We start from the raw sequence: 121,896 nt of genomic DNA, 5'->3' as shown, positions 1-121,896 counted from the left end.
CACAGGACTGGATCTTGGGTGCAGGGTTTCCTGATCTGACAGGACTGGATCTTGGGTGCAGGGTTTCCTGATCTCACAGGACTGGATCTTGGGTGCAGGGTTTCCTGATCTGACAGGACTGGATCTTGGGTGCAGGGTTTCCTGATCTCACAGGACTGGATCTTGGGTGCAGGGTTTCCTGATCTCACAGGACTGGATCTTGGGTGCAGGGTTTCCTGATCTGACAGGACTGGATCTTGGGTGCAGGGTTTCCTGATCTGACAGGACTGGATCTTGGGTGCAGGGTTTCCTGATCTGACAGGACTGGATCTTGGGTGCAGGGTTTCCTGATCTCACAGGACTGGATCTTGGGTGCAGGGTTTCCTGATCTGACAGGACTGGATCTTGGGTGCAGGGTTTCCTGATCTGACAGGACTGGATCTTGGGTGCAGGGTTTCCTGATCTCACAGGACTGGATCTTGGGTGCAGGGTTTCCTGATCTGACAGGACTGGATCTTGGGTGCAGTCTTCTCTGGTCTCAGGTTCTCCTGGTGTCGCCATATGTGATCTTGGCTACGTTCACACTAGCGTTATGCATGTTTGCGTCGGGTTTGCGTCGGGCACTGCAGCGGCGCCGCATGCGTCATGCGCCCCTATATTTAACATGGGGGACGCATGCATCTTTTTGTGCTGCATTGTGCGACGCATGCGGGTTTTTTGCCGCAAGCGTCGGGCCAAGAAAACGCAACAAGTTTCATTTTTCTTGCGTCCAAATTTCGGCAAAAAACAACGCATACGTCGCAAAACACAGTGTTTTTGCGTGCGTTTTGTTGCGTTTTTGTTTGCGTTGTGCGTTGCGTCGCCGACGCAGCGGCGCACAATGCAAATGTGAACGTAGCCTTAGTGACAGACTCTCCTTATGTCTCAGGACTGGATCCTGTGCTAATCTTACATGAGATCATTATCTGCAGACCAGTGGGATCCATTATGTGGAGGTAGCACATGTGAATTATTCTGCAGATAAGTATAATTTATGGCCCGGCTCTTTAATGTCATAGTTTCTTATTAATCTCTCGTCTTCTTTTTTTTACTAAATCTCAAACTCCTATAAACGTCTGATTGTCCTCTGAGCAGCGGTTTGTTGTTAGCGCCTCCGCCCTCCAGTGCTGAGCAGCATAATAATGTAACTATAGGGTCACCACTCTGGACTTCTGACCCCAAATCCTCACACCCCGCCATGGATCCTCCACTAGGGGGCACTCACTATGTGCAGAATGTTATCAATAGATTTACCCCGATGTGCGGTGACACTGTGTCCGGATAGAGACCCCCTCGTGGACTTTATGACCCCCCACGGACACTGTATGGAGGCCCCCCAGGCACTGTATGGGGGCACCGTATGAAGTCCCCCTCGGGCACCATCTGGAAGCATCCTGGGTACTTTATGGGGCATTGTGTGGAGGCTCCCTGGGTACTGTATCGGGACACCATGTGGAGGCCCTCCGGGTACTGTATGGGGGCACCGTCTGGAGGCCCCCTGGGTACTGTATGGGGACACCATGTGGAGGCCCTCCGGGTACTGTATGGGGACACCATGTGGAGGCCCTCCGGGTACTGTATGGGGACACCATGTGGAGGCCCTCCGGGTACTGTATGGGGGCATTGTGTGGAGGCCCCCTGGGTACTGTATCGGGACACCATGTGGAGGCCCTCCGGGTACTGTATGGGGACACCATGTGGAGGCCCTCCGGGTACTGTATGGGGGCATTGTGTGGAGGCCCCCTGGGTACTGTATCGGGACACCATGTGGAGGCCCTCCGGGTACTGTATGGGGACACCATGTGGAGGCCCTCCGGGTACTGTATGGGGGCATTGTGTGGAGGCCCCCTGGGTACTGTATGGGGACACCATGTGGAGGCCCTCCGGGTACTGTATGGGGACACCATGTGGAGGCCCTCCGGGTACTGTATGGGGGCATTGTGTGGAGGCCCCCTGGGTACTGTATCGGGACACCATGTGGAGGCCCTCCGGGTACTGTATGGGGACACCATGTGGAGGCCCCCTGGGTACTGTATGGGGACACCATGTGGAGGCCCTCCGGGTACTGTATGGGGACACCATGTGGAGGCCCCCTGGGTACTGTATGGGGACACCATGTGGAGGCCCTCCGGGTACTGTATGGGGACACCATGTGGAGGCCCTCCGGGTACTGTATGGGGGCATTGTGTGGAGGCCCCCTGGGTACTGTATCGGGACACCATGTGGAGGCCCCCTGGGTACTGTATGGGGACACCATGTGGAGGCCCTCCGGGTACTGTATGGGGACACCATGTGGAGGCCCCCTGGGTACTGTATGGGGACACCATGTGGAGGCCCTCCGGGTACTGTATCGGGACACCATGTGGAGGCCCTCCGGGTACTGTATGGGGACACCATGTGGAGGCCCTCCGGGTACTGTATGGGGGCATTGTGTGGAGGCCCCCTGGGTACTGTATCGGGACACCATGTGGAGGCCCTCCGGGTACTGTATGGGGACACCATGTGGAGGCCCCCTGGGTACTGTATGGGGACACCATGTGGAGGCCCTCCGGGTACTGTATGGGGACACCATGTGGAGGCCCCCTGGGTACTGTATGGGGACACCATGTGGAGGCCCTCCGGGTACTGTATGGGGACACCATGTGGAGGCCCTCCGGGTACTGTATGGGGGCATTGTGTGGAGGCCCCCTGGGTACTGTATCGGGACACCATGTGGAGGTCCTCCGGGTACTGTATGGGGACACCATGTGGAGGTCCTCCGGGTACTGTATGGGGACACCATGTGGAGGTCCTCCGGGTACTGTATGGGGACACCATGTGGAGGCCCCCTGGGTACTGTATGGGGACACCATGTGGAGGCCCTCCGGGTACTGTATGGGGACACCATGTGGAGGTCCTCCGGGTACTGTATGGGGGCACCGTCTGGAGGCCCCCTGGGTACTGTATGGGGACACCATGTGGAGGCCCTCCGGGTACTGTATGGGGACACCATGTGGAGGCCCTCCGGGTACTGTATGGGGACACCATGTGGAGGTCCTCCGGGTACTGTATGGGGACACCATGTGGAGGTCCTCCGGGTACTGTATGGGGGCACCGTCTGGAGGCCCCCTGGGTACTGTATGGGGACACCATGTGGAGGCCCTCCGGGTACTGTATGGGGACACCATGTGGAGGCCCTCCGGGTACTGTATGGGGACACCATGTGGAGGTCCTCCGGGTACTGTATGGGGACACCATGTGGAGGTCCTCCGGGTAGTGTATGGGGACACCATGTGGAGGTCCTCCGGGTAGTGTATGGGGACACCATGTGGAGGCCCTCCGGGTACTGTATGGGGGCACCATGTGGAGGCCCTCCGGGTACTGTATGGAGTTTAGCATCCAATCAAAGACACAGATAGAAGCAGTAATATTTATTATCAGCTCATACTGATATCACTTGACTAGCAAGTGCATAGACATAGATCAATGCCAGCATCCATGTAATTCCTGTTCATGACTTGTTCTGCGCAGACCCAGCCCGCCAGAACATCAGTCAGTATATGCCCGTCTTCCAGAGTCATGGCGCACACTCACTTAAAGCCTTTCTTCACTACATATTTGTTTCTGGTGGTAATTTTAGATCTTGTTGCCTTTTTTTGTGTGGGGGACACGACCAGATCAGCTGTACCAGATACCTGTAACTGCAGGTATGGGAAAAGGTCATTTGACGTCCTGTCTGCTGTACAACAGACTGCCACTCCAGACCGCACAGACTTGTGCGAGAAATCCTGCAGTCAGTGTAAGCTCTAAACAAGACAATGGGAAAGAAAAGATGCAATCTGTGTGCTGATCATTAGGTTGGGGACATTGTGGAGACAATGGAGATAGGTTTTAAGGAAGTGCCTTCAAAATGTTTTGGTGAGTGCAGTAATGTCTCGTTTATGAAGACTGGCAGTTCTCCCCACGACATGAATAGTGAGCTAGGGCTAATGGACATGCCCTCGTAGCATTTCCACAGATAGGTCGATAGATGGAACCTGATCATTGTATATATTTACATTTCTAGAGATTGGATTCTAGCCGTCAACTTCTACGGGACGTAGAGTCCTTACAATCTGCCATGTTGCCCTCCTCCTGACATCTCTACAAAGAAATTCTTACTTGTTATACCGGATAGGATTAGCTGCAGGCTTCTCGTCCAGAAATGACAACCTGATGTAGCCACTTCAGCCTTATCTTACAATATGACCCTCAGGACTCCATCTTCCCCACTTGCACTAAGCATTTAGCAACTTCTCTACCATAAATGTCTGAAACGGTTTTCCAGCTTTCCCAGTTCTACAGTGGGAAACAGAAGACATAAAGATTATATCAGTCTGAGGGACTTGGATGTGTTGGGTGGTTGGACTTTGCCTTTTCTCTTCTGCTGGTTTCTTTGGTCGTTGCTTCCAGCCCTTCACTTGGGGCTCTTGGCTTTCAGCTTGCGGTTCCTCAGCTGACGGAGGCGCAGTAGAAGCTCTTTGGGCAGTTTCTTTCCGTTGGCCAGCAGCTCCTTCAGGCGTTGCTTTGGAGTCTTGGATATGTAGAAATCACAGATGGTTGGGCGGTCTTCATAAGAGACACGACAGGACTTAGTAGATTGGTGATATCCCTCTGCTTTCGCAGTGACCTCATATTCTCCTGGGTTCAGAAGACGCCAGTAATCTCCATCAACGGCTATAACAGAACACATAAAATTATGTGCTAAAACATACAACACAATATGGAGTCATCACAAGGTGCTTCATGATGTACACGGGATACTCCTTCTCTGCGGTTTCTTTTGCTTTGTACCTTTACATGTAACATGGAAGGGCCAACGCTGATAGACACTAGACAGACTGAGAAGCCGGCCAGTGATACCAGTGTGTGACCGCCTGAGAAGTAAAAAGCCCAGAGAACTTGCTGATCTAAATATATAGGCTGAGAAGTTGACTTGAAAACTATTCTGCCGCCCAATGTGGGGGTAAAAGCCCAAAGAACGTTATCATGTCCGTATGTACACAAGCGTGTAGGGAGAAGCTGACGGAGACAAGCCTGTTGTCCTATGTGGACGAAGACACCTAAGAACTTTCTAAAGATATAGCTGGATGCAGAAGCCATCTCTGAGAAGTTGGCTTGTCTTTTGCCCCACGTGGAAACTTTCTAATGTACATACAGACGCTTATAGTCTATAGAGAAGTAGACCAGGAGACCAGTCTGTTGCCCCATGACATATTAAGAAACTTCTCAAGGTCCAGTTTATGTGAATGAGCTGTATATGTTATGAGGGACAGAAGTATGGACCAGCCAGCCATCCAAATTATAGGAATATATATAATACCAGCAGAAGTTGAGTTTGGAAGCTTTAAGGTGATATCTGGGTGACCTGAATCCCATTAATAAGCACGGAGAGCTGGACGTTCTGGGTTACATCTGGAAGAACATGGGGTCATCACACCCAGTCACCACAGGGGCCGATCCTTACTGTTCTTTTTGTTTATTCTTATGAAATTGTTTTATTTCTACGTTTTATGGATTTCTGTTGATCATCACTGATATTTCTTGGTCTTCCTAGTCCATCTGTACATTTTCCACAGATGCGACCGGCACCTTTTCTCCTGGTCTCTTGGCCAATGTTTAGGACCTGAAGTAATCAAATGTTATATCTCATTTTCATGCTAATTTTTTTGTTATCTTGATCCAAGGTTTTGGTTGGGGGGAATAAGTTGATTTCATCTTGGGCGATGTGTGTACTTTTTATGCTGTTTTTGCTATCCTACACAATGCATGGGCTTGTACCTGTGCGGATATCATGGTTGATCCCATCCACCATTATGACGGCCTCAGGGATTCCTTGGTTTGTATCTTTATCGCGCACAACACCTTTAATCCCACGATGCACCTGAAAAAGGAGACAAGCTGTAGTTTTCTACATCAGATGACGTAATTGATATGACACCCGTCCTCTAAGGCTGGTTTTACACTTGCGTTTTAAAACGCATGCGTTTAAAAAAAGAACACATGGTGAAAAAACGCATGTAAACACGTGCAAACGCTGCGTTTTTTAGACGCATGCGTTTTTGCATGTGGTTTGACGCGTTTACATGCGTTTTTTCATGCGTTTGTGTTTTTTAAACGCATGATGAGAAGTGTGTGACAGCTGCCAATCATCAAAATCAAGTAAAAAACCCACTATAAACAGAAATAGCTAGGGTTAAAGTTAGGGTTAGGGGTAGGGATCCTAACCCTAACCCTAAAGGGATCCTAACCCTAACCCTACCCCTAACCCTAAAGGGATCCTAACCCTAACCCTTAGGGTTAGGGTTAGGATCCCTTTAGGGTTAGGATCCCTTTATCACCTTTATGGTGGGGGGTGGCATATCAGTGTGTTTTCTGTTTTTTTTTTCTATAAAAACGCATGCGTTTTTAACGCAACCAAACGCATGTGGTTAAAAACGCATGCGTTTACATAGACAGCAATAGGTTTTTTCGCGGCAAAAAAACGCCGCTAAAAATTACTACATGTTGCATTTCTGCAACACAACGCATGCATACAAAAGACGCATGCGGCGGCAAAATGCGGCAAAAGGCATGCAAAAAAACGCATGCGTTTTTAATGTTAAGTATAGGAAAAAAAACACATGCGTTTTTTTGCGCTAAAACGCAGCGGCAAAAAACGCAAATGTGAAACCAGCCTAAGGCTTCTTTTACACTTACCGTTGTTTTGCGGCCTATTTTCGTTGCCCCAATAGATTTCCTTGGGGCCACAAAAACGGGCCGCAATAACTTCACAGTGTGCCGTATGGCTGTGAGGGCCGTATTTACGGTCGTGAAAAAAGATCGAGCCTGCTCGATCTTTTTCCCGGTTTACGGACACGGCCCCCATTGAAAATCAATGGGGCCGGAAAAACAAGGGAAGTGCACTGTGACTTCCGGTTTTGCAGAACGCCGTTTTTGTTTTTCCAATACTACTTCCATAGTATTGCAAACCCGAAAAACAGGGATCTGCAAGTTTTTTGCGGTCTGTTTTTGCGGCAGACCGTGAAAATTGCGGCGATGCGGCCCGCAAAAAAGGCTGCAAAAACGGGCTGCAAAAAAACCTGGTATGTGTAAAAGAAGCCTAGCAAGAACTAACGTGAATGGTCCCGGGTAACAATCTGTATTAGGGTGAAGGCACACAGTCTTTTTGCAGAGTTTTTGAGGCAGAAACTGAGCAGCACCTCTCCAGGATTTGGAGAGTTTCACAAAAGCTCCTCGAAAAACTACAGTCTGAGTGCACATATACCCTTAATCTCCAGAGCTGTGTTCACAATTCTGCTGCTTGTCACTGGAGACAGTCAGCAAGCTTGTGAACATACACGTCCTCCTATGGCTACGTTCACACTAGCGTTGTGCGCCGCTGCGTCGGCGACGCGACGCACAACGCACCGAAAAACGCGTGCAAACGCACGCAAAAACGCTGCGTTTTTCGACGCGTGCGTCGTTTTTTGACGAAAATCGGACGCAAGAAAAATGCAACTTGTTGCGTTTTCTTGGTCCGACGCTAGCGTCAAAAAAGACGCACGTGTCGGAAAACGCAACAAGCAAAAACGCATGCGTCCCCCATGTTAAACATAGGGGCGCATGACGTGTGCGTCGCCGCTGCGTCGCCCGACGCTAGCGCGACGCACACTAGCCGAACACTAGTGTGAACGTAGCCTATAATACCTGCAGCTGTTAGGCTATGTCCAAAGTTCAAACCACAAGTTTTTCAAGCAGAACTTCCTTCAGGTAGATCCCCTTTTTGCAAAATGAGTAAACAGCGTCTTTTTCAAGCAGAAATCAAGTGAAAAAGTGCCAAAAAATGAACGTAGTGCACAGCAGTGTCAAAACTTCATTGATGTGCACCTGCTCTGTGTTATGTCACTTCTTGTAACTGCTTCTGGGCTCGGAAACCTTCAAGGGGTTAGAAGAAGTGACATGTTCCTTTTTCAGGCAGATTTCTCTGGAAGCCGCCCGCTCATTGTACATCATGGCAAAGATGTCTTGGATTCTCAGCAAAAACGACAAAATCGCCAGTGAAGACGCTTCAGGATAAAGAAAGGCAGCTTTCTCTGAAACCTCATCGCCTTGGAAAGCTCAGGGTAGTCTTGGGAGGTTTTGGAGAAGTTTTTGGTTTGCAGAAGGGTTTTGGAACGGCTTAATTGTTTTTTTGCAGCCTCTTGATTGGACAGTGTCTAGTAAAGAGGTCTTCTTCAGGATCCTCTTGAAGTAATGCGACATGCCTTTCTTTTTCCACCACGTGTTTTTCGAAACCTTTTCTTTAGGCAAAAAGCTCAAAATTCTTTATATAAACAGCAAAGTGAATCCTCATAGGAATAAATTAAAAGAGTTTTCTGAACATTTTTAAAGATAAGTTTGAGGACTCGGATATTTAAGAGAATCCGTTCCCAAAAGCTCCGTGTAAACAGCAGATGGATGCACAACCCACTACAGACTTTCTCAGAAAACACAAGAATATGTTCTGTCCAGATGTTAAACAATCAGGGAAGATTTCAGCTGTGAAGCCTGCAGATTAGTGAACGCAGATTTTTACTCAGACTGTATAAATATAGGAGGCACGTCAATGTTCACCCCCCACTAATGGACGCTCTATATTCCGCTGAGCACAGGGGCAGTTACTGACCTGCTCAATGTACAGAAGCAGAGACTCCTTGTTATTCTCCCACTCGGTCGGAAGTTCCACCTCGTGTGGGAATTTGTCGCAGGAAAGTTCTATCGTTACCTCAAAGCAGTTGGTGTGCAGGTAGCTGAAGTCATTCATGCCTGAGCAGAAGAGAAGACATGGTTATTGGGAGACGAGCCCGACAGTGGTGGCAGCTTCACTGGAGAGGACATCTCACTCACTGCCGGCCACTGTGTGCCAGTTTGCTCCATTGATGATGTTTCCAACCCTAATGAAGTTATCGTAGTGGCAAATCCTGCGGTTGTCGTCGGCCATGATGCGGTGGCTGGAGGCATAGACCGTAGCTAACCAGCGAAACATCGAGTCATCTGCTGTGGGGGTCAGCTCCTTGGCCATCCAGTAGGAACGAGCCATGTCAAAGGGATAGGACACAACGAGCTCTCCACCATGCAAGTTGGCACTGAGGACAAAGGGGATTTTCTGCATCCAGTCAATGATGGCGCGGGTCTCTGGAGCCACCTGAAACACAATAAGGTTGTCTTTATGGCATCAGGCCAGGCTCAGATTATGTCTCTGACTCGGTCTTGGCCTTTTATCTGAATCTATCAAACACAATGCTATTGCGTCCAGCTGAAGAAACAGACTCGACCAGAAAAATGACCACATGGAGTCCAAGGCTTCATGTAGAAGTCACTTGCTACAAGGCCACATCTGCATCAAGCTTTATATGGATTCAGATGGGCGCCCCTAACAAAGTCATGAATTGGGGCACAGACCTGGTCTGAACTGGGCCTAAGGGAGAAGATGTCCTACATCTGTGATAGCAATGCGAAAACAAAATTACAGAATGTCTATAGACTTTAGCGTCACATCCGTCTCCTTACTTATGGAGTTGACTGATTCTGCACAGTTCTCCACAGCTGCATTTATAATGCTGATGGATATTGGATACCATCAATAAGCCTATGGGCTGACAAAGCTTACTAGTGCACGTATTATCCTGCAAACCCAGAACATGCAGGGAATGCTGTGAGATTTCAGTAATTGAGGCTTGACGAGCTGTGAGTTCAGCTCTGGAGTTCTAAATTCAATACCTGTACACAATGTGACAGTTTATGTAGCCGCTTTCGATACTCCATGGTTGTGCATGTTTTTGAGGGACCAGCATGTCCCTGTAATGGTTGACTTTATGGGACAGCCCTTCCATGATGGTTGGAGGTGACACCACGCAAGGTGTTTGCAGCTGTTGGTGGTGGAATTCTCTAGCCTCTGGTTACTCACCGTTGCGTTTTCATAGGTGTAGTACTCTGGGATCGGGATATAATGGTTGGGGAAATGCTCGGGAACCTGCTCATTGTCTTCTGCGTCCCACAGAGGGGTGTTCAGGTCTGCAAAGTTGTGGTTTAAATCAAGTCCCTGGTAATTCCAGCGGCCAAAGGCCCATCCAGACAGCTCGGAGCCCTAGGAGGAGACAGCTCGGTCAGAGTCAGTGGGGTCTGGCCGGGTAAGGTTGGCCAGCCGAGGTACATACCAGTTTGTAGGCCATTTCATATCCATCTGGGTTCATGGAGGGGAGGAGATGTATACGAGTCTCGGTGATGAGCCTTAGGATTCTTGGGTTTTCTTTCTTGTATTCCTGACACAGATATTCCATGAGATTCAGCATCAACTCTCGACCTACGACCTCGTTCCCGTGCATCCCGGCCACGTAGCGAAACTCCGGCTCCCCTGTAATGTAAGACATCATCACTGTTCCGGTTATATCTGGCCACTAAAGCCACCAGCGAGCTCCAACCTGAGCGGGAGATCTGCACCCACCATAGTGGAAGGCAAGAAGGCATCAATGCTCTCTCCCAACCCTCCCATCTGATATATAAAATACTGTACAGTGTGAAGTATAGCGACCATCACGGATCCAAGGTCACTCGTCAGTGTGTGACCTGTTCGGGAGTGAAAAGCGGGCACCACATGAGGCCACGTGACGTTGTATGAGGCCACTGTGGATGTTACTTATTATGCGGCACTGTGGATGTCACTTATGGGGGCACTGTGGATGTCACTTATGGGGGCACTGTGGATGTCACTTAGGGGTGAACTGTTGATGTCACTGTTATTATGAGGGCACTGTGGATATCACTGTTATTACGGGGGCACTGTCAGTCGGTACTAGTCACGACCTGTGTGTTTCTTTCTACCCCTCCGTGTAGACTTCTGCATGCTCCCTGAGCAGTCGGTGGGTCGGACCTTATCATGTGCGCTGCCCTGTGGCCTCTTCCTACCCAGTTCATGCTCTCCTGGGTGGTCCGATATCTCCATCACATACATCTTGAGCCCCAGGTAGCTTTTGCCGATGCTGTAGACTCGTGTGATATTGGGACAGTCCTCGTTAACCTTCTTCATCAGCTGAAAAGACAGAGGTTCTACGTCAGATGTTGGACAGTTACCGTTTTTAAAGCTTTGTGGTCACCGTTCTCCCTGCTGTTCTGGACACATTTCTTTGGTTGTTACTTGATATTAACCTGAAGTTTATGGTAAGGTCAGACGATGGAGCCGCCATCATTAGTATACCACCAGCTGTAGAGTTATATAGGATTACTTTCCACCTCAGCCCATGGGGCTCCTGGTTTTGCAGATCAGAAAGAGGTGGAGCCAAGTCAGAAACTCAACTTGCCGACACATGTTACGGGGTAATGCTCCTCCTCAGTGCAAAGTGTGAGATCTAATTTGGGTCTACGAGAGGCTTCTAACTGGGGCCTAAGGGTTAACGTCTCTCCTTGTGGAGAGTGACATGCCAGAGTAAGGAGGCCATATAATACTTCTCTGGGAAATTAAAACGTGCACATTGCCTGACTTTGGTTGCTCTTGTGATGATGATATTCACCTTCCGCATCTCTTTGTAGTTGTGGTGTTTAAACTCCAGCTTGTCGGTCGGCTGCAGTTCTTGTTCCCACATGAAAACCGTGTTCGGATCTGTGAGAAAATACCACAAACTCAATTAACCCCGAGTCCTCTCCCCACTCACATTTTGTATGCTAATGGCACACTGAGGCCATAGTTGTCTCTCGTTTCGTGAGAAATTTATATTGTTCTGAAAGCTTTTAGTCCATATAAATGTCTGCCTTTTTCTCTGTAATTTTGGAAGAAAGTTATATATTTTTCTATACAGTTGGAATAAGGCCTTTTATATGGAAATTCTGGTGTTCTGAGCAAGCGCCCACAGAGTCAGTCAAAGCCAGAAATCACCAGTTCACATAAAATCCACTGGTGTTCTTAAAAAATACTGCTCAGATCTTTCAAATTAGTAAATCTACTGACTGGTATCTTTTGGAGCCACGGAGAGGACTACCTCTGGTGCCCACATAGTGGTCACCTCACTGTAACCCTTTAGAAGAACCATGGAGCACACCAAAACGTAATTATGTCTTTGTCACTAGATATCCTCACCAGTAATGTAATCATCAAGGTCTTGCTTGTTATCTGAGATATTAAGAAGGAGGTTCTTAAAGATGTGACAGAGATATCTGATGTGATTACTCACCTGGAAGAGGGCACCCCAAAATCTCAGCTCTCAAGCAAATGGTACCATTCTCAAACCACGTCTGAGGGTTGATCCTGATGTACCGTCCGACCATGGGGGTGGGAAGTTTGTTGAGCACCGGAGTCTCAGGGTCTTTATTGGCTTTAAAAATCTAAGACAATAAAGATTAGACATTACCAAGAAGAGGAGACATTACCAGGAAAGAGATATGACATTACCAAGAAGATGACAAGACATTGCCAAGGAGGAGACCAGACATTACCAAGAAGCTACCATGAAGAAGATGAGGCAAAACATTACCAAGATGAGATATTGCCAAGAGAAGATGACATATTACCAGCAAGAAGACAAGACAAGAAGATGAGACATTACCAACAAGAAGAGGATGAGATATTACCAAGAAGAAGTCAAGATATTACCGAGAAGATGAGATTATCAAGAAGAGAATGAGATATTACCAAGAAGAAGTCAAGATATTACCGAGAAGAAGATGAGACGTTGACAAGAAAAAGGCAAAACATTACCAAGATGAGATATTACCAAGAGAAGATGACATATTACCAGCAAGAAGACAAGACAAGAAGATGAGACATTATCAACAAGAAGAGGATGAGATATTACCAAGAAGAAGTCAAGATATTACCGAGAAGATGAGATTATTATTATTATTATTATTATTATTATTATACATTTTTATAGCGCCATTTATTCCATGGCGCTTTACATGTGAATACGGGGCAAATATAGACAAATACATTAAACATGAGCAGATAACAAGGCACACGAGTACATAAGGAGGGAGATTATCAAGAAGAGAATGAGATATTACCAAGAAGAATATGAGACATTGAAAAGAAGGAGAAACATTACTAAGAAGAGAAATAGATATTACCAAGAAGACAAAAGATTACCAACAAGATGAGCGATTACGAAGATTAGACATTATCAAAAAGAAGATTATGAGCTATAACCAAGAGGAAGACCAGATATTTCCAAGAAAAGTGAAATTTCCAAGAAGAAGACAAGACATTAACAAGAACATGAGAACTTATCAGGAAGAGGATGAGACGCTTACACAAAGATGAAACATTGACATCTTTGTGCTATGGTCGGCCATTTGTTGTCACTATGTCAAGTTGATTTCAGCAAAAGTGGAAAAGCACGGGCGTCGTGGTGACAGAAGGTTTTGTAGGACTTTTAGGGTATGTGCATACAATGCATTTGCCAACAGGTACGCTACAAAAACAAAAACCTGCCTGAAAAACCCAAACTGAAATGTTCCAAGGAATGAACATTTCTATATTAACGCGACTCACTTTTCATATATTCAGTCTTTGAGTATTTTAAACCACTTCACGTTTCCGAAGACGCCACATGGTTTATAGATGTGACCTGACCCTTGTTCAGGATTTTTCTTCTCTGAAGATGCTCTATACTTTACAATACAAGGCAGTGAGATGATTCATAAAACTTCCCAACAGCCAAAAACAACAGAAAAAAGTGCTCAGGATACGGCCAAAAACTAAGACACCATGAAAAAAAAAAAGCTGGCGTTTCCTGACGCCTCTTTAGGCAGGTTCTGCCACCTGAAAACAATGTGTGCAGCACACAACCGTAGGGACGGGTACAGAGACGTTCACTGTGGAGTCATTTTCTGAGTGCTGTTATGATCCCTGGTTTCAAGGACAATTGCATAAAACAACCCGGCCTCAAACAATGATCCCAGCATGAATAATATGGATGGGTTATAGCAGAACTGAGTGGGTCACAACTTTTTATATGTAGAATTTGCCATGAAACTATTGACATGGTCTACGGCACTGGCCTCTTCCCCATTGTAACCCTCTGACCATTCTCCCCTCACTGATGTTTGAAATAATGGGTAAAGGGGCTACAGACGAGGGGCAATGAGGGGCCATACTGCTCCAGAGCAGATACAGGACTCTGCTTAATAAAGCTCCTTCAAGCTAATCCTCTCTGAGGCCCAATCCTGTGGTCAGTGCCGAAGGCGACCACACACCTCACCAAGTCCACTTTCCAGACCATTTTTCTCAGATAATCAAAAACAAAAATGTAATAAAAAAGTCAAGAAGGAAGATAAGGATGCGGCTCCCCCCCACACTATACGTCCACAATCGGAGTGACAGTCAAGGACCCCAGTTCTGCCGATCCGCAGTGTTGGCCAGTGATGTTCACTTTTGGTTGCCATTCTCTATGTGAAGCCATTGCCCAACGTTCCTGGACAACCTAATTATATCCGAATTCTGGTTGAGCAGAGTTAAGTTAGGGACGTTTTCTGTGCACGACCCTGGGAACGATGGGTGACGTCTAATATTTTACTTTGAAATCCAGACAGGCCGGACGCACAGGGTTAATGGTTTCCAGCTCCCTCCCGTCCAAAATCAGCACGACACCAAATACTCTTTGGCCGCTACACAATTTTCATTCCAGGAACGGGAAATATTCCAAAGAAAGTACCACAGAGAGGAGCCGCCAAAACCAGAGCAAACATGGTGTGGAGAGGGATTAATAAACCAGGACCTGAGCGGGATCATCTGTGAGGGGCTCCGGACCACATACGCAACCCGACTCCTCTCATCTGCTGACATCAAGAGACATGAACCCGTCTACATGTAGAAAAAGTCTCCTTACTGTTACGTGTTGTCCTGTCCGGCAGTGTAAAGAATGGAGACTTTTATGCCAGAGTTTTCTAGTGAAAGGTTTACGAGGAGACGTGACATCACAAGAACCGTCTCTCTACACCCTCAGGTCTATAAATATTGTTTCTTGTAATGGAGTCCTGGAAAGGACCTTGGCCCGAGTGGGACCTGGCGCGGACCCAGCAGCTGACTCGCTGAATATTACATTCTGTGTGCCGGTGTCTTGGCGTTATACTTTCTACGTGTTATACGTTATAGTCTCTCCTTTATGTAATCGCAGGATGTGGAGCGATGGGGAAAGGCAAAGCGTGCGCACAGGAGCTACGGACACAGGGCTGAATAAACCGGCCCTCCACCATCCTGCATGTCCAGGGCCTTACAGGAGTTGGGGCCGGGTCATATTGGGGTCATGCTGGAACCATCCTGTAGAGGTCACCAACCATCTACTATAGGCCCATGGCCTCCGCTTCTGTGTGGGCCATGTGCTCCTCTGTAACCCACAGGGTCATCCATGATGAATCATTCAAGGGTCGAAGAGAAGATAAGGACCTCCTTCATAGTGGCATGATGGGCTGTGAAGTACGAACCACAAATCCCAGCAGGAACCTGACTGTTCTACCTTTTATTGGTCCACATCGAGTGAGACGGCTGCAGATCCCAGTACAGCAGGTGGTGGAGGCTTCAGTGTGTAGCAATGAATGGGACACTGGACGGAGTCAGTGCAGCGATCACTTCTTTCTCAGGATGTGTGGGGTCGGACCGGCACTGATAATAAATTGATGACATAATTGGGGCCCCCTCCTCTATAATAGTGAAGGCCAGCACATCAATATGTTCCATACAGTTCAATGGGTGCAGGGAAATAATCATTGCCCAACAGGACTCCTCCGTTATCTGCCGGTCAGGGGGAAACACAAGACCCCCTCAACCAGCTAATTATTGGTGGACCTCCACACTGGCGATATGGAGTCCTAACATTGTAACCTGCTTTTGTCTTTGTGCTAATCAGTTGTGGGCTCCGTGCAGAAATAATCATCCCCCTACTCTGGTGCACATACTTTCTGTACCATGAGAGGTGCCATCGCCCCTTTATGGAGGACATTGTGCACCGTATTCGGGGACTCCAGTCGCCAGACACGAGGATGATTATGTAGGAGTCGCCCCATGTCCTATGTGCGGTCTATATAACCGCAGACATGATGCATACGGGACCGTCCGCCCACGCCGGCTATCCTATCTATGTATACGTAACCGTCCGCCCACGCCAGGTATCCTGTCTGTGTGTATGGGACTGTCCGCCCACGCCAGGGGTCCTGTCAATGTATACGGGACCGTCCGTCCACCCCTGGTATCCTGTCTGTGTATATGGGACTTTCCGCCCACACCGGGTATCCTGTCTGTGTGTATGGGACCGTCCGCCCACGCTGGGGATCCTGTCAATGTATACGGGACCATCCGCCCACCCCGAGTATCTTGTCTGTGTGTATGGGACGGTCCGCTCACGCCGGGTATCCTGTCTATGTATACGGGACCGTCCGTCCACCCCTGGTATCCTGTCTGTGTATACTGGACTTTCCGCCCACACCGGGTATCCTGTCTGTGTGTATGGGACCATCCGCCCACGCCAGGGGTCCTGTCAATGTATACGGGACCGTCCGCCCACCCCGGGTATCTTGTCTGTGTATATGGGACAGTCCGCCCACCCCGGGTATCCTGTCTGTGTTTACAGGAACGTCCACTTGTAAGGCGGCCAGGGCGGTAGTCGTAGCAATAGGCTGTAGTGTTCCCACACCCTGGCGCCTCACAGATAGAATACAGTGTCCCTTCTGCTGCATGCGAAGCATGCACAACAGTACACTTACGTTCACTGTCAGAGTCCTCTCAGCTTCTGTCACTCCGGCTCTGCATTCCTGAGCACCACAAAACATCTCAGAGGCAAAGTTCTTTTCCAACGGTTTAACTTTACTGAACAGCAATGCATCCATCACACAGGCAGCACAGTATACACAAAGGAACATCTGCCAATCTTTCCCTGCCTTCCGGGCAGCCTCTATCCTTCCTGTCAGCTCTGTCTCTCTTCTTCCGGCAATCCCTGCCTTATCTCTACACAATCTCTATCATCTGTGCAGTCTGTCCCACCTGCTCCCTGCCATCCCCTCACCCGGTTCTAATAGGGAAAGGTGCCAGGAACGCCATCTCAGCTACTCCTGCCCCGGTCGTAGACCCCATATCCTTCTTAGGATGGTCCTCCTCGAGCTGTGCCTGCCTGCACGATCCTCAGCCTGGGGCCCCTTCCTGTCGTGGCAGCTCTATCCCAATGGCTGGCAGACTGTCTCCTTCACTGCTCCTTACATCTTGCCCTGGGCAAGGCTGCCCGAGCTTCTGGTCTCTAACCAGGAAGTGTCTCTCCTATATCCTCTTGCTCTGCACTGCACTACTCCCCACTGGAAATCCCCTATGCTGCCTGTATCTAACCTTACATCCTATCCTAGCCCTAATCCTATACATAACACATAGTACATTTACATTACAGCACATGACACACATCAATTACATTAATGAACATTAGGGAACCACACACAATTGGTAGACCAAAGAGGGGAAAGCCTCCCCCCCTTCTTATACGCTCATGCCGGGTATCCTGTCTGTGTATATAGGACCGTCCGCTCACACCAGGTGTCCTGTCTATGTATACGGGACCATCCACCCACGCCGTGTATCCTGTCTGTGTATACAGGACCGTCCGCTCACACCAGGTGTCCTGTCTATGTTTACGGGACCATCCACCCACGCCGTGTATCCTGTCTGTGTATACAGGACCGTCCTCTCACGCCAGGTATCCTGTCTGTGTATACGGGACCGTCCGCCCATGCCGTGTATCCTGTCTGTGTATACAGGACCGTCCGCTCACACCAGGTGTCCTGTCTATGTTTACAGTACCGTCCGCTCATGCTAGGTATCCTGTCTGTATATACGGGACCATCCACTCACGCCGGGTATCCTGTCTGTATACAGGACCGTCCTCTCACGCCAGGTATCCTGTCTGTGTATACGGGACCGTCCTCTCACGCCAGGTATCCTGTCTGTGTATACGGGACCATCCACCCATGCCGGGTGTCCTGTCTGTATACAGGACCGTCCTCTCACGCCGGGTATCCTGTCTGTATACAGGACCGTCCTCTCACGCCGGGTATCCTGTCTGTATACAGGACCGTCCTCTCACGCCGAGTATCCTGTCTGTGTACACGGGACCGTCCACCCATGCCGGGTATCCTGTCTGTATACAGGACCGTCCTCTCACGCCGAGTATCCTGTCTGTGTATACGGGACCGTCCTCTCACGCCGAGTATCCTGTCTGTGTACACGGGACCGTCCACCCATGCCGGGTATCCTGTCTGTATACAGGACCGTCCTCTCACGCCGAGTATCCTGTCTGTGTATACGGGACCGTCCACCCATGCCGGGTATCCTGTCTGTATACGGGACCGTCATCTCACACCAGGTATCCTGTCTGTGTATACGGGACCATCCACCCATGCCGGGTATCCTGTCTGTATACAGGACCGTCCTCTCACGCCGGGTATCCTGTCTGTATACAGGACCGTCCTCTCACGCCGGGTATCCTGTCTGTATACAGGACCGTCCTCTCACGCCGAGTATCCTGTCTGTGTATACGGGACCGTCCACCCATGCCGGGTATCCTGTCTGTATACAGGACCGTCCTCTCACGCCGAGTATCCTGTCTGTGTATACGGGACCGTCCACCCATGCCGGGTATCCTGTCTGTATACGGGACCGTCATCTCACACCAGGTATCCTGTCTGTGTATACGGGACCGGCCTCTCACGCCAGGTATCCTGTCTGTGTATACGGGACCATCCACCCACGCCAGCTATCCTGTCTGTGTATACGGGACCGACCTCTCACGCCAGGTATCCTGTCTGTGTATACGGGACCATCCACTCACGCCGGGTATCCTGTCTGTGTATACAGGACCATCCACTCACGCCGGGTATCCTGTCTGTATACAGGACCATCCTCTCACGCCAGGTATCCTGTCTGTGTATACGGGACCGTCCTCTCACGCCAGGTATCCTGTCTGTGTATACGGGACCATCCACCCATGCCGGGTATCCTGTCTGTATACAGGACCGTCCTCTCACGCCGAGTATCCTGTCTGTGTATACGGGACCGTCCACCCATGCCGGGTATCCTGTCTGTGTATACGGGACCGTCCTCTCACGCCAGGTATCCTGTCTGTGTATACGGGACCATCCACCCATGCCGGGTATCCTGTCTGTATACAGGACCGTCCTCTCACGCCGAGTATCCTGTCTGTGTATACGGGACCGTCCACCCATGCCGGATATCCTGTCTGTATACAGGACCGTCCTCTCACACCAGGTATCCTGTCTGTGTATACGGGACCATCCACCCACGCCAGCTATCCTGTCTGTGTATACGGGACCGGCCTCTCACGCCAGGTATCCTGTCTGTGTATACAGGACCATCCACTCACGCCGGGTATCCTGTCTGTGTATACAGGACCGTCCTCTCACGCCGAGTATCCTGTCTGTGTATACAGGACCGTCCTCTCACGCCGAGTATCCTGTCTGTGTATACGGGACCGTCCACCCATGCCGGGTATCCTGTCTGTATACAGGACCGTCCTCTCACACCAGGCATCCTGTCTGTGTATACGGGACCGTCCTCTCACGCCGAGTATCCTGTCTGTGTATACGGGACCGTCCACCCATGCCGGGTATCCTGTCTGTATACAGGACCGTCCTCTCACACCAGGTATCCTGTCTGTGTATAGAGGACCATCCACCCACGCCAGCTATCCTGTCTGTGTATACGGGACCGTCCTCTCACGCCGAGTATCCTGTCTGTGTATACGGGACCATCCACTCACGCCGGGTATCCTGTCTGTATACAGGACCATCCTCTCACGCCAGGTATTCTGTCTGTGTATACGGGACCGTCCTCTCACGCCAGGTATCCTGTCTGTGTATACGGGACCATCCACCCATGCCGGGTATCCTGTCTGTATACAGGACCGTCCTCTCACGCCGAGTATCCTGTCTGTGTATACGGGACCGTCCACCCATGCCGGGTATCCTGTCTGTATACAGGACCGTCCTCTCACACCAGGTATCCTGTCTGTGTATACGGGACCGGCCTCTCACGCCAGGTATCCTGTCTGTGTATACGGGACCATCCACCCATGCCGGGTATCCTGTCTGTGTATACGGGACCGGCCTCTCACGCCAGGTATCCTGTCTGTGTATACGGGACCATCCACTCACGCCGAGTATCCTGTCTGTGTATACAGGACCATCCACCCATGCCGGGTATCCTGTCTGTATACAGGACCGTCCTCTCACACCAGGTATCCTGTCTGTGTATACGGGACCATCCACCCATGCCGGGTATCCTGTCTGTATACAGGACCGTCATCTCACACCAGGTATCCTGTCTGTGTATACGGGACCGGCCTCTCACGCCAGGTATCCTGTCTGTGTATACGGGACCATCCACCCACGCCAGCTATCCTGTCTGTGTATACGGGACCGGCCTCTCACGCCAGGTATCCTGTCTATGTATACGGGACCGGCCTCTCACGCCGGGTATCCTGTCTGTGTATACGGGACCGTCCTTTCACGCTGGGTATCCTGTCTGTGTATACGGGACCGTCCTCTCACGCCGGGTATCCTGTCTGTGTATACGGGACCGTACGCCCACTCCGGGTATCCTGTCATTGTACAGTACCGTGATCTCACGCCGGGTATCCTGTCTGTGTACAGGACCGTCCTCTCACGCCGGGTATCCTGTCTGTATACGGGACCGTCCACCCATGCCGGGTATCCTGTCTGTATACGGGACCGTCCTCTCACGCCGGGTATCCTGTCTGTGTATACGGCACCGTCCCCAGCCCCAGCTATCCTGTCTGTATACAGGACCGTCCTCTCACGCCGAGTATCCTGTCTGTGTATACGGGACCGTACGCCCACGCCGGGTATCCTGTCATTGTACAGGACCATCCTCTCACGCCAGGTATCATGTTTATGTATACGGCACCGTCCCCAGCCCCGGCTATCCCATCCATATGTCACCCCGTCCTCATCTCTGATGTCTACATTACGTTGACTTCATATTGCGGAGCTGCCGGAGGACTGGCGATTATCCCAGAGAGAAGAAGGGATGGCAGCCGCGGGATAAGAGCTGCCAACGAAAGCTGCTGCCCAGGCCGTGCCCCAGAATGACCCCAGCACCAGCGCTGAAGAGAGCCATGGACTCCAGTATGACAAGAGACCCTGGGTATGTAACGCAGGGAGCAGCAGATACAGCACCCCGAATGTAGATGTAAAGGGGCGCAGATGTCACCCATGGCCCCCACGTCATCACCGTATACAGAGCACTGGTTATATCCACGGTCTACTGACCTCACACCTGCGACACTACCACCACCATCATCCTCACTGCAAGGACTCCAGGAGGCAGAGTAGACATGTAAGACATAAGGGTCCGAGACACATCGCGTGTAAGGAAGTCTTCATTCTCCTCCCACCAAAACGTCACAAAATAGCACAACAAAGTCCAGAATTCCGTACATACTGGCACTTCAGATCTACAGTAGAAACACCATTCTGATGATTAAATTAGAAGAGATCCGGAATAATTAAAAAATCAAATATTTATTAATAATCATTTAAAAATGTGAAGGGGTCTGAATACTTTCCGCACCCACTGTATATACAGGGGCTTCTCACAATATTAGAATATCATGAAAAAGTGAATTTATTTCAGTTCTTCAATACAAAAAGTGAATCTCCTATATTCTATAGAGTCATTACAGAGTGATCTATTTCATGTGTTTATTTCTGTTAATGTTGATGATTATGGCTTACAGCCAATGAAAACCCAAAAGTCATTATCTCAGTAAATTAGAATACTTTATATCACCAGCTTGAAAAATGATTGTAAAATCTGAAATGTTCCCTCCTGAAATGTCTGTTCAGTAAATGCCCTCAACACTTGGTCGCGGCTCCTTGTGCATCAGTTGCTGCATCAATGCGGTGTGGCATGGAGGCGATCAGCCTGTGGCGCTGCTGAGGGGTTATGGAAGCCCAGGTTCCAGTGATGTCACTTACTGGCTGCTTGATGCAGCTTTATCAGTAGGATATTTTCTATAGAGGACTAGTGAACCTGCTGCCATGTAGTCCTGCATATTCATGAGCCCTATATACCCCCTGTCACGCATCACAGGGAGGATATCTTTATCATCCCCACCACTCACACCAATTTTTCACTTACCGGGGTTGTTTGGTTGCCCCTGATTCTTTTCTGCAGGGGATTTATCTATATCCCACTTCCCAGTCCCGGTTTGGAACTTGCAGCTCTTTGGCGCCCCTCTTACCTTCTGGTCGTGGCATCACTGAGTGGGCTGAGTTATGAAATGCTCTCCTCTTTTCTCAGAGGGACTGAAGTGTATTGAAAGCTCCTAGTCGTCGTAGCTCGGGGATGGCACCCCGTATAGCGACCACGGAACAACCATTCTTCCGGGCATGAGCTGGGCGTTAATTTGAGCCCAAACATGAAGTGGATATGAGCCCCGGTTAAGCAGCAACCCGTTTCTCCTTTTCTGCGATGTGCTGCACTTAGAAAACGCACCAGCGTGTAGCCCTATAGTCGCACATACCAAATATATATCTTTCATATCTCTGTCACTAATTGGGGTCCAGTTATGCCTTACTATTAAGTTTCTACAGGAACAGAAGAGCACATGGTACTATGGCCGCCTTTCCCAGCTTAAAGCCATAAACTACTCAGTGAGGGGCTGCTGCACGCTGGTGTCAAGTTGCACAGAGTGTGTAGTGAGAAGAAAAGTTTCCTATGAAGCTGAAAGGGGGGGGGGGTTCGAAAAAGCCCACAGCATGTGTCCGTCCTCAGCTCTTGGATGTAGCAGAGCTCAGTGTGCGTGATCACAGACAATCAAATACATCATATTACTGACAACCCTATTCCCAATTGGCAGCTTTCAGCTTATGCACAGTGTACACAGAAAGCTGCCTGTTAATGGTGTGGGCGGGGTTATATTGAGGAACCAGCCAATCACTGGTGTGGGTGGGGTTATACACAGGAAGTTGCCAATCACTGGTGTGGGCGGGGTTATACACAGGAAGCTGCCAATCACTGGTGAGGGCGGGGTTATATTCAGGAACCAGCCAATCACTGGTGTGGGCGGGGTTATATTCAGGAACCAGCCAATCACTGGTGTGGGTGGGGTTATACACAGGAAGTTGCCAATCACTGGTGTGGGCGGGGTTATACACAGGAAGCTGCCAATCACTGGTGTGGGTGGGGTTATACACAGGAAGTTGCCAATCACTGGTGTGGGCGGGGTTATACACAGGAAGCTGCCAATCACTGGTGTGGGTGGGGTTATACACAGACAGCTGCCAATAATTTTGTGTGGGTGGGAATATATACAGGAAGCTGCCAATCACTGGTGAGGGCGGGGTTATATTCAGGAACCAGCCAATCGCTGGTGTGGGTGGGGTTATGCACAGGAAGTTGCCAATCACTGGTGTGGGCGGGGTTATACAAAGGAAGCTTCCTATCACTGGTGAGGGCGGGGTTATATATAGGAAGCTGCCAATCACTGGTGTAGGCGGGGCTATACACAGGAAGCAGCCAATCACTGGTGTAGGCGGGGTTATACACAGGAAGCAGCCAATCACTGGTGTGGGTGGGGTTATACACAGGAAGCTGCCTATCACTGGGGAGGGCGGGGTCATATATAGGAAGCTGCCAATCACTGGTGTAGGCGGGGTTATACACAGGAAGCAGCCAATCACTGGTGTGGGCGGGGTTATACACAGGAAGCAGCGAATCATTGGTGTGGGGTGGTAACAGCTTCCCTTTAAGGGGGTACAATATGTTTGCAGTGTATGGTGGCACATTTGCGCACTGTATAGCACTGAATGGCAGCACTATGACTATACCACAGTGCTCGCTCTGTGCGGGCCTTGCACGCTGAGCAGACAGTCGAGCTTACCGCCACTTCGGTGCCGTTCTTGCAGGTCTTCCATATGTGGGTGTCATTGCTGACCTGCACCTTGTAGGATGTCACCCAGTCATCCCTGCAGAGAAGACACATAACGTGAGGAGGACGATAACGAGCATCGATAATATCTGCCTCCTGTGATCGGAGCCTCAGTAACATCCAGACGATGCAAACTGCAGCGAGTGCAGCCGACAGGGGGAAGAGCCATGTAACTTACTACAAAGTAACAAATCCTCAGCTGTGAGATCCCATAAATGGCCGTACTCACGTCCATATCGAGTTCTTCCCCTGAGTGATGACTCCTGAGAAGCGAGTGAGACGCCGAGCGTCCACCTCCAGCCACTGATTCTGGTTCTCCTCACCGGCACACCACGCACCGTCAAAGAAGTCATCATCATAGATGCCGGACTAGAGGAAGAGACCGAGAGGGAAAAATATATGACACCAGTATATAACCAGCTGCTCCACCAGCAGAATAGTGAGCGCAGCTCTGGTGTATAATACAGGATGTAACTCAGGATCAGTAATGTAATGTATGTACACAGTGACTGCACCAGCAGAATAGTGAGTGCAGCTCTGGGTTATAATACAGGATGTAACTCAGGATCAGTAATGTAATGTATGTACACAGTGACTGCACCAGCAGAATAGTGAGTGCAGCTCTGGAGTATAATACAGGATATAACTCAGGATCAGTAATGTAATGTATGTACACAGTGACTGCACCAGCAGAATAGTGAGTGCAGCTCTGGAGTATAATATAGGATGTAACTCAGGATCAGTAATGTAATGTATGTACACAGTGACTGCACCAGCAGAATAGTGAGTGCAGCTCTGGAGTATAATACAGGATGTAACTCAGGATCAGTAATGTAATGTATGTACACAGTGACTGCACCAGCAGAATAGTGAGTGCAGCTCTGGGTTATAATACAGGATGTAACTCAGGATCAGTAATGTAATGTATGTACACAGTGACTGCACCAGCAGAATAGTGAGTGCAGCTCTGGAGTATAATATAGGATGTAACTCAGGATCAGTAATGTAATGTATGTACACAGTGACTGCACCAGCAGAATAGTGAGTGCAGCTCTGGGGTATAATACAGGCTGTAACTCAGCATCAGTAATATAATGTATGTACACAGTGACTGCACCAGCAGAATAGTGAGTGCAGCTCTGGGGTATAATACAGGATGTAACTCAGGATCAGTAATGTATGTACACAGTGACTGCACCAGCAGAATAGTGAGTGCAGCTCTGGGGTATAATACAGGATGTAACTCAGGATCAGTAATGTAATGTATGTACACAGTGACTGCACCAGCAGAATAGTGAGTGCAGCTCTGGGGTATAATACAGGAGGTAACTCAGGATCAGTAATGTAATGTACTGTACACAGTGACTGCACCAGCAGAATAGTGAGTGCAGCTCTGGAGTATAATACAGGATGTAACTCAGGATCAGTAATGTAATGTATGTACACAGTGACTGCACCAGCAGAATAGTGAGAGCAGCTCTGGGGTATAATACAAGATTACTCAGGATCAGTAATGTAATGTATGTACACAGTGACTGCACCAGCAGAATAGTGAGTGCAGCTCTGGAGTATAATACAGGATGTAACTCAGGATCAGTAATGTATGTACACAGTGACTGCACCAGCAGAATAGTGAGTGCAGCTCTGGAGTATAATACAGGAGGTAACTCAGGATCAGTAATGTAATGTATGTACACAGTGACTGCACCAGCAGAATAGTGAGAGCAGCTCTGGGGTATAATACAAGATTACTCAGGATCAGTAATGTAATGTATGTACACAGTGACTGCACCAGCAGAATAGTGAGTGCAGCTCTGGGGTATAATACAGGATGTAACTCAGGATCAGTAATGTAATGTATGTACACAGTGACTGCACCAGCAGAATAGTGAGTGCAGCTCTGGGGTATAATACAGGAGGTAACTCAGGATCAGTAATGTAATGTATGTACACAGTGACTGCACCAGCAGAATAGTGAGTGCAGCTCTGGGGTATAATACAGGAGGTAACTCAGGATCAGTAATGTAATGTATGTACACAGTGACTGCACCAGCAGAATAGTGAGTGCAGCTCTGGGTTATAATACAGGATGTAACTCAGGATCAGTAATGTAATGTATGTACACAGTGACTGCACCAGCAGAATAGTGAGTGCAGCTCTGGAGTATAATATAGGATGTAACTCAGGATCAGTAATGTAATGTATGTACACAGTGACTGCACCAGCAGAATAGTGAGTGCAGCTCTGGAGTATAATACAGGATGTAACTCAGGATCAGTAATGTAATGTATGTACACAGTGACTGCACCAGCAGAATAGTGAGAGCAGCTCTGGGGTATAATACAAGATTACTCAGGATCAGTAATGTAATGTATGTACACAGTGACTGCACCAGCAGAATAGTGAGTGCAGCTCTGGGGTATAATACAGGATGTAACTCAGGATCAGTAATGTAATGTATGTACACAGTGACTGCACCAGCAGAATAGTGAGTGCAGCTCTGGGGTATAATACAGGAGGTAACTCAGGATCAGTAATGTAATGTATGTACACAATGACTGCACCAGCAGAATAGTGAGTGCAGCTCTGGGGTATAATACAGGATGTAACTCAGGATCAGTAATGTAATGTATGTACACAGTGACTGCACCAGCAGAATAGTGAGTGCAGCTCTGGGGTATAATACAGGAGGTAACTCAGGATCAGTAATGTAATGTATGTACACAATGACTGCACCAGCAGAATAGTGAGTGCAGCTCTGGGGTATAATACAGGATGTAACTCAGGATCAGTAATGTAATGTATGTACACAGTGACTGCACCAGCAGAATAGTGAGTGCAGCTCACTATAATATAGGATGTATATAGCTCACTATAATATAGGATGTAACTCAGGATCAGTAATGTAATGTATGTACACAGTGACTGCACCAGCAGAATAGTGAGTGCAGCTCTGGGGTATAATACAGGATGTAACTCAGGATCAGTAATGTAATGTATGTACACAGTGACTGCACCAGCAGAATAGTGAGTGCAGCTCTGGAGTATAATACAGGAGGTAACTCAGGATCAGTAATGTAATGTTTTTATATGGAGACCACACAGCTTTCGTGGCTCGGATATACCCTGTGTAGCGATGACCAGACTTGAGGACCCCTTCTGTGTTGTCAGTCAGAAATTCTCAGAAAAGTTTCACCAGTGTGTTGCTCCCAGCAGCCGAATGTTAGTCGGCGTAGCCGGAGGAGAATCTGTGAACATTCGGAGGGCCCGACCACCTTTAGACTGGGGTCACAGTGGTGGAATGGTGGATGTAGGACTGGTGCGGCACCTACCAGTAGATGTGTTGCTGGGAAACAACCTAGGAGCAGGGTTGGTGGCCACTGGGCCAATGTCGTAACCCAAAGCCAAGGATCGGAGAGGAAACAGAGCAATCTCAACATGCCGACTAGTCCCCGCCAGTGGTGAGCAATGCACAAAATGTAATGACTGTTACCATGAGGGAATGTGACCCGGGGGGAGTAAATTACATTACCGAAACGCCGGGACACTGGTCTACCATCACCCTGGTCAGTCCAAATGCTGTCCCCCCAGAACACTATTTACCAGGCCACCAAGTGACCATCTCCATAGCTGGGGGTCAGCGCTCTGGGGTTGGACGCAAAGGATACAAGTTGGGTTCTCATCGGGTCTGTGTGGAGTTTCCCAGGTCCATCTGCGGATCAGGGGGAGGATATGGAGGACCCCGCGGAGAAACAGACCCCTGTCCCAGCTAACTGAAGGTGAAACCTCTTACGTTCGTGTATGTGCTAAAACAGTGGAGGAGGACTGTGAGGATATGGCCGCTTACTAAAGACTATTGGACAAATGGACTGTGGAGCGGACTCCACAGTTCTAAAGGTAGAAAGGTCTTTGTAGGTCAGTGTTAGTAATTTAAACTGGATATGCTGGGAAATTGGGAGCCAGTGAAGGGATTTGCAAAGAGGGGAAGCAGGAGTGTTGCGAGGAGAGAGATTAATTAGGCAGGCAGCAGAGTTAAAGATGGACTGGAGAAGTGGGAGGGTGTTAGCAGGGAGGCCACAGAGGAGGATGTTGCAGTAGTCGAGGCGGGAGATGATGAGGGCATGCACAAGCATTTTGGTAGAGTGTGGGTTGAGGAAAGGACGGATTTTGGAAATATTTTTGAGCTGGAGGCGACAGGAGGTGGCGAGAGCTTGAATGTGCAGTTTAAAGGACAGGGCAGAGTCAAGGATTACTCAGAGGCAGCGGATTACCGGGACAGGTGTAAGTGTGAATAAATTTATTGTGATAGATAGATCAGGTAGGGAAGATATGTGAGATGGAGGAAAGATAATGAGTTCAGATTTGTCCACATTGAGCTTGAGGAAGCGAGAGGAGAAGAAGGAGGATATGGCCGATAGGCACTCTGGGATTCTGGAGAGCAGAGAGGTGACGTCTGGGCCAGAGAGGTAGATCTGAGTGTCATCAGCATAAAGATGGTACTGGAAGCCATAGGACCTTATGAGTTGTCCCAGGCCAAGTGTATAGATTGAGAAGAGTAGGGGTCCTTGAACAGAGCCTTGGGGGACTCCAACAGAGAGGGGGCGAGATGAAGAGGTTGCATGGGAGTAGGAAACGCTAAATGTGCGGTTGGTGAGGTATGAGGAGATCCAGGATAGAGCGAGGTCTTTGACACCAAAGGAAGAGAGGATCTGTAGTAGGAGGCAGTGGTCAACTGTGTTAAAGGAAGAGGACAGGTCTAGAAGGAGGAGTACAGAGAAAATGTTTAAGGGGAAGGGAGAAAAAGACATAGGGGTTGAATCAGGCAGTAGTTGGAGGGACTTCGATGGGAGAGGATCCAACCTGGGATGGATGATCTATGGAGTTTTGGAAATCGATTGCCATCTGGAGGGGTATCCATGAGCTACAGTTATGATATCCATCGTCTGGAGGAACATACGCTGTGACTGCACACTATACCAGCTGGAGATACCAAAAGCTGTGGGACAACCAAAGCTTGGGAGACAGTGAGTATCGCCTGGTACTGGGCCAGTGGAACTACCGATTTCAGATTTGGAACTTGTGGACTGAGAACATTGTATTTTTGCCCTCTACCTGGATTTGTTGTACTACCATGGATGTATGGAATAAAAAGAGTTGCATCGTTAACCTGCCTAGGTGATTATTACAACCCACAACCTCAGATCCTCACAGTCGCCCACTCACTTCAATTGTTGCTGTGTTTTACCACTGAAGTCTACAACTCCCCCTAGTGGTCACAGCAGGTAAGGTGTAAGCATGAGACTCACCTGGATGTTCAGGCGTCCTCGGTGTGAACCCAGGCCATAGCGTTTTATGCTGGACGCTCTCAGCTGGTGGTCTGACACCCTCAGGGACTCTAGTCCCAGTGGGGGGCAATCTGGTGATAAAGAGAAGCACAAAACATGAACAGAAATCAGGGCCAAGAATATCAGACTAATCATAAAGTGCCTTAAGATGCCCGAACACACTAGATGTAGTTCACGTCTGGCAAGTCTGGAGGTTTCCCAGCCCTCTGCATGTTGGGGAATGAAGGATTAGGCATATTGGATATCAACATGTCCAGTCCTAGCCTGTGGCCTCTATCTCTCTAATGACCACTCATGGTTCATTCAGCCGAGCCTGTCGTGGATGTGTAGGGGGAAGTCAGAAGGAAGAGATGTTGGTTATATGAACATTTAGCATCGTCCATCTAGGGTTTGGCCCCTTAATTCATGTAATGGAGACATACAGTGGTGTGAAAAACTATTTGCCCCTTCCCGATTTCCTATTCTTTTGCATGTCTGCCACATTTAAATGTTTCAGATCACCAAACAAATGTAAATATTAGACATAGATAACACAAGTAACACAAAATGCAGTTTATAAATGAAGGTCTTTATTATTAAGGGAAAAAGAAAACCAAACCTACAGAGCCATGTGGAAAAAGTGATTGCCCTCCCCCCTTTTAAAAGATAAATTAACTGTGGTTTATCACATCTATGGGAATCTGAGGTCACATTCCCTAGCCACATCCAGGCCTGATTACTGTCACACCTGTTTTCAAGCAAGAAATCACTTAAATAGGACCTGCCTGACAAAGTGAAGTAAGCCAAAAGGTCCTCAAAAGCTACACATCATGCCATGATCGAAAAAAAATTTCTGGGAATAAATAAGAAAAAAGTACTTGAGATCTATTAGCCTGTAAAAGGTTATAAAGCCATTTTTCAAGCTTTGGGACTCCAGCGAACCACAGTGAGAGCCATTATCCATAAATAGCAAAAACATGGCACAGTAGTAAACCTTCCCAGGAGTGACCGGCCGACCAAAATTACCCCAAGAGCGCAGCGACAACTCATCCAAGAGGTCACAAAAGGCCCCACAACCACATCCAAAGAACTGAAGATCTCACTTCCCTCAGTTAAGTTCAGTGTTTATGACTCCACTATAAGAAAAACACTGGGCAAAAATGGCCTGCATGGGAGAGTTCAAAGATGAAAACCACTGATGAGTAATAAGAACATAAAGGCTCATCTTAGTTTTGCCAGATTTTGATGATCGCCAAGACTTTTGGGAGAATACTCTGTCTACTAAAGGAGACAAAAGTTGACATTTTTGGAAGATGTATGTCCTATTACATTTGGCTTAGCCGTAACACAGCATTTCAGAAAAGGAACATCATACCAACAGTAGAATATGGTGGTGGTAGAGTGATGGTCTGGGGCTGTTTTGCTGCTTTAGGATTTGGAAGACTTGCTGTGGTAAATGGAGCCATGAATTCTCCTGTCTACCAAAAATCCTGAAGGAGAATGTCCGGCCATCTGTTCATGACCTCAAGCTGAAGATCACTTGAGTTATGCAGCAGGACAATGATCCAAAACACACCAGCAAGTCCACCGCTGAATGGCTTAAGGAAAACAAATTAAGACTTTGGAGTGGCCTAGTCAAAGTCCTGACATTAATCCAATTGAGATGCTGTAATGACCTTAAAAAGATGGTTGATTCTCGGAAACCTCCAGTGTGGCTAAATTACAACAATTCTGCAAAGATCAGTGGCCAAAATTCATCCAGCGCGTTGTAAAGACTCATTGCCGGTTATCGCAAACGCTTGATTATAGTTGTTGCTGCTAAGGGCGGCCCAACCAGTTGTTAGGTTTAGGGGGCAATCACATTTTCACACAGGACCCTGTAGGTTTGGATTTCTTTTCCTTTAACAAGAAAGACCTTCATTCAGAAACTGCATTTTGTGATTACTTGTGTTATCTTTGTCTAATATTTACATTTGTTTGGTGATCGGAAACATTTAAGTATGAGAAACATGAGAAAGAAAAGCAAATCAGGAAGGGCTAACAATTTTTCACACAACTGTATCTGGTTGCTTTAGTCATGACTGAAGATTACGTTCTTCTTCTACTCATCATTGGTCATGTCTTGAACCAGACTCGAGCAGGATGTCCTCCGGTGCTCACGTGGTACGGTTAGGCTTAGACTACTTGGCTTACTATGATCTTGATCCTATTAGTTGTGGAGAAGAACTAGAAGATAAATAATTCCTGAGGCCATCAAACGGCTTCATCTTGGCTCATTGTCTTCTTCCTTCAGGTGCACATGGGTTTGGTGACCTCCTGAAGTGTCCACAGTAAGATCCAACTCATCATCTGAATATTAACCATAGAAAAATGCAACAATTACTGGAAACGTTGTAACCATGTGACTTGGCGGCATCTGGAGGAATCGTCATATGAGCCGTAATCTGACGAAAAAAGTCACCGATCCATCTGTGCCATTTATCATTTCCCTTCCTGGTAAATGTTGCAGTGTCGTCTACATGTGGCCCCTCATCTACAGGCAAAGTTGTCTACACGTGGGCCCCACATGTGGGGTGTAAAATGTGTCAGATTTCTGGCAGGAGCCAGAAGTTGTGAGTACTCACAATAATGGAACGCGATAAACACAGTATCAGAGGGATGGATGACTTCTCAATGTTCCTCGCACCGGAACATTCTATCTTCTAATTCTTCCATCTGTTATTGCATAATGTGGAGACCACAAGACTTTACTCATCGCACAGAAGTCAGCGGCATCATGACCTGTATCTCGTAACGAGTATCTAACAGAAGATGGCACTACGCTTACAACTGGTGACCATTGCCCTCAATTTACTGGTATGGGCAAAGTGTGCTCCTCCCATAGTCTGTGATGGGGCTGCAAATGCTAGAACCCACCTAACCTCGGACCCACCTAACCTGGGACCCACGTAACCTCGGAATATGGGAAATGACTGAGGGACAAAACTACCAAACCCACCGAAAATCTAAACTACTAATCTCCTACAGAGAGAGGAATTAAACAACTGAATTAAAGGGACCGAAGACCTAAACCATAGGAAACCAGGGACAGAAGAAACCATCTTCGTACACCAGGCACTAAATCACTGACACCACCAACTGATGAACTAAATTACTGAACACTGGGGCTGAGGAATCTAGACCTCAGGGACAGAGGAAACTAGACTTCAGGGACAGAGGAACTAAACTACTGAACACCCGGAACAGAGGAACTAAACCATGGACACCAGGGACAGAGAAACCAAACTAGGGACACCACCGACTGATGAGCGAAATTACTGAACACAGGGGCTGAGGAACTAAACCAAGGACAGAGGAACCAAACCAGGGACATCATCGACTGATGAGCTAAATTACTGAACACAGGGGCTGAGGAACTAAACCAGGGACACCACCGGCTGATAACCCTAAATTACTTAACACAGGGGCTGAGGAACTAAACCAGGGACACAAGGGACAGAGGAACCAAACCAGGGACACCACCGACTGATGAGCTAAATTACTGAATACAGGGGTTGAGGAACTAAACCAGGGACACCAGGGACAGAGGAACCAAACCAAAGACACCACCGACTGATGAGCTAAATTACTGAATACAGGGGCTGAGGAACTAAACCAGGGACACCAGGGACAGAGGAACCAAACCAGGGACACCACCGACTGATGAGCTAAATTACTGAACACAGGGGCTGAGAAACTAAACCAGGGACACCAGGGACAGAGGAACCAAACCAGGGACACCACCGACTGATGAGCTAAATTACTGAACACAGGGGCTGAGGAACTAAACAAGGGACACCACCAGCTAATAACCCTAAATTACTTAACACAGGGGCTGAGGAACTAAACCAGGGACAGAGGAACCAAACCAGGGACACCATCGGCTGATTAGCTAAACTACTGAACACAGGGGTTGAGGAACTAAACAAGGAACACCACCGACTGATGAGCTAAATTACTGAATAAGGGGCTGAGGAACTAAAGTGGAAACAGGGACTGAGGAAACTAGACCTCAGTGACACAGGAACTAAACTACTGAACACCAGGGACAGAGGAACTAAACCATGGACATCACCGACTGATGAGCTAAATTACTGAATGCAGGAGCTGAGGAATTAAGCCATGGACACCAGGGACAGGGGAACTAAACCATGGACACCAAGGACTGATGAGATACACAATGGGCACCAAGGACTGATTAGCGAAATTACTGAACACAGTGGTTGAGGAACTAAAGAACTGGAAACAAGGACTAAGTAGCCAAAGGACCTGGACATAGGGACTGAGGAATTTAACAACTAGGTGCCAGGGACAGAGGAACTAAACTACTGAGCATCAGGGACAGAGGAACTCAAACATGGACACCAAGGACTGAGCTAAATTACTGAACATGGGGAGGAATTAACTAAATAATTGGACACAGGGACTGAGGAAACAAAGCAACTGGACATAGGGAATAAGGTACTAAACTACTAAGCACTAGGAACAAGGAACTGGAACACTGAAACAACTGGACATCAGGACTGAGGAACTAAACAAATGGACACAAATAGTGCAGAACCACGGGCGGCACAATGGCTTAGTGTATCCTTGCAGCGCTGGGGTCCTGGGTTCAAATCCCATCAAGGACAACATCTGCAAGGAGTTTGTATGTCCTCCCCGTGTTTGCGTGGGTTTCCTCCGGGTGCCATGGTTTCCTCCCACATTCCAAAGACATACTGATAGGGAATTTAGATTGTGAGCTCCATCAGGGATATGCAAGCGCTGCGGAATATGTTAGCGTTATATAAAAATAAAGATAATTATTATTAACTGAACTACTAGACACCATGGACCGAGGAACTAAATTACTAGACCCCATGGACTGAGGAACTGAATTTCTAGACTTCATGGACTGAGGAACTAAATTACTAGACCCCATGGACTGAGTAACTAAATTACTAGACACCACGGACTGAGGAACTAAATTACTAGACCCCATGGACTGAGGAACTAAATTACTAGACCCCATGGACTGAGGAACTAAATTACTAGACACCACGGACTGAGGAACTAAATTACTAGACCCCATGGACCTAGGAACTAAATTACTAGACACCACGGACTGAGGAACTAAATTACTAGACCCCATGGACCTAGGAACTAAATTACTAGACCCCATGGACTGAGGAACTAAATTACTAGACACCACGGACTGAGGAACTAAATTACTAGACACCACGGACTGAGGAACTAAATTACTAGACACCATGGACTGAGGAACTAAATTACTAGACCCCATGGACTGAGGAACTAAATTACTAGACCCCATGGACCTAGGAACTAAATTACTAGACCCCATGGACTGAGGAACTAAATTACTAGACACCACGGACTGAGGAACTAAATTACTAGACCCCATGGACTGAGGAACTAAATTACTAGACACCATGGACTGAGGAACTAAATTACTAGACACCACGGACTGAGGAACTAAATTACTAGACCCCATGGACTGAGGAACTAAATTACTAGACACCACGGACTGAGGAACTAAATTACTAGACCCCCATGGACTGAGGAACTAAATTACTAGACACCACGGACTGAGGAACTAAATTACTAGACTCCATGGACTGAGGAACTAAATTACTAGACACCACGGACTGAGGAACTAAATTACTAGACCCCATGGACTGAGGAACTAAATTACTAGACCCCCATGGACTGAGGAGCTTCATCTGAGGATTTAAACCATTTTAAATAAGGGAATTAATACATAAATTATTGGACACCAGAAAATGGGAAGCCAAGCTGTTGAAAATCAGAAACTGGAAAGCGTAATTACTGGGCACCAGGAGCCATGTCAGTAAATCACTGTACAGTGGGACCCAAGGACTGGGACAAGGGCAGTACATGACAGTACAACAGGGACTTGGACATTGTTGCAATTGACAAAGGGACCGTACACCAAATATTATACCACACAGAGAGGTTCTTGTCCATGTCGGGGACATGTGTAGGGACCTCTAGGACTATGTCAGTGTCCTCTACATATTGGGGAATAATTGGTCGACACAATAATATATTACTCATGAAATGCAGCTGAAGTGAGAAAGCGCAGATTTCCCAGAATATTCGATCTGTTCCCGCGGCAGGGAGTCTTCCCTAATAATAATCTCATTATGTCCAGCGTCTTCTTATCTAGTTATGGCCAAATATGTGATAAGAAAACATCTGCAAATGAACTCCAGATGTGAGGGGTGGAAAGACTCCAGGACCACGACTGCGCCAATATCCACTGCAGGGAAATATCACTGGACGTTGGATATCGCTAAGTGCCCCACCATGGCCTCCTGCAGACATGTCTGAAGACCACCCTAATATCGGGATAGAAGTACTGTGCCACTTTTCTATCATTCCCACCCTGAAGCCTCACGCGTTAATAAGCAGCCATCTGATGAGGTTTGTGGAGCTGCAGGTTGTTACACAAGACCCATTTTCCTGCCCAGGACTCATTGATAGTCAGATACACAGCAGTTTTTGGATGACACAGGAACTTCACATCTGCTCCTAATTCATCGATTTGCTGACTTATGAAAACCGTTTGCTAAGAATAGACACCCCTCCTCATCCCCCAGATGCTGACGGCCGCCAGCGCCATGCCGCCCTGCTCCAGAATCTGGGTCATCGGTGCTGGGGGTCCTGCCACATCAGAATGGGGGGACATCTGAGACCAACTAGTGGGCAGCGCTCCTCAGCGAGACCTCCAGCCAAGGCCCTCCATGGCACAGAGCGTGGGTGCAAAATTGTAGTCGGTGTGTTTTACTCGGAGATGCCATGATTTCATACGATACGATACGATACGATACACTTTATTGATCCCGTGGGAAATTATGATCTATGATCTAGTCTGGGATGGCAGGAACAGCCCTGGACTAATGCAAAGCCGCACCCAGTCTGCATCTCCCGCCCACTGCGGCTGATTGACAGGTCTCTCCCTATGGTCCCCAGACGAGCTGTAAAACACCACATAAATTCAGAGTTAAATATGGCGGACTATAATCCTGCATACTGGCTCTGCTGATGTTCTCCATGGCTCGGGCAGCATGAATCTAGTGCCAGGGTCCCATCCGACATCTCCGCCAGCGTTATCTTTACTCTAGAGGTTGTCCCCTTCCGCCTACATGCCCCTCTGTCGCGATCCTTCTCATATACAGTGTATATATACAGTATATAAACGCGTCTCTTCTCTGTGCCGCTATCTATGCTCCGTTCTATGCTTCCAGTACAGAAAGTCAAGGACATTTAGGGTTAGATTTTCACTACCGCCTTTACAAACAGCCTCTACAGAGAAGAAGACATCAGGAACTCTTGCACCATCTATTGGATGCGCCAATCCTAAAAGTCAATGTCAACCCTTAAACAAACCTTGTTACGGTGCTAAGAAGCCAGCCAGATACTCCATGTGTAGACAGATGTTTGCTCCTTATCAGAGTAAAGCAGGAGGTCTGAATGAGAGGTCTTTGACAGATGTATGGGGGACTTTTTATTCTTGTCAACATCACCATCCTGGTGTAAGGAGACTTATCGGCCATGAAATACTCCTCTAGGATATTAAATATGCAAAATATCCTCTTCATATCGGATGAGGACAGGATGGAACTCCAATCCACTAGATGACAATAGGGTTCCTGTACTTTTCCTCACCCAAGATGTATTAGCACGTTTAATTTCCCAGAGGAGCACGGCATGGCCTTTAAGTCTCCTTACACTGGCTTCACAAGAAATGTTACCTCTTTTATCAACACTGACTAGTAGATCTACAAGCGATTAGCCTTGCTCACCCGTCACCTGTGTACAGATCGCTATGCCTAGCATTGTGCATCACTCTGGATTCATCTTTAGACTTATTGAATCTGTGGAATATAAATTTTAGAACTCTGCTCCTCTCTCTGTACACTGAAAATTGCATATGTACCACATAACCTGTGAATTAACATAAAGCTCCAAATATGAGGCCGCTGGGATTTCTGTCTAGGACGCTCATCTTCCTTCTGCTTATGCCCTGCACTCAGCTCCATCATCCCCATGGATCCTCCATCATGGCCGGATCTGTGCCGATGACCCTGATCAGACCCCTCTGCTCTCCAGACTCAGCTCCACTGTCATCCCCATATATCCTCTATCATGGCCAGATCTGTCAGCAATGTCACCGAGGCCTCAAAATTTATGACTATGGGTGTACAGATGATCGCTGTTCTTCATTACTGTCCTGTCACACACTATCTGTATTGTGGCGTCTTCTCACTATCCAGATTCACCCTGAATTGGCTGCTGCATTCACTGCCTCTGCTTTTACACAGGCTATTATAGTCCTACCTGATTGGCTGCACTATACCATGTGGTGTAAAAACTGCAGGGAATTATCGGGAAGCCCTCCTGAGGTCATGTCAGCATCCTCTGCTTTGTGAAAAATGTCACTGGTCATCTTTTTGATGATTTGCTCAAATCAAATCACAAATTGTTTGAATTCCACTGTTCCAGAAGATTTCCTAAAATTCAACATAAATTTGATTAGCTCGTTCGTCTCTACTAACTTTACGAGTTCATGGCTTTTGTTATGCGAAGTGTTAACTTTCTGAACTGTGATATCTTTCCCGTGAATTAGATTAATAATGGCGACAGCTGTATCACAACCACATCGAAAGAAATTAATGAAAGCATGTTGGTTTGTTTGGCTTTAGTGGGAGGCAGCAGTTTGGCACTGACCCCGAGATAGTCACATCAGGATTGGTACCATAGGAATAATTGAAACCTTGGCGGTTTGGCTACAAGGAGGCGCAAGTGTACAAAGATGGAAGATTTACTTTAAGACGCGGTATATCTGAATTTTTGGAGTTTCTAGCGACAAATTTCAACCTATGAGAAGTCTGTCCTCCAGAGGCTGCAATAGGGGGAACAGTGAAATGTCCGGTCCAACCCGGCATCATTAGAGAAGAATAAGATTTACTTTGGGGACTGAAGCTTTCCTGTCTCAAAAGTAAGTGCCCCCCCCAGGAGAATGTTATATGGCATGATCTCAGCAGGCCGCTCTCTGGCTCGGGCGTTTGAGGTGATAGCCACATAAGATGCCGGGATAGGACCTAATACCTTCTATCAGACAGGACATGTCTGATCTCCAGAAAGTGCCAGGTTGTCATGGCTGCCGATAAAGGTGAATGCATTATTGTATGTAGGGGGCACATACTTTCTGTAATCAGTGGCGTGCATGTTTTCTAACATGACATGAGAAGCTATTGACTGCGACACATATGCAATAATGGGGCATCTGGGAGGGGGCAGATAAACTTTACTATTACATTTATGAGTCCTGACATCGATAATCTGCAGCTCGTATTCCGGGAAGGCGCTGATTCATAGCACATTCTTGTGGTCGGACCACAGACCTCCTCATCTAGCCTGTATATAGGACCTCAACCTGGACCCTGAGGAGCTCGCACCCATCGTCTCCTATTCCACTGGTGACCAAGATCGAGAAGTAAACCTGTCGACATCAGATGCTCCTCATGCGGCCATAGAGGTGCACTCATCGATCATGTGGCTGTAAAGCTAGCCATGAATGTAAGATAACCAATAGATATTTATCATCACTTATAAACACTGTGCTACGATAATGTACCTACTCCCTCACTGACAATTCCGCGTCCTGTACAGACTAGAGATTGTGACCCCGTAGTTCCTAGCAGTTCCTGCGTGAGCTGAGATAGCCCTCACCACAGACTAGACGATGGCATAGCGGACCTAAGCTGCCTGAAAGTGCAAATTACCGACAGAAGGGAAAGTGTGCTGAAATAGAAAGATCCCAGAGTGAGTAAAACAAGGCACAAAATACAAACTAAAAGGTTAACGTACAGTTACAGAATATCCTGCCTACTTCCAAAAAAGAAACAGAAGATAGGTGCAGGATAAAGAACATAAACAGCAGTAAGATAAACCCTAGCTGGTCTTTCACTGACTGACTATAAACTACAGCAGTATGGCTGGACATCCAAAAGAGACTATCACCAGCAGGAAATACCAGCAAGGGGAAAGAATATAAATCTGCATCCGAAAGGTGATAGGGCAGACAAATGAGTAAATGATGCCAGAATAATACCTGCTATTCTTGCTGCAGTATTTTTAGGGTAACAGAACTAAGTACCACGAATCTGCCGTGGCTCAGCGGACAGAGAAGCTGACCACAAGGCACAGACTCAAGGGTTCAAACTCAGAGGCATGACACCCCAGGATGATCCTCCTCCAGACACCTCTGCCCAGGGCTGGGATGAGAGGCAGCTCTCTAGGGCACCGCTTCATATCATAAGGGGGGCACAATTTTCCCCAACAGACTATTAATTTTGTCACGCAGCGGTCAGCTCTGTACAGACACTAGGGTGCATGGTAATCGCTGCCGCGTTGCTCCAGGTTTCAGGCATATAAAAAGGGGGCATGTCAGGTAGGGATAGGCTGCTGGCCAATGAGTGATTCCCCATCAGACTGGTGAGAGCGCTCACTGGCTGCTGCCTCTGTCCTCCTGTATAGCACCCCCAATGGTGAGTGTTCACTAGGGGACTGGAGAGTGGAGGATGCACAGCAGGGCTGACGTCATGCTCCATCCACTGTGTTCTTCATCTGTGAGGGAAACTCAGCATCTTCAGGTCAGAGAGCAAAGGTCGGAGGAGGAAGCTCACAGTGAGGGCAGGACACAGGAGCAGGGGCGGTTATCAGTCCTGTCCTCTTACTAGGTGCTTACGATCAGGAATAGTAGCATTGTGGATGCAGCATATTTTCGCTGCGTTCTAATCACCGCTGCAGATAATTGCTGCGGCTCGTAATCCCGCACCACAAGGGGGGGTGTAGGCAGCGGTGAATAGAGGCACTGTGCTTGTAATGTAGAATGCAGCTGCTCCTGATCGTGAGCACGTACCCTTAGGCCGGGTGCCCACGATCCGGTAGTAGCAGCGCATGTTCGCTGCCGTCTATTGAACGCAGGTGAAATTTCATGCATTCACTGAACTGTTCGGATTCACCTCATCCAATACTTTTCTATTGGTGAAAATTGACATGCTGCAGTCTGGAGAGACGCGTCACATGTCTGTCTCCATGGGTGAGCCGCCTCCATCCATTATCCTGTAACATCTGGACGCTGCACAAGTATACAACTCCTGATTGTGGCACCGGGACTCCTGCAGCTCCTGCTCAGCTGCTGTTATCTCCTGTACTGGGAGAGAGATCGTCATATAGGATCTGTCAGGTAGGAGACTGTGTCCGATACTACATCATAGAGCATGTGTGTGTACATGTATGTACAGTACATCATACTGAGTGTGTGTATGAATATATGTAACATGTGAGTGTATATATGTATGTGTGTATGTGTGTATGTGTGTACATGTATGTGCCCGATATTACACCACAGTGTGTGTGTACCTGTATGTGTGCATATGAATATGTAATAAGTGAGTGTATATATTATGTGGGCATTACTGCTCGGAGCACCCAGGGGTCCTGTCAGAAAAAGGTAAAGTCCACAGAGTGCAGGGGGCTCCAGAAGACAGAGATGGTCCTATGACAATGATGAGTCCGCACTGGAGCTGCAGAGCAGACTGCGGGCCCCTCGGGGCCACATGAGCTGAATCATTTATCTCTGTAATCTTCGCCTTCTTAAAGGGAAAGTTACAGCACAACATGTAGAGGATATAGTCCTAATAAAAATCCTAGTTTTAGTGTACAAATCAGTGCAGTGTTTGCTAGTTGTTTTCCATCTATCTCTGCCCCCTCTTCTTTAAAGGGATATTCTCAAGTTTGGACGTTATCCCCTATCCATAAGATTGTGAACAACTTTTCAGATCGCTCAGAGTCTTTCCACTGGGACCCCCAGCAATCCCAAGACCTGGGGATCTGCACACTGTCGTTCATTGTAATGTGACTGTTGGGGATAACCTGTTGCATGGTTTGGTCACAGAAGAAACTTGTGAGAGTAGATTATATGGGGTAATTCAACTTTTATCTTCACAGTAGTGATGTGTCGTTCGCGAACGATCCGACACCAAGAGTTGGCTCCCTGCTGTGAACGATGGGCACCGGCACACCAGTGAGAGCCACTAAAATCCCTGAATGGCTCTCACTGGGTGTAAGATCCTGAACTTCGGCAGGCGTAACCCCGCCCACCTGGGCAAAACTCCACCCACTCATCAATTTAATCGGTTCCTAGCAAGTGGGCGTAGTTTCTGCGGTAGGTGGGCGTGGTTTCGGGCGCCTGAACACACATTCAATGGGGATCCATTTAGGATCCAAAAAGAGCCGTTTTGTGAGCCGGCTCTTTTTGGTGAGCGGAGCCATGAGAGCTGGATCCCTAAAAAGAGCCGGACTGCCCATCACCACTTCACAGAACATGAGGTACATGCATCAGCTTCTTAATACAGCAGGAAGTCTGAAGGACCTTTTACCAGAGAGAAAGTGAATCCAAAGTATAACAAAAGTATGTGCATTACATTCAACTAAGCATAGAACAGTAACTACATCGCCATCTACGGTCAGAAAAGTGTAAACTCCTCCTGCACACAAATAAGTCTGTATCTGTTGCATATCTGCCAACATAGCTGAGTGCTGCGCTGAGCTGGTGTTCGACACTGCCATACTGATGAACAGAGCAGCAGTGAGAGCGAGGCTCTTCACATCCCTGGATCTTGGGATCAGTGGGGGTCCCTCTGTCCACTGTCAGATACCTCTGACTCCTTACAAGAACTCTGTCTCCTACAGAGCCCTCTGTCCATGGTCTGATACCTCTGTCTCCTACCAATAACTCTGTCCCCTCCAGACCCCTCTGTCCACGGTCAGATACCTCTTTCTCTTACCAACAGCTCTGTCTCCTCCAGACCCTCTGTCCACTGTCAGATGCCTCGGTCTCCTACCAATAACTCTGTCCCCTCCAGACCCCTCTGACCACTGTCAGATTCCTCTGTCTCCTACCAACAACCCTGTCCCTTCCATACCTCTCTGTCCACTGTCAGATGCCTCTGTCTCCTACCAATAACTCTTTCCCCTCCAGACCCCTCTGTCCATGGTCAGAAACCTCTGTCTCCTACCAATAACTCTGTCCCCTCCAGACCCCTCTGTCCATGGTCAGATTCCTCTGTCTCCTACCAACAACCCTGTCCCCTCCAGACCCCTCTGTCCATGGTCAGATGCCTCTGTCTCCTACCAACAACCCTGTCCCCTCCAGACCCCTCTGTCCACTGTCAGATACCTCCGACTCCTACCAACAACTCTTTCCCCTCCAGACCCCTCTGTCCATGGTCAGAAACCTCTGTCTCCTACCAATAACTCTGTCCCCTCCAGACCCCTCTGTTTACTGTCAGATACCTCCGACTTCTACTAACAACTCTGTCCCCTTCAGACCCCTCTGCCCCTCTGCAGTCAGCTTATCTCCATGTTAAAAACAAACATGTCCAGTCCTTCTCCACCCCGAAATCTGTGATTGGGGTACAGCCTGGTAGCTCCATGTTAAGCAGTTGGCTGATCCTACAGAAAACGTCTTGTTTGGCAGGCCCTTATCTAGTGTGTGGACACTTTAGACGACTCTTCTTCGTGTTCTGTCATCTGACCTCTTCCATGTGGACATCATCTCTCACTTCTGGAGAAAGGTCTTAGTGACTTTAGATGTTACTGGTCAGTAGATCTGCCGGATGTCCGCAGCGTCATCCGGAGTCCAGTGACTCATCCGAACATGTGCGGCCAACGTGTCCCTCAACCTTTCATCCTGGTTGTTTCATAATTCAATCTTCCTCTTCCATAATCACAGCAATGAAAGAGTTTTGTTTCTCATCTCCATATAAAAGCCAAGGAAGTCCACATTTCCACATTTTGCCCTTCAGATGTTTCAGATTAGAAGTTACTGTTATGGAGATGCACAATGCTAAAACCATAAGTAGAAGGAAATCCACCACATGTGCTTGGACCTGGAATAGTAAGTGCCGGACTATCAGAAAGTAAGAATGTTCGGACTCTGGTATCTGAGGGAGCACAGGAGAATTCTTAGAAAATATAGTTACAGAACTTTCCACAGATCTGTGAGAATTACTGTTGACTCATGGACTCCAATAAGGTTACGATATTGTATATATAGGAAGACGGTCGGCAGATGTTCTGTATGTGGCAGGAGGTAATGAGTCCCACCGAGAGCTCAGTAATGATCTGGAGGGAACATAATGGGGAGGCTAATCTAATGGTGACACAAAACACCTGCTGCGGAAGAGGCCGGAAATTAACTTTACAGTAATGTCCATATTTATCAGATGGTTCTCCAAGAGAAATAGTCAGCAATCCATGAATATTAGACTCCTACATGTTTTCTGGACAGTGGCTCACGACACTCGGGGAAAAAAAGGGGAGAAGGCAGCAAAATGGATTTATATTCTAAGGAGAAGGGAAGAGAGTTGTCCCTCAAAACGGGAAAAAGATCGTAATTTAGGTTTACACCAATAAATAATGAACAAAAGAACCATAACTAGATACAGAACAGTGACCATGATCTATACCTCTACATACAGAGAGATAGGACACTCAAAAGTGCTCAAAAGTTTACACACCCCGGCAGAATTTTTGCTTTCTTGGCCTTTTTTCACAGAATATGAATGATAACACCAAAACTTTTTCTCCACTCATGGTCAGTAGTTGGGTGAAGCCATTTATTGTCAAATTACTGTGTTTTCTCTTTGTAAATCATAATGACAACCCAAAACATCCGAATGACCCTGATCAAAAGTTCACATACCCCATTTCTTAATACCGGGTATTGCTCCTCTAACATAAATGACAGCTTGAAGTCTTTTGTGGTAGTTGTGGATGAGGTTCTTTATTTTCTCAGATGGTATAGCTGCCCACTCTTCTTGGCAAAAAACCTCCAGTTCCTGTAGATTCCTGGGCTGTCTAGCATGAACTGCACGCTTGAGATCTCCCCAGAGTGGCTCAATGATATTGAGGTCAGTAGACTGAGATGGCCACTCCAGAACCTTCACTTTGTTCTGCTGTAGTGTTGTGGATTCTGTTTTTGGGCTCCCTCTGGTGGTTACAGATGGTACTGGGTGACTTGTGTTCTCTGCGGTCTCTGGTGTCCACCTGTTCTATCAGGATATGGGAGTTTCCTATTTAACCTGGCTTTCTTGTCATTTCCTCGCCGGCTATCAATGTATTCAGTGTGTCTTGTTACCTCTGCTTCCCGCTTCTGTAATCTTCAGGACAAGCTAAGTTTTTGATTTTCCTGTTCCACGTTTTGCTTAATTTTTGTCTTAGTCCAGCTTGCAGATATGTGATTCCTTTTTGCTGGTTGCTCTAGTGGGCTGATATTACTCCTCATGTTCCATGAGTTGGCACATGAGTTCAAGTAATTTCAGGATGGTTTTTTGTAGGGTTTTTCGCTGACCGCGCAGTTCACTTTTGTATCCTCTGCTATCTAGCTTTAGCAGGCCTCATTTTGCTGAATCTGTTTTCATAACTACGTATGTGCTTTCCTCTCATTTCACCGTCATTACATGTGGGGGGCTGCTATTTCTGTGGGGTGTTTCTCTGGAGGCAAGAGAGGTCTGTGTTTCTTCTAATAGGGGAAGTTAGTCCTTCGGCTGGCGCGAGACGTCTAGGAATCATCGTAGGCACGTTCCCCGGCTACAGCTAGTTGTGTGTTTAGGTTCAGGATCGCGGTCAGCTCAGTTTCCATCACCCTAGAGCTTGTTTTGTTTTTTGTGCTTGTCCTTTTGTGATTCCCTGCCATTGGGATCATGACACTGTAGCCAATGACAGGACGACTTGTGTTATGACCTGATGGTCAGGACAATAATGGACCTGGTGGTTAAGAGCACACGGAATGACCTGATAGTTACTAATAATATAGGACGAGCTCTGAGACGTGGGAACTCTGCTGACCGCAATCCCTAAACCTATCACACACACTAGAAATAGCAGTGGAGCGCTCCTGACGCACCCTAGGCGCCTCGTCACAGCCTAAGGAACTAGCTAGCCCTAAAGATAGAAAAATAAAGCCTACCTTGCCTCAGAGAAATTCCCCAAAGGAAAAGGCAGCCCCCCACATATAATGACTGTGAGTAAAGATGAAAATAACAAACACAGAGATGAAATAGATTTAGCAAAGTGAGGCCCGACTTACTGAACAGACAGAGGATAGGAAAGGTAGCTTTGCGGCCAGCACAAAAAACTACAAAAAGACCACGCAGAGGGCGCAAAAAGACCCTCCGCACCGACTCACGGTGCGGAGGCGCTCCCTCTGCGTCCCAGAGCTTCCAGCAAGCAAGACAACAATCAAAATAGCAAGCTGGACAGAAAAATAGCAAACCAGAGAAAAACAAGCGGAACTTAGCTTCTGCTGGGAAGACAGGTCACAAGAACGATCCAGGAGTGAACTAGACCAATACTGGAACATTGACAGGTGGCAGGGAGCAATGATCTAGGTGGAGTTAAATAGAGCAGCCAGCTAACGAATTAACCTTGTCACCTGTGGAAGGAACCTCAGAAGCCGCAGCCCCACTCACCACCACCAGAGGAAGCCCATGGACAGAACCAGCCGAAGTACCATTCATGACCACAGGAGGGAGCTTGACAACAGAATTCACAAAAGACTTGGCCTTGTGTTTTGGATCATAGTCATGTTGGAACGTCCAAATACATCCCATGCACAGCTTCCAGGCTAATGAGTGAAAATTTTGCCTCCAGTATTTGCTGATAACGTGCTGCATTCATCTTTCCTTCAACTTTGACCAAGTTTCCTGTGTCTTTGTAGCTCACACATCCCCAAAACATCAGCGATCCACCTCTGTGCTTCTTCCAACATGACAACGATCCAAAACACAAGACCAAGTCGACCTGTCATTGGCTACAGCAGAACAAAGTGAAGGTTCTGGAGAGTCCATCTCAGTCTCCTGACCTCAATATCATTGAGCCACTCCAGGGAGATCTCAAGCGCGCAGTTCATGCTAGACAGCCCAGGAATTTACAGGAACTGGAGGCTTTTTGCCAAGAAGAGTGGGCAGCTTTACCATCTGAGAAAATAAAGAACCTCATCCACAACTACCACAAAAGACTTCAAGCTGTCATTGATGTTAGAGGGGGCAATACACGGTATTAAGAAATGGGGGATGTGAACTTTTGATCAGGGTCATTTGGATGTTTTGGGTTGATTTAAAAAGAGAAAACACAGTAGTTTGACAATAAATGGCTTCACCCAACCACTAACCATGAGTGGCCTCCCTGCTAACACCCTTGCACCTCTCCAGTCCATCCTTAACTCTGCTGCCCGACTAATCCATCTCTCTCCTCGCTACTCCTCCGCTTCCCCCCTCTGCAAATCTCTTCACTGGCTCCCATTCCCTCAGCGTATCCAGTTCAAATTGCTAATACTGACCTACAAAGCCATCCACAACCTGTCTCCTCCATATATCTCTGAACTAATCTCTCGATATCTTCCCTCACGTAATCTCCGGTCCTCCCAAGACCTCCTTCTCTCCTCCACAGTTATTCGCTCCTCATCCAATCGCCTCCAAGACTTCTCCCGAATATCCCCCATCCTCTGGAACTCTCTGCCCCAACACGTCCGACTATCAACCACAGTCGGATCCTTCAGACGGAACCTGAAAACTCATCTCTTAAGGAAAGCCTACAGCCTGCACTGACACCGCTGCTGCCTCGTCACTATCGAAGCTACCGCCTCACCAACACCGGAGCCACCGCCTCACCAACACCGGAGCTACCGCCTCACCAACACCGGAGCTCCTGCAACCCTCAACCTACTGTCTCCTTCCCCATAATCCTGTAGAATGTAAGCCTGCAAGGGCAGGGTCCTCGCCCCTCTGTATCAGTCCGTCATTGTTAGTTTGTTTACTGTATGTGATATTTGTAACTTGTATGTAACCCCTTCTCATGTACAGCACCATGGAATCAATGGTGCTATATAAATAAATAATAATAATATTAATAATAAAGTGGAGGAAAAGTTTTGGTGTTATCATTCATATTCTGTGAAAAAAGGCCAAGAAAGCAAAAATTCTGCCGGGGTATGTAAACTTTTGAGTACATGAAGAAGAGAAGAGCTATAATGCTGCAATTCCCACACGCGCTTCCTGGAACGTTGACCGCAGTATAGCACCATACTGTGAAGTGTCTCCACTATCTGTGGACGGGGAGTACTCACTTGGCTGGTCGTTGAGGCATATGCTGGGACACTCAGGGTTAAAAAGTCCATTTGGTTTATTTACACAGCATGAACCTCTCAGATTCTTAGTAACATGCAGCATCCGTGAACCCTCTGGCAACTGTTCGGCTCTACAGTACCCACGGTCCTTGCTGAGCCCTGGGGTGCCTAATAAGGTTTAGTGTCCGTTAAGTGTCCGTGATGACTACACAGGTTCCCGGATACCTTTTATATGTCAATGTAAGTTTACGGGAGGGTCTTATCTGTCCTTCCTCCTCCCCTATAGCGGCTGGATTCTTTTTTATGAAAAGAAGGATGGTGGCCCCTGTCCTTGCCTCGATTTCCGTGAACTAAACAAAATTACGGTTAAGAATACTTATCCGCTTCCACTCATCCTGACCTATATAATCAGCTTACGGGGGTGAAATGGTTTTCTAATCTTGACATTAGAGGGGCATATAATCTGAAGATGCAAGCTATAGTTGATTGGGTTCAACTTCACAACCTTAAAGCATTACAGTGTTTTTTTAGGATTCACCAATTATTATAGAAAATTTATTAGGGGTTTTTCGCAGAACATTAAACCTCTTACCGATCTCACATGTAAGAGGTCGAATCTAAAGGTTTGGTCGTCAGATGCCACTGAGGCCTTTAATAAACTAAGAGTGCTTCATGACCGATCCAGTTTTGATTCAACCTGATCTTCAGAAACCATTTATCGTAGAGGTGGTTGCCTCAGAGGTTGGGGTGGGAGCTGTTTTGTCTTAAGGTCCTAAAACCCTGGCGATCTTAAGGCCATGTGCTTTTTTTCTAGGAAATTTTCATCTGCTGAGAGAAACTATGATGTTAGAATTCATGAACTGCTCGCTATCAAGTTAGCGTTTGAGGAATGAAGGCATTTTTGGAGGGAGCTACTCATTAGGTCTCGTGTTGTGAGTTCTGTGGCTGAGTTCACTTCTGTGGTCACGGGTGGTATTGCAGTCTCTAGGCTTCCTCCCTCAGGTGTTTTGGTGAGCTCGTTGGCTGCCTTGCTATTTGGCTCCACCTGGGTCTGTCTTCCTTGCTCCTTGTCAATGTTCCAGTGTTGGATCTGAGCTACTGCATCTTTCCTTGGGCCTGCTGCTCTGCTAGATAAGTGCTTCTAGTTTGTTTTCTGTTTTTTCTGTCCAGCTTGTTATTATCTTTTGCTGGAAGCTCTGAGAAGCAAAGGGGTGCACCGCCGTGCTGTTAGTTCGGCACGGTGGGTCTTTTTGCCCCTTTGCGTGGTTTTCGTTTTAGGGTTTTTTGTAGACTGCATAGTTCTCTTTGCTATCCTCGCTCTGTCTAGAATATCGGGTCTCACTTTGCTGGATCTATTTCATTCCTACGTTTGTCTTTTCATCTTGCTAACAGTCATTATATGTGGGGGGCTGCCTATTCCTTTGGGGTATTTCTCTGAGGTAAGTCAGGCTTGTATTTCTATCTTCAGGCTAGTCAGCTCCTCAGGCAGTGCCGAGTTGCATAGGTAGTGATAGGCGCAATCCACTGCTGCTTCCAGTTGTGTGAGGATAGATCAGGTACTGCAGTCTACAGAGATTCCACGTCTCAGAGCTCGTCCTATTGTTTTGGGTTATTGCCTGATCTCTGTATGTGCGCTGATTACTGCACGCTGTGTTGCCTGATTGCCAGCCATAACAGTACAAGGAGCCATTCAATGATTTCCAATAGAGGGAAAAAAGAAATCCTGACATCATTTTTTTTTCTTAGCTCTGTCTTCAGTCTTTTTTTTCCCCTAGACATTAGAGTGCTTCAGGACACAGCTGTGGACATGGATATTCAGGCTCTGTGCTCCTCAATGGATAATCTCGTTGTAAATGTACAAAAGATTCAAGATACTATTGATCAGAAATCGATGCTAGAACCAAGAATTCCGATTCCTGATTTGTTTTTTGGTGACAGAACTAAGTTCCTGAGCTTCAGAAATAATTGTAAGCTATTTTTGGCCTTGAAACCTCATTCTTCTGGTAATCCTATTCAACAGGTTTTGATTATTATTTCTTTTTTGCGCGGCGACCCACAGGACTGGGCGTTTTCTCTTGCACCAGGAGATTCTGCATTGAGTAATGTTGATGCATTTTTCCAGGCGCTGGGATTGCTTTACGATGAGCCTAATTCAGTGGATCAAGCTGAGAAAAATCTGCTGGCTTTATGCCAGGGTCAGGATGATGTAGAAGTATATTGTCAGAAATTTAGGAAATGGTCAGTACTCACTCTGTGGAATGAATCTGCACTAGCGGCTTTGTTCAGAAAGGGTCTCTCTGAAGCTCTTAAGGATGTAATGGTGGGATTTCCTATGCCTGCTGGTTTGAATGAGTCTATGTCCTTGGCCATTCAGATCGGTCGTCGCTTGCGCGAGCGTAAATCTGTGCACCATCTGGCGGTATTGTCTGAGAGTAAGCCTGAGCCTATGCAGTGCGACAGGACTATGACTAAAGTAGAACGGCACGAACACAGACGTCTGAACAGACTGTGTTTCTATTGTGGTGATTCTACTCATGCTATTTCTGATTGTCCTAAACGCACTAAGCGGTTCGATAGCTCTGCCGTTATTGGTACTGTACAGTCCAAATTCCTTTTGTCCATTACCTTAATGTGCTCTTTGTCATCATATTCTGTCATGGCGTTTGTGGATTCAGGCGCTGCCCTGAATCTGATGGATTTGGATTATGCTAAACGTTGTGGATTTTTCTTGGAGCCTTTGCGGTGTCCTATTCCGTTGAGAGGAATTGATGCTACACCTCTGGCCAAGAATAAGCCTCAGTACTGGGCCCAGCTGACCATGTGCATGGCTCCTGCACATCAGGAAGTTATTCGCTTTTTGGTACTGCATAATTTGCATGATGTGGTCGTGTTGGGGTTGCCATGGCTACAAACCCATAATCCAGTATTGGATTGGAACTCTATGTCGGTAACCAGCTGGGGTTGTCAGGGAGTACATGGTGATGTTCCATTTTTGTCTATTTCGTCATCCATTCCTTCTGACATCCCAGAGTTCTTGTCGGACTTTCAGGATGTATTTGAAGAGTCCAAGTCTGATGCCCTACCTCCGCATAGGAATTGTGATTGTGCTATCGATTTGATTCCTGGTAGTAAATTCCCTAAGGGTCGTTTATTTAATTTGTCCGTACCTGAACACACCGCTATGCGCAGTTATGTGAAGGAGTCCCTGGAGAAGGGACATATTCGCCCATCGTCGTCACCATTGGGAGCAGGGTTCTTTTTTGTAGCCAAGAAGGATGGTTCGCTAAGACCGTGTATTGATTACCGCCTTCTTAATAAGATCACTGTTAAGTTTCAGTATCCCTTGCCATTGATTTCTGACTTGTTTGCTCGGATTAAGGGGGCTAGTTGGTTTACTAAGATTGATCTTCGTGGTGCGTATAATCTGGTGAGAATCAGGCAGGGAGATGAATGGAAAACGGCATTTAATACGCCCGAGGGTCATTTTGAGTATCTGGTGATGCCGTTCGGACTTGCCAATGCTCCATCTGTTTTTCAGTCTTTTATGCATGACATTTTCCGTGAGTATCTGGATAAATTCTTGATTGTTTACTTGGATGACATTTTGATCTTCTCAGATGATTGGGAGTCTCATGTGAAGCAAGTCAGAATGGTTTTCCAGGTACTGCGTGCTAATTCCTTGTTCGTGAAGGGATCAAAGTGTCTCTTCGGTGTGCAGAAAGTTTCATTTTTGGGGTTCATCTTTTCCCCTTCTACTATCGAGATGGATCCGGTTAAGGTTCAGGCCATCCAGGATTGGACTCAGCCGACATCTCTAAAAAGTTTGCAGAAATTCCTGGGCTTTGCTAATTTTTATCGTCGCTTCATCTGTAATTTTTCTAGCATTGCCAGACCATTGACCGATTTGACCAAGAAGGGTGCTGATTTGGTTAATTGGTCTTCTGCTGCCGTGGAAGCTTTTCAGGAGTTGAAGCGTCGTTTTTGCTGTGCCCCTGTGTTGTGTCAACCTGATGTTTCTCTTCCGTTCCAGGTCGAGGTTGATGCTTCTGAGATTGGTGCAGGGGCGGTTTTGTCACAGAGAGGTTCTGGTTGCTCAGTGTTCAAACCATGTGCTTTCTTTTCCAGGAAATTTTCTGCTGCTGAGCGTAATTATGATGTGGGCAACCGAGAGTTGCTGGCCATGAAGTGGGCATTCGAGGAGTGGCGTCATTGGCTTGAGGGTGCTAAGCATCGCGTGGTGGTTTTGACTGATCATAAGAACCTTACTTATCTTGAGTCTGCCAAGCGCTTGAATCCTAGACAGGCCCGTTGGTCGTTATTTTTTGCTCGTTTTGATTTTGTGATTTCATACCTTCCGGGCTCTAAAAATGTGAAGGCGGATGCTCTGTCTAGGAGTTTTGTGCCCGACTCTCCGGGGTTATCTGAGCCGGCGAGTATCCTCAAGGAAGGAGTCATTGTGTCTGCCATCTCCCCTGATTTGCGGAGAGTGTTGCAGAAATTTCAGGCTAATAAACCTGATCGTTGTCCGGCCGAGAAACTGTTCGTCCCTGATAGGTGGACTAGTAAAGTTATCTCTGAACTTCATTGTTCGGTGCTGGCCGGTCATCCAGGAATCTTTGGTACCAGGGAGTTGGTTGCTAGATCCTTCTGGTGGCCATCTCTGTCACGGGATGTGCGTGCTTTTGTGCAGTCCTGTGGAATTTGTGCTAGGGCTAAGCCCTGCTGTTCACGTGCCAGTGGGTTGCTTTTGCCCTTGCCGGTCCCGAAGAGGCCTTGGACACATATTTCGATGGATTTCATTTCTGACCTTCCCGTTTCTCAAAAGATGTCTGTCATTTGGGTGGTCTGTGATCGCTTTTCTAAAATGGTCCATCTGGTGCCCTTGGTTAAATTGCCTTCCTCCTCTGATTTGGTGCCTTTGTTCTTCCAGCATGTGGTTCGTTTACATGGCATTCCTGAGAATATTGTTTCTGACAGAGGTTCCCAGTTTGTCTCGAGGTTCTGGCGAGCCTTTTGTGGTAGGATGGGCATTGACCTATCTTTTTCCTCGGCCTTCCATCCTCAGACTAATGGCCAGACCGAACAAACCAATCAGACCTTGGAAACATATCTGAGATGTTTTGTTTCCGCTGACCAGGATGATTGGGTGTCATTTTTGCCGTTGGCTGAGTTCGCCCTTAATAATCGGGCCAGCTCGGCTACCTTGGTCTCTCCATTTTTCTGCAATTCTGGGTTCCATCCTCGTTTCTCTTCAGGACAGGTTGAGTCTTCGGACTGTCCTGGTGTGGATTATGTGGTGGACAGGTTGCAGCAGATCTGGACTCAGGTAGTGGACAATTTGACCTTGTCCCAGGAGAAGGCTCAGCTTTTCGCTAATCGCAGACGCCGTGTGGGACCCCGACTTCGTGTTGGGGATCTGGTTTGGTTATCTTCTCGTCATATACCTATGAAGGTTTCCTCTCCTAAATTTAAACCTCGTTTTATTGGTCCGTATAGGATTTCTGAGATTCTCAATCCGGTGTCTTTTCGTCTGACCCTCCCAGACTCCTTTTCCATACATAATGTATTCCATAGGTCGTTGTTGAGGAGATACGTGGCACCTATGGTTCCATCTGTGGAGCCTCCTGCCCCTGTTTTGGTGGAGGGGGAATTGGAGTATATTGTGGAGAAGATTTTGGATTCTCGTGTCTCTAGACGGAAACTCCAGTATCTGGTCAAATGGAAGGGTTATGCTCAGGAAGATAATTCCTGGGTTTTTGCCTCTGATGTCCATGCCCCAGATCTTGTTCGTGCCTTTCATGTGGCTCATCCTGGTCGGCCTGGGGGTTCTGGTGAGGGTTCGGTGACCCCTCCTCAAGGGGGGGGTACTGTTGTGAGTTCTGTGGCTGAGTTCACTTCTGTGGTCACGGGTGGTATTGCAGTCTCTGGGCTTCCTCCCTCAGGTGTTTTGGTGAGCTCGTTGGCTGCCTTGCTATTTGGCTCCACCTGGGTCTGTCTTCCTTGCTCCTTGTCAATGTTCCAGTGTTGGATCTGAGCTACTGCATCTTTCCTTGGGCCTGCTGCTCTGCTAGATAAGTGCTTCTAGTTTGTTTTCTGTTTTTTCTGTCCAGCTTGTTATTATCTTTTGCTGGAAGCTCTGAGAAGCAAAGGGGTGCACCGCCGTGCTGTTAGTTCGGCACGGTGGGTCTTTTTGCCCCTTTGCGTGGTTTTCGTTTTAGGGTTTTTTGTAGACTGCATAGTTCTCTTTGCTATCCTCGCTCTGTCTAGAATATCGGGTCTCACTTTGCTGGATCTATTTCATTCCTACGTTTGTCTTTTCATCTTGCTAACAGTCATTATATGTGGGGGCTGCCTATTCCTTTGGGGTATTTCTCTGAGGTAAGTCAGGCTTGTATTTCTATCTTCAGGCTAGTCAGCTCCTCAGGCAGTGCCGAGTTGCATAGGTAGTGATAGGCGCAATCCACTGCTGCTTCCAGTTGTGTGAGGATAGATCAGGTACTGCAGTCTACAGAGATTCCACGTCTCAGAGCTCATCCTATTGTTTTGGGTTATTGCCTGATCTCTGTATGTGCGCTGATTACTGCACGCTGTGTTGCCTGATTGCCAGCCATAACAGTCTCGGTTGTGACTGATCATAAAAATTTAGCTTACATCGAATCTGCTAAATGTTTAACCCCTAGACAGGCCAGGTGGTGCTTACTCTTTTGTAGGTTTAATTTTTCCATCACGTTCAGGCGGGGGTCTAAGAATGTTAGAGCTGATGCCTTGTCACGCAGCCTTGATTCAGTTTCTCCTTCAGAAAAGCCACCTCCATTCTTTCTCAATTCTAAATATTTTTCTATCCACTGGCTAACACGGTACCAAGATATATTCATTTCCTCACGGTAGGTAATTTCTATGGCATCCTCAGAATTGGAAGCTTAGATTCGCCAATCAAGTCTTTGGCTCCTTCTGCTACCCCTGGATCTAAATTATTTGTGCCCGTGTATCTCAGATTACGTCTGTTTCCAGAGTTTCATGACTCTATCTTGAGTGGTCACCCGGAGTCACTGCTACACAAAAAGCTATACATAGACTTTTTTGATGACCATCCGTGCTTAATGACATTAAAGGTTTTGTATGCGCTTGTGAAGTCTGCGTGCGCGCTAAAGTTTGTCATAACCTGCCGGCCACGGAATTGGCTCCATTGCCTATTTCCAGAAAGACCATGGACTCATTTGTCCACGGATTTCATCACTAATTTGCCTTTGTCTAGTGGGAAAACGGTTATTTGAGTGGTGGTTGACCGATTCAATAAACAAGCTCACTTTGTTCTGTTATCAGGGTTACCTAATGCTGAAATGCTTTCCAGGTTATTCATCAATCGTGGTGAGATTGCATGGCATTCCTCTGACCATTGTATCTGATGGGGGGTGCAGTTTGTCTCTAAATTCTGGAGAGCGTTTTGTAAGAGATTGGGGATTGACCTGTCGAAATCTTCTGCAAACCATTCAGAGACCAACGGTCAGACGGAGAGGACAATTCAGACATTGGACCAAATTCTAAGGTGTTTTGTTACTGCTCAGCAGATGGACTAGTCCTTATTCTTACCTCTTGTTGAATTCGCCTTTAACAATTGGGGTAAACCAGTCTACTGGAACCTCGCCTTTTTTTGTAATTATCGTTTTCATCCTCATTTTGGTGAATTCTCGAGGATGAGTTCTGGTTGTCTGGGAGTAGAGGTTGCTATACAAAAACTGAGTGATCTCTGGAAAGAGGTTCAGAGGAATATTGAGGTGGCCCACTGTCACCAGAAATGGAAGGCCGATAGGAAACATTCAAGGGGTCCCATATACGAGGTTGGTGATAAGGTCTGTCTTTCTTCCAAAATTCTTAAATTAAAAATGCCATCTGCCAAGTTGGGTCCTAAGTTTATTGGTCCCTATGAGATTTTGGAGGTAGTTAACCCAGTGGATTTCAGACTAAAACTCCCTCCATCTTTTTCGCATTCCAAATGTATTCCATAAATCACTGCTAAAAGAGTTTATCCCTTCCGTTTTGGCTCCTTCATCTCCACCACCACAGGTTTCTGTCAATGACAGTTTGGAGTTTGAAGTACAAAAGATTGTTGATACCCTGAAGATCTGTAATTCCCTCCAATACCTCATCATTGGAGAGGTTACAGCCCGGAAGAGAGATCTTGGGTCCCTGCTCGAGCTGTCAATGCTGATCGTTTGGTCAAGGACTTCCAATGCAGGTTTCCTGGGAAACCTTGGGGTCTGGTGGCCCCCCTAGATGAGTGCATACTGTCACAATTCCTTCACTCAGTGAGTGATTGCTGTGCTGTTTTACAGAAATTGTCTTGCTGAGTTTTCTGTGTCTTGATTGACAGCTTGGCTGTCCAATCCTGTGATGGGCTTGCTGGGCTGTCGGTGCCTTATTGACAGCTCAGCTGTCCAATTTGTGACTGGGAACTGTGGGACTTTCTCCAGGTGTTTGGTGTTCTGGTGAATGCCCAGCTACTTAACTGAGCTGTCTGCCCGATCCCTGCCAGATGTAGTTTGTGCTTCTTGGTGAGTGTTAGCCTGATTCTGTTGCTCTGAGTTCTGATCTTCTGCTGTCTGACCCTTTGGACCGTGTTCTGACTATCCCATTGTCTTGTCCTTTGGCTATATACTCTCTTGGTATTGACCCTAGAACCTCTGATTCTTCTGCCTCACGGTCTGTCCACGAGTAGTGACTAGCGTCACAGACAGCAGCCTGTCAGCATGTGAAGTAGGAAGCTACACCCTCCTTCATATGTAGGAAGATGTGCTTCAATGATGGTGCTGGAAACAACAGGAGTACTAAGGTAAGAAGAGGCTGCTCACACTGCTGTCCACCAGTGTATCTGATCTAATACTGGAGATACCAGGAACGCTGTGGTAAGAAGAGGCTGCTCATACTGCTGTCTACCCTGTGTATCTGATCTAATTCTGGAGATACCAGGAATGCTGTGGTAAGAAGAGGCTGCTCACACTGCTGTCCACCCTGTGTATTTGATATAATACTGAAGATACCAGGGACACTGTTGTAAGAAAAGGCTGCTCACACTGCTGTCCACCCTGTGTATCTGATGTAACACTGCAGATACAGGGACGCTGTGGTAAGAAGAGGCTGCTCACACTGCTGTCCATTCAGTGGTTCAAAGCTAACACTGCAGATACCAGGGACGCTGAGGTAAGAAGAGGCTGCTCACACTGCTGTCATCTCTGTGTATCTGATTTAACACTACAGATAGCAGGGACACTGAGGTAAGAAGAGGCTGCTCACACTGCTGTCCAATCGGTGTATCTAATCTAACACTGCAGATACCAGGGATGCTGTGGTAAGAAGAAGCTACTCACACTGCTGTCCACCCTGTGTATCTGATCTAATACTGCAGATACAGGGACGCTGTGGTAAGAAGAAGCTACTCACTCTGCTGTCCACCCTGTGTATCTGATCTAATACTGGAGATACCAGGAACGCTGTGGTAAGAAGAGGCTGCTCACACTGCTGCCCACCCTGTGTATCTGATCTAACACTGCAGATACACGGACGCTGTGGTAAGAAGAGACTGCTCACACTGTTGCCCATCGTGTGTATCTGATCTAACACTGCAGATACCAAAGACTCTGAGGTAAGACGAGGCTGCTCACACTGCTGTCCACCTTGTGTATCTGATCTACCACTGTAGATACCAGGGACACTGCGGTAAGAAGGGGTTGCTCACACTGCTGTCCACTCTGTGTATCTGATCTAACACTGCAGATACCAGGGACACTGTGGTAAGAAGAGGCTGCTCACACTGCTGTCCACCCTATATGTGTAATCTACTACTGGAGATACCAGGGGCACTGCTTAAAGGAGAAGCTGCTCACACTGCTGTCCACTCTGTGTGTCTGATCTAACACTGGAGATACCAGTAACACTGCGGTAAAGAGAGGCTGCTCATACTGCTGTCCATCCTGTGTGTCTGATCTAGGACTGGAGATACCAGAGATGCTGTGGAAAGAAGAGGCTGCTTACACTGCTGTCCACCGAGTGTATCTGATCTAACACTGGAGATACCAAGGACACTGCGGTAAGAAGAGGCTGCTCGCACTGCTGTCCACCTTGTGTGTCTGATCTAGCACTGGAGATACCAGGGATGCTGTGGAAAGAGGCTGCTCACACTGCTGTCCATCCTGTGTGTCTGATCTAGCACTGGAGATACCAGAGATGCTGGGGAAAGAAGGGGCTGCTCACACTGCTGTCCACCGAGTGTATCTGATCTAACACTGGAGATACCAAGGACACTGCGGTAAGAAGAGGCTGCTCGCACTGCTGTCCACCTTGTGTATCTGATCTAGCACTGGAGATACCAGGGATGCGACCCTGCCCTCTTGTTGCCCACCAATCTACCCCCACTCTGCTTTTTCCCCCATTCTTGTGCATATAAACAGCATCCTAGACGAAGCATCTATATTCGAAACGTGCGTTGGGTGCAGTGGACGCTTGGACCGATGGCAGCTATTGGGTATGAGTCATTAATTAGTATATTATCCCTACTTATTATTGTTGTTCACTGGTTACTGTATTAGGCACTTTTCCCTGGATTGTTATACTTACCTCTGTCTGTTTAGTTTTTTACCTGGCAGCTACTAAACTGCTTTAAATTGTCATCTGTGTCATCCTGCACTTTTTTGTACAAGATGTGTGTGAGGAGTATAACATTGGGTTTACGTATTGATCACTAGATCTCCCTCCTACATTTCGTGTGTACATTATGATAGGGCATACTGTGCTGTTATTGCTGCCAGTTATTTTTCATACTTTTTGAACACTTTTATAAGAACTATTGATCATACTTAGATTTTTCTGCCATTATGACAATGAATTGAATATATTATATATGGTCTGGGCTTTCCATCAGGTTGCTTCATTTGTGGGGTTTCTTCTTTTTTAACAATTATATTATGTTATCAATCGGCTTGCTTTTACTAATTTTGGCCAAGTTCTGACCTCATTGTAAGGTCCCTGTCCTAAAATTTGTGATTGTTTTTCATTTGCTTAAATATAGTAAAATCTTCAGCAAATTGTGCGTTTTTTTTTCATTATTGGATGATACTGACTATTTTTCCTTTTCTTTATATTTGCAGTTTTTTCTGTCACCTCTTGGTGTTTTGTATCCAGGTCACCAACCGCTATAAAAATGTTATAAGGACCTGGGGGAGGTGATGACAGGGATCTGGAAGGGTCAGTCCCAACTTCTGTGGACTGCACTGGCATTTCTACTCTGGATCTGGTGCCTGTGGGAGTCTCCATGGGAATATTTTTGCTCCGCATGACGCCTGCTTTCACTAGTCTGATGCCTAATTGTGGAACCGCTATGGGTCCGTACACACTGCCTGCTTTATTTTATATATATCTCTGCTGTTGGATTTCACCGTGTGCTGTGCTCTCAGATGGCAGTGGTCCCGTATTTACATAGGCTCCACTGGCTGCTCCATATATTACAGGTTACACAGTGGGTTGTGTCCTGTGACCGTGTCACCCTTAGGCTGGACTGTGGGTTGTTGCCTCCTTTTTTATAGGTAGATTTCTATTTGCAAGGTATAGTATGACTGTGAGGAAAATATGATTTATTTTCCATTATTCTGTGGACACAACCAGAGATGGACTACTGCTCCTCCCACCATTGGTTTCTGTAGGACCAAATCCTACATACAGCTCCCTCTCTCTCTCTCTCTCTGTGAATTTCCACCCCCCTTTCAAGCAAGTGGTCAGCTTGGAAAGCTGAGTTTTATTGCCTGCCAGGACTAGCAGAGCTGAATTCATTTTTCCCTCCAAAAAACTCTTGTCTTCTAAGTAAAGCACTCAAAATCAAAATAAATAATACACATTAATCCCAGACACATCAAAATTAAATGTCCAGGATCTTGGCACTTAAGGTTATGCATGAAAGCATTTAGGGCCATCAGAAGCCTGGGAGAACACAGCTAGAGCATATAATAGAATAGGCCGTGTCTATATCCTCTGGATCAGAAATAGGAATAGCTGTGGAGGATATCCACTAAATAAAACGTAACTTTTAATATATACATGAATAAAAGCCTCGGATCCTAACAAACACATATATAGACATTACACAATGTGCTCAAGTGAATCAGTGCTCAAGATAAAAAATTGGAGCGGTCTTACCAATTAAACGGACATAGAAGTATCCACTCACGTTTCTGTAAGGGGAGTGGTTCCAAAAATAAGCATCAGACTGGAGGGTAGGGAAAAGATGTGTCGTTACTGTCCTCCCTGTAAACCCCCCTAAGAGCTCCTGTCCTGACAAGGACAGGCCCCAAGTAGGTCCTGCTATGGACACCCACCAACCAGAAAAAAGCGAAATAAATACAATGTCTCTTTATCTCCCAACGCGTTTCAACTCCACTGGGGGAGAATCATCAGGGGAGTTCTATTCAATACAAAACAGTGACCAGTGGGTCTGTTAGATAGTCCAAAAGAAGGTTCAGTCATATGGAATCCGTGCAGGTCCATATAAAGTCCGTGCAGATAAAGGTCCCGCAGTGGCAGGGAATCCTAATACACAGTCCCCATATATCGGCTGTGTCCGCAATCTGGAGTAAGTCCCTACATTCTGACCAGTTTACCCACCCTATATAGCCCCATGCACACCAAACAGCTGTGTAAAATTATACCTTGATTAGGAGGTCGGCGCTATACACCCGGTCCTGGGTTGCGCCCATTCTGTTATCCCATGGTGGAATAGTTCCGGCCGCTGTAGCGCTTGCTACCGGAAGTGACGGCACCATATTAAGAGCGTCACCTCCGCCCACCATGTTAGTGGAGCCCAGCGCTCCCATCGGCCGGAGGCGGCCACGCCATATTGAGTAGTAGAATGGTTCCGGCCACTGTTACCCTCGTTACCGGAAACGACGGCCTCATTTGGAGCACGTCATTTCCGCCCATCATGCAAATGGAGTCCGACGCTCCCATGAGCCAGGAGCAGCAGCGCCATATTGAAGGCGTTCTTTCCGCCCACCATGATGTTGGAGCCCAGCGCTTCCATTCCCCGGAGGAAACCCACGTATCCCATATCTCTGACAATGAGTAGTATCATTACCAGCAAAGACATCGGATAAAGGTGTTTCTGTACCCCCGTGCATAAATATATGTCAATTCAGTCTACATGTATCGGGAAAAGATGGACATAAGCACCATCTTTTATATGTCTTTTTATATAATGGGCATGAGCCTATGGTACCCCAATCAATATCAATCTAATAATTAGAGCAAGGGAGGAGGGGGGTAGATATACAAAAAGAGGTCAAAAAAACGAAAAGTACCCCAAGTAACATAAAAGTAAGGTCCTAAAAGAAAACCCCTACAGTGCTTGATTGGGAAGAAAGTCCAAAATAGGACCCCAATCCATGTAGCCACAAGGGTTCCAATAGGATAGAACAATAGTCCCATGCCTATACAGTATATTATAGATATGACATATTTGTTTTCTTTAGCTGTTCCCTAAAAGCAACAGGCCCATCAGAGAGCCCGAAATATCCAAACAGGATAGATGTAAATAATATTCCATTGAGTATATAAGGTCAAAAACATAGTATAGGTATCGTACATAATCTAATAGCCCCTATCTCCATAGCAAAAAATGACATGGATAAAACCAAAAGAATGGGAATAACATGAGGGTAGGGAGGGGGAAGGAGAGAAAGGGGGGGAGGGGAGAGAGAGAGAACTGTCCACAGAAGAGAGCTACATATAAAAGGAATATGTTATAGGAAACATCCAAAATTGATCTGATCATTCAGGCCTCTAGGGTGACAGGTATCCAAAGTAAATATCCAGTTGGCCTCTCTCTGGAGCAGTAGTCTGTCAAGATCCCCACCTCTCGTTGGCATGTCAATCCTATCAATTCCCATAAATCGTATGGCTCTGACATCTCCCCCATGCATACTGTTGACATGTTTTGCAACCGGGGTGTCTCTATGGTTTCGTATGTCACCCAAATGTTCCCCCACCCTCCTCCTAAATTCTCTTATTGTTTTCCCAACATATGTAATGCCACATTGACATAGACCCCTGTAAATAACTCCTGTGCTCCTACAATTCACAAATTGCTTGAGTTTGAAAATCTCTTGTGTGTTCTCATTGAAAAACTCCTTACCCGTGCATATAGAGTCACACGCTATACACACACTACACCTAAAGCATCCTGCTGGTCTCTGTGGGAGCCAAGTTGTTTCCCTGGGTGCAATAAAGTGACTATGTACCAATCTGTCACCTAGTGTCTTGGCTCTACAATATGTTACTATTGGTTCTTTCCCCAGGGTATCCCTCAGATCCTCATCCATCTGGAGGATGCCCCAGTGTCTTCGTATGATATTTTTGACAGATGATGCTCCATTACCATATGTACAGATAATTCTCGTCACCTTTGTTGGTTCAGTCTCCTCCCTCCGGGGTGTTAAAAGGCTCTCCCTATTTTGCTTACTGGCATATTGAAATGCCTCCCGCAAAATCCGATCTGGATACCCTCTGGCCAAAAATCTCTGTCTTAAATCATCGGCCATAATTTTAAAATCCTTCTGGCTAGAACAATTACGTCGTAGTCGCAAATATTGGCCTTTTGGGATGCCTTTTTTTAGGGAGTATGGATGGTTACTGTCCCATCTTAGTAACGAATTCGTTGCAGTGGGTTTCCTATATATCGTGCTTTCCAGCCGGTCCCCCTCCTGTGATTTAGAGATCAATACATCCAAAAAAGGTATTTGGGAGTCCTGTATATCAAAGGTAAACTTGAGACCCACATCATTGTGATTAAGTGAGCCAATGAATTGACTGAACTCATCTCTGGTCCCCCTCCAGATAACAAAAATATCATCAATGTACCTGACCCATAAATCAATATGGGCCAGGTACTCCATCAGAAGCCTGGGAAATGAATTTCTCCTGACCAGCAAATCGCAGACATACCGTGTGTGGACTCTAAAAAAGAGTAAAATCGTGAGGGAAAAAATAATGCCAATATTGTTGGCCTCTGAGCTTCTAGGCCAAAGATATGAAGGAAAGGAGTTATTGATAACATTCAAAGATGTGTGCACCTCCCAGAAAACAGCCCATATGTGAGGACAGCAAAGGGGGAGTTCTTAGTTTTATGGCCGAAGCTTAAAACAGGAACGTCCATCTTTGGCATTCAATAAGAGCCAGGAGAGACAGCTGAACACCATGCTGTGGTACCGGATCCTTTCTTTGGGAATCTCTCCTCCCCTTTATCGACAGGTCATACCTGTGACTGAGATTTAGTAACTTTCCTATTTTTATCCTGTTTCTTTCATAACTGTTTGTACATACTTGTATTTTGTCTCTTTTGTAATATTACATTTGTATCTTTTGTAAACACTGCCGATTCTTCCGGAGTAAAATTATAAATTTGCTAGCTTCGTTCTTCTTGTTTTATGAATGATCCGCCAAGTACTCTGCACAAATTCATGCTACTTAAGGAGTGTCCGATCCACTTATAAGAGGTCGGTGGTGGCAGCATAGATGTCGTATTTATGTGGTGTTGGGGACTTGACGGTGACTGGATCAAGCTATATATATGTTCCTACCAGGAACCGGTGGTATATATACATCCTGTCACCTCACGTGATGCAATATTCAATATAATTAGAGCAGCTGCGCTCATTTTCTTATCCTCTGTCAATACCCATATTAGTCAGTAGGGTAAAGGGGCGCCAGAGAGCTGCAAGTTTCTGCAAAATTGGTGACAATAACACCACCTCCCGTGCTGTTCTCCTACACATGGTAGGGTTGCGCTATTTGATACAGTCAGGGATTATGGGTGCCCTCATGTCCTCATGCATGGATATGTCAGGTGCTCAGTACATACTTTCCTCCGGAGTTCCTCGTGCTCCAGGACCGGTCTTTTCCTCTTTCACCTTCTTCAGAACTTTTATGGTTTTCACAATTTTAACCTTTTTTTTCGTCACCTTCACTAGAAAATGCAAAACAGGAGATATGGTGATTTATCTGGTGCCATATAGATTATACAGACACAAACTGTCCAACATCCTACTAACATCCCATCCAGTATCCATCCCAGGCAACAAGCACCCACTCTAATGCCTCGCTGTCTTCATGCATCCCATCCCACCACATGTTATCCTTTATGTTTCCCATCGAGAGTGCAAGTCATCCATCATATGACCTATCCACAGTGCATCTCATCCTTCATGTGTCTCATCCAACCACATCTCTTCCTTCATGCCACCCATCCACCATGCATCTCATCCTTCATGTGACCCATCCACCATGCATCTCATCATGCGTGCTACCCATCCACCATGCATCATATCCTTCATGCCACCCGTCCACCATGCATCTCATCCTTCATGTGACCCATCCATCATGCATCTCATCCTTCATGTGACCCATCCATCATGCATCTCATCCTTCATGTGACCCATCCATCATGCATCTCATCCTTCATGTGACCCATCCATCATGCATCTCATCCTTCATGTGACCCATCCACCATGCATCTCATCCTTCATGTGACCCATCCATCATGCATCTCATCCTTCATGTGACCCATCCATCATGCATCTCATCCTTCATGTGACCCATCCATCATGCATCTCATCCTTCATGTGACCCATCCATCATGCATCTCATCCTTCATGTGACCCATCCATCATGCATCTCATCCTTCAAGGGACCCATCCACCATGCATCTCATCCTTCATGTGACCCATCCACCATGCATCTCATCCTTCATGTGACCCATCAATCATGCATCTCATCATGCATGCTACCCATCCACCATGCATCTTATCCTTCATGCCACCCGTCCACCATGCATCTCATCCTTCATGTGACCCATCCACCATGCATCTCATCCTTCATGTGACCCATCCATCATGCATCTCATCCTTCATGTGACCCATCCACCATGCATCTCATCCTTCATGTGACCCATCCACCATGCATCTCATCCTTCAGGTGACCCATCCACCATGCATCTCTTCCTTCATGCGACTCATCCACCATACATCTCATCCTTCATGCGACCCATCCATCATGCATCTCATCCTTCATGCGACCCATCCACAACACATCTCATCCTTCAGGTGACCCATCCACCACACATCTCATCCTTCAGGTGACCCATCCACCGTACATCTCATCCTTCAGGTGACCCATCCACCACACATCTCTTCCTTCAGGTGACCCATCCACCATACATCTCATCCTTCATGTGACCCATCTACCATGCATATTATCCTTCATCCGACCCATCCACCACACATCTCATCCTTCATGCGACCCATCCACCACACATCTCTTCCTTCAGGTGACCCATCCACCATGCATCTCATCCTTCAGGTGACCCGTCCACCATGCATCTCATCCTTCATGCGAACCATCCATCATGCATCTCATCCTTCATGCGACCCATCCACCACACATCTCTTCCTTCAGGTGACCCATCCACCATGCATCTCTTCCTTCATGCGACTCATCCACCATACATCTCATCCTTCATGCGACTTATCCATCATGCATCTCATCCTTCAGGTGACCCATCCACCATGCATCTCATCCTTCAGGTGACCCATCCACCACACATCTCATCCTTCAGGTGACCCATCCACCGTACATCTCATCCTTCAGGTGACCCATCCACCACACATCTCTTCCTTCAGGTGACCCATCCACCATACATCTCATCCTTCATGTGACCCATCTACCATGCATATTATCCTTCATCTGACCCATCCACCATGCATCTCATCCTTCATGCGACCCATCCACCACACATCTCTTCCTTCAGGTGACCCATCCACCACACATCTCTTCCTTCAGGTGACCCATCCACCACACATCTCATCCTTCATGCGACCCATCCACCATGCATCTCATCCTTCATGCGACCCATCCACCATGCATCTTAGCCTACAAACGTCCCGTCCTACTTACTGTCGTCTGCATATACTATGTTAACCCTGTGTGCCTCATCTACCAAATGAAATAGCTTACATATAGCAAATAACCTCGATAGACCTTTTTTTTTAATAAAAATATATATAAAAAAAATCATCTTGCCTGAAGACATAGAACTTAAATGTTGTGAAAGATTGCCACAAAAGTCAAGGTAAGGACTTTCGCTTTAAGAAGGCGTCCTACTATTACTCTGTCCCCGCACCTGGGCTCTAGTCCTCTGTGCCGGAGATGTTGAGGCCAGCGCGGGGTCTGTATAAACATGGGGCAGCTGCAGTGAATGTAATGAGAGGGTCCTGTGTATATGATCTTCACCCCGTCTGTTTTCCTCTTATGCCTCCTCTGCAGTCAGTAATGTGGGGCCATCACGGGCTCCCAGTGTAAGCGACACCATATTTATCATCTACGCCTACTGCAGTCAGTGTCGGACTGGGGTGCCAGGGGCCCACCAGTAACATTGACTTTGGGGGCCCACATTTCACATGCATACAAATATTACACTGCCCTAATGCACAAATGTTCCTATATCTCTACATAATCATAAACTGGGCAGTTTGGGTAATGAATGAGGAGATGCTGCTTTTCTTATGTACTGAGTGAATCAAGTAAATTATGCCAAGTACTGGCCCGGATCTGCACAGCGGCCCACCGGAGGATTCCCCTGCTCCCCTATCGGCCAGTCCGAGCCTGACTGTAGGATTGTACCACACCAATGTGTCACACACTCCAGTGCAAAATCTGTAACAATCCCGGCTGCCCATCCGTCATTTATACTGGGCGCATATGTGTGGCTACCATATATGCACCCGCTACAGCCACCTCCAAGTCACACACATCACTGGAGGAAGAAGACTGAACGAGAATAACCCACATTCTCCCATACACTCATATATACTGGTATATAACCACATACACTCATACACTCACATAGACCCGGTATATAACCACATACATACACCCATACACTCACATATACCCGGTATATAACCACATACATACACCCATACACTCGCATAGACCCGGTATATAACCACATACATACACCCATACACTCACATATACCGTTATATAGCCACATACATACACCCATACACTCACATAGACCCGGTGTATAACCACATACATACACCCATACACTCACATAGACCTGGTATATAACCACATACATACACCCATACACTCATATATGCCGGTATATAACCACATACATACACCCATACACTCACATAGACCCGGTGTGTAACCACATACATAACATAGTAACATAGTAACATAGTTAGTAAGGCCGAAAAAAGACATTTGTCCATCCAGTTCAGCCTATATTCCATCATAATAAATCCCCAGATCTACGTCCTTCTACAGAACCTAATAATTGTATGATACAATATTGTTCTGCTCCAGGAAGACATCCAGGCCTCTCTTGAACCCCTCGACTGAGTTCGCCATCACCACCTCCTCAGGCAAGCAATTCCAGATTCTCACTGCCCTAACAGTAAAGAATCCTCTTCTATGTTGGTGGAAAAACCTTCTCTCCTCCAGACGCAAAGAATGCCCCCTTGTGCCCGTCACCTTCCTTGGTATAAACAGATCCTCAGCGAGATATTTGTATTGTCCCCTTATATACTTATACATGGTTATTAGATCGCCCCTCAGTCGTCTTTTTTCTAGACTAAATAATCCTAATTTCGCTAATCTATCTGGGTATTGTAGTTCTCCCATCCCCTTTATTAATTTTGTTGCCCTCCTTTGTACTCTCTCTAGTTCCATTATATCCTTCCTGAGCACCGGTGCCCAAAACTGGACACAGTACTCCATGTGCGGTCTAACTAGGGATTTGTACAGAGGCAGTATAATGCTCTCATCATGTGTATCCAGACCTCTTTTAATGCACCCCATGATCCTGTTTGCCTTGGCAGCTGCTGCCTGGCACTGGCTGCTCCAGGTAAGTTTATCATTAACTAGGATCCCCAAGTCCTTCTCCCTGTCAGATTTACCCAGTGGTTTCCCGTTCAGTGTGTAATGGTGACATTGATTCCCTCTTCCCATGTGTATAACCTTACATTTATCATTGTTAAACCTCATCTGCCACCTTTCAGCCCAAGTTTCCAACTTATCCAGATCCATCTGTAGCAGAATACTATCTTCTCTTGTATTAACTGCTTTACATAGTTTTGTATCATCTGCAAATATCGATATTTTACTGTGTAAACCTTCTACCAGATCATTAATGAATATGTTGAAGAGAACAGGTCCCAATACTGACCCCTGCGGTACCCCACTGGTCACAGCGACCCAGTTAGAGACTATACCATTTATAACCACCCTCTGCTTTCTATCACTAAGCCAGTTACTAACCCATTTACACACATTTTCCCCCAGACCAAGCATTCTCATTTTGTGTACCAACCTCTTGTGCGGCACGGTATCAAACGCTTTGGAAAAATCGAGATATACCACGTCCAATGACTCACCGTGGTCCAGTCTATAGCTTACCTCTTCATAAAAACTGATTAGATTGGTTTGACAGGAGCGATTTCTCATAAACCCATGCTGATATGGAGTTAAACAGTTATTCTCATTGAGATAATCCAGAATAACATCCCTCAGAAACCCTTCAAATATTTTACCAACAATAGAGGTTAGACTTACTGGCCTATAATTTCCAGGTTCACTTTTAGAGCCCTTTTTGAATATTGGCACCACATTTGCTATGCGCCAGTCCTGCGGAACAGACCCTGTCGCTATAGAGTCACTAAAAATAAGAAATAATGGTTTATCTATTACATTACTTAGTTCTCTTAGTACTCGTGGGTGTATGCCATCCGGACCCGGAGATTTATCTATTTTAATCTTATTTAGCCGGTTTCGCACCTCTTCTTGGGTTAGATTGGTGACCCTTAATATAGGGTTTTCATTGTTTCTTGGGATTTCACCTAGCATTTCATTTTCCACCGTGAATACCGTGGAGAAGAAGGTGTTTAATATGTTAGCTTTTTCCTCGTCATCTACAACCATTCTTTCCTCACTATTTTTTAAGGGGCCTACATTTTCAGTTTTTATTCTTTTACTATTGATATAGTTGAAGAACAGTTTGGGATTAGTTTTACTCTCCTTAGCAATGTGCTTCTCTGTTTCCTTTTTGGCAGCTTTAATTAGTTTTTTAGATAAAGTATTTTTCTCCCTATAGTTTTTTAGAGCTTCAATGGTGCCATCCTGCTTTAGTAGTGCAAATGCTTTCTTTTTACTGTTAATTGCCTGTCTTACTTCTTTGTTTAGCCACATTGGGTTTTTCCTATTTCTAGTCCTTTTATTCCCACAAGGTATAAACCGCTTACACTGCCTATTTAGGATGTTCTTAAACATTTCCCATTTATTATCTGTATTCTTATTTCTGAGGATATTGTCCCAGTCTACCAGATTAAGGGCATCTCTAAGCTGGTCAAACTTTGCCTTCCTAAAGTTCAGTGTTTTTGTGACTCCCTGACAAGTCCCCCTAGTGAAAGACAGGTGAAACTGCACAATATTGTGGTCGCTATTTCCTAAATGCCCAACCACCTGCAGATTTGTTATTCTGTCAGGTCTATTAGATAGTATTAGGTCTAAAAGTGCTGCTCCTCTGGTTGGATTCTGCACCAATTGTGAAAGATAATTTTTCTTGGTTATTAGCAGAAACCTGTTGCCTTTATGGGTTTCACAGGTTTCTGTTTCCCAGTTAATATCCGGGTAGTTAAAGTCCCCCATAACCAGGACCTCATTATGGGTTGCAGCTTCATCTATCTGCTTTAGAAGTAGACTTTCCATGCTTTCTGTTATATTTGGGGGTTTGTAACAGACCCCAATGAGAATTTTGTTACCATTTTTCCCTCCATGAATTTCAACCCATATGGACTCGACATCCTCATTTCCTTCGCTAATATCCTCCCTTAAAGTGGACTTTAGACAAGACTTTACATAGAGACAAACCCCTCCTCCTCTCCGATTTTTACGATCCTTTCTAAACAGACTGTAACCCTGTAAGTTAACTGCCCAGTCATAGCTTTCATCTAACCATGTCTCGGTTATTCCCACTATGTCAAAGTTACCTGTAGATATTTCTGCTTCTAGTTCTTCCATCTTGTTTGTCAGGCTTCTGGCGTTTGCGAGCATGCAGTTTAGAGGATTTTGTTTTGTTCCAATCTCCTCACTGTGGATTGTTTTAGAAATGTTCTTACCTCCCTTCTGAGTATGTTTTCCTGGGTCGTGTTTGTTCGAGTCTAATGTTTTTCTTCCCGTCCCCTCTTCTTCTAGTTTAACGCCCTCCTGATGAGTGTAGCGAGTCTTCTGGCGAATGTGTGTTTCCCAGGTTTGTTGAGGTGTAGTCCGTCTCTGGCGAGGAGTCCATCATACCAGTAATTCACACCGTGGTCCAGGAATCCAAATCCTTGTTGTCTGCACCATCGTCTTAGCCAGTTGTTTGCATCAAGGATCCTGTTCCATCTCCTGGTGCCATGCCCGTCTACTGGAAGGATAGAAGAAAAAACTACCTGTGCATCCAGTTCCTTTACTTTCTTCCCCAACTCTTCAAAGTCCTTGCAGATTGTCGGTAGGTCCTTCCTTGCCGTGTCATTGGTGCCAACATGTATCAGAAGAAATGGGTGGACGTCCTTGGAGCTGAAGAGCTTTGGTATCCTATCGGTCACATCCTTGATCATCGCACCTGGAAGGCAGCATACTTCTCTTGCAGTTATGTCCGGTCTGCAGATGGCTGCTTCGGTGCCTCTCAGTAGTGAGTCTCCCACCACCACCACTCTTCGTTGCTTCTTGGCTGTACTTTTTGCTGTCACTTGTTGCTGTGTGCCCTACATACACCCATACACTCACATAGACCCGGTATATAACCACATACATACACCCATACACTCACATAGACCCGGTGTGTAACCACATACATACACCCATACACTCACATAGACCCGGTATATAACCACATACATACACCCATACACTCACATAGACCCGGTATATAACCACATACATACACCCATACACTCATATATACCAGGTATATAACCACATACAAACACCCATACACTCACATAGACCCGGTATATAACCACATACACCTATACACTCACATAGACCTGGTATATAACCACATACATACACCCATACACTCACATAGACCCGGTATATAACCACATACATACACCCATACACTCACATAGACCCGGTATATAACCACATACACCTATACACTCACATAGACCTGGTATATAACCACATACATACACCCATACCCTCACATAGACCCGGTATATAACTACATACATACACCCATACACTCACATAGACCCGGTATATAACCACATACATACACCCATACACTCATATATACCAGGTATATAACCACATACACCTATACACTCACATAGACCTGGTATATAACCACATACATACACCCATACACTCATATATACCAGGTATATAACCACATACATACACCCATACACTCATATATACCAGGTATATAACCACATACAAACACCCATACACTCACATAGACCCGGTATATAACCACATACATACACCCATACACTCACATAGACCCGGTATATATCCACATACATGCCCCCATACACTCACATAGACCTGGTATATAACCACATACATACACCCATACACTCATATATACCGTTATATAGCCACATACATACACCCATACACTCACATAGACCTGATATATAACCACATACATATCCCCATACACTCATATAGACCTGTATATAACCACATACATACACCCATACACTCATATATACTAGGTATATAGCCACATACATACACCCATACACTCACATAGACCCGGTATATAACCACCACTATGGCAGGTCGGCTCACTTAGGTAGACATGGTCACACGTGGTTTAAAGTCTCTGGGTGGTTTATTGTATCATAAACCATAAAAAGGTAACAGAAAAACAGCGTGTCTGGCTCAAAAGGAAATAAAAAGTTCATAAGCAGTCCTGCCCACCTCTTCTGGGCCAACACATATGGCAGCTCCCACAGGAGCGTCATCCTAGGGCTTCCTTGCCTCTACACAACACAGACCAAAGAAAAAATGTATTTCCCAGCCACACCCTTCAGGTGGAGATATGGTGAGTAGGCGTCCTGCCCATCTCTTACCTATTCATCTAAAAACCCGCCCATAACATGGCTGCTTTACTCCTTCAGCACATAGCATACTGAACAGAAACTTATGGGTTTCTAGATCACGGAGGAAAGCAGTCTCCGTGACACATATCTCCCCTCACATACCTTGCCAGTGACCCTGTCACATATTTCCTCCCTCTGCCCAAAGCCGCGGGCTTTAGCACCTTCAGACACCAAACAGGGAATTTGGGAGAGGGCATCGGCATTTCCGTGTGACTTCCCGGGCCTGTGTCCTACATCGAACTTGAAATTCTGGAGGCCTTAGAACCACCTAGTCACCTGGGCGTTCTTACCCTTTTTCTCCATTAGCCATCTCAGAGGGGCATGATCGGACACAAGTTTGAACCTCTGGCCTACTATATAGTACCTCAATGTATCCACGGCCCATGTTATTGCCAGACACTCCTTCTTATCAATGGCATAGGTCTTCTCGCATGACAAGAGCCTCCGGCTCAAATACAGGATTGGATGTTCTTCTCCATTTATTACTTGAGATTGCACGGCTCCCAAGCCAACTTCTGACGCATTCATCTGGACCACAAGCTCTTTGCTAAAGTCTGGTGCCACCAGAATCGGATGTTTATACAGAGCTCTCTTCAGTTCCTGGAACTCCATCTCTGTGTCATCAGACCATTTACCTATCATTGATTTGGTGCCTTTAAGAAGATCTGTCAATGGCGCAGTGATCATAGCGAAATTCGAAATGAATCGCGGATAGTACCCTACAATTCCAAGAAATGCCCTCACTTGCTTCTTGGAAAGCCTCGATCTTGTTGATTTATGGCTTAATTGCACCTCTCCCGACGACATAGCCCAGGTACATGTCCTCTTCCTTCCCCATGGCACATTTTATCGGATTTATCTTGAACTCCGCATTTCTTAAAGCATCCAGATCCACCTGTATTTACTGTATTTTTGGTAGATGACTAGCCCAGTCAGGGCTAAAGACCACTTTCTCATCGAGGTACGCTGCGCCATACTTCTTATGCAGAGCCAGGATCAGATCCATCACCCTCTGGAAGATAGCCAGGCCCCCTGCAGACCGAAGGGCAACTTGGTGTATTGAAAACACCCATCAGGCGTCAAGAAGGCTGTCTTCTCCTTGGCATTCTGGGACATGGGGATCTGCCAATAGCCCTTCCTCAGGTCTAGGGTTGTAATACACCTTGCGGGTCCAAGTCTCTCAATGAGCTCGACTACATGAGGCATCGGGTAAGCATCAAAACTAGAGACTTCATTCAGCTTGCGGTAGTTGTTGCAGAACCCCCACTCCTTGTTAGGTTTCGGTACGAGGACGATATGACTCAACCATCCACTTTTTGACTCCTCTATAACCCCGAGGCCTAGCATTCTCTTCCCCTCATTGGATATCACCTCTCTCCTTGCTTCCAGAATTGTATAGGGCTTGAGGTTCACTTACATGCGGTTCTGTCAACACGTCATGCTTGACCACCTACGTATGCCCCGGCAAAAAGCTCCTAACACTGTTGCCTCTGGACCAGCGTCAGAGTGTCTGCAATGGTGAAATTGTCCATGGTGACTTTGGAACTGGCTCCCAGGCAAGGGGTTTCCAGTGATTCTCGGACTCTCCAGGGTTTTAGCAAGTTCACATGATAGACCTGTTGTGGCTTCCTTCGCCCCGGTTGGTGTACCTTGTAATTAACTTTGCCCAGTTTTTCCACCACCTCGTATGGGCCTTGCCACTCTGGTAGGAACTTTCTATCCACCATGGGGATAAGCACTAGCACGCAATCCCGGGCTGGAACTGCCTCAGACTCGCTGATCGGTTATACACCCTTGCCTGTGACTCCTATGCCTGGAGAAGATGCTCCTTCGCAATAGGAATCATTTTCACCATTCTCTCCTGCAGCTCGGCGACATGCTCTATAATGCTCCGGTGTGGCATGCCCTTAGCTTCCCATGTTTCCTTGGCGATGTCCAGGAGCCCTCGCGGATGTCGACCATACAAGAGCTCAAATGGCAAGAAGCTAGTAGAGGCCTGGGGAACTTCCGTGATGGAGAAGAGCTGAAACGGAAGCGGGTAGTCTCAGTCTTGACCGTCCTTCTCAATTACTGTTTTGACAATGGCTTTCATGGTTTTATTGTAGCACTCTATTAGGCCGTCGGTCTCTGGATGGTACACTGAGGTTCACAGCTGCGCAATCTGGAGGACCCTACAGAGTTCTTTCATAACCTTGCTCATGAAGGGGGTTCCCTGGCCTGTCAGAATCTCCTTCGGCAGGCCCGTCCTAGCAAAAATATTGACAAGTAGTTCCCGTGCGATACTCTTAGCTGAAGAGTTCCTTAGGGGTACTGCTTCAGGGTACCGGGTTGCATGGTCCATGACCTCTAGGATATATTGGTGCCCTCGTGCCGACTTAACTAACGCACCTACTAGGTCCATGGAAATTCGTTCAAACAGGATCTCTTTTACTGGTAACGGGACCAAAGGACTTCGGAAGTGCGCAGAGAGAGCAGTTATCTGGCAGGTGAGGCAGGACCTACAATAATTCAGGATCTCCCGATAACATTCCGGCCAGTAGAACCTCTGCATTCTCTCCTGCATTTTATCCACACCCAGATGTCCCCCCAAAACATACGAATGGGGCATGTCTAGAACCCTCCACTGGTATGGCACTGGAACCATCAACTGCTCCACTATTTCACCTCCCCTTAGGGTAGTCACTCTATCCAGTAATTCGCTATTGACTGTAAAGTGTGGGTACCTGGCCCCCAGCTCTTGAGCAACCCCATCAATCACAGACACATTTTGAAAGGCCTCTTTTAGGGTGAGATCCTGCATTTGAGCAGTCCTAAATTTTCCCCAGAAACCCCCAGTTCAGGAAGCTTCCCTGGTCGCAGATTTGTCCTCATTACCAGCTAGGACACACAAAGGGAACTCCTGCACCTCTGACTGCAATGGGGATTCATCAGGGTTGTGCTGGCTCCTGCCTGAGACACTAGGCACCCCTGCTTTTCCCCAGAAGTCCTAGAACAGGCTGAAGTCCCGCCCAATTATCACGGGGTGCAGCAACCTCATGGAACTCTGTACCATGGCTCGTTTTAATCAACACTCTTGCCACAGGGTAGTCTTTGGCATCCCTGTGGATACAGTGGACGCCCATGTTTCCCTGTGATCAACTGATGGGAAAGCGTGGCCCTTATCAGGGTCACCAAGCTCCCGGAGTCCAAGGGTCCTGACACCAGTACTCCGTTTACGGTCACGAGAAATGACTGCAGCCCCTCTTCGGGCTGATAGTCCACACTGCAGGCTGGGTAGGCATTATACGAGCAGCGCCTGGCCAGGCTGCAAACCATCTGCTCAGCAGACATAGGACAATGGGCTGCTATCTGTCCAGGACCATGACACCCCCAGCAGATCAGGTCTTTAGCAGCAGCCTTTGGTATCACCTCAGCATCTCCTTAGGAGCTTGGACTCCCCCCAGTGGTGGCTCTGTTAGCCCTCTTTTGGACCTTGGGCTCTCGCTGGGTATCCCAGTATGGAGATGTACCACCCCCTGCCTTCCTCAGAGACCTCTCGACCACCTGGTACCTTTCTACAAGGCCCACCAGGTCATCTGCATTCTGGGGGTCTCCTTGGGCAACCCAGGTCTGCACCAGCCTGGGGAGTGAGTGAATAAATCTTTTCAGTATGACCCTTTCGACCATCTGGGCTGGAGTGGAGGTCTCTGGCTGCAACCAAATGCAACAAGTCAAATATGCTGTGAGTGAGGTTTGTCACCACAATGCTCCCAGTGATTAATCCTTTGGGCTCCAACACATATAGTGACCCCTGAGGGAGCCAATAACTTCGTATTCCACTTTGTCATATATCCAGGCATCTTGCAAGGCTAAGTCAAAATAGGCTTTCTGGGGTTCACCTATCAGATAGGGGGCCAGCACCTCTGCACACTGCTCCAGGGGCAGCCTCTCACGCTCTGCAACCCGTTCAAAAACAGTCAAAAACGCCTCTATATCATCTTTTGCATGGCTCATCTTACCGCTTTCTGGATGCACAAGTCATCACCTTGACTTGGGGAGGGGCGGTTTTCTCAGCTGCGGACCTCTCCCATCAAGAGTTCCATCTGCCTTTGCTGCTGCTGAATCTGTTGCATTAGGAGCTTATTAGTTTCTTGTTGTACCTGGTGCTGTTGCTGCTGGATCAGGATCAGGTGCTTGAGTAGCTCGTACATTTTGTCCAACTGCTGTTCCATCTTCATAGCTGCCTTAACCCAGGACATACCATTTGCACCACTGCTACACGTATTCCTGGAACATTTGCCCGCATTCTTCACCACTTGTGGCAGGTCGGCTCACTTAGCTGCTCCTCGAGGTAGACACAGGCACACGGGCAAGTCTCTGGGTGGTTTAGTGTATCATAAACCCCAAAATGGTAACAGAAAAACAGCAGTTTTCTGGCTCAAAAGGAAATAAAGAGTTCATAAATAGTCCTGCCCAGCTCTTCTGGGCATCACATATGCAGCTCCCACAGGAGCGTCAGCCTAGGGCTTGCCTGCCTCAACACAACACAGCCAAAGAAAAAAAATTGGCTGGGCATTTATTTCACCAGCCACACCCTTGAGGTGGAGATATGGTGAGTAGGTGTCACACCCATCGCTAACCTACTCACCTAAAAACCCATCCCATAACATGGCTGATTTACTTCTTCAGCACATAGCATACTGAACAGAAACTTATGGGTTTCTAGATCACAGAGGAAAGAAATCTCCTTGACACATATCTCCCCTCACATACCGTGCCAGTGACCCTGTCACACCACATACATACACTCATACACAGTCACATAGACCTGATACATGATCATACACCCATTCACTCACATAGACCCGGTATATAACCGCATACATACACCTATACACTCACATAGACCTGTATATAACCTCATACATACACCTATACACTCACATAGACCCGGTATATAACCACATACATACACCCATATAGACCTGTGTATAACCTCATACATACCCCCATACACTTACATCGACATGGTATATAACATCGTACATACACCTATACACTCACATCGACCCGGTATATGGTCACATTCACCCATATATAGACCTGGTAAATAATCACATACATATACACATACACTCACATTGACCCGATTTATAACCACTGTGATGCAGTGACCCCTGTAACAGGTAGGGGGCGCTGCATGGTCTTCCCAGTCTACGCACAGAGGCGTATTGAGGCTGTGAGAGTGCATGGCAGTTGCATGCATGGATGTGATTATGTGACAAAGTCCGGCATTGTGGTGAATGGCCGATATATGTGTCGCAGAGGAGGAGACTCTGCGCTGCCAGCCTAAAGCGATATGGTGTTCTGGGCCCTGTAGTCCTACAAGTATAGTGTTGTAACATAGTCATGGGAGGTTTGGCAGGGCTAGTTATGTGAGATGGGCGGGACAAACTAGCCACACACCCACACTCCCCACCCAGGGGAGGGGTTCAAGGTATATAATGTGACCAGGGTGTGGGTCACAGGGAGTGCCTGTGTATGGTCGCTGTGTGTGACCTGTGTGAGCCTGTGTTGGAAGACCTGGGAGGAGGCTTCCTGAATAGCACATGGTGGGGCTTCAGACCTGGTGGCCTGGGTATTGGATGGTCCCAGCTGGGGATGGACGTCCTGAATAGTATCCGGACTGGCTGCCTGTGTGATCCTGTGTAACCTGGGTGTTGGGAGGTCCTGGGAGTAGGACTGGGTCCCTGAATAGCACGAGGTGAGGACCGGTATCTGCAGAGCCAGTGTCAGCTACTGTGTGAGGAAGCTACAGTCCTTCGGTGGGTCTGGACTGACTAATGTGTGCCAACCAGGCAAGTTGGTGATCCCCGTTTGGCAGCTTTCCCAGAAGAGTGAGGACTGACAAGGAGTCAGCAGGTGGAGCAGGAGCTCCCAGAAGGTGCCATAGTCTGTTGGTGCCAATTGGTTGCTATGGTCTATGAACTGTGTGGTAACCCACGGCAACTGGTCAGAGGAGGACCAGCGTGATTAGTTGCTGCAACGTGCTAATGTGAAGATAACGGGTTAACCATATCTTGCTATGTTAGAGAATGGACTGCATGTAAGTCAGTGAAATGCAACTTGGCTTACGACACGGTTTATGCTGTATAAAATAAACCGTATGGACTGTTTTGTTTGAAAAAATCGTGGCTGACGTGAATCCCGTGCTAAGCGAGTGTCCCCCAATACACTCAGTAAGAGCAACCTTACACCACATACATATACCCATACAGTCACATAGACCTGGTAGATGGTCACATACACACACCCATGGATGGTACATACCCACACACATGCAAACCTACATAGGACTGGTATATACACACATAGATACACCCATGTATACAACCACATACAGGTAACATCACAGACTGCATGCATCTCGTGCAGGCACCAGGTGAAATGACCCATGCACTGGTGGGAGGTGAAGGCAGGACCAGTTGGTCGGAGTGGAGCGTGGGGCACCCAGTGCACATGAGATGTTTGATGAGATGAGCAGTCGGCACCTCTGCAGGACAGGGGTCTCTCTTTATAGATGAACCAGTGAGTGAAAAGGCAAGAAAAGCAAGAAGGCGACATCATCAGGTGCAGAGACGTGCAAACTGCGGCATGCCATAGTGATGTCCGTCTGTGAGCGTGAAGCACCTTTGCAGTACGAGGCTGGAGGCGCCATTGTGGATGCCCATGTCCCACCCCACAGACGGCATGAGGCTCTTTTTCAGGAGATGCACCCGGGTCAGGGTTGGAGATGGATAAAGGGAGGAATGTCGCTGCCTCTGTTAGTATAGACACCTGTGGACTGTTATGACCTGGTGGTTAGGAGCACCCGACCTGATAGTTAAACTCATACAGGACGAGCTCTGGGATGTGGGAGCTCTGCTGACCGCAAGCCCTAATCCTATCGCACACACTAAAAATAGCCGTGGAGCGCTCCTGACGCTCCCTAGGCGCCTTGTCACAGCCTCAGAGCTAGCTAGCCCTAGAGATAGAAAATAAAGCCTACCTTGCCTCAGAGAAATTCCCCAAAGGAATAGGCAACCCCCCATATATAATGACTGTGAGTAAAGATGAAAGTCACAAACGCAGAAATTAAATAGGTTTCAGCAAAGGGAGGCCAGACTTACTAAATAGACAGAGGATAGGAAAGGAATCTTTGCGGTCAGCACAAAAACCTACAAAAGACCACGCAGAGTGTGCAAAAGGGTCCTCCGCACCGACTCACGGTGCGGGGTGCCACTCTGCATCCCAGAGCTTCCAGCAAGCAAGACAAAATCAGGATAACCAGCTGGACAAAGAAACAATGAGCAAAAATAACAATAAGGAACTTAGCTTCTGCAGGAGAAGGCAGGTCACCAGGCAGATCCAGGAGCGAACTGAACCAATGCTAAAACATTGACAGCTGGCATGGAGTAACGATCTGAGTGGAGTTAAATAGAGAAGCCAACCAAAGGATAAACCACGTCACCTGTGTAAGGAACCTCAGAAGCAGCAGCTTCACTCATAGCCACCAGAGGGAGCCCATAGACAGAACTCGCCGAAGTACCATTCACGACCACAGGAGGGAGCTCGACAACAGAATTCACAACAGTACCCCCCCCCTTGAGGAGGGGTCACCGAACCCTCACCAGAGCCCCCAGGCCGATCAGGAAGAGCCAAATGAAAGGCACGAACAAGATCGGCAGCATGAACATCAGAGGCAAAAACCCAGGAATTATCTTCTTGACCATAACCCTTCCACTTGACCAGGTACTGGAGTTTCCGTCTCGAAACACAAGAATCCAAAATCTTCTCCACCACATACTCCAACTCCCCCTCGACCAACACCGGGGCAGGAGGGTCAACGGAGGGAACCATAGGCGCCACGTTTCTTCGCAATAACGACTTATGGAACACATTATGGATGGCAAAAGAAGCTGGAAGGTCCAAACGAAATGACACAGGATTAAGAAATTCAGAAATCTTATATGGCCCAATGAAACGAGGCTTAAACTTAGGAGAGGAAACCTTCATAGGAACATGACGAGATGACAACCAAACCAAATCCCCAACACGAAGTCGGGGACCAACACAGCGCCGGTGGTTAGCGAAACGTTGAGCCTTCTCCTGGGACAACGTCAAATTGTCCACTACATGAGTCCAAATCTGCTGCAACCTATCCACCACAGTATCCACACCAGGACAGTCTGAAGACTCAACCTGCCCTGAAGAGAAATGAGGATGGAAACCAGAATTGCAGAAAAAAGGAGAAACTAAAGTAGCTGAGCTGGCCCGATTATTAAGGGTGAACTCAGACAAACGCAAGAAGGACACCCAATCATCCTGATCAGCAGAAACAAAGCATCTCAGATATGTCTCCAAAGTCTGATTAGTTCGTTCGGTTTGGCCATTAGTCTGAGGATGGAAAGCCGAAGAAAAAGACAAATCAATGCCCATCTTAGCGCAAAAGGACCGCCAAAACCTCGAAACAAACTGGGAACCTCTGTCCAAGACGATGTTCTCCGGAATGCCATGCAAACGAACCACATGCTGGAAAAACAATGGCACCAAATCAGAGGAGGAAGGCAATTTAGACAAGGGTACCAAATGGACCATCTTAGAAAAGCGATCACAAACCACCCAAATGACCGCCATCTTTTGAGAAACAGGGAGATCAGAAATAAAATCCATGGAAATATGCGTCCAGGGCCTCTTCGGAATCGGCAAGGGCAAAAGCAACTCACTGGCACGAGAACAGCAGGGCTTAGCACGAGCACAAATCCCACAGGACTGCACAAAAGAACGCACATCCCGTGACAAAGACGGCCACCAAAAGGATCTAGCCACCAAATATCTGGTACCAAAGATTCCAGGATGACCAGCCAATACTGAACAATGAATCTCCGAGATAACTCTACCAGTCCATCTATCAGGGACAAACAGTTTCTCCGCTGGGCAACGGTCAGGTCTATCAGCCTGAAACTTTTGCAGCACACGCCGCAAATCAGGGGAAATGGCAGACAAAATTACCCCTTCTTTAAGAATACCCGCCGGCTCCGGAACACCCGGAGAGTCAGGCACAAAACTCCTTGACAGGGCATCAGCCTTCACATTCTTAGATCCCGGAAGGTATGAAACCACAAAATCAAAACAGGAGAAAAAGAGCGACCATCGAGCCTGTCTAGGATTCAACCGTTTGGCAGACTCAAGATAAGTCAAATTCTTGTGATCCGTCAAGACCACCACGCGATGTTTAGCTCCTTCAAGCCAATGTCGCCACTCCTCGAATGCCCACTTCATGGCCAACAACTCTCGATTGCCAACATCATAATTGCGCTCAGCAGGCGAGAATTTTCTAGAAAAGAAGGCACAGGGTTTCATCACCGAGCCATCAGAACTTCTTTGCGACAAAACAGCCCCTGCTCCAATTTCAGAAGCATCAACCTCCACCTGAAAAGGGAGCGAAACATCTGGCTGGCACAACACAGGGGCAGAAGAAAAACGACGCTTCAACTCCTGAAAAGCCGCTACAGCCGCAGAGGACCAATTGAGCACATCAGCACCTTTCTTGCTCAAATCAGTCAACGGTTTAGCAATACTGGAAAAGTTAGCGATGAAGCGACGATAAAAATTAGCAAAGCCCAGGAACTTCTGCAGGCTCTTCACAGATGTCGGCTGAGTCCAATCATAAATGGCCTGAACTTTAACAGGGTCCATCTCGATAGTAGAAGGGGAAAAAATGAACCCCAAAAATGAAACCTTCTGAACTCCAAAGAGACACTTTGACCCCTTCACAAACAAGGAATTGGCACGAAGGACCTGGAACACCATTCTGACCTGCTTCACATGAGACTCCCAATCATCCGAAAAGACCAAAATGTCATCCAAATATACAATCATAAATCTATCCAGGTACTCTCGGAAGATGTCATGCATAAAGGACTGAAACACAGATGGAGCATTAGAAAGCCCGAATGGCATAACCAGGTACTCAAAATGGCCCTCGGGCGTATTAAATGCTGGTTTCCATTCATCACCCTGTTTAATTCGCACAAGATTATACGCCCCTCGAAGATCTATCTTGGTGAACCAACTAGCCCCCTTAATCCGAGCAAATAAATCAGACAGCAGCGGCAAAGGATACTGAAATTTGACGGTGATCTTATTAAGAAGGCGGTAATCAATACAAGGTCTCAAAGAACCATCCTTCTTGGCCACAAAAAAGAACCCTGCTCCCAATGGTGACGACGACGGACGAATATGACCCTTCTCCAAGGATTCCTTTATATAACTTCGCATAGCGGCGTGCTCTGGCACAGATAAATTGAACAATCGGCCCTTAGGAAACTTACTACCAGGAATCAAATTAATAGCACAATCGCAATCCCAATGAGGAGGTAGGGCACCGGATTTGGGCTCTTCAAATACATCCCGGTAATCTGATAAAAACTCAGGGACTTCAGAAGGAGTGGAAGGCGAAATTGACAACAATGGAACATCACCATGTACTCCCTGACAACCCCAGCTGGACACAGACATAGATTTCCAATCCAATACTGGATTATGGACCTGTAGCCAGGGCAACCCCAAAACGACCACATCATGCAGATTATGCAACACCAAAAAGCGAATATCCTCCTGATGTGCAGGAGCCATGCACATGGTCAATTGGGTCCAGTACTGAGGCTTATTCTTGGCCAAAGGCGTAGCATCAATTCCTCTCAATGGAATAGGATACTGGAAGGGCTCCAAGACAAACCTACAGCGCCTAGCATACTCCAAGTCCACCAAATTCAGGGCAGCGCCTGAATCCACAAATGCCATTACAGAATAGGACGACAAAGAGCAAATCAGAGTAATGGACAAAAGAAATTTAGACTGTACCGTACCAATGGTGGCAGACCTAGCGAATCGCTTAGTGAGCTTAGGGCAATCAGAGATAGCATGAGTGGAATCACCACAGTAAAAACACAGCCCATTCCGACGTCTGTGTTCTTGCCGTTCAGCTCTAGTCAAAGTCCTATCACACTGCATAGGCTCAGGCCTATGCTCAGAGAATACCGCCAGATGGTGCACAGCTTTGCGCTCACGCATGCACAGATCGATCTGAATGGCCAAGGACATAGACTCATTCAGACTAGCAGGCGTGGGAAATCCCACCATGACATCCTTAAGGGCTTCAGAAAGACCCTTTCTGAAAATTGCCGCCAGGGCACACTCATTCCACTGAGTAAGCACTGACCACTTTCTAAACTTCTGACAATATATCTCCGCTTCATCCTGACCCTGACACAGAGCCAGCAAGATTTTCTCTGCCTGATCCACTGAATTTGGTTCATCATAAAGCAATCCAAGCGCCAGAAAAAACGCATCTACATCTCGCAATGCAGGATCTCCTGGCGCAAGGGAAAATGCCCAGTCTTGAGGGTCACCACGCAACAAAGAAATAATGATTTTTACCTGTTGAACGGGGTCACCAGAGGAGCGGGGTTTCAAAGCTAGAAACAGTTTACAATTAGTTTTGAAATTCAAGAATCTAGATCTATCCCCAGAAAATAAATCAGGAATAGGAATTCTAGGCTCTAACATAGGATTCTGAACCACAAAATCTTGAATGTTTTGTACCCTTGCAGTGAGATGATCCACACAAGAGGACAGACCTTGAATGTCCATCTCTACACCTGTGTCCTGAACCGCCCAAAGGTCTAGGGGAAAAGAAAGACAAAACACAGTGCAAAGAAAAAAAAATGGTCTCAGAAGTCCTCTTATCCCTCTATTGAGATGCATTAATACTTTGGGCCAGCTGTACTGTTATGACCTGGTGGTTAGGAGCACCCGACCTGATAGTTAAATTCATACAGGACGAGCTCTGGGATGTGGGAGCTCTGCTGACCGCAAGCCCTAATCCTATCATACACACTAGAAATAGCCGTGGAGCGCTCCTGACGCTCCCTAGGCGCCTCGTCACAGCCTTAGAGCTAGCTAGCCCTAGAGATAGAAAATAAAGCCTACCTTGCCTCAGAGAAATTCCCCAAAGGAATAGGCAGCCCCCCACATATAATGACTGTGAGTAAAGATGAAAGTCACAAACGCAGAAATGAAATAGGTTTCAGCAAAGGGAGGCCAGACTTACTAAACAGACTGAGGATAGGAAAGGAATCTTTTCGGTCAGCACAAAAACCTACAAAAGACCACGCAGAATGTGCAAAAGGGTCCTCCGCACCGACTCATGGTGCGGGGTGCCACTCTGCATCCCAGAGCTTCCAGCAAGCAAGACAAAATCAGGATAACCAGCTGGACAAAGAAACAATGAGCAAAAATAACAATAAGGAACTTAGCTTCTGCAGGAGAAGACAGGTCACCAGGCAGATCCAGGAGCGAACTGAACCAATGCTAAAACATTGACAGCTGGCATGGAGTAACGATCTGAGAGGATTTAAATAGAGCAGTCAACCAAAGGATAAACCACGTCACCTGTGTAAGGAACCTCAGAAGCAGCAGCTTCACTCATAGCCACCAGAGGGAGCCCATAGACAGAACTCGCCGAAGTACCATTCACGACCACAGGAGGGAGCTCGACAACAGAATTCACAACACGGACAATCACTCCGCAAGGCTGAGGGCTAGGGATGGACGCCAGCTACAGACACCTGGGTACCAGATGATGGCCAGTACCTTGATTTATGCCAATCTCAGATCTGGTCAGACTCTACTTCTTATCAAACCAGGCTGCCGAATCATGGTTTCCATGTGCTCCCGCTGTGGGGGGGCGGTCAGGTGACTGTTTGTGGTTTGCTTACATACAGACAGATGCCATCGCGACTCATTTGGGTTCCCTCAATTCTCTCCTGACTGGTACATCAATAATAAATCTGGAGCATCTAAAATATTTACAGGGAATCTGTCAGCAGGTTTGTGCAGTGCAATCTAAGAACAGCATGATGCAGGGGCAGAGACCCTGATACCAGCCATGTGTCCCTGGGCTGTAATTTGGTGTTTCAATACAATCAGTGTTTTATCAGCAGTAGATTATCATTGCAGAACTAGCTGCCATGTGCCTCCTTGTCTAACCCCTCCCCCAGCACTGATTGGCAGCTTTCTGTCACTATACAATGTACACAGAAAGCTGCTAATCACTCATGTGGGCGGAGTTATACACAGAGAGCTGCCAATCATTGTTGTGGGCAGGTAATGCAAGTCAACAATGCAAGCAGGTTCAACACAAAAAGCTGCCAATCAGTGGTGTGGGCGGGGTTATACACAGAAAACAGCCAATCAGTGGTGTGGGCAGGGTTATACACAGAAAACAGCCAATAACTGGTGTGGGCAAGGTTATTATTATTATTATTATTATACATTTTTTTTTTATAGCGCCATTTATTCCATGGCGCTTTACATGTGAATACGGGGCAAATATAGACAAATACATTATACGTTATACACAAAAAACAGCCAATCACTGGTGTGGGTGGGGTTATACACAGAAAGCTGCTAATCAGTGTGTAGACGTGTTTATACACAGGAAGCTGCCAATCACTGATGTGGGCAGAGTTATACACAGGAAGCAGCCAATCACTGGTGTGGGCAGAGTTATACACAGGAAGCAGCCAATCACTGGTGTGGGCGGAGTTATACACAGGAAACAGCCAATCACTGGTGTGGGCGGAGTTATACACAGGAAGCAGCCAATCACTGGTGTGGGCGGAGTTATACACAGGAAACAGCCAATCACTGGTGTGGGCGGAGTTATACACAGGAAGCAGCCAATCACTAGTGTGGGCGGAGTTATACACAGGATGCAGCCAATCACTGGTGTGGGCAGGGTTATACACAAAAAGCTACCTGTCATAGAAAACATTAAAATCCATAACACATCTCCAGGGAGAGGTCATTCACCCCTTCCTCTCTCAGACAGGGAAAGATCTTTTCTGAGGTCCCAGATAACAAAGGGACATGTCTTTACACATAGATGGAGAAGCAGATAAGTTTCTTTTGTTTACAGGAAGCACATCCTGAGTTCAAAGGATCTGCAGCCAGATGTTTTGGTGCTGATGGGAAGTTATGAATATTGAGGTTTGTATAGATCCTACATTGATAGTACAGACATTTTCAACTTCAGGACTAATCGGGGAAGAATATGTATATTTTCTCATAACTTTGACACCTGCCTACAAGCCCCAAATCAATAGTGGCCAGATGACAACAGCCATGCCATGTTTGCTATCTTTGGAAAGGTAAAATCTCAATAAAAAATATGGCAGTGATATTGGACTCCTGTGATCAACGCTGATATCAGATATCGCACAGTGTCTGCAGATATCACATATCGCACAGTGTCTGCTGATACTACATATCGCACCATGTCTGCAGATATCACATATTGCACTGTCTGCTGATATCACATATCGCACAGTGTCTGCAGATATCACATATCGCAGTGTCTGCAGATATCACATATCACACCGTGTCTGCTGATATTACATATCGCACCGTGTCTGCTGATATCAGATATCGCACCGTGTCTGCTGATATCACATATCGCACCGTGTCTGCTGATATCACATATCGCACCGTGTCTGCTGATATCACATATCACTGTCTGCAGATATCACATATCGCACAGTGTCTGCAGATATCACATATCGCACAGTGTCTGCAGATATCACATATCGCACAGTGTCTGCTGATATCACATATCGCACAGTGTCTGCTGATATCACATATCGCACCGTGTCTGCAGATATCACATATCGCACAGTGTCTGCTGATATCACATATCGCACAGTGTCTGCAGATATCACATATCGCACAGTGTCTGCTGATATCACATATCACACAGTGTCTGCAGATATCACATATTGCACTGTCTGCTGATATTACATATCGCACAGTGTCTGCTGATATCACATATTGCACCGTGTCTGCAGATATCACATATCGCACAGTGTCTGCAGATATCACATATTGCACTGTCTGCTGATATCACATATCGCACAGTGTCTGCTGATATCACATATTGCACCGTCTCTGCAGATATCACATATCGCACAGTGTCTGCTGATATCACATATCACACAGTGTCAGCTGATATTACATATTGCACGGTGTCTGCAGATCTCACATATCGCACAGTGTCTGCAGATATCACATATCGCACCGTGTCTGCAGATATCACATATCGCACAGTGTCTGCTGATATCACATATCACACAGTGTCTGCAGATATCACATATCGCACAGTGTCTGCTGATATCACATATCACACAGTGTCAGCTGATATCACATATCGCACAGTGTCTGCTGATATCACATATCACACCGTGTCTGCAGATCTCACATATCACACAGTGTCTGCTGATATTACATATTGCACCGTGTCTGCAGATCTCACATATCACACAGTGTCTGCTGATATCACATATCACACAGTGTCAGCTGATATCACATATCACACAGTGTCAGCTGATATCACATATCACACAGTGTCAGCTGATATCACATATCACACAGTGTCTGCTGATATCACATATTGCACTGTCTGCTGATATTACATATTGCACCGTGTCTGCAGATATCACATATCGCACAGTGTCTGCTGATATCACATATCACACAGTGTCTGCAGATATCACATATTGCACCGTGTCTGCAGATATCACATATCGCACAGTGTCTGCAGATATCACATATTGCACTGTCTGCTGATATCACATATCACACAGTGTCAGCTGATATCACATATCGCACAGTGTCTGCTGATATCACATATCACACCGTGTCTGCAGATCTCACATATCACACAGTGTCTGCTGATATCACATATCACACAGTGTCAGCTGATATCACATATCACACAGTGTCAGCTGATATCACATATCACACAGTGTCTGCTGATATCACATATCACACAGTGTCTGCTGATATCACATATCACACAGTGTCTGCTGATATCACATATCACACAGTGTCTGCTGATATCACATATCGCACAGTGTCTGCAGATATCACATATCACACAGTGTCTGCAGATATCACATATCACACAGTGTCTGCTGATATCACATATCGCACCATGTCTGCAGATATCACATATTGCACTGTCTGCTGATATCACATATCGCACAGTGTCTGCTGATATCACATATCACACAGTGTCTGCTGATATCACATATCACACAGTGTCTGCTGATATCACATATCGCACCGTGTCTGCAGATATCACATATCGCACCGTGTCTGCAGATATCACATATCGCACTGTCTGCTGATATCACATATTGCACAGTGTCTGCTGATATCACATATCGCACAGTGTCTGCAGATATCACATATCGCACAGTGTTTGCTGATATCACATATCGCACTGTCTGCTGATATCACATATTGCACAGTGTCTGCTGATATCACATATCGCACAGTGTCTGCAGATATCACATATCACACAGTGTCTGCTGATATCACATATCGCACAGTGTCTGCAGATATCACATATCACACAGTGTCTGCTGATATCACATATCGCACCGTGTCTGCAGATATCACATATCGCACAGTGTCTGCAGATATCACATATCGCACTGTCTGCTGATATCACATATTGCACAGTGTCTGCTGATATCACATATCGCACTGTCTGCTGATATCACATATTGCACAGTGTCTGCTGATATCACATATCGCACAGTGTCTGCAGATATCACATATCACACAGTGTCTGCAGATATCACATATCACACAGTGTCTGCTGATATCACATATTGCACTGTCTGCTGATATCACATATCGCACTGTCTGCTGATATCACATATTGCACAGTGTCTGCTGATATCACATATCGCACAGTGTCTGCAGATATCACATATCACACAGTGTCTGCAGATATCACATATCACACAGTGTCTGCTGATATCACATATCGCACCATGTCTGCAGATATCACATATCACACGGTGTCTGCAGATATCACATATCACACAGTGTCTGCTGATATCACATATCGCACCGTGTCTGCAGATATCACATATCACACAGTGTCTGCAGATATCACATATTGCACTGTCTGCTGATATCACATATCGCACAGTGTCTGCAGATATCACATATCACACAGTGTCTGCTGATATCACATATCACACAGTGTCTGCTGATATCACATATCGCACAGTGTCTGCAGATATCACATATCACACAGTGTCTGCAGATATCACATATCACACAGTGTCTGCTGATATCACATATTGCACTGTCTGCTGATATCACATATTGCACCGTGTCTGCAGATATCACATATCACACACTGTCGGCTGATAGCGCACGGTGTCTGCAGGTCCTGTATATTACACCCCCTAGCGTATCCCCAGTGTGACCTTAGCGCTCGGTGCACGGACAGCGCGGTCGGGCAGAGCGCAGGCGGTCAGGCTCGCTCTGGCCTCATCTCACCTGTCTTGTCCGCAGGTTTCTCCTCTGACAGCCTCAGTCTTCGGTCCTTGGGGACCGGCTCGTCCAGGTCCTCGCTGACATAGGGCTGCGCGGTCCCCCCGGCTCCTGTAGTGCTGGAGGGGCTCCGGCTTTGTGTCTGGTTGCTGATTTTGAAGAGCAGGATGGCAGTGACATTGGGGGTGGCAGTGACATTGGGGGGTGCAGCAGAGCCCCTGCATGTGAGGACAGCAGTACAGAGGACTGACAGCAGCACGGGGGTCCGGGACATGGTCAGTGGTGGGCGCAGTCCTCTACTGACCTCAACTCCAGGGTCTGAAGAGGAAAACTCCGCTGCACTCAAGTCTCCGCCGTCCTCTCCCCAATCTCACCTCCTCCTCCTCCTCATCAGGCTCCCAGCCCCCACCTCAAATTCCAAGTCATTCCAGAGGGGAGCTGAACTCACAATGCAGCTCTCTCCCCACAGCCGCAGCCCCTCCTGTCATTATACTGAGGCTTCCATTCATTGTGGATGTCATCATACCAAGCGCCAACATAGTCTGCAGCGCAGTACATAACACACGGTGTAACACCCGCCCCGACCACAGGGGGCAGCACTGAGCCATGTATGGGATCGGGAGTGGGGACTTACCATTCACAGAGTAAGGCTACAGTCATGGCCAAAAATATTCACACCCCTGCAATTCTGTCAGATAATACTCAGTTTCTTCCTGAAAATGATTGCAAACACAAATTATTTGGTTTTATTATCTTCATTTAATTTGTCTTAAATGAAAAAAAAAAACACAAAAAGGATTGTCCTAAAGCCAAATTGGATATAATTCCACAACAAACATAAAAATGAAACCCTGCAAAGTGCTCTGGATGAAGCTGCTCCTCCTATACATAAAACAACTCGGCACAGACGGCAACAACCGTGGCACACGCTGCAAACACGTTTCCTGCAGCGGTGCTCCAGGTGCGCAGAACGTCTGTGGAGAAAATCTAATCTACCCGAAGATTTCATCCATTATAAGTTCATGCTAAAGACATACAATTCTGCCCTTCACCTCTCCAAACAAACCTACTTCAACACCCTCATCACCTCCCTGTCCAATAACCCTAAACGTCTCTTTGACACGTTCCAGTCCCTACTCAACCCAAGAGCGCAGGCCCCAACCACGGATCTCCGTGCTGACGATCTGGCCAATTACTTCAAAGAAAAAATTGACCACATTCGACAGGAAATCATCTCCCAATCTCTTCATACCATGCACTGTCCTCCCTCCCCCACTGCATCTAGTTCACTCTCTGACTTTGAAGCAGTTACAGAAGAAGAAGTAGTCGGGCTCCTTGCATCTTCTCGCCCGACCACTTGCACCAGTGACCCCATTCCGTCACATCTCCTCCAGTCCCTTTCCCCGGCTGTCACCTCTCACCTAACAAAAATATTCAACCTTTCCCTCACTTCCGGTATTTTTCCCTCCTCATTTAAGCATGCCATCATACATCCATTACTTAAAAAACCATCCCTCGATCAAAACTGTGCCGCTAATTATAGACCTGTCTCTAATCTTCCCTTCATCTCTAAACTCCTCGAACGCCTGGTCCACTCCCGTCTTACCCGCTATCTCTCAGATAACTCTCTTCTCGACCCTCTTCAATCTGGCTTCCGCTCTTTACACTCTACTGAAACTGCCCTCACTAAAGTCTCTAATGATCTACTAACAGCTAAATCTAATGGTCACTACTCCATGCTAATTCTCTTGGATCTCTCTGCAGCATTCGATACTGTGGATCATCAGCTCCTCCTCACTATGCTCCGCTCCATCGGCCTCAAGGACACCGTTCTCTCCTGGTTCTCCTCCTATCTCTCTGACCGATCCTTCACTGTATGTTTTGCTGGTTCCTCCTCCTCTCACCTTCCCCTTACTGTTGGGGTTCCTCAAGGATCAGTCCTAGGCCCCCTACTCTTCTCGTTGTATACTGCCCCTATAGGACAAACAATCGGTAGATTTGGTTTCCAGTACCATCTCTATGCTGACGACACCCAATTATACACTTCTGCTCCCGATATCACGCCGACCTTTTTAGAAAACACCAGTGATTGTCTTACCGCTGTCTCTAACATCATGTCCTCCCTCTATCTGAAACTAAACCTGTCAAAAACTGAACTCCTCGTGTTCTCTCCCTCTACTAACCTACCTTTGCCTGACATTGCCATCTCCGTGTGCGGTTCCACCATTACTCCAAAGCAACATGCCCGCTGCCTTGGGGTCATCCTTGATTCTGACCTTTCATTCACCCCCCACATCCGATCACTGGCTCGCTCTTCTTACCTGCATCTCAAAAACATTTCTAGAATTCGCCCTTTTCTTACTTTCGACTCTGCAAAAACTCTGACTGTTTCACTTATTCATTCTCGTCTGGACTATTGTAACTCTCTACTAATCGGTCTCCCTCTTGCAAAACTCTCCCCGCTCCAATCTGTCCTGAATGCTGCAGCCAGGATCATATTCCTCACCAACCGTTACACCGATGCCTCTACCCTGTGCCAGTCATTACACTGGCTACCCATCCACTCCAGAATCCAGTACAAAACTACTACCCTCATCCACAAAGCACTCCATGGCTCAGCACCACCCTACATCTCCTCCCTGGTATCAGTCTACCACCCTACCCGTGCCCTCCGCTCCGCTAATGACCTCAGGTTAGCATCCTCAATAATCAGAACCTCCCACTCCCGTCTCCAAGACTTTACACGTGCTGCGCCGATTCTTTGGAATGCACTACCTAGGATAATACGATTAATCCCCAATCCCCACAGTTTTAAGCGTGCCCTAAAAACTCATTTGTTCAGACTGGCCTACCGCCTCAATGCATTAACCTAACGATCCCTGTGTGGCCTATTTATAATAAAAATAAAAAAAAAAAAAAGGTTCCTCGCATCATGTTCTCATACACTTTACGCAGTATTAGCCCTCTGTGTCTGTACTGCTACATACTTAGGCTGATAACTGGTTCATGCAGCTTTACATGAACACCTGAGCCTTACACTATAGCTGGTCCGAATAACTAAAGCAATTACCATCCACCTCTCGTGTCTCCCCTTTTCCCCATAGTTTGTAGCTTGCGAGCAGCAGGGCCCTCATTCCTCCTGGTATCTGTTTTGAACTGTATTTCTGTTATGCTGTAATGTCTATTGTCTGTACAAGTCCCCTCTATAATTTGTAAAGCGCTGCGGAATATGTTGGCGCTATATAAATAAAATTATTATTATTATTATTATAAAAAGGGAGGTGGACAAAAGTATTGGCACTGTTCGAAAAATCTTTTATATAGCGCTAACATATTCTGCGGTGCTTTACAGTTTGCACACATTATCATCACTGTCCCTGCTGGGGCTCACAATCTAAATTCCCTATCAGTATGTCTTTGGATGCTTCTGTAATTAGTGTAATTAACAGCGCCTGTAACTTACCTGTGGCACCTATCAGGTGTTGGCAATAACTAAATCACACTTGCAGCCAGTTGACATGGATTAAAGTTGACCCAACCTCTGTCCTGTGTCCTTGTGTGAACCACATTGAGCATGGAGAAAAGAAAGAAGACCAAAGAACTGTCTGAGGACTTGAGAAACCAAATTGTGAGGAAGCATGAGCAATCTCAAGGCTACAAGTCCATCTCCAAAGACCTGAATGTTCCTGTGTCTACCGTGCGCAGTGTCATCAAGAAGTGTAAAGCCCATGGCACTGTGGCTAACCTCCCTAGATGTGGACGGAAAAGAAAAATTGACAAGAGATTTCAACGCAAGATTGTGCGGATGTTGGATAAAGAACCTCGACTAACATCCAAACAAGTTCAAGCTGCCCTGCAGTCCGAGGGTACAACAGTGTCAGCCCGTACTATCCATCGGCGTCTGAATGAAAAGGGACTGTATGGTAGGAGACCCAGGAACACCCCACTTCTTACCCCGAGACATAAAAAAGCCAGGCGGGAGTTTGCCAAAACTTACCTGAAAAAGCCTAAAACGTTTTGGAAGAATGTTCTCTGGTCAGATGAGACAAAAGTAGAGCTTTTTGGGCAAAGGCATCAACATAGAGTTTACAGGAGAAAAAAAGAGTCATTCAAAGAAAAGAACACGGTCCCTACAGTCAAACATGGTGGAAGTTCCCTGATGTTTTGGGGGTGCTTTGCTGCCTCTGGCACTGGACTGCTTGACCTTGTGCATGGCATTATGAAGTCTGAAGACTACCAACAAATTTTGCAGCATAATGTAGGGCCCAGTGTGAGAAAGCTGGGTCTCCCTCAGAGGTCATGGGTCTTCCAGCAGGACAATGACCCAAAACACACTTCAAAAAGCACTAGAAAATGGTTTGAGAGAAAGCACCGGAGACTTCTAAGGTGGCCAGCAATGAGTCCAGACCTGAATCCCATAGAACACCTGTGGAGAGATCTAAAAATGGCAGTTTGGAGAAGGCGCCTTCAAATATCAGGGACCTGGAGCAGTTTGCCAAAGAAGAATGGTCTAAAATTCCAGCAGAGCATTGTAAGAAACTCATTGATGGTTACCGGAAGCGGTTGGTCGCAGTTATTTTGGCTAAAGGTTGTGCAGCCAAGTATTAGGCTGAGGGTGCCAATACTTTTGTCTGTCCCATTTTTGGAGTTTTGTGTGAAATAATCAATGTTTTGCTTTTTGCTTCATTCTCTTTTGTGTTTTTTCATTTAAGACAAATTAAATGAAGATAATAATAACAAAGAATTTGTGTTTGCAATCAGGAAGAAACTGAGTATTATCTGACAGAATTGCAGGGGTGTCAATACTTTTGGCCATGACTGTATGTGCACACGTAGAAAGGATCACTGCGGATTTTTCTGCAGCAGATTTGATAAATCCGCAGTGGATAACCGCTGCGGTTTTTCCTGTGGATTTATTGCGTTTTCTACTGCGGATTCCGCTGCGGCTTTACACCTGCAGTTTTCTATTGGAGCAGATGGAAAACTGCTGCGGATTCCGCACAAAGAATTGACATGCTGCGTAAAATAATCCGCTGCGTTCCCGCGAGGTTTTTTCCGCAGCATGGGCACGGTGTTTTTGGTTTCCCATAGGGTTACATTGTACTGTAAACTCATGGGAAACGCTGCGGATCCGCAGCAAAATCTGCATCGTGTGCACAGAGCCTAAGGCCGGAATCACACACAATGTATAAAGCATCTGTCCGACTTTGTCTGCTGAGAATCGCACATGTTCTCCGTATGGTGACCGTATGTTATCCGTGTGCAATGCCAGGGTGCATTTTTTTCTCAAAAAAGTATTCGTGTGTCATCATTATGGTGAGATTTTCTCACACACTTGCAAAATGAGCAAATAATGGCTGAGCCAATATCCTGTCACCTGCCCAATGCCGGAGAATTTCTCACAAGTCTCACCGATAGTCCGTGTGCTGCGCGATTTTTCCTCGCACCCATAGACTTGCATTGGCGTTTCTCGGCTGAGATACGCGGACAATCGCAGCATGCAAGTGTAATACGGATGAGAAAAAAACGGAAGCTGGGCGTTGCCCCATGGAGAAATCCTGGTCAGAGCGCTCGGCGTCCGTATTACAGACTAGTGTGACTCCGGCCTTAGGGCTCATACTCCTTTGCAAGAGAAAAAAACGGACGAGTGTCATGTGAGTGCAATGCGATTTTTCTCACATTGCATCCGTATGACAACCGTATGCGATACGTTTTCTTCTCTGCAACTATTTTTCTACGATCATTTACAGAGTTCTCTGCCACAGAACGGTGAGGGATCTGTAACAAGCGGATGGTCCGCATGCCGTGTGGTTTTATTCTTACATCCATTGACTTGCATTGGCGAGTCTCATCCGAGATACGCAGCAATACACGGCACGCTGCGATTTTCTTCTCAGTCCAATTTCAGCTGAGAAAAAAAAATCGCAGATGAGATGTCACCCATAGAATAACATTGGTCCGAGTGCAATCCGATTTTTTATCAGATTGCACTTGTCCGTTTTTCTCGCAAATGAGTATGAGCCCTTAGGCAGCGGCTCCATCAGGACAAGGCTGCTGTCACCTGGGCTCCATAGCGCCGTGCAAGTCAGTACTGTAAGGGATAGGACAGACTACAGATTACATACAGATCTGGAGAGATTACAGATTACAGAAAGGTCTGCAGAAATTACAGATTACCGAAAGGTCTGTGGAGATTACAGATTACAGAGAGGTCTGCGGAGACTACAGATTACAGAGAGGTCTGCGGAGACTACAGATTACAGAAAGGTCTGCGGAGACTACAGATAACAGAAAGGTCTGCGGAGATTACAGATTACAAACAGGTCTGCAGAGACGACAGATTACACAAAGGTCTGCAGAGACTACAGATTACAGAGAGGTCTGCAGAGACAACAGGTTACAGAGAGGTCTGCGGAGGCTACAGATTACATATATCTCTGGGGAGATTGCATACAGCTGTGGAGAGATTACATATTATATACAGCTCTGCGGAGATTACATACAGCTCTGGGGAGATAACAGATTACATACAGCTGTCGGGAGATTACAGATTATATACAACTCTGGAGAGATTACAGATTATATACAGCTCTGCGGAGATTACAGATTACATACAGCTCTGGGGAGATTACAGATTATATACAGCTCTCGGGAGATTACAGATTATATACAGCTCTGCGGAGATTACAGATTACATACAGCTTTGGGGAGATTACAGATTACATACAGCTCTGGAGAGATTACACATTACATACAGCTCTGAGGAGATTACAGATTACATACAGCTCTGGGGAGATTACAGATTGCATACAGCTCTGGGAAAAATACAGACTACATACAGCTTTGGGATGATTACAGATTACATACAGATCTGGAGAGATTACAGATTACATACAGATCTGGGGAGATTACAGATTACATACAGCTCTGGGGAATACAGATTACATACAGCTCTGGAGACTACAGATTACATACAGCTCTGGAGAGATTACAGATTACATACAGCTCTGGGGAGATTACAGATTACATACAGCTCTGGAGAGATTACAGATTACATACAGCTCTGGGGAGATTACAGATTACATACAGATCTGGGGAGATTACAGATTACATACAGCTCTGGGGAATACAGATTACATACAGCTCTGGAGACTACAGATTACATACAGCTCTGGGGAGATTACAGATTACATACAGCTCTGGGAAGAATACAGACTACATACAGCTTTGGGATGATTACAGATTACATACAGATCTGGAGAGATTACAGATTACATACAGATCTGGGGAGATTACAGATTACATACAGCTCTGGGGAATACAGATTACATACAGCTCTGGAGACTACAGATTACAAACAGCTCTGGAGAGATTACAGATTACATACAGCTCTGGGGAGATTACAGATTACATACAGATCTGGAGAGATTACAGATTACATACAGTTCTGGGCAGATTACATACAGCTCTGGGGAGATTACAGATTACATACAGCTCTGGGCAGATTACATACAGCTCTGGGGAGATTACATACAGCTCTGGAGAGATTACATACAGCTCTGGGAAGATTACACATTACATACAACTCTGAAGACTACAGATTACATACAGCTCTGGAGAGATTACAGAATACATACAGCTCTGGGCAGATTACATACAGCTCTGGGGAGATTACAGATTACATACAGCTCTGGGCAGATTACATACAGCTCTGGGGAGTACAGATTACATACAAGTCTGGAGACTACAGATTACATACAGCTCTGGATAAATTACAGATTACATACAGCTCTGGGGAGATTACAGATTACATACAGCTCTGGAGAGATTACAGATTACATACAGCTCTGGGGAGATTACAGATTACATACAGCTCTGGGGAGATTACATACAGCTCTGGAGAGATTACAGAATCCATACAGCTCTGGGCAGATTACATACCGCTCTGGGGAGATTACAGATTGCATACAGCTCTGGGGAATACAGATTACATACAACTCTGGAGACTACAGATACAGCTCTGGAGAGATTACAGATTACATGCAGGTCTGGGGAGATTATATACAGCTCTGGGGAGATTACAGATTATATACAGCTCTGGAGAGATTACATACAGCTCTGGGGAGATTACAGACTACATACAGTTTTGAGAAGATTACAGATTACATACAGCTCTGGGGAGATTACATACAGCTCTGGAGAGATTACAGAATATATACAGCTCTGGGCAGATTACATACAGCTCTGGGGAGATTACAGATTACATACAGCTCTGGGGAATACAGATTACATACAACTCTGGAGACTACAGATTACATCCAGCTCTGGAGAGATTACCAATTACATACAGCTCTGGGGAGATTATATACAGCTCTGGGGAGATTACAGATTACATACAGCTCTGGGAAGATTACAGATTATATACAGCTATGGGGAGATTACAGATTACATACAGCTCTGGGAAGATTACAGATTATATACAGCTATGGGGAGATTACAGATTATATACAGCTATGGGGAGATTACAGATTACATACAGCTCTGGAGAGATTACAGATTACATACAGCTCTGGAGAGATTACAGATTACATACAGCTCTGGGGAGATTACAGATTACATACAGCTCTGGGGAATACAGATTACATACAGCTCTGGAGACTACAGATTACATACAGCTCTGGAGAGATTACAGATTACATACAGCTCTGGGGAGATTACAGATTACATACAGCTCTGGAGAGATTACAGATTACATACAGCTCTGGGGAGATTACAGATTACATACAGATCTGGGGAGATTACAGATTACATACAGCTCTGGGGAATACAGATTACATACAGCTCTGGAGACTACAGATTACATACAGCTCTGGGGAGATTACAGATTACATACAGCTCTGGGAAGAATACAGACTACATACAGCTTTGGGATGATTACAGATTACATACAGATCTGGAGAGATTACAGATTACATACAGATCTGGGGAGATTACAGATTACATACAGCTCTGGGGAATACAGATTACATACAGCTCTGGAGACTACAGATTACAAACAGCTCTGGAGAGATTACAGATTACATACAGCTCTGGGGAGATTACAGATTACATACAGATCTGGAGAGATTACAGATTACATACAGTTCTGGGCAGATTACATACAGCTCTGGGGAGATTACAGATTACATACAGCTCTGGGCAGATTACATACAGCTCTGGGGAGATTACATACAGCTCTGGAGAGATTACATACAGCTCTGGGAAGATTACACATTACATACAACTCTGAAGACTACAGATTACATACAGCTCTGGAGAGATTACAGAATACATACAGCTCTGGGCAGATTACATACAGCTCTGGGGAGATTACAGATTACATACAGCTCTGGGCAGATTACATACAGCTCTGGGGAGTACAGATTACATACAAGTCTGGAGACTACAGATTACATACAGCTCTGGATAAATTACAGATTACATACAGCTCTGGGGAGATTACAGATTACATACAGCTCTGGAGAGATTACAGATTACATACAGCTCTGGGGAGATTACAGATTACATACAGCTCTGGGGAGATTACATACAGCTCTGGAGAGATTACAGAATCCATACAGCTCTGGGCAGATTACATACCGCTCTGGGGAGATTACAGATTGCATACAGCTCTGGGGAATACAGATTACATACAACTCTGGAGACTACAGATACAGCTCTGGAGAGATTACAGATTACATGCAGGTCTGGGGAGATTATATACAGCTCTGGGGAGATTACAGATTATATACAGCTCTGGAGAGATTACATACAGCTCTGGGGAGATTACAGACTACATACAGTTTTGAGAAGATTACAGATTACATACAGCTCTGGGGAGATTACATACAGCTCTGGAGAGATTACAGAATATATACAGCTCTGGGCAGATTACATACAGCTCTGGGGAGATTACAGATTACATACAGCTCTGGGGAATACAGATTACATACAACTCTGGAGACTACAGATTACATCCAGCTCTGGAGAGATTACCAATTACATACAGCTCTGGGGAGATTATATACAGCTCTGGGGAGATTACAGATTACATACAGCTCTGGGAAGATTACAGATTATATACAGCTATGGGGAGATTACAGATTACATACAGCTCTGGGAAGATTACAGATTATATACAGCTATGGGGAGATTACAGATTATATACAGCTATGGGGAGATTACAGTTTACATACAGCTCTGGAGAGATTACAGATTACATACAGCTCTGGAGAGATTACAGATTACATACAGCTCTGGGGAGATTACAGATTACATACAGCTCTGGGGAGATTATAAACAGCTCTGGGGAGATTACAGATTACAAACAGCTCTGGGGAGATTATAAACAGCTCTGGGGAGATTACAGATTACAAACAGCTCTGGGGAGAATACAGACTACATACAGCTTTGGGAAGATTACAGATTACATACAGCTCTGGGAAGATTACAGATTATAAACAGCTATGGGGAGATTACAGATTACATACAGCTCTGGGAAGCTCTGAAAATCTAATTAAAGAGGTGATGGTGCGACATGTGCTGGCCAAAAGAGAGCAGGACCATGAGATAGAGCTGCTTAAAGAAATAGTTGAGCGAGAAAGGGTCCTGAGAGAGGTGATTGAGCACTGAGTGGGTGAGCTGGAAAAGGAAGTCGCTGAGCTCAGAGGTCACCTGTCAGCATGTCAAACCATAAATAAGGCCGTATTAAAAGATATGGAGGTGCTCAGAGAGGCCCAAGAGAAGAATCAGCAGGAGCTTCTCCAGAGAGAGGATGAGCATCGCTGCTTGGTAGAAGAGCAAGATAAAGTTCTCCAAGAGCTCAAGACAAAGGAGACTAATCAACAGCTCCAGAAATCCACGGATGACCGGGAAATCGAACTGTTGCACTCTCCCGATCTGATCACGGTGAATGAGAGTAAGCTGGAGAGGCTGACCAAAGAACAGGCCTCCAAGGAGGAAGAAATCCAGCAAGGGAAGTGCCACGCAGATGGCCGAACAAAGGACATCGAGGTCTTGGAAAACTGCGCTGACGCTAAGGACGAGGAGGTCCAACAATATGACCAAGAAGGTGAGACTTCGATTTTCAAGTGCGTAATAGACGTACCCAAAGACATGCAAGAAGCGTGTGCCAGTGAGGAGATGCATGAAGTGTTTAAAAAGGCGGTCGACGAGTGTAGGGTGCACTGGGCACCTGAGACCCATCAACTGGTCATACTGTCCACTAAGGAAGTCACAGTGAAGCGGGTGGCTGTCCTGAGAGAGATGCATCTACAATGCCTCCGCACAAAACAAATGATCATGTTGAAGAATAAGGAAGCCGCTCGACGTCTGGAGCTAGCAAGAGAAGCTCAAAGTCGGTTGGGTATTGTAGAAGATGTCGTGCAAGTGCCCAGAGGTCTGGTGGGGAAAGTCATTGGAAGATTTGGCAAGGTGATGCAAGAGATGGTGAATAGGTCCGGTGTTATGAGAGTGAGCATTCCGGCTGATGATGAAGCCCAGGTCGTGGGTGAAGATGGGATGGTTCCATTCCTTGTCGTCGGATCCATGGAGAGCCTTGGGAATATCCAAATGCTCCTGGCGTATCGTGTGGCATACCTGAAACAGATAGAGCAGCTAAGACGTGAGAGGGAGCAGATCAATATAGAGCTGCAAGGATTGGCAAACAGGTTGCCACCACCTTCAATTCGTGGTCTAGAGAGGCAAAGAGGTTCTCTAAAGACTGGAAGTCCTCAAGCAGAAGTTAACAGAGGATATAGAGGTAAAGTGAAGAGCTGCTCTCCGAAGAAAGACAATAGGAGAGATCAAGAACCGAGAGAGAACCGAAGGTGGTCAGATGGAAGAGTTAGAAGTAGTGACTCCTCAGTTAGTTCAGGGCTCAGTGACCTAAGCGGGAGATCCTATAGCAGACGAGATGACAAGGGGTCATCGTTGTCAAAGGATGTGATGGAAAGGGATGACGAATGCCGACGAAAGGGTTCAATAACAGGCTCTGACTTAGACAGATGGTTTGACTGTCAGGGACGACTGAGAGGGGTCTCTAGTCGGTTTAGGACAAGTGCCAAGCCCCACGGCTTTAGGCAGAGGGGGAGGAATGTAGCGTGGCTAAAGGTCATGTGATTAATGGACGGTATGTATCGCAGAGGTGGGTGGCCCTGTGATGGAAGCCTGGGTATGTTTTGCTCAAGCAGATCTACTGCTGAGGGATTTGTTTACATTGGGAAGGCTTGCAGGTGATTGGAGAGATGGGTGGGTTCAGTCACCTACAAACCCACCCTAAGAGGCGTGTCTGAATACCTAAGATGGTTTTGTGTTGAAGGACCTGTGGGGATGTCACACTCACCTGACTGGCCATGTGACAGGTATCTGGGTGTGGTTACACTTATGTAAAGAGGTGTGTGTGTAGCCCATGTGGAGAGTGTGTTTGGGAGTCTGTCAGGGTGGACAGACTTCCAAGTGTCCTGGCTGGACACTGCAGAGTGGCCTGTGTGTTGGACGGTTCCAAGTGGGGACAGACGTCCTGAACAGAACACAGAGACCATATTTAGGCTGGAGAGCCTACGTGCTGGACATGACACAGCCTGTATGCCTACAGGTCTGAGAGAGAGCGGAGCTCTAATATGGACATTGAGGATTCAACTGTCTGAAGTAAGACTGTTTACCTGTTGTTCCTGTTACTATGTGGTTTATGGAGCAATAAACCTGTGAACTTTTAAAGAAACGTGCCTCCAGAGTATCATCCGCCGCACCTGAGCGAGTACAATCCCTACAGAAGATTACAGATTACATACAGCTTTGGGAAGATTACAGATTACATACAGATCTGGGAAGATTACAGATTACATACAGATCTGGGAAGATTACAGATTATAAACAGCTATGGGGAGATTACAGATTACATACAGCTTTGGGAAGATTACAGATTATATACAGATCTGGGGAGATTACAGATTACATACAGATCTGGGAAGATTACAGATTATAAACAGCTATGGGGAGATTACAGATTACATACAGTTTTGGGAAGATTACAGATTATATACAGATCTGGGGAGATTACAGATTACATACAGCTTTGGGAAGATTACAGATTACATACAGATCTGGGGAGATTACAGATTACATACAGCTCTGGGGAGATTACAGATTACATACAGATCTGGGAAGATTACAGATTATAAACAGCTATGGGGAGATTACAGATTACATACAGCTTTGGGAAGATTACAGATTATATACAGCTATGGGGAGATTACAGATTACATACAGATCTGGGGAGATTACAGATTATAAACAGCTTTGGGAAGATTACAGATTACATACAGCTCTGGGAAGATTACAGATTACATACAGATCTGGGGAGTATACAGATTACATACAGCTCTGAAGATGATAGATTACATACATACTTTGCATTGAGGCTGGTGCCATTTTACGTTTGGGGTAGCACTAGTTCACATGCATTTCATTGCACCCCAGAGGGACCGTTTCAGTGTTTCATTATCTGCTGGGATTGACTCCACTTTAAAGACCTTCTTTGCTTATTATAGTGTGAGTGTTCTGTACCTTACCCAGCAGTAAACTACGGTATTTCTTCTGTGCCATGTGGGGTAATTTTGGGATTTTTTTCGGTCATATATATATCTATATACATAATTGTCTAAGGGGTACTTCCGTCTGTCTGTCTGTCCTTCTGTCACGGATATTCATTGGTCGTGGCCTCTGTCTATCATGGAAATCCAAGTCGCTGATTGGTCGCCGCAAAACAGCCACGACCAATCAGCGATGGGCACAGTCTGGAAGAAAATGGCCGCTCCTTACTCCCCGCAGTCAGTGGCTGGCGCCCGCTCCCCGCAGTCAGTGTCCCCGGCGCTCCGCTCCCCGCAGTCAGTGTCCCTGGCGCTTCGCTCCCCGCACGCTCCATACTCCCCTTCGGTCACCACTAAGGCTACGTTCACATTTGCGTTGTTGTGTGTTGCGTTGGCGACGCAGGGCACAATGCATGCAAAACGCATGCAAAAACGCATTGTTTTGTGACGCATGCGTCCATTTTTGGCCGATTTTGGACGCAAAAAAATGCAACTTGCTGCGTCCTCTGCGCCCTGACGCTTGCGCCAAAAAAGATGCATGCATCACAAAACGCAAGACGCAATGCATGTCCATGCGCCCCCATGTTAAATATAGGGGCGCATGACGCATGCGTCACCGCGGTTGCGCCTGACGCACCGCAAATGTGAACGTAGCCTAACACAGGGTTAATGCCAGCGGTAACGCACTCCGTTACCGCCGCTATTAACCCTGTGTGTCCCCAACCTTTTACTATTGATGCTGCCTATGCGGAATCAATAGTAAAAGAAAGTAATGTTAAAAATAATTTTAAAAAAAACAAAAAACCTGCTATACTCACCCTCCGTTGTCCGCTCAGCCGCTTGCGCCTGCCGCCATCTTCCTTTCCCAGCGATCCTTTGCGAAATTACCCACAAAACCTAGCAGTCTCGCGAGACCGCTAAGTCATATGGGTGATTTCGCAAAGCATCCTGGGAACGCAAGATGGCGGCAGCCGCGCGCCCATCTGCACAGGATCCCAGGAGGCGGAGAGACAGGACGCAGAGGAGCAGCGACGAGAATGGTTAGTATGTTCAACTACAAGGGGCCCTCGGATCGTTAGGTGAGTATGTTTATTTTTTATTTTTTTAACCTGTGACATACGTGGCTCGGTAATATACTACGTCACTGTGCAATATACTACGTGGCTCTGTGCTGTATACTACGTGGCTGGGCAATATACTACGTGGCTGAGCAATATACTACGTGGCTGAGCAATATACTACGTGGCTGGGCAATATACTACGTGGCTGATCAATATACTATGTGACTGGGCAATATACTACGTGGCTGGGCAATATACTACGTGGCTGATCAATATACTATGTGACTGGGCAATATACTACGTGGCTGGGCAATATACTACGTGGCCGGGCAATATACTATGTGACTGGGCAATATACTACGTGGCTGGGCAATATACTACGTGACTGGGCAATATACTACGTGGCTGTGCAATATACTACGTGGCTGAGCAATATACTATGTGACTGGGCAATATACTACGTGGCTGTGCAATATACTACGTGGCTGGGCAATATACTACGTGGCCGGGCAATATACTATGTGACTGGGCAATATACTACGTGGCTGGGCAATATACTACGTGGCTGTGCAATATACTACGTGGCTGAGCAATATACTATGTGACTGGGCAATATACTACGTGGCTGTGCAATATACTATGTGGCTGGGCAATATAGTATGTGGCTGGGCAATATACTACGTGGCTGTGCAATATACTACGTGGCTGGGCAATATACTACGTGGCTGGGCAATATACTATGTCACTGGGCAATATCCTACGTGGCTCTGTGCTGTATACTACGTGGCTGGGCAATATACTACGTTGCTGGGCAATATACTACGTGGCTGTGCAATATACTACGTGGCTGGGCAATATACTACGTTGCTGGGCAATATACTACGTGGCTGTGCAATATACTACGTGGCTGGGCAATATACTACGTCGCTGGGCAATATACTACGTGACTGGGCAATATACTACGTGGCTGGGCAATATACTACATGGCTCTGTGCTGTATACTACGTGGCTGTGCAATATACTACGTGGCTGAGCAATATACTATGTGACTGAGCAATATACTACATGGCTGGGCAATATACTACGTGGCTGGGCAATATACTACGTGGCTCTGTGCTGTATACTACAAGGCTGTGCAATATACTACGTGGCCGTGCAATATACTACGTGGCTGAACAATATACTACATGGCTCTGTGCTGTATACTACGTGGCTGTGCTGTATACTACGTGGCTGTGCAATATACTACATGGCTGGGCAATATAATACGTGGCTTTGCAATATACTACGTGACTGGGCAATATACTACGTGGCTGGGCAATATAATACGTGGCTGGGCAATATACTACGTGGCTGGGCAATATACTACATGGCTCTGTGCTGTATACTACGTGGCTGTGCAATATACTACGTGGCTGAGCAATATACTATGTGACTGGGCAATATACTACATGGCTGGGCAATATACTACGTGGCTGGGCAATATACTACGTGGCTCTGTGCTGTATACTACAAGGCTGTGCAATATACTACGTGGCTGTGCAATATACTACGTGGCTGAACAATATACTACATGGCTCTGTGCTGTATACTACGTGGCTGTGCTGTATACTACGTGGCTGTGCAATATACTACATGGCTGGGCAATATAATACGTGGCTGTGCAATATACTACGTGACTGGGCAATATACTACGTGACTGGGCAATATACTACGTGGCTGGGCAATATAATACGTGGCTGGGCAATATACTACGTGGCTGGGCAATATACTACATGGCTCTGTGCTGTATACTACGTGGCTGTGCAATATACTACGTGGCTGAGCAATATACTACCTCGCTCTGTGCTGTATACTACGTGGCTGGGCAATATAATACGTGGCTGGGCAATATACTACGTGGCTGGGCAATATACTACATGGCTCTGTGCTGTATACTACGTGGCTGTGCAATATACTACGTGACTGGGCAATATACTACATGGCTCTGTGCTGTATACTACGTGGCTGTGCAATATACAGTACTATGTGACTGGGCAATATACTACGTCACTGAGCAATATACTACGCGGCTGTGCAATATACTACCTCGCTATGCAATACACTAACTCAGTCGAGGGGTTCAAGAGAGGCCTGGATGTCTTCCTGGAGCAGAACAATATTGTATCATACAATTATTAGGTTCTGTAGAAGGACGTAGATCTGGGGATTTATTATGATGGAATATAGGCTGAACTGGATGGACAAATGTCTTTTTTTCGGCCTTACTAACTATGTTACTATGTGGCTGGGCAATATACTACGTGACAGTGCAATATACTATGTGGCTGTGCATTATACTACCTCGCTCTGCAATATAATACGTGGCTGTGCAATATACTACGTGGCTGCGCAATATACTACGTGGCTGCGCAATATACTACATGGCTGGGCAATATACTACGTGGCTGGGCAATATACTACGTGGCTGGGCAATATACTACGTGGCTGGGCAATATACTATGTCGCTGTGCAATATACTACGTAGCTGGGCAATATACTACGTGACTGGGCAATATACTACGTGGCTGCGCAATATACTACGTGGCTGGGCAATATACTACTACGTCGCTGTGCAATATACTACGTCGCTGGGCAATATACTACGTGGCTGCGCAATATACTACGCAGCTGGTCAATATACTACGCAGCTGGTCAATATACTACCTCGCTCTGCAATATACTACGTTGCTCTGTTCTGTATTCTACGTCGCTGTGCAATATACTACGTAACTGGGGCAATTTACTATATGGCTGTGCAATATACTACGTGGACATGCATACTCTAGAATACCCGATGCGTTAGAATCGGGCCACCATCTAGTATATATATATATATATATATATATACACTATATAGGAACGGGCCCTATGAGGGAGTGTCTTTTGTATTGTTTTTAATTGTTTTTAATATTGTTACCAATAAAGCTTGTCCTTTTTCACTTATCTAATTGGTGGTGTGGCTCCTTTTTTCTCTTATACAGCTCTGGGGAGATTACAGATTACATACAGCTCTGTGGAGAATACAGATTATATACAGCTCTTGGGAGATTACAGATTATATACAGCTCTGGGGAGATTACAGATTACATACAGCTCTGGGGAGATTACAGATTACATACAGCTCTGGGGACATTACAGATTATATACAGCTCTGGGGAGATTACAGATTGCATACAGCTCTTGGGAGATTACAGATTACATACAGCTCTGGGGAGATTACAGATTACATACAGCTCTGGGGAGATTACATATTACATACAGCTCTTGGGAGATTACAGATTATATACAGCTCTGGGGAGATTACAGATTACATACAGCTCTGGGGAGAATACAGATTACATACAGCTCTGGGGAGATTACAGATTATATACAGCTATGGGGAGATAACAGATTACATACAGCTCTAAGGAGATTACAGATTACATACAGCTCTGGGGAGTTTACAGATTATATACAGCTCTGGGGAGATTACAGATTACATGCAGCTCTGGGGAGATTACAGATTACATACAGCTCTGGGGAGATTACAGATTGCATACAGCTCTTGGGAGATTACAGATTACATACAGCTCTGGGGAGATTACAGATTACATACAGCTCTGGAGAGATTACAGATTGCATACAGCTCTGGTGAGATTACAGATTACATACAGCTCTGGGGAGATTACAGATTACATACAGCTCTGGGGAGATTACAGATTACATACAGCTCTGGGGAGATTACAGATTACATACAGCTCTGGGGAGATTACAGATTACATACAGCTCTGGGGAGATTACAGATTATATACAGCTCTGGGGAGATTACAGATTACATACAGCTCTGGGGAGATTACAGATTACATACAGCTCTGGAGAGATTACAGATTGCATACAGCTCTGGTGAGATTACAGATTACATACAGCTCTGGGGAGATTACAGATTACATACAGCTCTGGGGAGATTACAGATTACATACAGTTCTGGGGAGATTACAGATTACATACAGCTCTGGGGAGATTACAGATTATATACAGCTATGGGGAGATAACAGATTAAATACAGCTCTAAGGAGATTACAGATTACATACAGCTCTGGGGAGTTTACAGATTATATACAGCTCTGGGGAGATTACAGATTACATACAGCTCTGGGGAGATTACAGATTACATACAGCTCTGGGGAGATTACAGATTATATACAGCTCTGGGGAGATTACAGATTACATACAGCTCTGGGGAGATTACAGATTACATACAGCTCTGGGGAGATTACAGATTATATACAGCTCTGGGGAGATTACAGATTGCATACAGCTCTTGGGAGATTACAGATTACATACAGCTCTGGGGAGATTACAGATTACATACAGCTCTGGGGAGATTACAGATTACATACAGCTCTGGGGAGATTACAGATTGCATACAGCTCTTGGGAGATTACAGATTACATACAGCTCTGGGGAGATTACAGATTACATACAGCTCTGGGGAGTTTACAGATTATATACAGCTCTGGGGAGATTACAGATTATACACAGCTCTGGGGAGATTACAGATTACATACAGCTCTGGGGAGATTACAGATTACATACAGCTCTGGAGAGATTACAGATTGCATACAGCTCTGGTGAGATTACAGATTACATACAGCTCTGGGGAGATTACAGATTACATACAGTTCTGGGGAGATTACAGATTACATACAGCTCTGGGGAGATTACAGATTATATACAGCTATGGGGAGATAACAGATTAAATACAGCTCTAAGGAGATTACAGATTACATACAGCTCTGGGGAGTTTACAGATTATATACAGCTCTGGGGAGATTACAGATTGCATACAGCTCTTGGGAGATTACAGATTACATACAGCTCTGGGGAGATTACAGATTACATACAGCTCTGGGGAGATTACAGATTACATACAGCTCTGGGGAGATTACAGATTGCATACAGCTCTTGGGAGATTACAGATTACATACAGCTCTGGGGAGATTACAGATTACATACAGCTCTGGGGAGTTTACAGATTATATACAGCTCTGGGGAGATTACAGATTACATACAGCTCTGGGGAGATTACAGATTATATACAGCTCTGGGGAGATTACAGATTACATACAGCTCTGGGGAGATTACAGATTACATACAGCTCTGGGGAGATTACAGATTGCATACAGCTCTGGGGAGATTACAGATTGCATACAGCTCTTGGGAGATTACAGATTACATACAGCTCTGGGGAGATTACAGATTGCATACAGCTCTGGTGAGATTACAGATTACATACAGCTCTGGGGAGATTACAGATTGCATACACCTCAAATTATATGTCATGATCTAGTCAGGGGTTTATTTCTGATTATTCTCTCCCCGGGATGTTCAATTGGGGGTTAATCTTCTCTGCCTCGTTTTGGGATCTATCTGGCTATGTCAGTCCGCTGCTACCTGCAAGCAGTGTCAGTTATAGTTCCGGTCTCTGGCTTGAGCAGCTGACCCAGTTATTCCCCGATTTGTGATCTGCCGTTTACCTGGGTCCCGTTCCTGTGCTCCCCTGTGACTTCGCTCATTGTAGTACTCGCTCTCCGTTTTGTGACCCCTTGGTATTTGACTCGGCTTGTCCTCTGACCTGTTTGACTGTCTTGCGTCTCTGGCTTTCCTGCTCCCGATCGGCTCTGACTTCTTTGGCTTGTTTCTGACTTCGTGTATTGCTGTGACCTCTGGTACTTCGTTCCCTCTCTATTGCTGACCCGGCTTTGTCTGACTACTCTTTCGCCACCTAGTGACTTCTGCCTGCTGCTCTGTGATTTCACTGTGGGTGTCCCTGCTTTCCCTCACCTGCACCCCCTAGTGGAGGTTGTGTGCTACTGCGCTGCAGTAGGCATTACATTATAACTTACCATTTATTTAGAGGGGTTTATTCATTTTTTTCCCTGGCTATGGATCCGCTGCGATATCTGGCTGACCAGGTGTCCAGTTTGATGCAGATGATGCAGAAATTCTCAGTGGAACATAGGGCCCTGGCCACGTCCCATACTCATTTACAGAAAGAGTTGACGGAGATGGTTAAAACTGTGCAGGGTGCCACCTCCTATGTTGTCAGCAGGTCTGGCGATTCTGGAGATGTCGCCTTGCACTCTCCCGAATCCTCAGTCAAGCTTCCTGACACCTTTGCTGGTGACAAGGATAAGTTTTATACGTTTAGGGAGAGTTGCAAATTGTTGTTTTCACAAAGACCTCGATCCTCTGGGTATGAGAGTCAGGCCAGTGGGAATAATTATTTCCTTACTCTGGGAAGGTCCCCAATCGCGGGCTTTCTCGCTGTCCCCCACTGCCCCTGAACAGATGTCAGTGGATAGATTTTTTGAGGCCCTAGGACTTATCTATGACAAACCAGACCTTATTAGGGTGGCAGAGGATACTATCATGGGTCTTGTCCAGAGAAACCTCTCAGCTGAGTGGTATTGCTCGGAGTTTAGACTATGGTCCCCAGAGGTCTCATGGAAGGACTCTGCACTCATGTGCTATGGCCGGAGGGGACTGTCTGACCATTTGAAGGATGCTCTGACTCTCTATCCACCACCTAGATCTTTGGAGGAGGCTATGACTCAGGCCATCCAGATGGATCATAGACTAAGGGAGAGGAGTGTCACGCAGCGAGAAGGTCCTTTGCTTCCGAGTAACCCTGATGCTACGCCTCAGTCCGAGCCCATGGAGGTGGGGGTCACCACCGTCAAGGAAAGGGAAAGGAGATGATGACGTGATGGGAAACTCTGCTTCTACTCTCCTAGTGTATCCTCACCCACCCCCTGCAGACTGTGAGCCCTCGCGGGCAGGGTCCTCCCTCCTTATGTACTCGTGTGCCTTGTTATCTGCTCATGTTTAATGTATTTGTCTATATTTGCCCCGTATTCACATGTAAAGCGCCATGGAATAAATGGCGCTATAAAAATGTATAATAATAATAATAATAATACTGTGATAGTCTGGGACACTGGAAGAAGGACTGTCCTTCTTGTCCTCCATCTCCCAAGGTACCGGGAAATGCCAAAGTCTGGGTAACTGTCGAAGAGGTTGCCCAGACTCTTAGGTACCTTTTATCCTCATCTCTTAAACTACTATTGGAAGTAGAACTTTGTCAAGAATGGTTGTATCTCCACTTCAGCTTTTGTGGATTGTGGGCCATCTTTGAACTCGATTGACTCTGATTTGGTGGTCCAATGTAAGATAGAGACAGTCAGGTTGGAAACTCCCATTAATATCATGGCCATTGATAAAACACCCCTCACTAAGAATGTTGTTAAGTTTATCTCTGAGGAGTTTATCCTTAAGGTGGGGTCCTATCATCAAGAATGTATTATATGTTTTATTATGGACAATCTACCTACGGAACTGGTGTTGGGGTTTCCCTGGTTACTGTTACATAACCCGATCATTGATTGGGAATCCCAGGGCATTGTTAAATGGGGTCCTAATTGTTCTAAAGTTTGCCTTGTTAATGTGTGTGTGTGTCATCTGTCAGTCTGGAGGGTATTCCGGAGTACCTGAAGGATTTTGAGGATATGTTCTCCAAAAAGGAGGCTGAGGTTCTACCACCACACCGCCCATTCGATTATGCTGTTAATCTCGCTCCTGGTGCCAAACTGCCCAAGGCCCGTTTATACAATCTCTCCGTCCCTGAGCGGGCGGCTATAAAGGAGTACGGTATATCTCTGATAGTCTTCATAAAGGGCACATTCGTCCCTCTGTTTTTGCTGTGGCGGCAGGATTCTTTTTGTGAACAAAAAAGATGGTGGTTTACGCCCATGCCTCGATTTTCGAGAATTAAACAAGATCATTGTGAGGAATATTTACCTCCTCCCACTTATTCCTGATTCATACAATCAATTGTCCGGGGCTAGGTGGTTCTCTAAGCTGGATCTCAGGAAAGCATATAATCTCATCGTCATGCGGGAAGGGGATGAGTGGAAAACGGCTTTCCTTACCTCCAAGGGTTTATTTGAGAACCTGTTTATGCCCTTTGGTCTGACTAACGCGCCAGCAGTATTTCAGAATTTCATTAATCGTGTTTTTTCTGATTTCATTGGGCGTTTCATGGTGGTGTATCTGGATGATATCCTTATATACCCGGATGATAAAATTAAACATCTGGGTCATCTCCGTGCTGTCCTCCAGAGGCTCACGGAGAACTCTCTCTTTGCTAAACTGGAGAAGTGTTCATTTTTTGTGCAAGAATTGTCCTTTCTGGGGTTTATTTTGTCTGCTGAGGGGTTTCGCATGGACCCTGGAAAGGTACAGGCCATTGTTGATTGGGTGCAACTCAGAGATCTCAAGGCTCTTCAGAGATTTTTGGGTTTTCCAATTACTACAGTAAATTCATCAAGGGGTTTTCACAGATGGTTAAACTCCTCACTGATTGAACTCGCAAGGGGGCTGATATTAAAAATTGGTCAGCTACAGCTTTAGCGACATTTTCTTCCTTAAAAGAATGTTTTATGTCTGCCCCTGTACTGGTTCAGCCTGATTTGTATGAGCCATATATCGTGGAGGTGGGGTCCTCGGAGGTGGGAGTGGGGACGATGTTATTTAAAGGGCCCACCACGTTAACCAATTTAAGACCCTGTGTCTTCTTTTCTATAAAGTTTTGCTCTGCGGAAAGGAATTACAATGTGGGTAACGGGGAGTTACTAGCCATTAAATTGGCTTTTGAAGAATGGAGGCTTTTTTGGAGGGGGCTGTCCATCAAATCACGGTCATCACGAACCACAAGAACCTGTCATATTGAGTCGGCCAAATGTTTAACCCCGAGGCAGGCGAGGTGATCAATTTTTTTCTTCTCGATTTCAGTTATCTATCACTTTTAGGCCTGGATCCAAGAGTGTGAAGGCTGATGCCTTATCTCGCAGCCTGGATCCAATATCTCCTCCTGAACTTCCTTCCTCCATTCTTCAGCACTGGATGGTTGTGGCTGGAGTTTCCTTGGCATTAGAGTGGGAGATTCGGGAGGCCCAGTCTCTTGCCCCTCTGTCCATGCCGGATAATACGTTTCATGGGCCCGCTCTAAATCTCCCATAACCGGCCGGCCGGGGAATTGGTGCAATTTCAGATAAACTATGGACCCATCTGTCCAAGGATTTTATCATGGACCTTTCTCCTTCTAAAGGTAAAACTGTGGTCTGGGTGGTGGTGGATAGGTTCAGTAAACAAGCACATTTTGTACCTAATGTGGAAACTTTGTTGAAATTTTTTATCGAGCATGTTGTGCGATTACATGGTGTGCCTGTGAGTGTGGTCTCTGACAGAGGGGTACAATTTGTATCTAAGTTGTGGAGGGATTTTTGTTAAATGCTGGGTAGCAGTTTGACCTTTTCTTCAGCCTATCATCCTGAGACCAACAGTCAGACTGAGAGGACCAATCAATCTTTGGAGCAGATTTGACGGTGCCTTGCCACGTCTCGTCAGGATGATTGGTGCTCTTCATTACCATTGCCAGAATTTGCATTTAATAATCGCATTAATCAGTCCACTGGTACTTCCCTGTTCTTTTGCAATTGTTACACCCGGTACCTTTGCAGGGTCCCAGCGGGACTCCCGCTAGCCCCTGCTTCCTCTCTTCCTCCTGCTTCCCGGCACGTGGCCAGCAGGTCCTCGGGCAGAGTGCTTATGTCGCGCGCATGCGCGCTCCTGGTCTCTTAAAGACACAGCGCGCATTTTTCAAAAAGTATTTCTGACCAATGGCGTGTTAGTGATTACTATTTCTAGCCCCTCCGCTATAGGGAGGGTGCCGGCGCAACAAGTATCTTCTGTTGCTAGCTTCCAGTTTCAGCTAGTGTGTGCTTAGTTTCGGATGTCTTTTGCCAGAGCTCCGCTTACACTGTTTGTCTCTGCAGACTGTTATCCACTTGCTGTCCTGGGCGACGTCCATTCTATCTATGCCAGTTCCGTCACGTCCTGCCATTTAGCCATCCGTACCTCTGGACAACGTCTGTACCACCGGTGTTAGCTCCTTGCCGTACACCCAGAACCCACCGGTCAGCTCAACGACATCTGCTACCTTTGCTTGTCCTTTTGTCCCACTGGGACAGCTGCCACGTGTCCTGGGTCTAATTGGAGGTTGCACCCGTGTCCTCCAGGTATTCCATTCTGACTCCGCTCGAGGGGACTTACCACGTGTGTCTGGAACTCACGTAGTTACGCCCACTTCGGAGCCCCCTGGACCGTGGTCTCACACGTCAAGATTTCTTGCAGAAATTTTCCTGACAAAAACCAGACATTTCTGCCAGAAATCCGCATGCGTTTTTACCGCGATTTTACCGCGTTTTTCACGCGTTTTTGGTGCGTTTTTTGTGCTTTTTTTCCCAAATGCATAGAATTGCGGGAAAAACAGAAAATCCGCAAAAATAATGAACATGCTCATTTTTTTACCGCGATGCGTTTTTTTCGCGGAAAAAAACGCATCCATGTGCACAAAACATGCAGAATGCATTCTAAATGATAGAATGCATAATGTATGCGTTTTTAATGAGTTTTTATAGTGTTTTTAGCGTGAAAAAACGTGAAAAAAATGCGAAAAAACCTGAACGTGTGCACATAGCCTCAAGGTACCACAGATTCAATAAAAAATAAATGTGAACTTTACCACCTGTGCCTCCACTTCCGATCATTACAGCAATTATGGTTTCCACCTCAATTTTGGTGAATTTTCTCAGCTGGATTTGGGGTGTCCTGGTGCTGATGTTGCAATTCATCGGCTGGGGGAGGTTCGGGAAGAGGTCCAAAGGAATATTGGGGAGGCTCAGGGCAAGAATACATTTTTTGCTGATAAACGACGGTCGGTGGGACCGGATTTCCAGGTGGGGTTATCCACTAAGAACATAAGGTTGAGGATTCCTTCTGATAAGTCGGGTCCCAAGTTTATTGGACCTTATGAAATTTTTTAGGTAGTTAATCCTGTTGCCTTCCTCCTGCACTTGCCCACGTCGCTGCGGATCCCCAATGTGTTCCATAAGGCTCTTTTGAAACAGTGGGTAACCTTAGGTGACTCTCAGTCTTGTCCACCTCCTGTTTTGGTGGATGATCAGACCGAGTATTAGGCGGAACGGATCGTGGATTCTCGGGTGCTCTGCCATTCACTTCAGTATCTTGTCCATTGGAAAGGACTGGTCTTGGGTACCAGCTCGCTCGGTCCATGCAGATCGGTTGGTCTGGGCCTTTCATGCTTGGTATCCGGGGAAACCTGTGAGTCCGGTGGGCCTCCAATTGAGAGGGGGTTACTGTCATGATCCAGTCTGGGGTTAATCTTCCCTGCCTCGTTTTGGAATCTCTCTGGCTATTTCAGTCCGATGTTACCTGCAAGCAGTGTCAGTTATAGTTCCTGTCTCTGGCTTGAGCAGCTGACCCATTATACCCTGATTTGTCCCGTTCCTGTGTTCCTGTCATGGTCTGCTAAGTTTCTGGGATTAGGTGGTTTTAGGGTTAGCAGGGATGCCCTCACTCTGGGATTCTGGGAGGCGTCTTATAGCATTATTGTGGGGCCATTCCCTGTCGCTTATACTCTGACCCTTGGCCGAGTGTGTCTGACCCTGTTGTGCTTTGTGCTTGTACTATGCTATGTCTGTCTGGTTCTGATTTGGCTGTGTCCCTGTTACGAGTTTTTGCCCATCCCTTTTGTACTGCGCTGACCTCTCTGTGTATGACCTCTTGGCTATGTCCTGACTACCCTCTGCCTGCTTCTCTTGTACTACGCTGCCCTCTCTGTGTATGATCCCTTGGCCACGTCCTGACTATCCATTCTGTCTAATCTCTTGGCAACTTTGTTCCGTAGTTACTTTTCTAGGAGTTTTCCTTCAGCTCCTAGCTCTCTGGAGCTTAGGCCACGCCCCCAGCAGTCACATGGTTCAGGTCCTGTAGTTCTGAAGCACACATCTTCACTGCTGCTGCCCCACTCCACAGGTACCTTTGGGCACATTTTGTTTTACTTAGGACACACGCACTGGCCCAGTGAGCAAGTGCAGTGCGGTGTTCCTGACATTATAAGCAACCATACATAATTTTGTATTGGGGAATTTAGTTTCTGTCCCAAACCAGATCTGGCTTTATGGATCCCATGTAAGCTTTGGCTGATCAGGTCAAGTACCTTACCCAAATATTCCAAACACTCAATGTGGAACAGCGCACGATGGCCCGTACCCAGCAAAAGTTGGTGGATACTGTGCAGGGGGCTGTTGCTGCAGGGGTTCATAGTTCTGGGGGTAGAGATGTGTCATTAGCGTCCCCCGAATCTCCAGTCAAATTGCCAGACCCTTTCTCAGGGGATAAAAGGGAGTTCAGGTCCTTCAGAGAATGATGCAAGCTTTTTTTTTTCTCTAAGGCCCCACTCCTCAGGGGACGAGTTCCAGAGGGTGGGGGTCATCATTTCCCTACTTCAGGGTGCTCCGCAAGCATGGGCCTTTTCTCTATCTCTTTGTGCCCCAGAGAGAATGATTGTCGATGCCTTTTATGAAGCCCTGGGTCGCATATATGATGAACCTGACAGGATTCGTATGGCTGAAGATATGATGATGAATGTGCGCTAGGGTAAATGCTCGGCTGAGTTCCGACGCTGGGCAGCGGAGATCTCATGGGATGATGCTGCCCTTCGGGGCCTATTCTGCAGAGGCCTCCAGGATGCACTGGCCCTTTACACTCCACCAGACACTTTCGAGGATGCCATTATGCAAGCAGTGTGTATTGACCGCAGGCTTCGGTCTACGGGCATCATGCAGTCCAAGACATCTCTATTCTCCGGCAGCAAAGAGACTGGTATCGCGCCTGCTACTCCCGAGCCTATGACAGTTGGCATCACCTCTGTCAGGTAAAAAGAGAGATAACGTCACCAGGAGAAACAGCTCTGTTTTTATTGTGGGGCGTCCGGTCACTGGAAAAAGGAGTGTCCCTTGTGTCCGTCATCCTCCAAGGCGACGGCAAACGACTAGGTCTGGGTAGTGGTCGAGGAGGCTGCCCAGACCTTCAGGTACTTTCGCCCTCATGTACTAAGGTTTTTCTAAAGGTTGAATTGTTGGTAAACAATTATCATTTTTTCTCTACAGCACTGGTGGACAGTGGTTCATCACTCAACCTGGTCAGCTCTGATTTAATTTCCCAACATCAGATAGGGACAGTCAGGCTTCACACCCCACTTAAAGTCGTGGCCATCGACTTATCGCCTCTCACCCGAACGGGGATTCTTTCTGTTTCTGAGAAATTTGTGTTGAAAATTGGTTCTTCCCACATGGAAGAAATTAAATGTTTTGTTATGGACAAATTCCCCGCTGGGCTGGTTTTGGGCATGCCGTGGCTTCAACGCCACAATCCTATGATTGATTGGAAATTGGGGGAGATTGTCAAGTGGGGGTCCAAATGTGTCGACTGTTACCATAAATCTGTTTTTTGTGTGAAAATTGCAAAACCTGTCTCTATGTCTTCTATCAGTCTGGAGGGTATTCCGGAATACCTAAATGACTTTGAGGATGTTTTTTCAGAAAGTGAGGCTGAGGCGTTACCCCCTCATAGGCCATTTGACTGTGCCATCAATCTTATTCCTGGAGCCAAATTGCCCAAAGCTCGTTTGTTTAACTTGTCAGGTCCAGAGCGCCTGGCTATGAAACAATAAATTACTGAGAGTCTCCGTAAGGGACACATAAGACCTTCAGTTTCCCCAGTTTTCTTTGTTAAGAAAAAAGATGGTGGCCTGCGTCCCTGCCTCGAATTTCGAGAATTAAATAAAATCACGGTCAGGAACACATATCCCCGCCTTTGATTCCCGATCTCTGTAATCAGCTCTCTGGATCCAGAGGGTTCTCTAAACTGGATCTCAGAGGGGCCTATAATTTCATAAGGATATGGGAAGGGGATGAATGGAAAACGGCTTTTCTTACTTCTGAGGGTTTTTTGAGAACTTGGTAACGCCGTTTGATCTCACCAATGCACCAGCGGTTTTCCAAAATGTTATCAATGTCGTGTTCTCGGACCTTATCGGCCACTTTGTAGTTGTATATCTGGATGATATCCTGATCTATTCTGCCGATAAACAGTCTCCGAGAAAATCAATTGTTCGTCAAACTCGAGAAATGTTCATTTTTTGTTCAAGAGTTGTCATTTTTAGGTCTTATAATCTCATCTCAGGGGTTTCGCATGGATCCCAAGAAGGTGCAAGTTATTGTGGAGTGGGTCCAACCTCGGGACCTTAAGGGACTCCAGCACTTCTTGGGATTCTCAAATTATTATCGCAAGTTTATTAAAGGGTTCTCACAGATAACTAAATCCCTCATGGATCTCACTTGTAATGGGGCAGATGTCAGGAATTGGTCCCCATTAGCTAAACAGTCATTTCTAAAGCTAAAAAACTGTTTCACATCTGGTCCTGTCCTGGTTCAACCCGACCCTTCTATGCCATTTGTGGTTGAGGTTGATGCTTCTGAGGTTGGGGGTGGGGGCAGTTTTAGGACCGGCTTCCCTAACTAATCTCAGGCCTTGTGCCTATTTTTTCAAAGAACTTGTTGCCCACTGAAAAAAATTATGACGTAGGCAATAGGGAGCTCTTGGCTATTAAATTGGCATTCGAAGAATTGAGGCATTTTTTGGAGGGGGTGCTCACCCTATTACAGTTATCACGGACCATAAAAATTTAGAATATATCAAATCTGCTAAGAGACTGACTCACAGGAAAGCTCGCTGGTCACTTTTTTTTTTCCAGATTTCAGTTTTCCATTACTTTTCATCCAGGGTCAAAAAACGTGAAGGCTGATGCTTTGTTGCATAATTTTGAACTATTGTCCGCCCCTGATCCGCGATCCCTCATTCTTCATCCCAGTATCGTGGTTGCCGAAGTGTCATCGGAATTGGATCGGGAGATTGTGAGGGCTCAATCTTCTGCGCCAATGTCCAAACCTGAAGGCAAATTATTTGTTCCACAGCATTTGCGCAACAAACTCCTGTGGGAGTTCCATGATTCAAAGTTGAGTGCTCATCCGGGTATAGCGGCCACGCGAGAAGCAGTGGCAAGAGTTTTTGGGTGGCCTTTAATGGCTTTGGATGTTAAGAAACATGTCGCCGCATGTGGAATATGTGCCTGTTCTAAGAGCTCTCATTGCCGGCCGGCTGGGGAATTGGTGCCTTTACCAATTCCGGGAAGACCATGGACTCATTACCAATCTTCCTTCGTCCCGTGGAAATACTGTTATTTGGGTAATTGTGGACAGATTTTCTAAATTAGCACATTTTGTACCCATGGCAAGTTTACCACCAGCAGAGACTCTCTCTAGACTTTTCCTTTCCCTGGTGGTACGTTTGCATGGGGTGCCTATGAATATTGTGTCAGATAGAGGGACTCAATTTGTATCTAAGTTTTGGTGGGCATTTTGCAAAAAATTGGGGATATCTTTGTTTTTTTCCTCAGCGTATCATCCAGAAAGTAACGGACAAACTTAACGCACCAACCAGTCTCTTGAACATATCCTGTGGTGTTTGACTTCTTCCCTGCAAAGCGACTGGTCTGATGCCTTACCGTTAGCAGAGTTCGCCTTCAACAACCGAGTAAACCAGTCTACCGGTAGGTCACCATTTTTTGTTAATTATGGGATAAACTCTCATTTTGCCGAATTCTCGAGTATGGATTTCGGTTGCCTGGGGGCAGAGGACGGGATAAATCGTCTCAGGGATCTTTGGTCTAAGGTTCGATTACATTTTTCTAGTGTTCAGGAAAAAATGAACGTTTTGCAGATAAAAAAGGGACTCTGCTCAGATGTAGAGATAAGGTTTGGCTTTCCACACGGAACATCGAGTACCCTCCGCCAAACTTGGACCTAAACTTATTGGCCCTTATGAAGTCATGGAGGTGGGGAACCCGGTAGCATATCACCTTGGTCTGCCCCCCTCTTTAAAACTCCATAATGTGTTTCATAGGTCCTTACTTAACCCCTTAGCGACCGTCGATACGCCTTTTAACGGCGGCCGCTAAGGTTACTTAAACCACAGCGCCGTTAATTAACGGCGCTGTGGAAAAAGTCCATAGCGCCCCCCAGAGGCCGATTTTCTCCGGGGTCTCGGCTGCCGAGGGTAGCCGAGACCCCAGAGAACATGATTCGGGGTTTTTTTAACCCACCCCGCATTTGCGATCGCCGGTAATTAACCGTTTACCGGCGATCGCAAAAAAAAAACAAAAAAAAAAACAAACTCTATCTCTTTTTAATTTCTATGTCCTCCGATGTGATCGCACATCGGAGGACAGAGAAAAGGGGTCCCAGATAGCCCCCCAATACTCACCTAGCTCCCCCGATGCTCCTCGTGTCTCCCGGTGGGCGCCGCCATCTTCAAAATGGTGGGCGCATGCACAGTGCGCCCGCCGGCCGGCACCGGGAGAATCTTTGGGGTCTCGGCTGCCGGGGGTAGCCGAGACCCCAAAGAGCATGATCGGGGTCGGTTTTACCGACCCCTGTTTTGCGATCGCCGGTAATTAACTGTTTACTGGCGACCGCAAAAAAAAAAAAAAAAAAGTAAAGTGTAATTCTCTGTCCTCTGATGTGATCGCACATCAGAGGACAGAGAAATAGGGGGATTCGGGGACCCTATCATACTTACCAGTGTCCCTGGGTCCTCCTGCTGCTCCTCCTGGCCGCCGGCAGAAGAACATGGCGGACGCATGCCCAGTGCGCCCACCATCTGTCTCCATCTGCCGGCCGGCAGGAGAACAGCAGGTAGGGTTAGGGGTAGGGTTAGGGTTAGGGGTAGGGGTAGGGTTTGGGGTAGGGGTAGGGGTAAGATTAGGGTTAGGGCTAGGGTTGGGGCTAAATTTAGGGTTAGGGTTGGGGCTAAATTTAGGATTAGGCTTCTTTCACACTTACGTCGGTACGGGGCCGTCGCAATGCGTCGGCCCGACATACCGATGCACGTTGTGAAAATTGTGCACAACGTGGGCAGCAGCTGTAGTTTTTCAACGCATCCGCTGCCCAATCTATGTCCTGGGGAGGAGGGGGCGGAGTTACGGCCACGGATGTGCGGTCAGAAATGGCGGATGCGACGTACAAAAAAACGTTTCATTGAACTTTTTTTGTGCCGACGCTCCGCCAAAACACAACTGATCCAGTGCACGACGGACGCGACGTGTGGCCATCAGTCACGATCCGTCGGCAATACAAGTCTATGGGCAAAAAACGCATCCTGCGGGCACATTTGCAGGATCCATTTCTTGTCCAAAACGACGGATTGCGACGGAATGCCAAACGACGCAAGTGTGAAAGTAGCCTTAGGGCTAGGGTTAGGGTTGGGGCTAAAGTTAGGGCTAGGGTTGGGGCTAAAGTTAGGGTTAGAGCTGGGATTAGGGTTAGGGTTTGGATTAGGATTGGTATTAGGGTTAGGGTTGGCATTAGGGTTACGCTTGGGATTAGGGTTAGGTTTGGGATTAGGGTTAAGGTTAGGGTTGTGATTAGGGGTGTATTGGGATTAGGGTTAGGTTTGAGGTTAGGGTTGAGATTAGGATTAGGGGTGTGTTGGATTTAGGGTTTTGATTAGGGTTATGGTTAGGGTTGACATTAGGGTTGTTTTGGGGTAAGGGTTGTGATTATGGTTAGGGTTAGTGATTAGGATTATGGATAAGGTTGGGATTAGGGTTAGGGGTGTGTTGGGGTTAGGGTTGGAGCTAGAATTGGGGGGTTTCCACTGTTTAGGTACATCAGGGGGTCTCCAAACACGACAGCCAATTTTGCGCTCAAAAAGTCAAATGGTGCTCCCTCCCTTCTGAGCTCTGCCGTGCGCCCAAACAGTGGGTTACCCCCACATATGGGGCATCAGCGTACTCGGGATAAATTGGACAACAACCTCTGGGGTCCAATTTCTCTTGTTACCCTTGTGAAAATAAAAACTTGGGGGCTACAAAATCTTTTTTGTGAAAAAAAAAATATTTTTTATTTTCACGACTCTGCATTCTAAACTTCTGTGA

At 46.6% G+C, this 121,896-nt stretch overlaps 1 protein-coding gene across 1 annotated transcript; it reads right to left on the bottom strand.

Annotated features, from left to right (window-relative positions):
- Window positions 1–3,413: 3,413 nt before the first annotated feature.
- On the bottom strand, window positions 3,414–89,594 carry CPXM1 (carboxypeptidase X, M14 family member 1). The gene is made up of 14 exons (XM_069745038.1): window positions 89,213–89,594; window positions 63,472–63,576; window positions 29,297–29,406; window positions 24,220–24,359; window positions 23,943–24,027; window positions 12,222–12,372; window positions 11,565–11,653; window positions 10,963–11,086; window positions 10,215–10,411; window positions 9,965–10,144; window positions 8,905–9,202; window positions 8,684–8,823; window positions 5,818–5,920; window positions 3,414–4,713 (listed from the first exon to the last, which is right to left on the bottom strand). The coding sequence occupies exons 1-14, from the start codon at window positions 89,478–89,480 to the stop codon at window positions 4,454–4,456; spliced, it is 2,250 nt and encodes a 749-aa protein (XP_069601139.1). The 5' UTR covers window positions 89,481–89,594; the 3' UTR covers window positions 3,414–4,453.
- Between the last annotated feature and the right edge of the window lie 32,302 nt (window positions 89,595–121,896).

Source organism: Ranitomeya imitator, chromosome 1 (assembly GCF_032444005.1).
Source record: "Ranitomeya imitator isolate aRanImi1 chromosome 1, aRanImi1.pri, whole genome shotgun sequence".
In the NCBI taxonomy this organism is placed as follows: domain Eukaryota; kingdom Metazoa; phylum Chordata; class Amphibia; order Anura; family Dendrobatidae; genus Ranitomeya; species Ranitomeya imitator.
This window is presented reverse-complemented; position numbering and strand designations above follow the sequence as displayed.

Bases quoted from the DNA above. Each gene is read 5' to 3' on its own strand.
- CPXM1 (XM_069745038.1), bottom strand. From the start codon at position 89,480: ATGTCCCGGACCCCCGTGCTGCTGTCAGTCCTCTGTACTGCTGTCCTC. The intron at 24,028-24,219 runs GTGAGTACGGCC...TCTTCTCTGCAG, and splicing joins GGGAAGAACTCGATATGGAC to GGATGACTGGGTGACATCCT. The intron at 10,145-10,214 runs GTATGTACCTCG...GTCTCCTCCTAG, and splicing joins ATGAAATGGCCTACAAACTG to GGCTCCGAGCTGTCTGGATG.